Genomic DNA, 124,822 nt, shown 5'->3' with positions numbered 1-124,822 from the left:
ACGGGACACACTTTGAGACTCCCTCTGCGTTCAAGAGCATATGGCTCTGTGAAAAGCCGCCCCTGAAAGGATGACAGTGAAAAGCTTGTGCTATCTCTCTGTCTGTGACCCAGTAGTATAAGAGCAAGAGAGCTCCATCTGAGCCATGCAGCATAGAGATCCGTCTTAACACTGGCAGGCAAAAGTGAATTAGGGGAGGAGAAACTCAAGAGCCAAATGACTAGGACTGTCATCAGAGGAACAGGTGTGGCCTCATACTGATGTTTTCACATGAGATGCTGGTGAGGCAGATCCGCTAGGGTACAATGTAAAAATGTTTGGATCTCACCAGGGATTCCTGAACATGAAACATCAGCCCAACTGCGCATGTTGAAGTGTCAAAATGACTAGAACAGATGCATAATGATGTAGGAAAAAAGGAATCTAGCGTTCTCTAGTCATTCGGAGAAAGAACGTATGAGAAAAACATACAATGAAAGATCACCATCTGGTGGTCATTTGGCTATATTGTGTAGGCCTATACTTAATAGAACAAGTAAGCGTGTTTTTTTTCTATTACTTTCACTTATTCCATAGTTTATTATGCAGAAGCAACTAGGCCTATAGGTAGGCAAATCCCTGATATGTATTGACAGTGAATGTTTGCTTTCGCATGAGTCATAAATCCAGAAGTGATTTAGATCGGATTATTCTGAAGTCACACAGTTAATGCTTATCAATGTTGCTAGTTTCTGTCTTAGCACTATCCTTTTGGGGATAGTTCACCCAAAAATGAAAATTCTGTCAATAATTACTCACCCTCAAGTCGTTCCAAACCCGTAAGACTTTCGCTCATCTTCGGAACACAAATGAAGATATTTTTTATGAAATCTGAAAGCTTTCTGTCCCTCCATTGACAGTCTACGCAACTACCACTTTCAAGCCTCAAGATAGTAAAGACAACATTTAAGTAATCCATGTGTTCATCGCCATAGTAACTTGTGCTCCACGGCTAACCTGCTCCGGGGCAGGTTATGTTCCAGGTAAGAGATCTCAAACCGAAATTGGACCAATCAGCTGTGAGCAAAGTGACACATGTCTGATGCGATAAAGTCACTCCCCCTGTTTCTACTCCAATTTAGATGTTACTACATAGCAAATGATTTTTAAAGATTTATTTATGTAATTATTTTATCCATACAATTTTAGTTTATCAATTATTATGCACTTAGTTTAAATGAATGTAAACATATAAAGTTAATATAAATAAGCTTTAGAATCATAGATAAAGCTATAAAATGACTACATGTGAACTTAAATGTTCACATCTCTCTATATACCCATATCAACTAGGCCTATATAAACTAACTTCACAACTTTTACTTGCACTTTACTTGCACGTTTTAGTTGTCCTCTTTCATAGACAGCTCTTCTTGCTGTGTAAATTTGTTTAAATTCTTAATATTTTTCAATCTCGTAATATTCTGCAGAAGAGAAAAGTGAATTGTAGTTTCACTGTTCCACAGCATGTGATTGGCTGTTGGCTACTGATGTCACACTTAAACCTCAAAGGATCAAAGCCTGAGTTGACAGAGAAAGTTGATGAACAGTGTCATGGTACCAACAAAGCCTGATTGGATTGGTTTTGTTTTGTCAATTCGAAACTAATCCTGTAACCCTGAGTTTGTTTAAATTCCATCATGGTACGGGCCCCTGCTCTCACGTCAGCACAACACGCATGCGTCATGGTGCTCTCGTGAACGCGTTTTGGAGATTCATCTTTTGTAAATAAATTGGTAAATTAAGGTTAAACCACTGGAGTCACATTGATTACTTTAATGTTGTCTTTACTACCTTTCTAGTCCTTGAAACTGGTAGCTGTCAATGGAGGGACAGAAATCTCTTAGATTTCTTTCAAAAGATTTCATTTGTTTTCCGAAGATGAACAAAAGTCTTACAGGATTGAAATGACATGAGGGTGAGAAATGACAAATCAGCATATTAGAATGATTTCTGAAGGATCATGTGACACTGAAGACTGGAGTAATGATGCTGAAAATTGACTTTATCTCATAAAAATTGACTTTATCTCATAAACAATCATGACTGCTGTTTGGTGCTTCTGCTACTTTCAATGTTTGGCGGGTGTTTGTGGCACATTTGAGTGAAAAATACTATTTCTAATATCTGTTTGAATCTGTACTTCAGTATGCTCTGAACACACAGTGTACAAATCAACTTGAATGTGGCAACAATGAATATTACTGCAATGTGGTGGTGAATGTGGCTTGAAACTCAGCAGCTGAGTTTGTGCTCGCATAACTTTAGCCTGCCCTGACCTCTATGGGAAGAATAAGGTATTGCATAACTCTAGAAATGCACAAACAGCTCAGCCCTCTGAACCAATGGGAGTTCCCTGCAGCTGTTTTTCACCAGTAAGGAAAATAATGTGATGATCACATTCACATATCAGCCTTAGCTGTTGTTTAACTTTTTATTTATCTTACTAAATTTACCATACCATTACCTCTGTCCATTACTAGCCTACCGTACATTCTGTGATTTTGATTATTGCATTTTATGTAATTTTTGTTTAATACCACAGTTTTTTGTGAAGTACCAATAACAGTAATAAGTTGTATTTTTCAATTTTGGTTGAATCTCCATATCCCTGCTAAATAATTTTATTTTTTTTTATTTAAAAAAGAGAGAAAAAAACAGCTTAAACCAAGTTGGTTTGCTCATCTTAGCTGGTCTGTTGGCTGGTTTAAGAGTGGTTTGAGGGCATTTTTCATCAACTCTTGTGTTAATAGGCAACACTGAAATACCATATGTAGCTTACTACAATCATTTAAACAAAAGTCTTTTGCCTTATGTCTCTTTTTTTACACATAGGCTACCAAATTATCAGTTTTAGTAATTACAGTATACTGTAAAAAAAAAATAAAAAAAATACTGTACATGTTTTTACATTGCTTTAACTCATCAAAATAAGTCAAGCAATTTTTTACTCTTTTTATGTTATACAAGATTCAACTCTTTTTTTTAAAACAGGTTTAATGTAATTTAAGTTGAAATAACTTAAACATCCAATTTGATAAAAAGTTTAAGGCAGCAACTACTTTTACAGTGATGAACAAAAACATATTTTAGATTGTCACAATCGTTTATAAAGTATTCATAACTTTTGTTTAAAAATATACCACATCCATTAAACTATTCTGTATTTTGAATGCCTTAGTTATTATTACAGACAGTTATAGTGGCATATAATTGTGATCATTATCCAACTCCCGTTTAAAATAGCACTCAAACTCCGCGTTACCAGCTAACAATTTTTGGTTCCCAGAACGTTCTGTGAATGTTTTTGCATTGCTTTAACTCATCAAAATAAGTGAAGCAATTTGTAACTTTGGAGCTGCTGATGGAGGCGATAGAGAGAAGGTTGTACAAGATTCAACTCATTTTTTTAAAGGAACACTCCACCGTTTTTTGAAATAGGGCTTATTCACCTTCTTTCCTACATTTAGATAGGTGGGCAAATGCATTTTTGTCTCAGTGCATGCATTGTTTTAGTTTGACAGGGTTGGCGCTAGCTTAGCTTAGCATAATGAATGGAATCCTTTGTTGCCAGCTAGCATGTCCTGAGTAAAAGTGATATAAAAAATAAAAAAACCCACCTAATTACTTCTTGTGGCCTGCGTATTCACAACAAGTACAAATAGCGATGCAGATTAACACTAGGCGATTTCCTATGCAGATTTTGACTTGGGACTATATTAGGGGGAAGCACAGGCGAAGCACTGCTATTTGGGCGCAGAGATATCACGCCCAAGTAGCAGTGCTTCGCCTGTGCTTCCCCCTAATATAGTCCTTAATATATAAGCCAATATCTGCCTAGGAAATCGCCTAGTGTTAATCTGCATCGCTATTTGTGCTTGTTGTGAATACGCAGGCCACAAGAAGTAATTAGGTAGGTTTTTTTTTTATATATCACTTTTATTCAGGACATGCTAGCTGGCAACAAATGATTCCATTCATTATGCTAAGCTAAGCTCACGCCGACCCTGTCAAACTAAAACAATGCATGCACTGAGACAAAAATGCATTTGCCCACCTATCTAAATGTGGGAAAGAAGGTGAATAAGCCCTATTTCAAAAAACGGTGGAGTGTTCCTTTAAGTCATTTTAATGTAGCCTAATTTAAGTTGATTATACTTAAAATAATAATAATAATTTACAGTGATAAACTAAAACTTTTTTTTTCTTTTTTTTTTGGGTGGAAACGATTGTCGCGATCGTTTTTAAAGTATTCACAACATTTGTTTCAAAAAAATATACCACATCCATTGTAACTATAGGCATACCTTAAAATATTCTGTATTTTTAATGTTTTGGTTATCACAGAACTTTCCCCTAACCTACCCGTAACGTTCTATCAATCTATTTTCATCATATATTAATAAAACTCACCACTCCTAATGATGGTATAGTGGGACGATGTCACACATGATACGGGACACATTCGTCCAGAGCAGACCTGAGTTGCATTTCAACTTGATTATCAGTCATGACGATGAGCGAGCGACGCCTTCTCGGGAAAGCCCTTCACCTCCACCTGATGGCAGCATCACGCAGCCCCTTCACCCGGGTGCGTGCGTGGGAGTTCCCCGCTTCGCCATGTCGGGGTGGTGCAACGCGCTGAAAGGATCTCCCGAGCGCTCTCTCTCTCTCCCCCTCTCTCTCTCTCTCTCTCTCTCTCTCTCTCTCTCTCTCTCTACCGCCCCCACCCCATCAGCAGCTCCATCCTCCCCCTCACGACAGTCTCAGTCTCAGCAACAGCAGCAGTATCGTCCTCCTCCACCCTCTCCAGCATTATCCGGCGGTGAGACACGGAGTAGACGCATCCAAGTGATGCCACTGCACCAACCGAAAACACGCCGAGAATAAAGCGCTTCTTCTGCGAGGAGGGAGAAACACATTCGCCTGGAGACATCCACTGCCCATGAAGATGTCTAACGCTGACATGGTCTTGAACTCCACCGATCGGATAGTGAAATGTAAGTGCATAATTTCCCCCCCTCTCTTCTACCTGCATCTTTCATTTGTGACCAGTGTTAAATATGGATGGCGTGCCATTATTTATGTGCCGTTTCTTAAAATGTTGTCACAGCTAATCAAGACGTTTCGATCGCATTTATTAATGTTTAGGACTGAATGGTTTTGAGATGCGAGATTGTTGCGATGGTTTGATGTTAATTGAGTCGCGGGCAGGAAGAGGGAGATGTGTTAAAAAGGCAGATCCAGTGGAGGCGGTGATGCAGCAGGATTTTAGGTGGCATCACGCAGCTCTTCCTGTATTCTTCAGAGATAATGAAGCAATAAGGGTTTTCAGTTCGTTTTTAGCTGTTTGCTTTCAGGGGGAAGCCTCCAGTCTGAAGGTAAATCATTCGAGCTGGAAACTGTCACGCCCCCGTTGCGTCTGATTGATTTTCTTACATTTACTGGTCACGTATCGCACATTCATATTCTCACAGGAACATAAAAGCAGAGACTCAATACACGCGTCCCGGTCTTATATAGAAACTACACTTCTGTTTAATTGAAGGTGCATGCAGTAATTTTTTTCTAAAAAGGCTTGAAAGGTTGAGAAATAATATTAACGTAACACACACACACGCGCGCGCACACTCAATTTATGTGTTTTTTCACTTGAAGCAAATGAAGTCTTTTCCTTTATTCTCTTGTCAGAGTGCACTAGAATGCTTCGTTTGCATGTTAAAATCACACAAATTTGATGTCCCCAGATGCCCCCCGCCCCCCGGTTTCACAGACATGGCTAGTCCCAGACTAAAATGCATGTTTGAGCTGTTTTTACTGAAAGCAACTTGCACTGACATATCTTAAAATATGCACAATCTCAAGATGCACACTTCTCTAAGGCATGTTTATAAAAAGCTACTTAAATTGAATTAAGGCTTTATCCTGGTTTAATCTAAACCCTGTCTGTGAAACCAGGCCACAGAGAAACATGAAAAAAATAAAAGCTACACAAACAGCTTCTGTAGGGTCAGCAGTTAAACTTAGTGCATCCAGGCCAATAGGTGTCAGCATACAGTCTTAAACCACTAGTAGTATTGGGATGAGTAAAAGCATAAATGTAAACAACAATTTACGGAATGTAGGCCTACCTTTAATCCATTTCTGTCTTCGAAGTTAAGAAACATAAATGCTTGAGTATTTAATTAGACATGTATTTTCTTTTAAAGGGATAGTTCACTCAAAAATGAAAATTGTGTCATCACTTACTCAACCTCGTGTTGTTCTAAACCTGTATGGGTTTCTCTGTTCTGTTGAACACAAAAGAAGATATTTTGAAGAATGTCGGTAACCAAGCAGTTGATGGACCCCATTGACTTCCATAGTATTTTTTTTCCCCCACTATGGAAGTCAATGGGGTCCATCAACTGTTTGGTTACCGACATTCTTCAAAATATCTATTTGCATTACTTGGGGTGTTTGCTTGCATTGATGCGATATCATCTGGCCCTGCCATGACAGATAATGGATAACTTTTTACATTTGTACTATCATGGATTCTCCCTTCTCCTCTGAGGTCTGATCCTTTTGTCGATTGGCTCCATTGATGGATATATTATACATTTTATAATACTAATAGGTTTGTGTAGAATTGCAGACTCTGGAGGTATTCAGCCTCCTCAAAACAGTCAAACCCCAATGCTGGTCTGTGTCTTGTGTGTTTTTGTGTGTGGTTTTTTTGCACAAATTAACACTTCAGCCTAGCTGGTTGATTTGAATTGCAAAAATCTGTGGGCCTGTGAACTTTTGAAACAATTTAATTTGCATGCTAATGTGGCCACATTTGAATGTGTTTTCTACTGTGTTGTTTTGATAAAGAGTATTAACACTTTAAACACCCCTTGTGTCAAAGACATACAGTAGTTCACCCAAAAATGAAAATTCATTCATCATTTACAGACATCCCACTTCTCCCGGAAGGTCCTGGAGTCTCCCGCATATTGATGGCGGCTCCCTGATTATATACAATATCCCATAAATCGAGTGTGTGTGAGAGAAGCCCTGTTTCCACCTGATATTAAGATGTGTTTTTGGTCTGATCTCAAATGGTCAGCCAAAACATATTACCGTTTTCACCTGGTATTATCATGCTTTTCAAATGTGTCTTCTGTTACCGCTTGCGTTTGGCTTTTATTTTACACTACATCACTTTCACATTTGCCGCACGAATACTAATGAAGGAACAAACTCGTGTTACGTGGCTTACGCGAATGAATATGATAACTATAATATCATATAATAGGCGTATAATATAACAGTAGGTAGGGATGCACCGATATGAACATTTTGGCCGATACCGATAACCGATAATTATTTACATTTGAAAGCCGATAACCAATATATTGGCCGATAAATTTAAATCCAACATTTTTATATAATTTTTGAGAGCCTGATTACAAAAACAAAAGTCTCACCATTAAAAGCCATGTCCCAAATACTTCAATAAATCAAACCTATACAGTACAGTAGCCTTGTTTGAATCAGTGTAAGTTTTAAAATTAATTTTACTCTCCTATAGCCCATATGACAGACTTGCACTGCACATGTTGCACTTAACTGGATTTTTTCAAAGTGATTCCAATCATATTTCAAGCAATTTAAAACTATCATAGCAAACAGTGCGCATCTAAAGTGTCTCAGCTGAAGGAAATAATACATTATTAATCGGCTTTAATATTTCGGCCAAATTTTCTTATCGGGTCGATAACATTAAAAAGGATCATATATCGTCCAATACCAATATGGCGGCCGCTATATTGTGCACCCTAATAATAGGCCTATAATATAATATTCTGTTGTAATTCAATGTTCATTTTTTGGTGCCATCTTCCGGGTGGGATGTCTGATTTACCATTCAAAACTCATATGACTTTAGTTTCTTCTGTGGAGCATAAAAGGAGATGTTAGGCTGATTTAGGGCCTGAGTATTGTTCATAATCGCACATATCACCCTGAAGATCATTTAACTTATTCAGTTCTGATTTGTTGACATGAATATTTTTGGCAGAACATTTGATTTTTATCTTCCTTTGAATGCAGAATCTTGTGACAAGGGCCATTAAAACTCCGGCTTTGATATAAGTCATCTGACCTCTCTAAAAGTTAAGGTTGAATTAGTCATTGCCACACGTAATGAGTCATAGCAGTGACCCCCCTCTCCCACGCAGCGGCTACCTCATAGAGGTAGTTTAGATCTGGCCGTTTTAGCCGTAATGCCATTCTCTGAACTACCCCTGTCTCCTCTCCCCCTTATGTATAAATGAGGGCTTTTATCATCAACAAAATGCATCAATAAATAACCACATCTTAAATCCCAGTGATGAGGTTAGCTAAGCATTCATATTTAGCAGTGTGCAGCTTGCAAATACAGTAGAGAAACAAATAATGTGTCTCTGCATAGAATCCCCACAGCGACGAAGCAGGATTTCATAAAACAGTGCATGGTGTGTCATTTGCAGAGTTTCATTTACTAAGTGCAACTAGAGTTAGGCCTTTCATTTCTGCACTGGCATAATGGATTTTATGGCGCTTTCCATTTAGCGTTTTGATATGCTGGTTTATCGTCTCGTCTTTTTATATGCCAAATCATTATATTGTACCCGCACTGCTAACATTCTCAAACTCGTTTCATGCTTGCTAATGAATAAGGCCTTTTGATATTTCACAAATGCAAACTCCAGTTCATTTACATTCTGAAAAACATTTACAGATTTGCAAAGGTGATAAGTTCAGACAAACTTGGGATATCATGACGCAGAAGCTGAACATCGTGGCTGTTCTGTGGTTGTATTAATTCTTTACAATTTACACAATTATTATTATTATAGTATAATTAATACTATAGTTTATTTAATATTTTTGTTTAGTGTTTATATATTCATATATTATAATAGAATATATTTATATTATAAGGACTGCATCTTTTACATGCAGTAATTGTTTTATAATAATAACATAGTTCTCTTGTTAATATTATCTTCCTTATTATTACAATGAAATCTATTTAATCTCTTGAGTCTTACATTTTCACTTAAAATTGAAAGAACACATTGTCCATAATTTGAAATAAAGTTATGTCTGCATTATTATATATCCTTTATTTTATATATATATATATATATATATATATATATATATATATATATATACACATAATATAATGAAATATTAATGTAATTAATAATAATTAATAATATATAAAAACGATAACAATATAAAGATTCAGTGAATATAAAGAGATGATTCTTGCAAAACAAACCCAGACCCCCCAAAAAGAGATCAGACTTATAACTTACATTGATCACATGAAGCATGTTTTTCCTGCACTTTTTTATTGTTAGTCTATATGTCTATATACAATGTGTCAGAAGGGCACACAACTGTACTTACAATATTACCTTATTTACCAAAATTCTGAGGTATAGCAATACTAATGTATCACAATTACACTGCTTAATACTATGACTGAAGATTAATTCTCTATTTGAATGTCTACTGAGAGTGAATGAGTCAAATTAGCATTTTGTTTTACTTGCAAAGTCATTTTAAACAAATTGATTGATACAGACTCTATCGAATCAATTAGGCACAATATTAAAAGTTGATGTAGATAGTGTTTCAGAGCAGTTTAATGTAGTTATCAGGCAGAGAAGAAAGACAGCATACTTCAAACTTACAGCATGTCAATCAGTGCCTTAAAAGTGTCTTAAAGCCCAGAAGAGGAAGGTCAAGTGTTGCTTCAGCTTCTGAATGCCCACTTGCCCACTCGTGGTTCTGGGTTGCCTACATGCCAGGCTTAGAACGGCCTACTTTAGTGAGTCCAATTCTAGGACATTAACTGTGTTAGTTCTGATGGGGCTTGGTGAGCCACATGGGGCTCAAGAGGTATTGTCAGGATATAAACGGGACACCCAGAAAGGTGAGTCACCTAGCGGAGGTGGTTCTCTGGGTCATGTTCTGATTAGGACATATGGAGATTACTACAATTAGTGTTGTTACAATGCTGTTGACCTGACATGGTCATGCTTACAGCTAAGAAATGTTGCCGAGTAAGCTGTGCTGTTGTTTCTACTGTGACAACCAACTTTGCTTTGAAAGTCATAGTGTAGCAAGTATATTTTCTAGCTAAAAGAACACATTACATTATTTCATTTTATGGGGAAAAAACAAATGTTAGTTATGCTTGAACCATATCAGTTACTGGCTGATATTACATATTTTTTAATGATCGGTATTGGTTGATATTGGATATTTAATTGTGCAAAAATGTGCATGGTAGTTTCCTCTATTTGTACATTTAGATTACCTTGAATGTCGTTAAATAATTGGTTTTTAGTGTTTTGTTTTTAATTCATTTGGATAAATGATTGCCATTTGTCGGTTATCGGCCATAACATTAAATTAATTATCATCATATGGGGATTGGCCAGAATTTTAATATTGATGCATCCCTAATCACTGCTATAATGCTCGGGTGTTGTGGGTGGTTGCCAAGGCTTTACAGTTGCTATGTTCTTAGATTCATTTTTAGGGCATTCACTAAACGGTTGCTATGATTTTCTGTGGCCAGTTGCAAAAACTGCTAAGACTAGTCTTAACAGTTTGTCATCTCATTTTTTTAAGACTGGCCATCATTTTTTAGTCAGTTACAAAAAACGGTCAACGGTGAAGTACAACATGTTCCTGGATCAACATCTTTGTTGATCATGGAACAACATTCCAATCAACCAATCAGATTTGAGGGCCATGTTAACAGTTTATGTCAAGTTTAGGCTTACAACCAGGGTTAGGTGCTTCTACATCAGTTTTATTCATCTATCATCTATTCATCTCAGGGATAAGTTATGGGTAGTGTTAGATTTAGAGGTAGGGAGAGGGTTAGGACAGGAATGTTGTTCCAGGATCAAAATTCGAGAATCTTATTGCTTAGAAAAGTTATATCACTCCTCATCAATAAAACATAATTTGAGGTACCATTCATGTCTTGCAGAACAAACAATGTCAATATTTAGAGTTAATATTTAACTAACCCCTAGTATGATCAATATAGCATTTTTGGTTGAGTTTATTAAACCCACCCAAACAAATGCTCTGTCATTTAAGCTTCGGTTTCTTTGTCGGTTGATTCAAATAGCTCAGCATTGAGCCTTCTCTGGCCACAATGTTGCGATTTCCCATATTCATCGTATACATTTTTAATGAGTTAATAAGCCTGTGTTTTTCCTTTGAATTAGTCTGATCCCTTGGGCTATTCATTGAGTGATCATCCAGAACTGTTGTTCAAGCAATAAGCTCAAAGCAAAATATGAGCATAATCTGATAGAGATGAAGGAGTCCATTCAGAGGCAATGGTGGCAGGTGCACAAGGGTGGATGGTGGTAAGGTGGAGTAATTACTGACAGAATTAAAAGAGACGAGATGGATGTCGGGGATCTGCTTGCCTGATATGTACATGCAGGCTTTATATAGTAGTGTGGGTGAATTATTTAAGCATTGGGTTGCAGCAATGTTTCAGTTCACATGGCTCTTACATAACAACACTTCCCTAAGGTCTACTGATGAGATGGAGAAGAGGAGGGAGATGAGGGAATAAAGAAGAAAAGATGAAAGAAAGGATGAACAATCTTAATGCCTATTCACACCAATGTGAATATTCAGTAAAAGGACAGTGTTGAATAAAAACAGTAGGTTCCTATAGGCTTGTTCTTAATCATATTCTTGCTGTATATGAATTAGAATTTTCCCCATAAACAGTTGTTAATGTAAAATGAATAATAAATACAATTAAGCTTCATGTTGAAATTATGATGTTGACTGTTGTGGCATTCAGCACCAATGTTGCACCAGAGAGTATTTGTTTATCACTTAGTCCAACAAATATTTGTTGAGGTCTTGGTGTACCTTTTGACTAAAATAGGTATTTCGAGAAGGGAAACTGAAAAAGGGAATGGGGGATGTGTGTGTGAGAAGACTGGAGAGGTGTAAGACAAAGACGTTTCCTTGGAGAAAGGTGGACAACAAAAGGGAATATGAAGAACGTGAAGAGAAAGGCTGAAGTAGATAGGCAGGGCATAGGAGAGAGGGGGAGAAAAATAAGACAAGAAGTAGAGACAGAAGGAGAGACACGCATGAGAACGCTTGTAAATTGCACGTATACATGACAGGTCTGTGGATGAAGGCTGGAGCTGTCTCAGCGTCTGCTTGTTACAGCAGTCCTGCTTCAACACACACACACACACACACACACACACACACACACACACACACACACACACACACACACACACACACACACACACACACACACACATATCAAACAAAAACACATACTTCCCTACTATATAGTAGGTGACAAACAGTATGTGACAAAAGAAGTATGTCCAAGTTCACAGTACTCATAAAAACCCAGATATCCTACTACTCCCAGCGAGATCCTGAAGTGTGCATTCGATGGACACTTTACTATCCCATGAGGCCACGGGAGAGGATTTGTGAATGGCAATGAAGCGGCGCAACTGATGATGGCAACATGGCGAATGTAGTATGTCCGGATTACATTCATACTACACATACATTCATAACATATAAAAGATGCTTTTTTAGTGGTCGCGAAGTAATTACTTATTCAAAATAACTACCTACTACTCAAGAGAGTATGTGATTTAAGATGCAGTCTATGTCTCTTTTGGTGCTCTAGCAATAAACAAAACTGCATGCGTCTTGCTTAAGAACATTGTAGCCGGAGCTACTTCTATTTGTTTATGACGAGTCATACTGTGCTTCTACGCAGCGGTTGTCGTCCCGCCCGGGATAAAATAGTCTGAATATAAACACTTATTTTAGGTGTAACGCAGTGATTCAGGATAAGACAAAAACCCATTTTGGAAGATGCATTCATGATGTACTCACTCATTGTACATTTAGTAAATTTTTCTGGTCAGGGCCGTGGCATTGGGCTAGTGAATATTTCTCGGGGTATGTTGGTTCACTTTTGAGTTAATTTCAAAAGTTATAGTCTGCTCTTTGTGGCTCTTTATATCATGTCGACATTGTTTGAATCTGTCTTACGTCACATCATTTCCCACCCTCTTCTTGTCATTTTTCAGCAAACAAACAACAACAAAAAAACAGCAAAAAAGCTCTAATGGTCTGAGCTGTAGTTTAGTGGGCAGTGCATATGGTCAACACATGTTACCATATGGGAGATGCAGGTTTTATTCTAGCCTGCATGATTTCTCCCCATGATTTCCTTTCAAAATAAAAGTGTACAAATCCAAAAAGTAATAAAAAAAAAACCTTTCAAATAAGGCTGCGCTATATTGTAAAAAAAAATGGACATTGCAAGATTTTGTTTTCTGAGATTGATATTTACGATACAAAAAAAACACAGAAACGTTGACCAGATGAATAGCTATATTTGGAAGGAATTAATTATTCTAGAATGATTGGTGTGAGGGGAGGGGCTTTAATTTTAAAAAGCTGAACAACTTTTTCTTCTTTTTTTTTTACTTTAAAGACATTTATGAGTGTGAAACATCGTTTTAGTGTTCACAATAGGGGTTATGCGGAACGCCCAACGTTCGAACCGGAAAACAGGTATAAGCATTTCCGGTTTGCACTACCGTACACATCTGCAGCAGTAAGGGATTCTCTGAGGTAACTTATTTTTCGCTTTTTTAGAAAACAAATCTTATTTCTGTTTTAATTAAAATGTCACGAATGCTTAAGTATCAGAAAAAAATAAATGTATAAAAAAAATAAAATGCAGTCTTCATTTGATTGTTTTAATCGTCTGCAAGCAAATATAAAAGGTTAAACTACTATGATAGCATACAAGTCTAAACTAACTTACTGATAGTTAGCTAACTCTACATCGGGTGCCATTAGCAAAAGCTACATACTAACTTACATACCTTCATAATCATGAATAAATGAGGAGGCGTAAAACTTAAATCCTTTATCTAACGGAGTACTCGGGGCTCTGGAAGTCCGTTTAGCAATACGATGTACATCTGAAATGGATAGAATGGGTAGCTCCTGTAAACACCGGCTATAAAAGGTCGCCATTCTTACGCTGTGTTTACCTCAGTAGCTGACGACCGGAAGTAGTTATATCTGTTTTGTAGAACCCGGAAGTATGTTGCGCATAACCCCTATTGGGTTTACTCTTTACAAGACCTAACTCAAAACTAGGGGTGTAACGATATTCAAACCGAACCGACAAACCGCGATACAACAGCCACGGTTCGAACCGCGATACTCTCATGTCGAACCGAACGCGCCCCGCCCCCTGCTGCCCCGGCCCAACTCTCACATCACTTTGTCACAAAACTATTTTTTTCTTCCTTGACATTTGATTAAATAGTTATTAATGAGTACACTTTTAACAACTAATAAGAGCTGTAGTTTTACTAAATATTATTATAATATTATTTACTAAATAAAGTGCATGTCACGTGATTTGGGTGATCGATCACGCTCGAGAGTTTACATACGCACTTCAGGATGGCAACTCATATTGAGATTGAAGACCCTCCGGTCACAACCACTGACTGATACAGCAGCAACAGCAGCAGTGCTGATCACGAATCACCGACACCTGTCATCATCCAATATGATGACATATCACAGCATTTTTTAATCATCGTTTTGAGACAAATCATTGTTTGTTTTGCGAACATAATCCTCTGCCGTCTGGTCGCTTCCGCTTCAAGCCGGACTCGTCTCGCGCTAACGGTAATTCCTTTTCACTGTCCACGTTTTGATTTCGGCAAATCAATTTTAGCGAATGCAAACAACGTGATTATTGTTCATGAGTCCAACATCCAGCCACGCAAGAAAACATGTAATCTACCTGAGGGAATAATATGCTCACAAAACATTTCTGATTATTATTAATGTTTAAGACTGGTTTGTTTTTTCCCCCCCCCAGGATTCTATGAAGAATGTAAAGATCATAAGATATTTATTTGAAATAGAAAGCTTGTGTAACACTATAAATGTAGGCTACTGTCACTTTTGATTAACGTAATGCATCCTTGCTGAATAAAAGTAGGCAATTACTTTCTTTAATTTCTTTCCCCCCAAAAATTATCTTACAAACCTCAAACTTTTGAACTGTAGGCCTATGTATAATGTTAAAAAAGCTTTCTATTTCAGATAAATGCTGTTATTTTGAATGGTGGTTTGTTTGTAATGTGACATTTTGTTTGTATGACTTAATAATTTTTAGAATTAAATTGTACATAAATAGGTTAAGCAATACAAATGTGTTTGTCTGATAACCTTTTAAACATATACTTAACTGTCTGCAGACAATGAAATGATGTACATTGTGCGATGCAGTACAAATATTTTGAGTGTCCCTTGTTTTCCTATAAAGAACCACGATTGTCCCGCATTTTACTTTTCTGAAGTTGGCAACCCTACTCAGGTGTGCAGTTTATTTCTGACTAGTCAGTGGAGGCATTTATTTCATTTTAGTTAACTCAGGTGTGCTAAGTGCTCTAAAGAAAGGCTGAAGCCACTGTATAAAGTTCAGTTAATAAAGTTAAAGTTAATCTAGCGTTATTATTGCTGGTGCCCTGCCATGAACCCTGCCCCCACAGCAAACAGAACCGAACCGAACCGTGGCTCCAAAACCGTGATATGAACCGAACCGTGGCATTGGTGTATCGTTACACCCCTACTCAAAACTCTTTCAGTAACTAAAGTGAACAGTCTTTTCACTTGAATTTTCATAGGCCTCATTCCCTGTTTTAGGCCCATTCAGTATGACTATAAAATATTATTTGTTTAATATTGTGATTAGTATTAATAAAAAATATTAAACAAAATAAGAAATAATTCAATTACACCAAGTCAAAATTGAAAAAAAAAATATACATTTTATTATTACTGTACATTAAAAAATAATTTAAAATACCGGTAAATAAAAAACAAAATGTTTACAACATTATAAACACTATAAACATGTATTTATTGTACATGTTTCCCTTACTAATGCCCGCCATGCTCGCTCTGGCCCAGCCCCTGCCCCCCCATTCTCATACCAGTCAGCCGGGCCAGGCAGCCACACTAACTCCATCTCTTTCATCTCTCCTTTCTCCAGCATATTGGCTTTTCATGCATGGGTTGTGTTCAGGCCTGCAAGCTGCCACAGCACATAAACACCACGTAAGGGCTCGGCACACTTCAGGTCTGCATCTTGCGAGGACCACTGACGCATTTCGACACAAGCGGTGCTCATGTTTTGGGTCGAGTCTCGTGAAGCAAGTGCTCCCAATTCTGGATGCCAGATCTATTTAGTTATGAGTATTCTTTTTTGTAATCCAAACAACAACCGAGGTCGGACACAACGGCATTGGGACCGCAGGGCGTTAGTCTGAATCACTAGTCCGGAGTGATTCCTAGCTGCGCTGCTTCACGCCGCGCGCTTGATCCCGCTAGAGTTAATGTGGTAGACACTGAGGAGGCTGTTATGTAATCCAGTTTCTTCAGTTATTAATAATGTCCTGTCAACATGTCCACTTCTCTCTGTTCTTTTTAACAGGCTTCACAGCTCTCCGTCACCTCTGAAATACCTGAAATGGTACATTGATAAAAGATCCGCTGTGCGACGTTAACAATGACAGATACAGATACATTGCGCCGATGACAGATACATTGTTAGTCTGCAGTACACACAGTATATTAGGTCACAAACATGGACAATGGGTAATGGTGAGAAGTGAATAATCTCACTGAATAGTGTCACAAGTTATTGTAAACGAGTCACGAGCAGAATGAGTAATGAAAGCTTTCTGCTCACTAGCAGAGATTGTGGGTTTGGATGATTTGGCCAAGCTTACAAAGGCTGAATGATGCCATCACGTTTATGCCATCAAGTTGACATGAAAATTAACCCTATTAATCTTTTAAATACATGTTATTGATCTTATTGGGAACAATTCACCAGTGTATATGTTTAATTTTTTCTGTGACACCCAATTAGCATTTAATTTCAAGGAACACATTTTTTCATTCTTTTTAAAGGATACGTGTAATGGGACACCCGAAAATGGAAATTCCGTCATTAATCACTCACCCTCATGTCGTTCCAAACCCGCAAAACTAATGAAGATATTTTAATGAAATCTGAGAGATTTCTGTCCCTCCATTGACAGCTACACAACTACCACTTTGACGCCTCAAAAAGTTTATAAAGAGAACGTTAAAAAACGAATCCATATGAATTTAGAGGTTTAGTTCAAATTTTCAGAAGAGGCTGGATCACTTTATATGATGAACAGATTGAATTTAGGCTTTTATACACATATAAACATTGATCAGCGAACAAAAGCTCAACGAACCTGTTTGACACAAGAGAACAAACCTCATTGATTTTTGCGGAAGCTCAAACTTGCTGCTTAACACGAGAATGAATATTTATATATGAATAAAAGCCTACATTAAATCTGTTCAGCGTATAAAGCGATCATGTCTCTTCAGAAAATTTGGACTAAACCGCTCAGTTCATATGGATTAGTTTTACGATCTCTTTATGAACTTTTTGAAGCGTCAAATTGTAATAAATGACAAATCTTTATTTCTTTCAGGTTTATAGGCAGATTTTTGCTCCTGAGTGAAAGTTGTAGAAACCAGACAGTTAATGGTTTTAAACTACCCTTTATTGTTAGAACATGAAAAATTATTGTCAAACAGGTATCTCACAAATCCGAGGTAGAATATTCAAAACATTTATACTTAAAAAAAAAATCTACATCAAAATATGCATGAGTTAACTGAAGTAAAATCCTTTTTCAGTCTTTTTTCCTTAACAAAAGAAATATCTTAATAGAAAAAAACATATCTAATGGGTTATAGTTTGTGTTGCCTGACTTTGATGTTGTGTATCTTTTGCACAGTTTGCAGTACAAGCTGCAATATTAGTAATATTATACCTATGTGTTTTGTCCCTAGAAATGCACTTTTGATAGTAGCTTGAGTTGACAGTAGCAGTAGCTTGAGTTGGGATGCAAATATAAATTTATGTTCATTAACAAAAACAATAACTCCTGATATTTCAAATTTAAATATTCTTATTATTTGAGTTAGGACTCAACCACTGGTCATCCATTTATTTCATAGTAACCAGTTACCACAGACAAAACCATGCATGCATATCGCACCTACTACCATGGCAAAATGTAACTATATGGTTTCTATGGTGCTTGTTATGAATAAATACAAATGCGCAAATGCTATAGCTTAATAACAAAACATACTGTAATGATATTCCATTACTCCTTTAATACATGTCTACAATGATGAATATGCCACATTTCTGCCATAATACCATAGTGCAGTTCTGGGATGGACTGGCCATCTGGAGCAACGGGAGTTTTCCCAGTGGGCAGCTGTACAATGTGGGCCGGCCAATTAAGCCCCGTTCACACCGCCAGTGACTTTGTCGCTGTATGTCACTAGTCTCTGTATTGTGAAGACGCTTGTGGGTGTTCCTAGTTCCTAGATATAATTCTAATTCTAATTTTAATAAAAGAATGAATGATAATTCTAATTAGACAGTAGCAATCTGTTGTTGGAGACATAGGCGTCGATTACGGGGGGGGGCGGGGGGGGACGGGGGGGGGACGCGTACCCACCAGATTTCGTCATGAGTCATTTTGTACCCACCACTTTTAACTTCCGTCCATATTAATTTGACTTTTGGTTAAATTTTTTTGACCGTTTTCAGTGGTTATGAGGAGCAATATGAGAGAGAAATTTGGTAATCATTGTCTGACCCAACAAAAAAACATTATAATATTAATTTTATTTTATTTTTCGTGTTCGCATTTATGAGGGAAAAAAAACAACGTGTCAGTTCTCGGACGTGAGCGCTCTGAAAGCGCCACTAAAAGACTGCTTTAAAACTTTCACAGAGACCTCAAACAGAACAGCTGCCTTTCTTTAAATTGAATTTCGTTTTGTATTAATTATATCTTAATTTTAATCAATGTTTCATGAACCAATTGCCTGGATTTAATAAGAAGTAAATATAGCAGAATCACGACATGGAGGCGCCGGCGAGTGAACTGGAGTTCGTCTCATAAATGAACCGAAACTCAGCGTATAATGCACATTCACATTCACAGCGTATTTAGACACATTTAGACGCATTCATAATCATTACTTTTACCGGTTCTTTGTGGCAATCTTTATGCGTGCGACCGTTTTGGAAGTAAAAAAAGTCTAAATATAAATGGAATCAGTACATAAAATGCTTGATATTAAAGATGAACGAGAAACAGCGAGTGCTTTTTGCCATCGTGGCTATTTATCTGCGGCGAAAGCACAAGCGCCGGTCTATCTTGGTTCACGAAACCATTCAAGCTCGGAGTCAGCATGAGGAGTACCACCGTATGTACTCAGAGACATATCATAAATTATAGGAAATTAGCTGTCCGCTAAAATAAACTTCTCCTCCATCTTGTCTCAACACTCCACTACAGGATATGGTGACGGATCATGTGCGCTCCACTGACTTCACTCTGATTGGTTGTCTCTCCCGAAAGTTGCTCTTCATTTGCATAAAGTTCAACATATCTCAGCTTTGTTGCGTCGCTGGACACGCCTACATCCTGTCGCAAACGGTCACTGTCGCTCGTGTTGTTGGGAAATCGCCAGCTCACTATTGAAATGAATGGGATTGTGTCGCTTTGTCGCTGGTAGTGTGAACGCTGCATTAGTGTTGCTAAAGTAAATCAACTTTTTGATTTATTGCCAACTTTTTGGCGATAAATGATGGTGAAGCCTTCTAACTGGACCGTTCATGGCACAATGTATTTGTCAGTGCTGTTGAGAACGTCAGCGCTGTTTCATCTGGTTTAAAATCACCGAGACATTAGTGTTCTTCGCTAAATTTAAGCGCTTCTCACTGGATCTCACAGCGCCGTTTAGTGGTCGCGTGATCAAGACTGATCAAAAAGTAAACGCGATCTGCTCTAGTAAGCTCGCGCTGCCTTTTGAGGCTAGCGGACAAATGGTATCTGTGGCGTGGCTCAAATGAGTAGCGCTGTTTACAGGATTTTTGTATGTCCATTTTATGAGGCTTGTTCTATCAGCATATGCAAAATCTTTTAAATGATTCTGGGTCAGTTACGCATATGACAATTCAGTGTGTATTTGATGTGTCATCTCCGTTAGCATAAGCACAATTGTGTGTGTGCAGTCTCGGCATAAGGCTGAAGCTCTTCTGTTAACATGATGAGGACATTGACAGCCATAGACAGTGTCATGCTGCCAGGTGTGCTTGTTGGTTAATCATGAATTGTCTAAGAGACACATGCTAAGGCTGTGCATTTTCTGCCACACACAAGTAGGGGTTATTCCCATATTATTGTCCAATATGCAGGAGGGATGTTATGTGTTTCAGCTAAAGGTTTACTGTCAGTCACAGGCATCCAGAGCTTTCCCACAGGAGCAAATGAGGAGAGAGAGAGAGGATGAGAGAACCTGGCTGTTTGACATAATAGAGCCATAGATTTCACAATGTAAGACAGTCAGGAAGACAGGCAACCGTAACGGAGCTTGTTAAGATGAACGTAAGATGAGGCGAGACCACAATAGACTCATCCAAAGAGGAATGTACGGTCACGGAGTCTGATATACAGACAAGATTTCACTTTTAATGAAAGTGAAGTTTGAATGACTTTGCGAAAATAAAGTGCTAGTCTAGGTTACTTCTACATGTGAGAAGAGAAATGTTCCAAAACTTACTAAGCTGGATACCTTGACAACAATTAAGACACCATTCTGCCTAATTTTGAACAAAAAACAGCATTGTATCAAATCAATCTTTCGCTTAGATGGAAATCCCACAATGCACTGTGACTCAATAAAAAAAATCATTTTAATATGGCAGATGACAGATATTGGATGTGTTCGATGGTTTTAGATGGGTTTTCGGGACTGAAGACCGGTTGTTTGAGCAGTTTCTTTTAGCAGTATTTTCAGCTATTATATTTCATTTAATACTGAACAGTTCTATAGAGTTCAAAAGTGCCCGCCCACTTTTGCAGCAACCATGGTTTTGGAAGTATTTTTCTCTTTCAGTTATACCATAGGGATAAAAAAAAGACATAAAAAAAAAGTATTTGTTAGAGAGTTATAACCCATGAACCAAACCAGCCAGCTACGAGGTGAATCATAACATTATAAACTTTGGTTTAAAGCATAAACTTATTTAAAAGTCAGACAAAAAGTCAGTGTTTAAAAAGACAAAGGTACAAGGCTGTGTACTTACAGAAACAGAGCTTATACCTGTGTGTGGGGTAAAAGGCCAAACTTGCCACCTCATACATTTATAAGATTTTTAAATAAAATAAACCACTTTTACTCACACAAAAAATCTGTTGCACCATCAATGTTCAATACAAACATATTTTTTCTGCAATCATACACCATGGGAGTTGTGCTGTTTTTATATATATTTATTTTTAGCATCTGAACATCATCTGAATATATATATATATATATATATATATATATATATATATATATATATATATCAATGATACTAAAACACTGAATTATGCATTTTAGCATAATTAGCTCAAGCTATATGTAATTCATTTTGTACATTGTCTTCTAGATGACTATGCTATGCTCTGGGTGCACCTTGTTTTTATTTATATGTAAATACAAATTTCTGTCATGAAACTCTAGATGGTGCAGGCTAAAGCCTGGTTCACACGGCAGGATAATTAGGCCGATTTTAGCCCCGATTCACCCCTTCCGACAATCTTAAGGATGCTCCGATTATCGTAAAATAATCTGATCAGATATTCCTGCCGTGTGTGGTGTGTTAAGGCTGCTCTCGTCTGCTCGGAAGGACGTCGGGACCGCTCCGATCTCAAATCGGGGATATCCAACATGTTGGATTTATTTGGCCCGATTTCTTCTCGTGTGTGGTGTCCCCCGAGCACGCAGCCTGTGGACTGTGGAGTGTAGCCAATCAGAAAGCGAGGTGACGAGGCGCGAGGAAACACCGGGAAATATAATCAAAACAGCCGGCGGCATGGCGCACCAGAAAGTCCGGTGGACGTCAGAGATCATCGCCTTTTCTTTTGATAACGTTTTTTTTTCGGTTAAAAACAAACTACAAACTATTGCCACTGCATCCTCTTCGTCCGCCATGATTGTTTACTCTGAAGTCACGTTTGATCTCGAGGTATTTTGCGCGATTTCCCGTCTGATCTGGGAATGCTCGGGAGTCAAATCGGTTCGTGTGTGATGTGTTGATTTTGCCGTGTGGCTGCGCACCACACACTGTACGACCAAAACTGTTAGACCCGTGATTTTTTTATCCCCGTGTGTGGGGTCTCTCAGGTTTGGAAAATCGGCCGACAATTTTAAAATCGTCCCGTGTGAACCAGGCTTTAGAGGTCCTTAACTCAAATCTGTTTGCAATCACATCATTCTCTATAGTGCGCAGATGATTGGTTCCTGCTGTATCAGTAGCCAATGAGCTCGCTGCTCAACCTTCAAAAACTTGGGTCAGCAGTAGCTTTGGCAGCTTGCTTTCAGAAACCCTTCACCTTCCCCAGCTCCACCTGTATATATCTGCTATGGGTAATTCATGAATGCTGTATTGTATAGCAGCAGCGTGTCTGTCTTTCTCACAGCAGTGTGTTGTAACTCATGTGTATTGGCAGTAGTAAGTCCCGTACTTGCTCTATAGCAGCAACAATAATAACAGCAGCAGCGTAGCAGATCAATTCCGCCAAGACCAAACACATCAACAAAATTATCATTTCCATTACCATGCCAAACACTCAGAGAGTTGTCATGACAGAAATGTGTAAATGATACACCCCTGAGGTGTATAAGAGTGTCACGCGCCAGCTTGACGTGATAATCCGAACAGTGAGGCATGACACTGAAGAACAATGAACTCGCATTTAATAAACATCAGGAACCATCAAATACAAACACCTGCTTGAAACATTAATATAAGAAAATGAACTGATGATAACTGAGGGTATAAATACACAAGATGACAAGGGGCTTAATGAAGGACAGGTGATTAGTTATAATGGTAACAAAGAAGGGTTGCTATGGAAACTAACAAGATGGTAATAGAAAGAAAAAGAAACTAACTAAACCACAGGAAGAGAACACAGGCACAGAAAGACAACAGAATATCAAAATAAGAGTCCATGAAACAGAGACACAGGGAACCGTGACAAAAAGCAGGACGCCTTTCTCCTTTTTTTTTTTCTTTTTTTTTTTGCCATAGCGCACCGTGATTTATTGTTTATTAGCTCCAGAATGAAATATTTTGGTGTGTTTATGGTAGAAGGAAAGAGCTGCTGAAGACCTGTACATTGGAGATTTAGTCCCAAATCACAGTGTATACTGTGTCTGAACCGGCCACACTTCAGTAGTCACTGGCTGTTGCTCGGCAACATACACCACAGTCCAACATCTTGTGAAATGAAGAGCTAAGCTGCTGTTTTCCATCTCACCCTTGAACCACTCTCTTTCTCTCTCTATTCATTTTGCTCTCCATTCCTCCCTACGGAGACCGTTGTTCATTAGGCATTTCACACATTCTCCTGTTTCTCTCTTGTCTATTCTTCCTATTAAGTTTCTTCTCACTCCGATAGGCCACACGTTGTGCTCTGGACCATCTCATTATTGTTCTTATTTACACAAACTGCCTGTCTATCTTGTAATCTTTCTGTCTTTCAGGATGCTGTTAGAGTGCGTCTCAGCCCTCTAGAGTCTTGGGAGAAGGCGAAGATGGGGACAAATAGGGACATTATGTTCTTGTGGAAGATGCATTATGTTCAGATGATGCTTCTGCGTTGTGTGTCTTTCTCTCTCGCTCTCTGTCTTTCTCTCACTCACTCCGTCTGACTGTGCCGTGACGTCTTTTGGTGGACTCTCACACTGAGTCAGAAGGAACAAACGATTTGTTAAAATGCTGTCACTTCGCACAAATTTGCTTCTTCAAATTGAGAAGAAAAACCCTTAAATCTTTCATTCTCCATTGTGTCTCCTAGACAAGTGCTTTCTAATTTGTGTTTTGTCTTATGAGACTCCCAGACTCATCAAAAAGGCTAAAGGGCCACTAAATCAATGACAAACCAAAAATGATATACTGGATAGCATTAACATTAATGAAGTAAAGAGTTTCAGAAACGAGTATCTGCCCATGCTATTCTGTATGCGGACGATTAATCATTAAAATATCGCAATCTCGATTCAAACCCCCACACAATCTCGTTCCTAAACAACAACGATTCTCCCTTGTCTAATAAACCTTTGACAAAATCTCACCTGAATATTCAGATCTGTATTGTTGGTGCTGCTGCTGAGCCAGAGAGAGCAGTTGTCATGTATAGGTATGAAACAGCTTCCCAAACAGCCTTTTCAACCACACACAGTATCATTATTTCTGTGTTATATATATTCATATTATCACAGAAGAACCTGGATAAAAGTTTATAGTTCGGATATAAACACTGATGTCTACAGAAGCAATCAAAATACAGTAAATCACCTTTAGAGAGTAACATGGCGCTTCAAAAAAACGATTGTACCGATTACATTATTACGCCACCTGGTAGCGACTAGTAACTGTTGAAATATTTATTTTTTATTGAATCATTCATTCAAGAGATTTGTTAAAAAAACACTGATTCATCAAGTAATGAAACAAGTGAAGTATTTATTCTTATTGTCATTGAAATCATTCATTCATTCAAGTTTTAAATAGACTGCATCAAGCACGATTTCACGAGATGGTGGTGGCTTAACTCATGAATATTAATTACCTTATGTAGAAATTAACATAATCATTCACTTTTCTGATAATGTTAATGTGAGTTATTGATCTGGAGATCAAGTGTTTGTTCATTTCCAAGTCAAAACTGAAATGTAAACCGAAACATTACTATTACAAATGTTTGAAAATAATTTAAACAATTTCAATCCTTTTGAGTTGCATTGAGAAACTTTGTACATTTGAGTTGAGTTGAGTTGTACGTCAGTGCATTTAAAATGAATATCCATATATTTGTTGTCAATGGATAGCAGCGAGGCGCAGAATATCTGTGTGAACATTGCCGCTGGTGCTTTCCATGAGTGATAACTACCTCAAAATGTGTTTATGCTTCACATGCTAAAGGCTATCTTACTAGCAGAACGTATTAATGGAGTTCCTGGATGTCTTGCACAGATATCTTGCGTTATAGCTGACATATGAAACATTAAGGTGTATTCACATTCATCATTGTTCTGCAAGTTTTCACAAGCAAAATCCAGTAACCACCAAAATCCACGCAACTGGGAATTTTGCGTGAGGGTAAAATATTTCCCCATGCAGATTTGGCAGCTGGTTCTAGTTGGTCACCACGTTGACCAATAGAAAGCTGATTGGTTTGACTTCTGTGTGTGAGCCGTGGCGTGCTTATTACATCGTTATAGGGGAATTATCACCCTACGTCACACGGCGTCACGCAGGTTCTTCTGCGCATGTCGGGACCAAAAGTGGAAAAAAAAATACGCAGAGAACATTCCGAAAACTAAATATAAACTCAAATATATATAAAAAAATGTTTTAAATCGAGCTATTAGTATTATTCTTATCCGTATCTGTGTAATGATCAGCTGTTAAACGGGTCTTTCTGCAACCACGATGCGCGCGCATCCCGGATGTTTACAAACCTATAATTGGTCTATACTATTGACAATAGACAATGAACCTTTCTTCTCCTTGAAAATTAATCTAAATGTGACAGAGTCTTTAGATTTGTTAACAAACAGAGGACCAAGGAAACCAAGCATGTGCGAATATGCAGAAGTAACACAGTGCACCCACACACACTTTATCGAATGGGCTGTTTCCTTACCGCTGTTTAAATCCTATGCAAGGCCTAGTCTCATTATCCCAGCAGCAGGAACATGAGATTTCTCATTTTTCCCCCTCAAGTCAAACATGAATTATTTAGCTTTGTGTTGATCACGTTGAGTCTCTGCCCTGAGCTTCCCTCCCCAGTTCCCCTACTGTATTTCTCTCTCTCTCTCTGAGCTGTGTGTGATGTTGCTAGCCTCTACTCAGCAATACAAGATGCATGTTTTGCTTACAGAATTGCCCATATCTCAGAAGTCTTGTTCTGAAATCCTGCTCTGAGAGACTATGTCATCTTGTATCTGAACAATGTTTTAGCATTTCTTCTCAATGGCACTGTAACTACACTCCATAATTATTTCTGTACAGTGCGGGCGAATCTTCGCTAGCACGCGCGTAAATAATTCACCATGCCAATGCTTTGTTGAAGCCAAGTCCCACATTATCAGTGTACACATTAGTGAGTCATAACGGAAAGAGACTGCATTTGCCCCAATTTTTGGTGCAGATATTGTTTTCTCTGTCTAATTTCTGAATTGAATTTTCACGCAGCTGAGGATCGGTACGTCGTCCGCTGCACCTTTATCAATTATTCAGATCCGGCTCTTTGGAAGCTTTAATAAGCAGCTTGTCAGTCAACTAACTCATAGCAGTTCCGGCTTTGTTTTTGTGATATGAGGCCAATTTTGCTTTGCTGTAAGTGAGCTGAGCTCAATGAACAAATGATGATGTTAGGCAGCCATTGGTTAAAGAAAAACAGTTTTGTGAGGAGTTAAGTTGACAGAGCAATTTAATATGGGTCACTGTGGTCAAATCATACTGGTCACTTATCTAAAAAATAAGTGAGGTCTAGTTATTTGAAATAACTATACATTTGAAATAACTAGTAATTTGATATGTTATAGTTTAGTATTTTTTAGTGGTGGTGCTTTATTTAGCATGTTAACTGTACTCTATCCAGCTGTTGCTGAACATCCTCTAAGAAACGCGTCTCATCGGGATCAAATAGCCTTTTAGACAAGCCACTAAGTAGTTGCCTTTGGAAAATATGTACATTATTGTTCAAAAGTAAGGTCAGTACGATTTATTTTGATGAAATTAATACTTTTATTCAGCAAGGATGCATTAAATTGATCAAAAATGATAGTAAAGGATTTTATAGTTACAAAAGATTTCTATTTCAGATAAATGCTGTTCTTTTGAACTTTCTGTTTGTCAAAGAATCCTGAAAATATGTTACAGTTTCCACAAAAATTTGAAGCAGCACAACTGTTTTCAACATTGATAATAATAATAAATGTTTCTATATAGTTATTATAGTTAACTAAAAGATTTCATGAGATGGTGCTTAACTCATGAATATTAATTACCTTATGTAGAAATAATTTTACATAATCATTCACTTTTCTGACAATGTTGATGTGAGTTATTGATCTGGAGATCAAGTGTTTGTTCATTTCCAAGTCAAAACTGAAATGTAAACCGAAACATTACTATTACAAATGTTTGAAAATAATTTAAACAGTTTCAATCCTTTTGAGTTGCATTGAGAAACTTTGTACATTTGAGTTGAGTTGAGTTGTACGTCAGTGCATTTAAAATGAATATCCATATATTTGTTGTCAATGGATAGCAGCGAGGCGCAGAATATCTGTGTGAACATTGCCGCTGGTGCTTTCCATGAGTGATAACTACCTCAAAATGTGTTTATGCTTCACATGCTAAAGGCTATCTTACTAGCAGAACGTATTAATGGAGTTCCTGGATGTCTTGTACAGATATCTTGCGTTATAGCTGACATATGAAACATTAAGGTGTGTTCACACTCATCATTGTTCTGCAAGTTTCAGTTGCATTGTTCTGCAAAATCAAGTAACCACCAAAATCCACGCAATTGGGAATTTTGCGTGAGGGTAAAATATTTCCACATGCAGATTTGGCAGCTGGTTCTAGTTGGTCACCCAAAACTAAAACCATAAACACTTTCGTTACTTGAAATAACACAATTTAATATAATTTGAAATGATATATTATTTTAAAATAAAATATTTTAGTTTCCCAAAAAAATCTCATTTTGATTTAGTTCAACTCGGTGTACTAAAATAACTAAATCTTTCAAAAATATATAGACATTTAAAACAAACTAATAAAAGTGACAAAAACACGGAACAAAATTACTAAAACTTTAACTAAAATTAAAAGAAATATGAAACATGTAAAAATAAAAATGAATTAAAAATATGAATTAAAAACTATATTTGCATCTCAATGATAATATTTTAACACTGCTGAAAGGCTGCTGAAAATTCAGTTTTGTCATCACAGGAATAAATTACATTAGAAAAATGTATTATAATATTTTTTATGTTTCACAATAGTTTGTTTTTATACTCTATATATAATAAATGCCTTGGTAAGCATAAGACACTTCTTTAAAAAAAAATATCAACCCCAAACTTTTTAAAGTCCACCTGTGGTGAAAATCAAGTTTTTAATGTTTAATGTTTTTAATATGTACAAATTCAAAAGTCAACACAATTGCTGAGTATTTTTTTCAGAGTATTTTCACAATTGCTGAGTATTTTAACTACTAAGGTAGTTAGTTTATGATGTCACAAACTACCTTGTAACCAATCACGTCAACTTGTGATCGTCAACGAGTGGATCTCTGAGCTGGTGTGAGTGAGTGGAGGCGGGGCTAATTTGCATATTAATAGAACCGTGTATAGCCTACTAAATGAGGCAAGGGTGTAGAGTTACATTCAAGCTATTTTAAGGCATGCAGATTTTTTTCTCAAGGAAAAACCTTTTAAATATGTCATTTTGGTGATCAAAGATGAGTTTTAAGGGATACAATTATTGACTACAGGGGGACTTTAAGAGTAGCTTAGTTTTGCACACCACTGATGTTTTTGGGTAGCCATTTTGATTTAACAAACAAATCCTTAAACCTGTATTCAATAAACAGCTGGTATGGTCTCAGAAAGTATTTAAATTATAACATGATGTAGTTAGTTAGTTACAAAATATATCCCCACTGAAAAGTGATGCTTTTGTGCAACATAACTGATTCATTAAAGGTGACTGTGACATTCAAGTTCTGATGTATTCTTTCTGTTTGTGCTCCCCTCAGCCGTTCCCTTCCCCCTGAGTCACCGCCTCACCACGAAGGAGGTGTTTGACTGTGAGGGGAAACCAAGGGTGGATCTCCTGAAAGCCCACCTCACTAAAGAAGGCAGGGTGGAAGAGAACGTGGCCCTCCGAATCATAAACGAAGGGGCCTCCATCTTACGCCAAGAAAAGACCATGCTGGACATAGAGGCACCTGTCACAGGTACTCCCTGCTTCTTTTGGTCTATTGTGGTAGATTCACTTCATGTACAATTTAAAGGGTAATGTTTGCTACAAAGTGCTATGGTTTCATTTGACGTGTCTTTAAGTGACTATGTGTGCAGTGTTTTGCAGCCGTGTGGATATATTTTCAGACATTAGTCGATAAAGAGCGTCTGTGCATTAGCATCTGTGTGTACATAATGCAGTTTGTTATCTGACGCCGTCTGCATGTGTTAACTGTATATCAGTGACAACCTGCTTTGATACCGTCAGCAAACAGGACTAAAGAGTTTGAGAGAGAATGCACAATCCTGACCTCAAATACAAAAATAAACTCCAAAGCACCCGACTGGAAGTTCAAAGAATGAACAAGAGCGGAGAAAACAAAAACATATGGCGGCAAAGCGAACAAGCGCTTAAGGTGTTTCCGTATGAAGTTTACCTGTGAAGGGAGCTGTCACTTTAAAGTTTGATCACTTTTATGCTTGTGAATGTGTGTATGTGTGCGTTTCCTCAGGTATTTTAATTCCCTCCTTACCTGTCATCGCATCAACTGTGAGGTGAGAATAGAGGGAAAATAGTTTTAAATTAAAACTAGGGTAATGTACGTACCACATAAAGCATGTCTGTATCTATTCAATGGCTCGTCTGAGCAGTGCGTCTCTTAATGCGAAGCGCTTTTACTCTTTGACCAGTGTCTGGATAATCAATAGAGTTGAGTACTTGATACCCGCGTCCATCTGCAGGAGTGTGTCAGCCGTGATTTTCGCTGTCTCATCCGCGTATGAGCCGCTTACTCCTGAAAGAAATAGGTCCTTGTGTAACTGCAGCAAAATAAATAAATAAATAAAAATAGGCAGAGATAATGGACATAGCTTGATTAATTTTTCTTTGTAATGTGATTCTGCTCACCCAAATCTCCTTCACACGGGTGAAATTGCAGTATTTTTAATGCTGTTTTAGTGCCTTTTTTGTTTATTTAATTTTTAATAACTGCTACGTTGCAATTTACACAGGAAAAAAAGACAAAGAAGCAACATTTTAAAGTTACTAGAATATATGGGGAATTCAATTTATTATTTTCTTATCCTGTCGGCATATCTTTTTTCTCTTGGTTTAAGCATAAATCTCACTTGATTTTGTCCGATTTATTCCTAATGTTTGCAATATGTGTAATAAAGACATTATTTTTTATATGTATTATTATTATTATTATTTATATATTTTAATTAAAACAATAAAAGTATCTTTTTAAGATTTTGGAAAACAAGACAAAAGAAATACTGATTAAAAAACGATTGTTTTGCTGTGTGGGAGGGCTGTAAAATTGAGACAACTTGTGTTAAAATCCCTGAAACAAAGGCTGTTTTTGGCAGCTGAAAAAGTCACACGGTCACAAGGTTCGGTGCATCAGGAGTCGCTCACTGCTGTGTTTAAAGGCACAAAGCATTTGAGTTCACTCCGGTTCAGTCGCAGTCTCACAGGAAGAGTTCAATTCCACGGTGCACTTAGATTTGTCTGGTACAGTGCAGCTGTTAAAATCCATCAGTTGATCAGAGCGACCTACAGAGCGAGAGAGAGAGATAAAGAGAGAGAGAGAGTGGTTCTCTGCTGCAGAACACACCTACACCTCTGAGTCATCTGCATCTAACAGCTCAATATTCTCTCTATTTCTCTAAATCTCTTCCCATCATCCAGTTCTGCTTGCACCCTGTGTGCCTGCAGTGGGTGATGTGAGAATAAGCATCTCCCCCCACACACACACACACACACTCACTCAGCACTGCACAGTCACTGCCACACATAAAGAGAGATACTTACAATTATCACCATTTAGAGTTCAGTGTGTGTGTGTGTGTGCGTGCTTGATTGATGTCTGTCCCTGAGCTCAGAATATTTGCCCAGATCAGCCAAAATTAGGCCAAGTGAAGTTTATGCCTGCCGATTGTCTATTATTAATATCAAAGGGATATGAAATATGCAGGAGGCACAGTGTACGAGAGGAACCGTCATTGTCAGTAGATCCGCTTCCTTTGTGATGCAACATAATGGCAAACAAAGACATATCTGCTGCCGTTTGTCACTACCTTCACCCAGCTGTATGGCCATCACCTCATGCTATTGTTAATCAAGACTGCTTACACAATCACACAGATGCACACACACACACACACACACACACGCAGGGCACTGGTTCAGGCCCATTCGCTTATGTTGAGAATGATTTGTGCTGCGTGCTGCTCGCTCATTAAGTCCAGCTTACATAATGGAGAGCAGAGGATGAGGAGAAGAGAGGATATGAATAGAAGAGAGAGGAGAGGAGTTATGCAGAGAGGAGGAAAGAGAACATATGGGAGAATAAGAGGAGCAGGTGAGAGGGTAGATGAGAGAAGAGACGAACAGACGAGAGGAGAGGTGGGGAGGAAAGGAACTGAAATGAGATGGTGTGAGGAGAGGAGATGAACAGATTGGAGAAAAAGGAGCAGATGAGAGGGAGAGATAGAACGGAGAGGAGATAAGCAGATGAGAGGCGATAAGGAGTGAAGAAGGGAATTAACATATGGGAGGACAAGGAGATGAAAGAAGAGATACAAATGAGAAAGGAGGAGAGGAAATGGACATATGAGAGTATAAGAGGTGAAGATGAGAGTGAATAGGAGAAGATGGGAGAATAAGATGAACAGAGGAAAGGAGAGAAGCAGATAATATAAGCGGGGAAAAGAGAGGAAGGGAGATGAAGAAATGACAGAAGGAGAAAAAAGAGTAGAGGAAATGGTCAGATGAGAGGATATGAGAGAAAAGAAAATAGGAGTGGATGAAAGGAGAAAGATGAGAGTAGTCGAACAAATGAAAAGAGGAAAGGAGATGAACATATATGAGACACAAGGAGCAGATGGAGAGGAGAAAAGTAGAGATGAACTGAGAGGAGAGAGAGAGGAACTAAGGAAAGGAGATGAATAGAGGTACATGGAGAAGAGGTGAAAGAAAGGGGGGTGAATAGATGTGATCCTGTTCATCTCCAGGAGAGGAGCGGTTACAAAATAAAAAGAAAGGAGAGAAAGGAGGAGATGAAGAACACATGAGATGATGATTTGAGATGGGAGATGGAAGGGAAGTGAGATAAGCAGTTTACAGTAGAGGAGGAGAAGAGGAGAAAAAATAGATTCTGAATGAGAGGAGAGATGGAGAGAAAAGAAGAAGGGGAATGAACAGATGGTGAGCAAGGAGAGAAGAAAGACGAGAGCAGTCGAACAAATTAAGGGAGGAAAGGAGATGAACAGATGAGAGGAGAAAAGAGGAGGAAGAAGAACAGAGGAGAGGAGGTGAATAGAGGACAAAAGAGGAGAACAGGGGAGATGAATCAATGAGATGATATGAGAGAGGAGAGAAGAGAAGAACAAGATAAGAGAGGAGAAAAGAGGAGATGAACAGATAACAGGAATGAGAGGTGTGATCTGTTGGATGGATCAGATATCAGGAGTAAAGGAGGAGCACAGAGAGAAAGATCACTGTGACACACATGGGATTCCATCAACATTCTCCTCGTGTGCTCGGGTGGCATGTGACCCACACGGGAATGTGAACAGGCATGTTAATTTCACATTTAATACCTCTTTCTCCCGAAGCACAGTTAAAATCAGCTCCGCGAACCAGCCGATTCGTTTAAACAGAAGCACTTAACACCGGGACCCGGGATCATTTCCATGCACAATTCATATACCTCTTCATGCATAATGTAATGTCTCAATATGCAGGATCCGCTCATTTATATACAGTAAACGCCACTTACTAACACAGCCAGGGCGCATCTGATTTGCCTATGCATTATGCAGCTCTGATGCTGCAACGTGACTGGGCATATCTGCATTTCCCACCACCCCACCCCCCCACCGTTTTGGATTATATAAACCTAGTATCCATATCTACAAAGACTTTAACAACAGGAATTTCATACGGCGGCAGAGCTCTGCCACATGAGCAGGTTTGAAGTCGTCGGGAGTAAACCAGGCGCCCAGGGGGAGAGAGAGCCCACCTGGGGATACACGGTGAACCCTAAACTCCTGCGAGACCCGTCTAACACGCGCATAACAAAAGCAGTGTGGATGAAATGAATGTGTTTTTAATGACTCGATTTGTAACATCTTTTTTAGATCTTGAGCCTCATATGAGGTGAAATCAGATGGTGTCCCACAATGCATCTGCGTTTTTATCGATGGCTCGGGTGCAGTAGAGGAGGCAGGGTGAGAGAAGGGAAATAAGCACAGCGTGAGAAGGCTGAATACAAGGGGGCGGAAGAATCTCTTTACTAGTCGGTGGAGGAGCGAGCGAGCACAGATAAGCGAGAGAGTTCAACTTGTCACCTCCCTGTCATTCAGTCCTGCTCCGGGAGGAAACAAAGTGAGAGAAACAGCGCTAACTGCAGCCCCTGTGACCCCGGCCTTCGAGAAAACGGTCCCTTTAGCCATTCTCCACATCATTTCCTCTAGAGGCTTTCGTTTTTTCCTCTCTACGCTGCGGTGCTTGATTACTTCTAGGGCTTTTGCTCTATAGTGTGTGTTAATGGTTCATGTTAATGGCCCATTTTGGATGTATGTCAGACTCGGTGGACTGCTTGCGGCTGCTGTGTGATTTAGGACAGATAAGTCCGCTAATTCATTTGACATGAGGAATCTTAATTTAAGCGGCTTCCCCTGAGACATTTAAGGCTAAATAAGTGGTTTGGCTTGAGAATGGATCTATTGATTTGTGCATTGATCTGGAAGTAAAGGAGCTGTTTGGGTAGAGCCTGACAGAATGCTTGTGATTTAGCATTTTAAGAAAAGGAGGACAACATGATAGTCTATTTTTGTTAAGCTTGAAACATGAATGCTTGTGTGTTCAGAAAGGAAACATTAGTGAGAGTAGATGAAGGCCTGTAGAGTTGATTAAAATACCCACAAGTTTATCTGTGAGCTTTGTGTATGCTAGTGTACTCCTAAATGATGATCATTTAAAGGGATAGTTCACCCAAAAATGAAAATTCTGTCATAATTGACTCACCCTCAAGTTGTTCCAAACCTGAATGAATGTTGAACACAAAAGAAGATATTTTAAAGAATGTTGGTAATCAAATAGTTCACTGAAAAAAATGATTCGTTGAATTTAATAAAAAAAAAATTATCGTAAGTGGTTGCACACAATTGATTTTAGCTACATTTAAACAAATGCATTAAGTTGAACTAAAATTGATTAAGTTCAACTAAATGCATTTGTTTAAATGTAGCTAAAATCAATTGTGTGCAACCACTTACGATAAAAAAAATGGATTAAATTCAACTAATCTTTTTTTCTCAGTGTTGATGGTAGCTTGACTTCCATAGGGAAAAAATAATTCTATGGAAGTAAATGGCTAACGTCAACTGTCTGGTTACCGGCATTCTTCAAAATATCTTCTTTGATGTTCAGCAGACGAAAGAAACACGTACATGTTTGGAACAACTTGAAGATGAGTAAAAGATTATACAATTTTTCTTTTTGGGTGAACTATCCCTTTAAAGTCACCTCAAAATCAAATTTGATCATTCTTTTTCTATTGGAATATTACAATGTTTATTATAAATGATTTATCCTTTGCATCGTTATTTGTTATTAAAAATTCAAGTGTTGTGCCGTTTAACTTAACTTTTCTGTTGCTTCCAGCAACATTTCACTCACACCATGAGATTGCAGCAATTAGCAGACGACAACAATCCAACCAATTCTCATTCCAGAAGTAATTTCACTTAAAAATCACAGAAAAAATGATTGTAATTTCTGTTTCATGCTGACAGCATCTCTCTTCTAGGAAAGCAAGTCAAAAATATTGAATATGAACGTGTCTAAACAGCCCATAAGAAGCAGCCTGTTTTACAGGGATCCCTGAAGACTGATTAGTCAACTAGTCGTTCAGGCAACCCAATGACTGGTCGAATTTGAAAATATGTAGTTTTGCACATCCCTGTTGCATGTATTGCCTTCCTGTTCCAATAAGACATGCTCTATTGTTCAAAAGTTTGGTGTCAGTCTTTATGAAATTATTACATTTATTCAGCTGTGATGCTTTAAATTGATTAAAATTGACAGTAAAGAAATGTTACAAAAGATTTTTTATTTCAAAAAAATGCTGATTTTTTGAACTTTCTATTCATCAAAGAATCCTGCAAAAAATATTAAAAAAATATTAGTTTTTTTCAGCGTTGATAATAATAAGAAATGTTTCTTGAGCAGCAAATCAGCATATTAGAATTTAGAATCAGGATCATGTGACATGACATTTAAATGTAAATGTCATTTGACACTAAAGAAAGGAGTAATGATGCTGAAAATTTTATTTTGCATCACAGAAATGTATTATATAGGCTTTATTAAAATTGAAAACAGTATCATATTTTAAATCTTACAGTTTTACCATTTTACTGTATTTTTGATCAGATAAATGCAGTCTGATGAGCATAAGAGACTTGATAGACATAAGAGACCCCAAGGTTTTGAACCGATTTGTACATTAAAGGTACAATATGCAAGAATTTTTGCCGCTAGAGGGCGCTACATTCCAAACAACAACAACGGCGTAGCTTGATGACGATGTGAAGGAGCGTGGAATGATGGGAACTGTCGTTTTAAACTCCACCGTGGATGTAAATCAGTCAGACGGGAATCGAAAAATCATGTTCATGGATGATGAGGCTAAGTTCTATTTTTATAAATGTTGCGTTTAATGACATGCTTTTTGTGGCGAGGGGGGCGCGGTCTGTGATGGGAGAGAAAATAGACGAGCAAGTAGGTCAAGTGCAAATGCACCTGTGTCTTATTGCAGTGATCGGCGTGGAGAGACCGCTTATAAGCCGCGCTGGAACGAGAGAGAGACTGGAGAGAAAATTGGACGCAGAGGAAGAAAACCGGTGGATCCGAGCTCTCATTTTTGAACTGTTTTGTGCCGTCGCGGTTGCCACGGTGAATGCGCGTTGTGCGCGGCTTTTGTTTGTTTTGCTTTATTTTAATAAAGTACGAGTCCCAGTCACGACGACGCGTCTTCTTCCTTCCTGACTCTTAAACCTCATCACACTATTATTTCATTAAAATGAATTAACCGCATGAAAAGTAAGGTTTAATACTTCATAGATGTTACTGTATTTGTTGAATTCATTGTTGTGATAACGCTGCGCAGTTTTACATGTTCTAAACAATTGTTGTAAAAGTACATTCGAACATGCCCACATCATTTGCCAAAATACTGATTCATCTTTATGTATAACACATGCTATATTTATTTACATGGCCATAAACACCAGACGTGATAAACAATGTCAATAAACTAAACACAAATCTAAAGCAATAATACTTTCCTTACATAAACATAACTATTACCGAATGCTACATTTGGAAAATATAAAATTAAGCATGCTTTGTCGACAGAACCAGCTGCAATCGGTAAAGAAGAATTGTGTCCCATAACGACTGCAAGAAACAAGCTAAAGTTTGTAGCTTGATAGACGCTACAACTACAACTTCCGCATTTGTCCAGGACTCCACGCAGTACGAGCGGAAACCGAGGGTGACGCGGATATGACGCAATTGACTGGCGACTCCCAGCTCCCCCCTGCTCTAACACCCCGTTTCCTTGGTTAAAATCGCAATTTTCTCACGATTTAAAAATAGTTGGAAACATTTGGGATATTGTAAGTAATCAACTTAACAAAATATATAACACTGGCCTTGAGATTTTGGGATATTTTAATGCAAAATTCTTACATATTGTACCTTTAACAAGGAAAGAAAACTGCTTGTCAAGCGATTTCATGATGTATATTAAGTGGGAGAAACAGGAAGTGACATGCTCCACAGTTTCTCACAGGTCTCAAGCATGGTGACGCACTTACACTAGGTCATATCACACAATCTGGACTTTTGCTGTAAACCCAGATTCCTCAAGCGCCGGAGTTTGACTGAAATTCTCACAAGAGTCAGAACAAACACACTTGCCTATAATTCCACGAACCTCTATCTTCGCATGACAGCAATGTGGGCTTCGTAGGTATTGATATGTGACGAAGAAGCTAAGAGGGTTTTAAACGTGTGTGTGTGTCCGTGGCCACACCTACACACACTACAGGCTGAGAGGCCTCTGGGGCAAACGCTTAGGCAGCATCTCCATGCCAACGCAAACTCCTCATTTATTTCATTCTTTATTCTCATCAAATTCATGTCTCCATGGAAACAGGAGTTTGCGTTGCTCTCTCTCTCTCTCTCCCTCTCTCACTCTCAGAGAGAGAGAGAATTATGTTGCAAAAGGAGCAACAAAGATCTTCAGGCCAGCTACAGTATGTTGGATATAGGCTCTTAGGTGTTTCACGGCCCTATATGTGCACAGCTGTGATTGTGCTTCCTGTCAATTCGATCAGTTCATTATGACTCGAGCAATCTACATGTTGACATTAAAGGGATAGTTCACTTTGAAATAAATTTTTGGTATGTTTTAGCTTACCTCAAGGGCATCCAAGATGTAGGTGTCTTTTTTTCCGCAGTAGTTTCAATTTTGATATTTTTAGGTCAAACCGTTCTTGTCTGTCAGTCATATAATGCAGGTCTATGGGCACCACCTCAAACAGCATGCACAGAGTCCAAATTAAAACAATTCCCCGTCGTCCAAATTAAACAATTCCCCATCGTAAGTACACATTGATGGCCTAAGACACGAAACGAGCGGTTTGTGTGAGAAAACGAACAGTATTTATATCGTTTTTACCTCTTATACACAGCCATGTCCAAGTGATCTGATCTGACGTGTACGCAGACTGGTGCATAGATATATATACACTAGATGTCGCCTTGTCTACGGCAGTTCATTGGAACGAATGTCTTTAAGGCGACATCTAGTGTATATATCTATGCACCAGTCTGCGTACACGTCAGATCAGATCACTAGGACATGGCTGCGTATAAGAGGTAAAAACGATATAAATACTGTTCGTTTTCTCACACAAACCGCTCGTTTCGTATCTTAGGCCATCAATGTGTACTTACGATGGGGAATTGTTTAATTTGGACTCTGTGCATGCTCTTTGAGATAATGACCATAGACCTGCATTATATGATTGACAGACAAGAACGGTTTGACCTAAAAATATCAAAATTGAAACTACTGCGGAAAAAAAGACACCTACATCTTGGATGCCCTTGAGGTAAGCTAAAACATACCAAAAATTAATTTCAAAGTGAACTATCCCTTTAAGGGATTACGCGGTTACAGAATGATTTTAGTAGCTATGGCTGTATGAATCCCCCATGGATTAACATTTGTATATCCTGTATATTGAGCAAACAAACAGTTGTGTCTGTTTGCATCCAGCTCAGCTAGTCAATATTTTCTCCTCTCTCTCTCTCTCTCTCTCTCGCTCTCTTTCTCCGCCACCTTCTTTTCCTTTATGCAGTGTGCGGTGACATTCATGGGCAGTTTTTCGACCTGATGAAGCTGTTTGAGGTGGGCGGCTCTCCAGCCACGACACGATACCTGTTCCTGGGCGACTATGTGGACCGGGGTTACTTCAGTATCGAGGTGAGAAGAGTGTGCATCCATCTATTTAGGGCTGGGTGATAAACGATGTCATATAGAGATCGCGATTCAATTTATGTCGACATTTTCACTCAATATGAGTATGAATTACCCCACCAGTACACAGCAGAAATAGACGCTACAACAGCCAGTCTGCAGGGAGCCGGTGAGGGAAACGAAAGTGAAATTGCGTTAACCCTCCAAAGCTAACCAAAGCTGAGGAAGTTGTTGAAAAAAGGGTAACGCAACATCAGTTATATGGAGGTGGTTTGGGTTTGCCAGCCACCGCCAGCAGTTTTGAACATTTTCTCAAAAAATGTCATGGCCCCCAGAATATTCTGATCAAAAAGCCGTGAAAATAGCAATTTTGTCAAAGACTACATCCAGATGGGATTCAGAACGATGATCAAAACATAGATGGAGTAGATCGAGTCCATCAACACCCCTAATGCTTGCACAGTCCTATAACTCGTCCTGGATTGACATTTCATTCATTTCAGCAGTTTTGATTGAAAAACTTTTGAGTTAAAAGCAACAAAGCTCAGGGCTAAATGATAGACTAAGACTAAGGGCTAAATGATAGACGTAAGACTAAGGGCTAAGTGATAGACTAAGACTAAGGGCTAAGGGGCGGTTTCCCGGACAGGGTTTAAATTAAGCCAGGAGTAGGCCTTAATCAAGAATAGTTAATCGTGTCTTAAAAAATGGCTTTCTGTAACACAGATTAAGTACGGATTAGTTACACCTGGACTATGGAGTCCTGAACTAAAATAAACCAGATTAATTTAAAACCAACTGTGCTAATCTGAATTAGCATGATAGAGGTTGCCTGTAAAACATGGAATGAACCAAGAAAAGCTTAAAATTGCATGGAACTGAGAAGCAAATCCAAGGAAACAATGGAATCAGAAATCGACTGCAATCAAAAAAAAATTACTAAACAAGAGAAAATTATTTTAAGCAAGCTAAATAAACTGCGCACACCAGCTATGGAATAAAAGAAAATAAATGCTGGAAGTCTGTTTGTAATATATACAAACTACCGTTCCAAAGTTTGGGGTCAGTAAGATTGTTAATGTTTTTAAAAGAAGTATCTTCTGCTCACCAAGGCTGCATTTATTTGATAAAAAACAATTAAAAAAAACAGTAATATTGTGAAATATTGTGACAATTTAAAATGACTGTTTTCTATTTTAATATATATTTAAACTGTAATTTATTCCTGTGATCAAAGCTGAATTTTCAGCATCATTACTCCAGTCTTCAGTGTCACATGATCCTTCAGAAATCATTCTAATATGATGATTTGATGCTCAAGAAACATTCATTATTATTATCAATGTTGAAAACAGTTGTGTACAAATTTTCAAAATTATATAAAAAAAAATGAATAGAAAGTTCAAAAGAACAGCATTTATTTAAAATAGAATATTTTCTAACATTATAAATGTCTTTACTGTAACTTTTGATCAGTTTAACTCATCCTTGATGAATAAAAGTATTGATTTATTTGTATTTCTTTCCCCCAAAAATAAAATTAAAATTCTTACTGACCCCAAACTTTTGAACGGTAGTGTTTAATGTTACAAAAGCTTTAGATTTTAGATAAATACTGTTCTTTTGAACTTTCTATTCATCAAAGAATTTAGAATTTTTTTTATACACAACTGTTTTCAACATTGATAATAATAATGAATGTTTCTTGAGCATCAAATCATCATATTAGAATGATTTCTGAAGGATCATGTGACACTGAATACTGGAGTAATGATGCTGAAAATTCAGCTTTGATCACAGGAATAAATTACATTTTACTGTATATTCACATAGAAAACAGCTGTTTTAAATTGGAATAATATTTCACAATATTACTTTATTACTTTTTCTTTTTTTTTTATCAAATAAATGCAGCCTTGGTGAGCAGAAGAGACTTCTTTTAAAAACATTAAAATTCTTACTGACCCCAAACTTTTGAACGGTAGTATATATATATATATATATATATATATGAAGAGTTCAGATGCAAAAGCCTCTAAGTGCCATCTGAAATTTTCTTCTAGAATGATCATTTTATCAAGCTTGTATATTTAATTTCAGTAATTTCACTTAAATTACATTTAATAGGTCATTTTCACTGCCATTTAAGTGAAATTACTGAACTTAAATATACGAGCTTGATAAAAATGATCATTCTAAAAATTTCAGATGGCACTTAGAGGCTTTTGCATCTGAACTCTTCATATATATATATATATATATATATATATATATATGTATATATATATATATATATATGTATATATATATATATATACACACACACATACATTAAAGTGTGTGTGTGTGTGTGTGTGTGTGTGTGTGTGTGTGTGTGTGTGTGTGTGTGTGTGTGTGTGTGTGTGTGTGTGTGTGTGTGTGTGTGTGTGTGTGTGTGTGTGTGTGTGTGTGTGTGTATGTATGTGTGTATCCAAGTAATACACGTGTCCACTTTGAAACACAATGTTAATCTGAAGTTAAACCTGCCTCCTGGTAGGTTTAATTTAAGCCTCGATTTAGTCCTGGAGTAACTCTAGTCTTCCTCCAGGAAATCAGCTTATTAAACTCTGGACTAAACTAAATCTAGGACTATTTAAAGCCTTGACTGAGAAAGCAGATTTCTGTTAATCTGGTTTAAAGGGCAATTTTAGTCTAGGATTAGGCTTAATCTCGGTCCGGGAAACCGCCCCTAAATGATAGACTAAGACTAAGGGCTAAGTGATAGTCTAAGACTAAGGGCTAAATGATAGTCTAAGACTAAGGGCTAAGTGATAGACCAAGACTAAGGGCTAAGTGATAGACTAAGACTAAGGGCTAAGTGATAGACTAAGACTAAGGGCTAAATTATAGACTAAGACTAAGGGCTAAGTGATAGACCAAGACTAAGGGCTAAATTATAGACTAAGACTTAGGGCTAAGTGATAGACTAAGACTAAGGGCTAAATTATAGACTAAGACTAAGGGCTAAGTGATAGACTAAGACTAAGGGCTAAGTGATAGACTAAGACTAAGGGCTAAGTGATAGACTAAGACTAAGGGCTAAGTGATAGACCAAGACTAAGGGCTAAGTGATAGACTAAGACTAAGGGCTAAGTGATAGATTAAGACTAAGGGCTAAATTATAGACTAAGAATAAGGGCTAAGTGATTGACTAAGACTAAGGGCTAAGTGATAGACTAAGACTAAGGGCTAAATGATAGACTAAGACTAAGGGCTAAGTGATAGACTAAGGTCTAAGTGATAGACTAAGGTCAGTGGAACAAAAAGTTGAACATCTTTTAACTTGAGCGGTGCCTTTTTAGAATGTTGTGTCATGCATGAGACGCCACAAAAGACGTGAGTGCAACGGTCACACACATTTGTCTTGTGCAGGTTTACATAGAAAAAACAATAGAAAAGTGAAATGGAAAAACGCGTTCACGGCCTACGGTGTGCAAAATAAGTCGTTGGTTGGTTCCAACCAAGGCAGGAAACCTAAAAAAACCTTTTCCATCATCATCCCAACCACAACACAGAGTGTACAAGAATGTGGTCCCATGTCAGTCTGTGTATCATAATGACTGGTTTACAATGTTTATATTTTTCACTTTTTACTTAAATTTCTACCTCTAAATAATTTCATAGATGTAAAATCAGTGCATAGTTAATATTTTTTAACTTTATTTTATCCAACTTTATTTGTATAGGTTGTACTTCTTCAAATTATTGGGATGTTTTCTGCTACTTTAATACCTTACAAGGCAACCTAACTTCTGTCGTTTTAAGGCAGAAAAAGCAAGTTGCACAGCTAAAAGTTTACGTTATGTTATTCTATTTTTGCTAATAAAATATAAAAATTTTGTTAATGAACCTTCTGGTTTCTCCAGGCTTCAGTCATTGTCGGGATACTCTTCAAGCTGGCAGCATTATCAAATTATATTGTGATAAATATCGAAAAAAATATTGTGATCATATTTTTGCTATATCGTCCAGCCCTACATCTGTTCATGGTTTCATGGTAATCACGTTAATTGAAAGAATTGAAAGAATTTGGATTCATTTGAATGAAAAGGTTAATTTGTGTCATTACCATGTCTAGATTGAATTTGCATTTCAATACTGATCTTTAAGAAAAATCGGCAGCATTTTATTAAACATGGTGAAATTGTGTTAAAAAGAGTAACTGCACTAGCTGAAAGCATTATTAAAATAGTCAAAACATTTAATAAACTAATTCTACGAAATCTGACAGAGTTTAAATGTTGTAATATGTATGTATGCATGTATGATGACACATGTCTAAAAAATAAGAAATATTCCATGTAGTCTTTCAATTAATAAACATTATAACTAATTTAATCAATGAATAAATGCTCATTAAAACAGCATTATAATTATAAAAGCATTAAAAAGCTTTTGTTTTCGATGGATTATAGCATGCCAAATTGCAAGACACCACTGTAACTGCTTGCACCATGTGACAAAAAGTGTTTTTTATTGAAAAAAAGTATTAATAATAAGAAAAAAAAAAAATATGACAATTTTAAAAATCCCCCCTAAAATGTCCATTTTCCATTTTCAAGGCAGTCGGTAGGTTTTGAAACTCACGTGAAAGCATAACCTACAGTTTCTTTTGACCAAGCAGACATGGTTATTGGCTGATAGTTATCCCAGTTATCTTGTAGTGTTCCTTTGATAACAAGAACGGCCAATTCTGTCACACACGTCAGGGAATCTTCCTCCAGCTTCAAACAGAGAAGAGGAATCAGTCATCCGTGAGCGCAGTGCTCTGACATTCACGTTCTTTGACATGTCCAGTTTCTGCCATCTTTGACTGTAGGCCATGATTAGCTCTGCGAACACATTTCAACACAGACTGCTCAATTCAATCACTCATCTCCCAATGTTTTTGGTGGAGAAATCTTCTTCTATTTGTTAAAGCATAAATACATGAGATCAGCATGAGTTAGTCAGCCTGGTTGTGTGTGTGTGTGTGTGTATTAGCAGTAAAGGGAGAGGAGGAAACCCATGTATGGTTTGGTCCGCGGGCAGCCAGTGAAGGTGATGAGGGCTGACAGTAGATGTGATAACATATGTAATGTAATTGGAAGTGTATCATTAACACTACACAGACATTGCGCTGGCCTGAATTAGCATGATGTTTGTAGGTATCTCATGGATGTGGCCATATGTTTCAGCTCTTTTTCTCTCTCCTTCTTCTGTAGTGTGTTCTGTACCTCTGGTCACTGAAAATCCTCTACCCAAAGACGCTATTTTTACTGAGAGGAAATCATGAATGTAGACATTTGACAGAATATTTCACCTTCAAACAAGAATGTGAGTATTCCCCTTTTGCACTTGCAATGTGCTGGTTATGTCATTTGTAATGGCGAAAGAATTACTAGTGAAAAGTATCAGTAGTAAATGAATACTTTTATTTAGCAAGGATGCATTGAATTGATCAAAAGTGACAGTAAAGTTATTATTATGTTAATAATGTTACAAAAGATTTATATTTGAGTTGTTTTGAACATCAAAGAATCCTGAAAAACAATATTAAGCAAGCAGCATAAATGTTTTCAACATGTTTTCATAATCTGACACTTAAAGACTGGCGAAATGGCTTCTGAAAATTCAGCTTTGCCATCACAGGGATACATTACATTTTAAAAAATATTAAAATAGAAAACAGTTATTTTAAATTGTTCTAATATTTTAGTATTACTGTATTTCTGATCAAATAAATTTAGCCCTGGTGAGCATAAAATACTTCTATCTAAAACATTCAAAAATACTTAAATTTTGAATGGTAGCATATATATTTAACATCATTTATTTTTATATTATATTTCAAATCTGACTTGTAATTCATAGCTCAGAATAATGGTTTAAAAAGATTGGAAAGGTGTAGATTCCACAGCGATTTATTTTTCTGTTTTCCAGTATATTTAATATAATTATATAATTTCCTTATTTAGAAAAAATAATTGCATTGTTTATATGTTTTATAGGTAAGTTTACAAGAAGTTTCATTTGTTAACATTAGTTAACAGTAACAAAGGTTAATATGTGCTGTAAAAATAAAACATATTGCTGATTGTTATCTCATGTTAGTTAATGCATTAAAGGACAAGTTCGGTATTTTACACTTAAAGCCCTGTTTACAGATCGTATCTGATGAAATAGAACGGTTAAGATTAAAATTTGGACACATGCTGCTGTCCCGAGAATTTTAGGTTTATTTCGCTTCCCCCCCCACCCCCACAATGGTTGTCTATATGCACTGGAAGATTCCGTCCTAAAAACACATTAAACTTTCGTTTACAAAGACGTGAAACTCACCGAGTGGTCAGGGGGTGTTCACTGATATGTTCACTCAAAAATCGCCGAAAAAGATGCATTCCAACAGGTTTTATCGTAGTTTTTGTCCAACTCCATTGACTCAATAGGACGTGCTGTGAGACCGCAGCACCTTTACGGTATTACTCCGCCGCTTCTTCTTCTGCTTCTTCTGTGTATTCAATGAAATGCCCGTGGTTTGCTTGCAATTGGCAAAGGTGCATTATCGCCACCAACTGGGCTGGAGTGTCTATTATTCAAGCTCTCAACGCAAAATAGGTCCACAAAAGCGAAATAAACCTAAAATTCTCGGGACAGGAGCATGTGTCCAAATTTTTATCTTAACCGTTCTATTTCATCAGATACGATCTGTAAACAGGGCTTTAAGTGTAAAATACCGAACTTGTCCTTTAACTAATGTTAACAAATGAGACCTTATTGTAAAGTTTTAGCTTTATCTGTATATTTGATTTGTAATTCATGTTTCAGAAAAATGACAAGTTTAAAAGGGGTATATGAATTTCCATATCCCTATATTTCACAGTAAATAATCAAATTAGAATAACAGAGCACAGCCCTCAATTTCCTACCATGTCTATTGTTCCTGAAAGGACAAATCTTTCCATTTAAGGTGAATGAGGTTTATAACGCAGAGCAGTTGGGAGGGGTGGAGGAGGGTGGGATGTGGAGTATGAGGTAATGCTTCAGAATGGAGCCTTCCCATGAGGCATAGCGGCGGAGCACAGAGACAGGTGAGGTGGGAGGGAGAGGTGACGGCAAACTCTTTCTGTGTCTACTCCACTGACGTGTCGGCATGGTTACATATGCTTTTGAGAGGTGGCGTATTGAGACATAATGAGAATAGGACACGCGTCGACACACTGAGAGAGAAAAAAAAACCTTCTCTGTCTGGAGACACTGTTTATCTTGTGTGTGAGTGTTTGTGACGCACTGAGACACATGGGGCTGACCATTAAAATTCGGTCCCGGTAGGAATCTAATGAGGCCAGAGAAAAACATGATAAGTGCTGTCATAACAAAATAGCTGTTGTTTGCAACAAATATTAGGTTGTTTTTGGCAAAAGAACTGTAAAAAAAAACAAAAACATGATGTCACCTCTGGTATCTTTCTTAAAATGACTTTCCTTCATTTAGCCTTAGGGGGCATATCGTGGGAAAACAAGATTTTTTTGTTCTGTTGAAATGAAAGAGCTTGACGTACTATGTCAACATACTTTAATGTTAACGCATGCTTGTGATGTCAGAATCTGTACCCTATTAGAATGACCGCCCGGGCGCCCACGCTTACATATTAATTTATGTAGCATATTTACATATGCTCATTTAGTTCAGCAACTTCTCCCTGATAACAACAGTGCCATTATGCTGAGAATAACCAATCATAACAGAGATCATTTACATAAATACCAAGTTTATATAGGTCCTTAACGCAACCTGCTGACAGTCACATCGTTAACTACATGACACCAGCTGAATTGTGAATGCTGATGGTACCATTTACTTTTTACTCTTAAGAAAGAATTCTACTCATTCAGCAAGTTAATGAGGTGACAGATGTGTGCAATCAAACTACATTTCCCATCATGCTCTGTGGCAGCACAAGAATAAAAAATTTAAAATATACACAGATAAAGCATCAATTACACATCTAATGCATATTCTTTGGTCTTCGTTTTGTTATGCTAGCACTAAAAATGTCTTTGGAAAGTGAAAAACAGAGTAACAGATATCGGCTCATGGCTGTCTGTGTACATTCATTTTCTATGTATTTGATAGTACCTTTATACTCACTTGTTCTCTTTCTCCCTCTCTGTGTATCAGGTAAAATCAAGTATTCAGAGCAGGTTTACGATTCCTGTATGGATGCGTTTGACTGTCTGCCTTTGGCAGCTCTCATGAACCAACAGTTCCTGTGCGTCCACGGTGGCCTGTCCCCAGAAATACAGAGCTTAGACGACATAAAGAAGGTACTGCCAAGCCATGCATGAACAGCAGCGCTGTGTGTGGGAGGAGAAATATTTCATGCATGGCCACAAGAAAGCAGTGAATGTGTGTGTATTACTGTATTCTGTATTATATTTGTGTCTCTGTGGCCTAGTTGGACCGGTTCAAGGAGCCCCCAGCATTCGGGCCTATGTGTGATTTGCTTTGGTCTGATCCGCTGGAGGACTTCGGCAATGAAAAGAGCCAAGAGTACTTTAGCCACAACACAGTCAGAGGCTGCTCATACTTCTACAGGTGGGTGATTTTTGTGTTTTTAAAGGTGTGTGTTTTGATGTGCCTGAGTGTGGACATGTTGTCACACTATATGAGAAAAGCTGTCACAAAGAATTCTGCCATAAAATGGCCTATCATGGATTTTTCAATTTAGGAAATTGCAAAAATGTAAAAGGTAACATACAACCATTGTTTTATGCTAAATATATTGTAATCAACAAATAAATTTGTTAAAACGTGAATGGCAACTTGCCCAAATAAAAATATGCCAACAAAATGTATTATCATCAATGTTGAAAACAGTTTTGCTGCTTGATATCTTTGTGGAAACCATGATACTTGTTTGTTTTTTTTGATCACAGGATACTTTGATGAATAGAAAGTTTGTTAGAAGAGAATTTATTTGAAATAGATTTTTTTTTTTACATTATAAATGTATTTACTGTTACTTATTAATTTAATGCATCCATAATGAATAAAAAGGTATTAATTTATTTCAAAAGAAATCCTACAGAACCCAAATGTTTGAAAGGTAATATTTTTTTTTTTACATGAATTTTCAAAATATGAAAAAAAAATCAGTTTATATAGGTTTTATTGTGTTCACCTTTTTACACAACACCTATAGAAAAATATATTAGGATTTTAGTTTGGAAGACAAAATTATTATATTTTAAGATGATTTTTAATGAGGTGTTTGAAACCAACACACAAAACCACTGCTTGAGAAAACGAGCAATTGAACTTTTCACTCAAAGTCTTATAGTTACTTAGAAACAGCTTATTTGACAACTAGCCCCAGTTTCCCTTGGATGTATAGGTTAATAGGCATACGTTATATATGTGTCAGCTTGTATGTAGATGCTTGTGTAACAGATTGTCTGCACATATTTGAGTGTATTCATGTGAGTGTGTGTGTATGAGGACAGCCGAGTCGGTGGGGGGTTGTCGGGTCTCTCCAGGTGTTCAGGGTTGCCCTTGTTTTCTACCCTCTGCTCTGAATGCATAAAGCAGCAGCCTCTTAATATTTCACACACTGCTGAAAATTTGATGGAACAGCAGTGAGCATGTGTATGTGAGAATGAATGTTTGTTTCTCATAGCGAGAGTAAAGATTGGTCTTTGTTTTTCAGCATTTTGATGTTGTGCTTTAGCATTAGCATTAGCATTTCATCTTCTGTAGCTATACAATAGTGTTGTATGTGTGAGAAACAGACAGAAAGTCCAATGAAAATATCCATCCATTCATCCAAATTTGGGCCAGTGATTTGTAGCCTTACATTTATTAGTATGTCTATGCATAATTCCAGTGGCAGCCATGTTACAGGACACACAAGACTGAATTTATTACACATACACACAATGCTTCATACTCTACTTAGACAGATACATACCCACACACATTTCTGTTATGCAAGGCTCACAGAAGCCATTTGTTTTAATCTGTGTTGTCAGTGTTCCTCGAGCTGCCCACCTCCCTGAATCACCATGTTGGTGTTTAATCACTACTCTTTCACTCCATTCACTCCGTTTGTTTATGTGATTGCCTTCATGCTAATGCAGGCTTTATGTATATGGTTATATGGTTCCTATACAAATGAAGACATTTAGAGTATAGGATAAGCAATTAGTAGCAAATTTTACATTTTATCCATAAGAAAAACTGTAAATTATTATTATTATTATTTTTACACAGAATATTTTCTGGTTCAGTTAACATGCATATTGTTTACTTCCTGTAGCTATTGAAATAGTGAGTAGTTTTACTTTTACGGATTGGCTTCCATTGTAATGGTGCAGTCACATTAGGTCAAATTAGCAGTCAAATTAAGACTAAATGTAGCTGGTCTGTTGTCAATAGTTTGAAGTATGAAGCACTGCTCACACAGAATAATTGTCAGAATAATCTGAAAGTGGACCAGACTTTATGCTGATATCCAAATGTCAGACTATGCGAGACTAGGGTGAAGATATCAGACGAGGAGAAGGGGGGATGCCTTTTCAGCCTCTTGATCGTACTGTAGTCAGCAGAAAGAGTGAGATGGAAGGAGGGAGTGAGTGAAGGGCTTACACTGCGGCCAGCAACGGCAACACAGCTTTGCGATCTATCCCACAATCCCCAAGGGCTCTGCAGTGTGGTGTTGCCATGACGACCTGTTTCCTCTTCCCAAACTGGAGCGAGTGATAGCGAGAGAGAAAGAGAGATGCAGAGGAAGAAGTGATTGGTAGAAAGCAGTGGTAAAGCAGCAGTGCCCCCTCATTAGCCGATGACACGAGAGAGAAAGACAGAAAGCAGCTCACACACCCTTTTACACACTCTCTGTGTTATAAGCAAACGTATGTTAGCACAGCAGTGCTTTCTCACAAAGAAGCTTGGCAGCGTCCTTCCACGTTCATTTTCATTGTATGGAAAAAGCAGTGTGAACATTCTGCCTGACAGCTCCTTTTCTTTTCCACAGAAGAAAATGTTACAGGTTTAGAATATAGGTGGGAATCAATCAGCAGAGCTCTGAGGTTATAGGATACTATTAATTTCTTGGTTGCGTTAGGATTTTTTACCTTTTTTCTGTGTATAGCTGGTTTTCACCAGTTCACGTTTTTGTAGTTTACACAGAGATGATAACGGTATTGTTTTCTGGTCCCCAAAATGCTGTTGTCATGTAAATTAATGGCCAAAATGCATAAAAAGTTAGTTTTTAGTTGAAAACAGTGTTGTGTAAACGCCTTTTTAAATGCTTTATGCACATATTTGTCGGATTTATGCATTTCTATCTATCGACACTTATCAACGCCTAAATTAAACTGCAGCAGTCAGGTGGTTCAAGTACTGTAAGAACTCTGTAAGTTGTTTACATTCATTATTATTGTAATGTTATTTGAGACATGAGGTAATTTAATGCCATCTTGTGACACTTTGCAGACTGTTCATTGTTAGTTTATGCTCATTAAACAATATTAACAGATACAGATACTTTTAAGTATCAGATTATTAACAGATACAGATTAACAGATACTTTGATTTGAATAATGTATTAGTAAATGTTGAAATGAATAGGCCTATTTATAAAGTTTAATAGAAATGCAGCATATTTTTCATTGTTAGTTCACGTTAACTAATGTAGTTAACTTATGCTAATAAATTGCTAAGTGTTACCGAAATGTTATTATGCTTGTCTTATCATAAACTTGCCCTGAATCTTCTTCTTTTTACCACAAATATTCTTTTTTTTAAATGTACTAAACCATATATCTAAAATTCTTGGCATGAGAATACTGATACAACTTCATGAGAAAATATAAATGCCATTGAAACACAAATCATGTCAGGGTCTGCTGAGACTGTGAGTGCAAAAGTGTGTGAATGTTAATGTATATCCAAACATATATGAACTCTGAATTGCTTATAAGAACAAGGCATTTCTTTCTCAGGATATCTGTAAACATGGATATGGAGTGATAAACAGTTGAGCGCCACACTGCCCCTGCTGGACACACATGGAACTGCACTCGTGCTCCATTCACACATGAATGTTTTGCTTGGCTGACAGTGGAAAGCATTGAAAAAACAATACAACATTAATGAGACTCGTCCACCCACAGTTTCTGAATGTTGGCTCTTATTTTCTCTCTCATTCTCTTTTCCTTTTCTCAATCACTGTGTTGCAGTTATCCGGCTGTCTGTGACTTCCTACAGAATAATAACTTGTTATCAATCATTCGAGCACACGAAGCACAAGATGCAGGGTATGTATTTCCTGTCTTTAGCTTTTTATTTTATTTGTATTATTTGTGTACTAATATGCGCCTTTTAGTGGTATATAAGGTACAAAGGTTGTCCTTTTAATGGTACATCTTTCTATACAAGTACAGTTTTTGCACATTTTGTCTATGAAAGTAAATGAAAACATTTGTATCTTCCCTTTCCCTCTTCTCACAGCTACCGGATGTACAGGAAGAGTCAGACTACTGGATTCCCATCCCTAATTACCATCTTCTCTGCACCAAACTACCTTGATGTTTACAATAACAAAGGTGAGTCCTGCTTTCCCTTACAGTGAGATATGTGTGAAAAAAATGGAGCTTTGTGATGAGAACAGAGAGCGTGGGCAGAACCATCAGCTCGAGTGACTCCATCCATGTGGTCTCATCATCCGCTGATGGAACAGGGTCAACCTCTCCGCAGTACCATCTAGTGGAGGCTTTTTGTGAAAATGAATGTTCAGCCACTTACAAATTGATGTACTGTATATCAGGATGTATTTACGCCCTTTTTGATTGGTGTTTTTCCTCAGAAAGCTCGTTTAGCTTGGGTTTTGTCATATCATTGTGTGTACACACTATTTCAGCGAATCATTCCAGAAATTAGTTCACTTGAATTAGTTGATTAGGAAACAAACCCAGAGGCTCAGGAAGCCACGGTCTCTTGAGATTATTTCTCATATTATTGATTAGGGAAAACTCAAATGCTAGCTCACTTTTTCTTATTACTCACTTCCTCAGCTGCCGTTCTGAAGTATGAGAACAATGTAATGAACATCCGGCAGTTTAACTGCTCCCCTCATCCTTACTGGCTGCCAAATTTCATGGATGTCTTCACCTGGTCACTGCCATTTGTGGGGGAGAAAGGTACCTCTGTCACATAAATCTATATACAACTGGATATTGACAGGCTTGACGATTCTTTTTGCTTAATAAAACATTTACCGATTACTTTCAAGTAAATGTCATTTTGATATGTTGTGATTGACTGTTGCTTGGCCTGCAGTCACGGAGATGCTGGTAAATGTGTTGAGCATCTGTTCTGATGATGAGCTGATGAATGATGGAGAAGAGATCTTTGACGGTGAGACAGCTTCACTTGTACGCTTCACTGTCCTATGCTGAACATAAACATGATTTATTCCACATGAAACATGATTATGATTTCTCAACAGAGAGGGCCTTTTCTTTGGCGTCAGGTACATCCTGAATTATGACTCATGGTCATTTCAATATCTTTCCTGTTAAGTAGCACCGTTGTGATATTGTGTTTGTAATAGGCCTTAAGTTTTGTGCTTGACTTAGCTAGCCGCTACAGGAACTAACTCCAACAAGTATTGGGAAAGCTACTTTAAAATGTAAGCATTTCAAGTTACAAGCTACTTATAATTTAAAGCAAATTAAACCACAGTCAAACTGGTTGGAAACAAGCTTGTAAAAATGGCTATTTTGTAGCTAATAATATTTTGGCATTATTATTTACTTTAATCAGAACAGTATATCTCTAATTCAAAAACATTTACACATATAACAATTTACACCATATACAATGTGACAATATGAGTGTTTTGTCACTCTACGCATTGGAAAAAGTAGCTTGTTACTTTAAAAGCTTCATGATTTTAAGAAAAAACTGAGCTACACTACTGAAACATGTAGGTTAGTAAGTAGTGTCGCTTCTTTAAGTTAGTTACTCTTGAAACTGCCGCCAACAAAATACATACTTTCTTGTGTGTCTACATCTGTGTATATAAAAGAAGAAAAGTTTCTGTGGGTTTTTAGCCTCTGGTCATACAAACTGAGACCGCTTCATGTTTTTCTTTCCGCCCACAGCCAATGCAGCAGCTGCTCGCAAAGAGGTGATTAGGAACAAAATCCGTGCCATTGGGAAGATGGCCAAGATGTTCTCGGTGCTCAGGTACAAATGGGGCTTCCTCCAGCTGAGTCATTCAGTCTGCGGTCAGCTGGGTCACATGCTTATGAAACTGTTCTTGCTTGTCATATGTGATATATAGAGGAAAGGCTTCTTAAAAGCAAGATATTGCTGATATTCAGTACAACATAAAATTGGGATGTAAGAAACTATTTTAAAGGTAGTATTTTAAAGGTTCAGGATTGAATTCTTTGGACATCTGTAGTTGAAGAGTTCAGATGTAAAAGCCTGTAAGTGCCATCTGAAATTTTCTTCTAGAATGATCATTTTTATGAAGCTTGTATATTTAAGTTCAGTAATTTCACTTAAATGGCAATGAAAATTACCTATGAATTGTCATTTAAGTGAAATTACTGAACTTAAATATACAAGCTTCATAAAAATGATCATTCTAGAAAAAAATTTCAGATGGCACTTACAGGCTTTTGCATCTGAACTCTTCAGTTGTAACATAAAAATGCAAGTTTGGGGAGGATAATTTTGTCAGTAAGTATTTTTGAGAGACCCCTTTCCTAAAATACAAAGGCAGCTGTATATTTTGATTCATAAATACCCATTTATACTGTCTAAGAATAACAGTAAAAGTGATTTTATAAAGATAACAATTATATTGTGAATATATTTAAACCAAAATATGGGCACAGTACTTTTTTTTATTTCTTATTTATTTACTGTAAAAAAAAAAAAAATCACAATTTATATTGCGATTTCTGTCCAGCCTGAATGCAGAATGAAGTAAGGAATAATTGACGACAGGCCGTTGAATTATTAGAAAAATAATGCACACCCGAGGTGGTAATGCGGTCACGACGCGAAGCGGAGTTGCCGTTACACCTCGGGTGTGCATTATTTTTCTAATAATTCAACGGCCTGAAGTCAATTATTCCGCTTATACTACAGTTACCACACCTTGAAACATTGTTCAGATTATGTATTTCAAGACGTTTGTAAAGTTTTTGTCATTAAAATGCTCTTGTATGTAGGACTAATTTCTTACGCATCTAATCCCATGCCTCCGTTGCTAATTCCAAAACGTCATTTCAGAGTTAGTAACGGAGGTTAGAGCCGCTGATAGCAGACTAATGCTGGGGACACACGACTAGCTGACACATTCTCTGACTGTTTTCATCGACTGCAGCAGATTTTAAACACCGACTTTGAACACAGACTGAACGCGCTGAACACGCGTTTGGGCATGATCAGTCATAAGTATCAAATTACGTTCATAACCGGCCTTAAAGTGTGTTCCCGGCTTTATGCAGTTATTAATGCAGTTATTAGAGAGAGATGTTGCAATAATGAGACAGAAAAGCATATGTGCGTCAATATTATTATTTATTTATTAATTCAATTCGTTTTAATTAATTCGTTAATTCTTTTTTTTTTTCTATTATTGACAGATGACAGTAGACTAGCCAAATAAATGAAACCCAAAGCCCTTTTAACAAGTAGGCCTATCAATAATTATTTATTTGTTAAATTATCTGCAATAAAAATCCGTGCTGCAGGACTATCCATTTATTTAGCCTATATTCAGTTTAATTTTCTATTGATTATAGATAGGACTTTATAGTTTATTTATTCAAATTAAACTGCATGTTTCTATTGATTGTGAAGCTAGACATTGAAAATTGCAGATCAAGCGCATGGGGCGAAATGCTTTTTCTTGTTATGAATTGTATCCTATTTTCCGTTATTACAGTTGACTACGCGAAGTGATATGGAACTGTAATGCGGTCAAGACCTGCCTGGAACTACTTTAGCCGTGCGTTTCCCTGAAAATAATGCACACCTTAGAACGTTCATCAACCAATCAGATTCAAGCATTCAACGGCCCTGTAGTATAAAGCATAATAATTTAAGTTTCAGTAAATGTTAACTTTTTCTCGTCAGAAATTTTTTGCCAGACCCCAGTTTAATAACTCCTGGTTTAATCTGCTTGTTTTTTTAAATGTACTGAATATAAAGTTCACTGATAACTTATTTTAAATGTACACTACTTTTCAAAAGTTTGGGCTCAGTGTGGATTTTTCACCTGCTTGCACAGACATCACACGTCATCAGTGTGTTTTGAAAAGGCTATGCAGAGTTGTTGTCAGAAAGTCACCGAGCGCCGCAAACAAACAGCAGCCGTATTTACAGGTCCTCCTGAACCAAAATAAGCTTATGCTGCCTTCACGCCATGTAGGAAACATAATTACAAGATGGCCACCAATGACGTTCTACCCGGAGTTGTTCACGTCCTCAGACTCAAATTTGAGTTTCTGTGTCAACACTATCAACTCCTAAATGAATCTGCAGCAGTCAGGTGGTACAAGTTAGTTGTTTACGCTCATTAGGTAAGACATGAGGTCATTTAACGCTGTCTCTCATGATGCTTTGCAGAATCTGCTGTGTGCGTTCATGTGTTTTGAAGGAGGCATGGTTTTAGAGAGCGCTCTGAAGGGAGGGTGAGATGTCATGCTTTCAAAGCTAGCTTGCTATTGCTAGCCTCTCTGAAATTGCCCACCCTACCTTTAATACTTAAATAGAAAACAGTTATTTTAAATTGTACAATTTACAGTATCATGCTGCGTTCACACCGGACGCGAATAGCGCGTCAAATTCGCGTCTACCGCGTCTAGTTTGACGCTTGACCACATGTGTACATTCGCGTGTCAAGAGCGAGATTGACGCGCGTAAAAACAAAAGGTTGAAGCGAAATTTACGCGCGTCAGAGGCGAAAGTTTCGAAACCCGTTGGCGGCCATCTTTTTTAGATGTTTATCGAGCATTAGCATTAATCGAGAGAGTCACCGCTCGTATATGCTCTGGAGAGCAGAAACAGCTGCGTAGGGGACATCGTCGCTGTACTCTGGTCCACCAGACTCTCCGGAGGGTTTCAGGAGTTTCACAATTTGGTCCAGGACCTAGGTTTGGTGGACCTAACGGTGAGGACGCTGACGAGGACAGCGTAGGCCGTATAAGGCCTCGGCCTCGAGTGGTCGCTGCCTGACGAGCCCGCGCTGTACAGCCCGGCGCGAGGTTCACCCTCGCCCGCACCCACCTAATCTGTCATTTATTTTTGTTTTGATAATAAATGGAGCCAGCCTCCAAAAGTGAAACCTGTCCTGTGAATTTTTTTTTAGTTTGTATACACTAAATTGTATTTGTTGTCTTCACATTAGATTAATAATGTTTCATATAGATATGGAATAAATAGCATTCAATACAAAATGAGTATCTCTCATATATTGAAATCGAGTTTTTATGTGAAAGATTTGCTTTGTTGTGCATTTTAGTCATATTACAAAATAATTTATTGAGGCCAAACATAAAATAACATTATAAACTATCACTTCACCACGTGACAGCAGCAAGCAGGCTCCTTATTGGTTAACGCGGCGCGAATTGACGCAGAAGTTCAGATTTTTCAACTCGGGCGGCAGACGCGAATTCGCGTCAAACACGAGAATGCACAAAAAGCACTACATAAAACATTCGAGCGTAACGCGCTTAACGCGCCAGACGCTCAATTCGCGCCATTCGCGCGAACGAGGCGTATTCGCGTCTACCGCGCCGCGCTCTACGCCTCATTCGCGCCGCAGGAATTTTTTACGCGCGTAACGCGTCTTTGCATTGACTTAACATTGAAATCACTCGCGCCTGATGCGCAATTCGCGTCCGGTGTGAACGCACCATTACTGTTTTTACTGCGTTTTTGATCAGATAAATGCAGCCTTGGTGAGAATAAAAGACTTCTTTCAAAAACATTAAACAATCTTGTTGACCACAAACTTTTGGACAGTAGTGTAAAATCAGTGTGTGATATTATTTCTGATGGTTATATCCTGTCTTTGCAGAGAAGAGAGTGAGAATGTGTTGACCCTGAAGGGCCTGACCCCTACCGGCATGCTGCCCAGCGGGGTGCTTTCTGGAGGCAAGCAGACTCTACAGAGTGGTGAGAACACGATCCAGTACTGGCCATGTTCCTCTCTTGGTTCTTGTCTCCCTCTGTCTCCTACTCTCTCTCTCTCTCTCTCTCTCTCTTCTTTTTATTTCCTCCTTTACTGTCTCTATAGTGTCTGTCCCTGTCTCTTCCACCTGTCTCTCCATCTGTCTCTCTCTGTATCCTCTGACAAACTCCGGGCTTTGGGGTGCTGCTCTTTTAGTTCCCCCAAAGCATGGACACATTAGTGGGTCGGTTTACCCGTCATTGGTAAACTGGGGTGAGAATGAGTTTCTGAGAGGCCTCTAGGGTGTCCAGAGCACAGCAAGCGTGAAAAGCAGGAGAAGCCTCCTGCAGAATGTGCGAATGGTTGAGGGTATTGTCTGAGTCTGTGGTCCATAGTCTGGTTGGCGTGCATGCGTCTCTCAGGGCTGTCCCGACGCCCGCCGTTGCTTGTGCACAACTGCTGCCTGTGCGTTTCTGCTGTTGCATGGCTTGTTCAGGTGTAACACACTCCCCATCTCTTCTTCCAGCAACCATCGAAGCCATTGAAGCCAACGAACCGGAAGAAGACGGAGAAGGTAATTCCTGGACATGTATCTGGGTGTAATCCAGCATAGACTGGTAGAACATGGTAGATGGTTTCTAGCTGGTGAGACCAGGTGGTATCGGGTTTACCAGTTGAAACCACATTTCTAAACACATCTACCAGTAGATGCTGGATTATCCAGCACACTCTGAAGTTCTAACTAGCTATCTAACACACCATATTAGATTTAGATTAAACCAGAAAGCCACCACATCACTACGAAAAGGCACCGCACATGTCTGGGAACAGTTTGGAGTCAGACTGTTTTCAAATAATCTGACATAGCCTAAATTGCTTACTGGTTAACAATGTGGCTGTGTCCGAAACACAAGGCAGCTGCCTTATTGCCCACTCAGTCGATGACTAAACAGACAGCACATAAGGAAGTGATTTCACGCAGACTTCCAAAGCACTATAACATCACATTGAATGACCCCAAAAAATTCATGTGATCTTTAGAGATAAGTAAGCAAATTTTCACTGCCGGGCTCAACGCTATGGATAAAAAAAAAAAAATTATGTTCTGCTTGTTTTGCAAACATTTTCACACGCAAAAAAATATAGATTTATACATTACCATTAAAAAGTTTGGGGTCAGTAAGATTAAAATAAACACTTTTATTTAACAAGGATGCATTCAATTGTTCAACAGTTAATAACTCACCTTTGTATACAGTTAATAATATTTTATAGTATTACTGTTTTAACTGTATTTTTGATCAAATAAATGCCTTGGTTACTCCAAACTTTTGAATGATAGTGTATATTTACATGTATAATGTTATATTTGTAACTTTACCTGTATAATGTTTACATTTTTAATTAAATTTTTATTTAAAAATATTATTTATTGTACATTTTTCAGGAATACAATTTTTTCTTTAAGAAAAAAAAAAAGGCAAGAAAAGCTCTTCACTCTTATCTTCAATAAGAGTTCTTCAAGACAGCAATTAACTTAAAATGGCATCCATGGCATAACATTACTGATTGGTTTGAAATTTTCAACACATTCTTACTATCTGACCAAGCCTACCACAAGCCACTGACCCCAGGTCAGCCATCATTATTGTTGAGCCCTGCACTGACTACAGTATGTGTTTCTCAGTTAATATGCATCTAGACATTTACAACAAGAAAAAAACACTTCTTTGTGTTAATTTACTTCTTTGAACTGCTCCGTCAGCCAGCCTTTTCCACCAACCATCAAATTGCTTGCATAAAGGCATGGAAGGACGCATCTACTGAATGCTGCCCTTAAAAACCAACCAGATGAAGGCATCTTGATATATTAGGATTCAAATTTGCCTTGATGCCTTCCTGCCCCCTTATATTGCATTAGTTTTTTCCTTTTTTCTTAGTTTTAGACACAGCCATTATGCAAGTCAGGCATCACAAGATCCTATTTGTATAACATTTTTATTAACAGCAACAGCAATTTAACCAGATATTTGCCGTGCCCTTTTTGAGTGGTGACATTATGGGAACATTTCTTTTATATCTTGCATGATGGTTTGAAGTAGCATCTAAACTGGAGGCATGATTTTTTGATGTGGTATGTCGGGCGCTGCATTTTCTCTGGCCCTCATGGTTCAAGTGTGGGCATAGCATGTGATTAAGCGCAATCAGGAACTCTCAGCCAACCAGAGTGTGTTCCTCTTCTGCAACCTCTCACTTTCTGAGACCAGCTCACCTCAGTGATACACAAATGGATGGACACAAGGGGTTTGGATACTGATTTCTATTTCTACAGTTAATCGGTTGACAAATAAAGACAGAGCTACTGTGAGCTACGAGGTTGTTAGTCTATGGTAAATGCTTCTCTTGAAACTGGCAGCCTGCATTATTTCAAATTATAATTTTTTTAAATAATCATGTTTAACAGCTGAATTTGTGGTGAAAAACTACATCACCCATGATGCTGTACAGAAAATTCCACCAATCAGAGTCATGACAAGCAAATAGCCTCAAAAGAGCTTGCAGGAAACGCCCTCTCACCTGAAGCACGGCAAATTACATAATCAAGTCGGTTTCTCTACGCTCTCAAAATAGTAAAAAATTTGTACCGTGTAAATAAAAGCCGTGTACGATGTTGTGATTCACCTCGTAGCTGGTTGGTTTGGTTCGTGGCTTATAACACTTTAACGAAGACTTTTTAAAAATCCCTATGGGAAAAATAAATAGAAAAAATATTTCCGGAACCAATGCCTCTTAAAAACTATTTGATGGGCACTGTTGCATTCTAGGAAACGCAACTGATGCGTTACAAATTAGTTATTAAATGATTTTTTGTAAATATAAGTGAATATAGATATTTTAAATATGATATATTTAAACATTTAAAATATTTTTTAGTATGTGTGTAAAAATATAAATATATAAAAAATGCTAAATATGAGTGCATTTAACTTATTCTTTGTCAATTTTAAGTCATTTGTTAAAGTGCCCCTATTATGGTTTTTCGAATATTCCGAAAGTGCACAATAAATAAAGCTATTTTCTCCCAAAAGAAAGAATCGACTCTGAACCGCCTAAACGAGTCATCTGTTATTCAAATCCCACTGCGTTACGGTTCTTTGTCACTAGAAGATACATTTGCATAATGCCTGCCTATATTGTACGTTGTCTGCCGGCGAACTTGTCCCGCCCTCAAACACATAATTTTACTGACGACTACTTCTTTTTAGAGTTCAATGTGGGATTCGCAAAATGCTTGCTCTTGAAAGATGGGTCAGTACCCAGTTTATTTGGATCAGCTTGCTCCATTTTGTTGATTGGTCTACCACAAGTTTGTTGAGGAACATACACTTGTTAATGCTGATGATGAGGAATTACAGTTGCAACATCTCATAATGTACATGAAACTGAGTAGCGTATCACTGAGAAACGTCCTGCTCGAGTCGTCCTTGCGATGGAGGTTCGGGTTGAATAACTAGTTCTTCCAATATTTCACCATCGGACTCGTGCTCGAATTGATATGGTAAAATCGACTTCATCGTTACTGTCTTTACAGTTTGTCTTTACAGTATGTATAATCGGCAAGGACTGAGAAAGCCTCCGGAGCTGAAGTTCAGTTATGGTAATGGGCGTTTCGCTTCTGACAAGGAATGATTGCTTAGCAATAGCAGACATCACAGGAGCACAAGCTTCTTAGCGCGCTTTTGAAAAGAGGAGAAATCGGTGCAGCCTGCGTTTTCCTCGCAATTTTAGACGTGACATGTAAACAGCCACTGAAGTGGTAGACCAATCGTAACAGACTGGGCCATCTGGCCAATCAGAGCAGAGTAGCTTGCAGAAAGGCGGGATTTAGAGAGACTGATTCATCTGACGAGTCGTTTGAGAATCATTGAAAAATGTGGTGATGTGCAATATATATTATGAGAAAATTAAATAGTTTTTTGACTTTTGATGCATGTAAACCTGTTGTAGGAGACTCCAAAACAAAATTAGGAACCTTTAAAATAGCATAATAGGGGCACTTTAATGCTTTATTTTGTTCCACTTATTTTTTTTATTTTTTTTTTATGAATTAAACCGCTTTAAATATGTCTATTTATTTCTCAATTTAATAAGTCATTTACCAATTTTCTTTTTTTTATTAATTAATAAATTGACAATCGATTCCTTTATTTGAGTTTTTTCTTCTTCTATTATTCCTCCATAGAATATATTTTGAATATTCAAGATATACACTACTGTTCAAAAGTTTGGGATTGGTAAGATTTCTTAAATATTTTTTAAATGAGTCTCTTATGCTCAAGGCTGAATTTATTTTATAAAAAATACAGTAAAAACAGTAATATTGTGAAATATTATTGGAATTTAAAATATATAATAACTGAATTATTATAATCATAAAAATAACTGTTTTCTATTTTAATATATTTTAAAATGTAATGTATTCGTCTGATGGCAAAGCCAAATTTACAGCATCATTAAATCTTCAGAAATCCCTCTTCAGAAATCATTCTAATATGCTGATTTCCTGCTCAAGAAACATGTCAAAAACAGTTCTGCTGCTTAATATTTAAAACTGCGATACAATCTGAATAAAATGATTAATTTCTTTTTTTTTTTATCATACTGACCCCAAACTTTTGAACGATAGTGTATATATAAACTAGTTTATCAGACTCTAATAAAGAGAAATGATGTAGTGCCTGATGAGAACCAAGAGTCTTGCTGTTCATTATGGGCTTTTCCCGTCTCTCTACAGCCATCCGCGGCTTCTCTCCACAGCACAAAATCAGCAGTTTCGCGGAGGCTAAAGGTCTGGACCGCATCAATGAGCGCATGCCACCCCGCAAGGATGGGGTCAACCACGTGGGCCAATCCATGGGCAAGATGAACGTGTCGGAGACCAACGGCACCGACGACAACAGTAACATCCAGTGATGAACTGGCTGCCCACTCACCTGCACCTGAGTCCATGCCACCGCCACGACGCATGGCAGGACAATGCCAAACTTGTGATTTAAGGCCTCCTGCTTCCAACAAACACCCAATGACATCACCTACACATCCCTCCCTGCTCCAATGTCCAATTAGAGAACCAAACTATCTTAAATGTGTCACTGAAAAGGGGGAGACTGTTTTCTTGCTGTCAGCTTGCTGCTTGCAATTTTCGAAGCGGATACCTTGCCGACGGCAAGTTTCTGCCTTTTTTTGGGAGTGTTGAATGGGAAGGAGGGGTGGGAGGGGGGGGTGATATGCCTGTCAAGGGCTGAAAGTGTCTTTATCAGAGAGGGGGCGGTCTCAGTTCCTTTCCGACTCCACCCACAGACCAAGTGGGCGGGGTTTAGGAACTCTCTTAAGCCTGATCCATCCGGTTCGTCGGTGCGGGTGATGAGCCTGTACTGGTTCCATGCACACTTTTTTTTCCCTCTTTTCTTCATGTTCCCATCTCATAATGAAATGATCTCACTGTTGATGATGTTTTGCTACTAGTATTAATAAATATACAAATTTGAAATGACAAAAAAACGAAAAAATCTTTGTAAGAAAGGACATTTAACGACAAAACCTGTGCATTTTATTACTTACGATGCAATCTTACCTGGGGGGTTTTATTTCTTGATTTGGTTTTTGGTAAGATGCCATGAAGCAGTAGAAGAGATGAGCGGTTCTGCTTGTCCACTGTAGACACTCGTTCAACCGTTTGGATTGAAGAAAATCCGCAGCGGGAAATCCAGCTCGACCTTTGGCGCCACCTTCCTGATTGTTTCTCACTTGCCTGTATCTCAAGAGAGAGAATGCACATAGTACATTTCGCAAGTCAAATAAATATTATATATAAATATATATATAAATATATTTAAATATACGATTATTAACAATGGTCGAGGACAATGATTTTTAACAGCATCTATGGTACTGAACGCATCAGTGCATGCAACTAAGTTCCTTATTGATATGTGAAATTATAATTGTGATGTGTTTCAATATAGTAGACTTGAATTATTTCCCTTCAAATTATATTTGTAAAGGTCTAGTTTGTTTTTATATCTCTATAAATAGATATGATTTTGTAATCTTTCATTTAATTTCTTTTTTCTTTTTCTTTTTTTTCTTCTTTTTTTTCCATCAATATAATTTTATTATTGTTGATTTTATTTTTGTATAGTTTCTCTGTACAGGCACTGACGCTCTTTCCGAGGTGTTTTTTCGTCATCTTTCGTTCTTTCTTTTGGTTCTCTCTGTTCAGTTGGTGTACAGAAGTTGTTCAGTTGTGTGAATGAACATATTACTCAGTGAAAAGCAACATTCAGGCTGCCAAAGCATGATCGCATGGTTTATTCAAATGTAAACTAATTGGACACGAGGAAAATTCAGTGTCTCACGTTGAAGAGGAAAACTATATTATCATTATGACTCTTGATGATCTTCTTATTATTCTTACAATTAAGCTTACAGTTCTTTCATTTCCACTGTTTTCTGATCCTTGTTTGGTCCAGACGTGGTTTATTTCAAAGAAGGAATTTTATGGATTTGTGACTATTTTTCTTGTAATTTTCTCTGGAACTAAGTTTTCGCATTTGACTTCCTAAATGAAAACACATATTGTAAGCATGCCCTATGGGACAAATCACTTTTTTTACTCTTGAATAAAATATGCATGAACTAATCATGTCTTTCCCCTTTTAATGCTGGTTTGAGAAAAAAAAATGTTAATGTATTCATTTATTATTCTCATTTAAGAAAAGCAAACTGATTTTTCGACAGACAATCAAGAATGAAGATGTCATTTTAGATGTAATATTAATGTTTAGAAATGCAAAGACCATAGTATGCATAAGGTTCTTCGTAGGAACTGCTAAGTTTCAAACGCTCAACTTATGAGAGCTTTTTTCCATGGGCATTCCACCTGTTTCCTGCTATTCTTCCACAGGAAACTTCCACAGGGGCCACAGTAACTTCTCCCTGAAACCAGAGCTCAGCGCCCACTGACACACACCCATACACACGCTTCTCAGCAGGGCTTTGTAATACTTTGCGCTTTCCCTCATGTGTTAATATTATACAAAACAGGAAACAGATTTGGACATACTGGTTCATACTTCAGCCAAAATCACTTGCTCAAGAACATTTCCATACAGTTTTTCTGCTTTGTCGTTTTCATACACATTTAATTATTGTAATTATATCCTGATATCGGAGATACATATACGGCTGGTTCTGTGTAGACGGATGAGAGTAAAACCCATCTGGATTGAGCCATGGAGCTGCTTCTCTTTCTTCTCATTCTAATGACTGCATCTTCATCCATCATTTCAGCAGGTAAGTGTCAGTTTATTTATGTGTGTATACTGTATATATATACTTTTATGATCACCGTGACTTTGCCATCATATCAACATTTTTGTTGATCCTGCAACATATTTTTATGTCTGAAAATGTAGTCCTAACCCTACCCTATCCCCACCCCTAAACCTAATGTGACCCGTAAGTTATCCCTAAAATCAGAGGGAAATGATAGGTGAATAAAATTGATGGTTTTAAGTCTAAACTTGACAAACTGTATACTTGCCCCTCAAATCTGATTGGTTGATTGGAATGTTGATTAAGGAACATTGCACTTGGTGAAATTACCACTATATATATATATATATATATTTTTTTTTTTTTTTTTTTTTTTTATGTATATGTTTTCCATGTGACCTGCACAGGAAATGACACAAACCTTACAAGTACGGCACCTCCAAACACAACTGCTTCAACTCCATGGTCTGTAGCTTCAAGTACAGGTGAGTTATATTGTCTATGAATCTCAGTAACAACATTTTCAATTCAAACAAGAATTTACCATATTAAAGATGTTTGAGCATATATTGAACAATTACGAACCATCATATTACCATTGTTTAGATAATAGCAATAGATAAATGTCCAATAACATGCTTTCTAAATGTACCTGTGATGGTGTACTTTATATGAACCAATTACACATTAAGCACAAGATGTCATTATTTTAGTTAGTTTAGTTTATCCTTTCTTGTCTCTATTAGGATAATTTTTTCTTGGGCAATCGAATATTGCTTTAGCATGTATATCATTTATATAATATACAAATAAAATAACTAATTTAACTATAAAATACTACTACTACTAATAATAATAATATATATATACACACACACACACACAGTAGTCAACATTTGAAGTGGATCAAAACCTTTCATCAAAGTTATACATGAATTTTGAACAATACCCGTTCTTTAACTTTGATGAACTTTTTTGATCCACTTCAAATGTTGACTACTGTATATAGGTAGGAGTCCGTACAGTTAAGCCCGTAATGAAAATATTAGTATATTATTATTTGGTATGTTTCTCTGTTCTGTTTCCAGGTTTAAATAAAATGTTGAATCCCAAATCTTCATTACGGTCTCAGACCCTTCTGCATATTCTCAGTTCACGTGTAAATTATATTGATCCCTATCTTGATTTAAATGTATCTGTCTTAATTTTATTTCAGCAGTCCAAATTCAAAAAACAGTGTCTTCTTCTTTTTCATCTCATCATGAGGATGACATAACCAGGCACACCTCAAAAACTGTGAGCACAACCACAGCTCCTTTATCTTCCGGGCACACCGGTAAGGCACAAATATAACTTCAGTTAATGTAAATATACTGTATAGTTTGCACATCAGCTCATTCAGCTCACACACTGAACCCTGTACCTCTGTTTCTGCAGGCAGTACTGATAGATCCAGCCTCGCTTCATATAGGCCATCAGGTAGTAATTATTAACCGCTTTTAATTCGAATATTCAGAACATGGGAGAAAATTTTGACTTTTCGTGGTGTCTGTAATCTTGCTTATCTACTAGTGAAGTTCTTTCTTTGAACTGTGAGGATATCACAATAAATGTTATGAAAAGTATAAGTGTGTATTCATTACAGGACAGTCCATGATTACCAGCTTTACATTTACACCAGCAAAATCCTACATAGACACAACTCTAAATGCCATCTCATTCCCAGCGGCCAAAACAACAGGTTTTACCTCCTTCTTCTGGCTTTTCCACCCAACAATTCTTATTTACTGAAATATGAACAATAAGTATTAAAGGAGAAGTTCACTTTTGAAAAAACTTTTGCTGATAATTTACTCACCCCCATGTCATCCAAGATGTCCATGTCTTTCTTTCTTCAGTCGAAAAGAAATTAAGGTTTTTGATGAAAACATTCCAGGATTTTTCCACATATTATGGATTCCATTGGGACCCAAACGGTTCAAGGTCCAAATGACAGTTTCATTGCCGCTTCAAAGGGCTTTAAACGATACCAGACGATGAATAAGGGTCTTATCTAGCGAAACGATCGGTCATTTCAAAAATAAAATAAAAAGTTGACGTTTTATAAGCACAAATGTTCGCCTTGCTCTGTTCTGTGATGCGCGTTCGTGACGTCACGTAATACGCAATTACGTTGAAAAGGTCAAGTTTGATGTGTTTACAAATGTGCGGAAGGAGGACCATATAAACATTTTCAAATGTATTTGTGTCAGTTTATCGTTTAAAATGCCCATTTCGTGTGCGCATCCTGAGTGTTTTAATATTAAAAAGCCAAAAAGAACATTTTCTTCAATTTTTCAAGCGTGACCTTTTCAACGTAATTGCGTATTACGTGACGTCACGAACGCGCATCACAGAACAGAGCAAGCCGAACATTTGTGCTTATAAAACGTCAACTTTTTATTTTATTTTTGAAATGACCGATCGTTTCGCTAGATAAGACCCTTATTCATCGTCTGGTATCGTTTAAAGCCCTTTGAAGCGGCAATGAAACTGTCATTTGGACCTTGAACCGTTTGGGTCCCAATGGAATCCATAATATGTGAAAAAATCCTGGAATGTTTTCATCAAAAACCTTAATTTCTTTTCGACTGAAGAAAGAAAGACATGGACATCTTGGATGACATCGGGGTGAGTAAATTATCAGCAAAAGTTTTTTTAAAAGTGAACTTCTCCTTTAAAGGTGCAGTAAGTGATTTCTGAGAAACGCTGTTGATATTTGAATTCACCAAAACAAACACACCCCTACCCAAGAGGACCACACCCCGATCTTGATAGCTCCTCCCTCAAATTCACAAACATGCAATGCAAAACAGGCACCTCCCCCTTATGAGGGGACACGCCCCTTACTGCTGATTGGCTACAAGTGTGTTTTGGCACTCTGATCCACTTTCAACAGCTTTTCTCAGAAATCACTCACTGCACCTTTAAATGTAAAATGAAATGGACATGATATAATTTGTTCAAGAATTTCCAAAAAAAAAAATCTAAAAACATATTGCTAATGTTCCCATTAAGTTATAAAAACATTATTTATCATTGTTTTTTGAACGTTCAAAACATCCAGCTGTTTTTAAAATGCTTTAAAAAAAAATCTTGATTATACAAATGTTAAGGGAACATTTGATCATTTTGCACACATTATGGGAATGTTACTTTTGAATTTTCTCATAAATTTAAATGAACATCCAACTTATGTTTTGAGAAAATTAGGTAACATTTTAACAAACATTCTATTACCATTACTGGAATGATGTTTGTTCATATATCTGAGAGAACCTTGCCAGAACGTTAGCCAAAGTTCTGAGAATGTTCCCTTTTAGCTGGATGGTTGAATCCCTGGGTTTAAAATCAGTGAAAGTTGATGATACCCAATTTGAAATGTATGGGGCAAAAAATATATTTTGAAGAACATTTTATCCCTTATTTGAGCTGTACTTTAAAGAATTGTTCATGTTGTACAGTAAAGTCTAGCATTTTCCATTTTAGACTACATTAAACTATTATTTCACATGTTTGCTCTATGTGCAGTGGGTGTTGCACTTACTTCAACAACAGTTCATTCAAACATCAGCATGTCAGAGGTGACGCCAACACCTTCACAGGCACCAGACAGCAGTCTCACTTTGCTCGCCTTTGGTAGGTTTTATACTGATACTCTCATGATGCACATTATTTCTGCTACTAAATATGTCCTGTCTGCAGGTGTGATGAGTTTTATACTCATTTTAATTGTTGTCATGGTGATCTTGGTGACCACTATCAACCTCAGGGGACGGTGTAGAGATACCAGGCAGAACAAGGGTGGGTTTCTCTCTCATTCTGTCAGTTTTAAAATTACTTTTCAAAGCATACATGGCTACAAGCTTAAAATCAGTTTTGATTTGGTTTTTGTTTATAGATGTTAAAAGCTATGATCGGACAGGTGAGGTATCGGACAGGTGAGGACTCAAAAACCCACACACATAAATACAAAGTGCCGTCATGAGACTCTAGATGGCGCAGGCTAATAGGTCCTTAACTCAATCTGCTTCCAATCACATCATTCTCTATAGACATTATGCGCCAGAGAAACGAGGGCGCCGCCATCCTTAGAATATTGTCTTTGAACTTCCGTTTTAGCGGTCGCTCTGTATATTCCTATGGCATTGCTGTCCAGGAGTAATTCGCTTTTGAAGTGGATTTACTTAATGTAAAGTTAACGAAAGTTATCATGAGGATTGTAATGGTTTAAGCAGATTTCTTAACAAATGTCAGTAGACCAGGAAGATTTTAAAACGAGCCGTTCATTCATAAATACGCAAGACCACTGTGAAAATACAGACCGGAAGACAAAAGATAACGAGCGCAGCGCTGAAAAGGGGCGGGGCTACATTAGGTCTATAGGGCACAGCTGATTGGTTCCTGCTGTGTCAGTAGCCAATGAGCTCGCTGCTCAACCTTTAAATACTTGGTCAGCATTTGCTGTTGCAGTTGCAGCTTGCTTTCAGAAACCCTCCACCTTCCCCAGCTCCACCTGTATAGATCTGCTATGGGTAATTCATGTATGCTATATTGTACAGCAGCAGCATGTTTTACTTGCTCACAACAGCATGTTGTGTATGTATTAGCAGTAGCAAGTCCCGTACTTGCTCTACAGCAGAAACAGCAATAACAGCAGCAGCAATAACCAGCAGCAGCGTAATAGATCTATTCCGCCAAGACCAAACATACCAACATTGTCATATCCATAACCATGCCAAAAAAAACCATGAGTTGTCATGACAGAACCAACGCTATCTCACGACCAATTCGTACGAATTCGTATGAGTGATAAAAAGGTGGCTAATTCGTACGAATTCGTACGACCTCACTCGTACGAATTTGTACGATTTGTCTAAACCCACGTGATGGGTCGGTTTAGGGGCGGGGTCAGGGGTAGGTCATTCGTATGAATTCATACGAATTGGGCAATTCGTAAAATATGTACGATTTAGCATAAATCATACTAATTCGTACGAGTGAGGTCGTATGAATTCGTACGAATTGCCGTGAGATCAGGCTGGACAGAACTGTGAATGTGCAGTTATCATCATAGCTTGTTTTATGTATATATAATATAATATAATAAGAATAAATAAATAAATAATATTATATACTGTCTTTAGATAACAGATCTGTTGATAATGTATTTAAGCTACTGTCTCAATTTTTATCAAGCAACATGATCAGCAACTGTGAGAAAGAGAGCATCACTCTTGTCTCTGTGAGGACAATAAACACAGAAAACGGTAAGAACGTGCATTCCCTAAAATATTGTTGTGTATGTGACTAAAACAGGGAAAATAGCACCCCGTTTGACATTATTGTAATATATGAAAGCGTAAATGTCCTACTGTGAGATTTCACCTCTATTCTCTGCAGATACAGATTCTCCTCAGATCTCTTCAGTTCACAGCACTATAGTGGACAATGAGGACCAAGAACTTACCAGAGACCTGCTGGGCATCAGAGATGGAGTTTGAGTTCACTCATTCATTGTGCATGGAGATTGGAGGCTGCACACTTATTTTTGATATTTATAATGTTGATTGAATGTGAATTAATGTGCCTCTAATGATGGTCAGTGTACAGATCACACATTATGTTTATTACATGTATTGCACTCCATATAAAAATATCATGTCTGCCATACACTTAAATATTAAACATTTCTGTCAATTTTTGTTTCTCTTCTTTTTTCAGATTAAAAAATTGCATTTACCTTATGTCTATAATGTCAAGTATAAGTCAAAAAGGGAGATACTGGATATCTTGGTTATTATAAGGTTCCAAGATAAAAGTCCAATAAAAAAAAAAGACTAAAATAAATTACTTATTTTTTTTCCCTGGGCAATAGCAGAGGTTTTTTATATAGCTAAGGCTTTATGCATGCATGCATAGTGAATTTGATATATATTTATTTGTTTATTAGGTAAATATATTAGTCATCTTGTCATGTCACTGTCCTGATCACCCTTTCAGATGTTTATTTTGCAATAACGAACGGATGACTCTACATCAGAGGTTTTCAATAGTGGTCCCGGAGGCTTACAGGGACCAATGTTGAAAATACGCACATTCATGTCTCCCTTACCTAACCCACCTGATTCAGATCAGCTCATTAGGAGAGGGCTCCATGAACTAAGGCTGTGTCTACACTAATCCAGATAGGCTACCTTTGTTTTTCTCTGTGTTTGGGCCTTCCGTCCACACTGAGACAGCATTTTTGTCTTGCGAAAAAGCTTTTTGAAGATGGTCTACCAAGTGGATAAAGTTGACAATGCGATTTTCGCATTATATTGTGGACTCGGATTTATTTGAAAACGATGCCGCATGTTTAGTCATGTCATGCGATGCATATTGTGGGCTACCGATAGATATCGGAGACCGGGGGTGGTTGTAACATGGGAAGAGTTGTAACACCATCAATTCCACCAATTAGGGATAAGATAGAAGTCATATGATCACTTTAGTATTGTCCTACTTTAGTCATATGATCACTTTAGTATTGTCCTACTTTACTTGATCCCGAATGGTGATTGTCAATGCTGGAAACAGGCAAATGCAGAATATATAGAGAAAAAGTTATTTTGAGGTCAGAAAGTAAAGATTTTAACCAAGACTATATTTTGTTTAGTATGTACTATTGTAGATAAAATTGTATGATTTATATTAGATTAAATCGTCTCTTAGGTAGTGATGGCAAAATCGAGGCCTCGTGAACCAATGAAACAGTTGAACCAAATGTGCCATATTGTTTCGAGGCTTCGAATCAATCCGACACCCGTCTCAACGGTGACACCTAGTGGTCACTTGCAGGTGTTGATCTGAAACAACCTTGACGAGCCATTAAAAAAATGTGTTGTTTTTTTATTATTATAATGTTCTAATATGTGAAGCTTGTAACCTATAGGCTCCTCACTGTGCATAATGTTATTTTGGTCATGAAAAATGAATATTAATAAAAGAAATCAAGCCACAATGTCTCACTTTTTTAGAGATTTTTATTCAAAAATATTAATTTATCTGCTGTGGAAGGACTTAGCCTACTTCTTTTTTTACAGATAATTTCTCCAGCCTTTGAAAAAATCCTCTCACAAGGGACACTTGTTGCTTGTCAAATGGCGCATCATGGATGATGTATTGTTGCAGTAGGCTAGCTGATCACAATACACACATCTCACTTTATTTGGGGTTTCTAAATGGAAATGCTCCCACACCACTGATGTACGGCATCTCTTCTGGGGAGCCTCCATTTTATCTATCTATCCAAATCTATCTATATATGAATCGATCTATGTATCTAGATATGTATCTATAATCTATGTATCTATATATGTATCGATCTATAATATATGTATATATGTATCTGTAATCTATCTATATATGTATCTATCTATTAATCTAGCTGTCTATATATATTTATATCTATGTATCTATTAATGTGTCACTATATGTATACTCTGTCTGTCTCTAGCCTATCAGTCAATGTGTTGTGTAAATTTAAATGTAAGTCTAAATTGCCTATAACTAATCAAATCGCACTATGTCACTATATCACCAAAAATCCGCTATCTCAAAATCAAACTCCTCTCACAAAAACCCACGAGGTCAAAATGCGTTTATTTCACTTTTATACAGATGTGCGATTGTGTGGTCTGTTCCCGACCGTGTCAATCAAACGCTGATCCGGCGGACCACACCTGATGAAACACTAGTGAAACACTTCGAGGCTTCGTTTGGTCATAGTCACGTGACATGGGTGTTTCGAATCACGCTTCGGATCAGTGTTTCGACACATCTGCGCTTCGGGATCTCGCAAAGCTTCGGAACGACTGTTTCGCTTCAGCCATCCTTACTCTTAGGCAATATGTGATGCGGTTTCCTCCTGCTAATTTTAAAGCACTATGCTAATACAGCTAGCTAAACATTAGCTTCCAGGGGTGGGGTGGGTTGTAACACTTATTTAAAAAGTGTTACAACCATCCCTTACTTACTAAGAATATAACTAAGAATTTTCTTGATTTTAATGTTTTACAGAACGACTAGGGCATGGAAAAGAAAGGCTGACAAAGGTGTCTCTGCCAGTGTTTTAAATAAAGTGGTTTGCATGGAGCAATTTAACAGCACAAAGCCAAAGAAGGTTTGGGTGAAATGCACCCTATGCAGTTTCTGGGCCCATCAAGGAACAAAGGAACACCATGTATTTGACATCAACTCACGAGGTCTGTGATATTCTTGGAGGGGGTTGAATTGGTTCGCTATATGCAAATTCAACATCACGTCAACGTTCACGTCAATGAAAGCAACAGATGTAAACTGCATGTATTATCATCATCAGCAAATTTCAAGATAAAAATTTCACAGCTACCTGTAGGCAATCCTTGCAACCGGTCCCTTCAACATATCATTCTTATATCGTATATCGTCCCTCTTATCGTCCCTTCTTATATTGCAAGAAAAAAATAATTCTAGTTAATTTAATTTCTAACTATTCAATAAAGCAGTGTCCTGCAGTATAACTTGCACTTATTCCAAAACTATTTTAACATTGTTTGTAATTCTCATATCATTATTATACCTGTTCTATTAATGACCTCATATTACTTGAGAAAAATGTGGAATGTAGGCTATTTGTTACACTGCAGACTAAGTTAACTGCAATCCTTTATTTTCCTTTAGATGTATGTGTGTGTGTGTGTTTGTTTTATTTTGGCAATAAACTCACCCTTGATCCTCATGATGTCATCACAGTCCAGCTGTCTCAGCAGATGTGGTGAACTCTCTCACTCTCTGACGGACTGGCTGGATTGTCCTGATCTTGAGGCTGGAGCTGGACGTCCTCCACTTGCTGGTCCAGTAGAGGAGACGTCAGGATTAGTGGAAGGAGGTTCCTGATGATGTCCTGTAGAGAAGTCTTATCTAAAGAGAGGAATATCAACCAAAAGCTTGTTTTAATCAAATAATCTCAATCCAATTTTGCATACTCATAATAATTCTTCATTTAGTGGAAACTTAGGTTACTTGAAATCTTAAAAGATTAAAGATTAAGATTAAAAGATAAAAGAGTCTTCATGTTTTATCGATTTATCACGTGTCTTGGAAAATATGTAATTGATCTGCATTTTTAATGTATGATTGTGCCATTTATATTGTGTGTAAATGATTAAGAGACTTTTTGATGTTTTGCTGGTCATTTACCAATAGTACACCTCTTGGATGGGGGTTCATCAGTGTCCTAGTGCTGCCTGAGCTTTGGTGGATTTAGGGCGATACAAATAAAAGATAAAAACAGGCAAACATTCGAAACCTCCTCTTTTTCTGCCTCTTCTTCTTTGTCTTCTCCTCCCCTCTCTCCTTTCTCTCATGCCGGCCTCTCTCACCGATTCCTAGTTCCCACAGGCATCTCGTAAGGATGAGGATGAGCTCCAGCTTGTGGTCGGTGGGTGTCAGTGGTGTTCTGGGATTTACACCGTGACCTCACACACACACACACACACACACACACACACACACACACACACACACACACACACACACACACACACACACACACACACACACACACACACACACACACCTCCTCCCTTCACTTTCTCTTTACGAGATAGTCACTGTCCCATAACCAACACGATAAAACACTATTAAAAACTGTAAACACACCGTAGACTATTGATAAAACAAACAATGTTAAATGTTAATGTCACTCATTTGATGAAAAGAGAGACCAAATACAATTCTATTTTGTATTTTTACACTAACTAATGTTCTATTTATTAAAACAAAGTATAGGCTACATTTCATTTCAAGTGTTTTATGCATATTTACATTTATTCCAAAATAATAACTAAAGGCAGTAAGATTTAAAAAAAATATATTTTCATGATTTGTTATAAGAACTTTTTATATTTTGTCAAATCAACTTAGATAATTTATGTGGTTCAGATAACATAATATTTTGAGTGTATGTTAATTAAACCAATCCCCTTTATTGTATTAACTCAAATTTTTTATTTCAACAAACTTGAAACCAGGTAACTTACTTTTTTACGTTAAACCAACAATAACTTTTTATAGTGCATGATTAGATGATTATTTTTCACCTGAAGTTGTGTTTTTTCTCACAGCCACACGAGGGTGGCAGACAGCGCTTTCATCATGAAAATTACTGTGTGCATTACCCTACCAGCCTATGTTTAAAAAAAAAAAATAATAATATATTATTATTTTTACGGAATGTAATATGAATTCGAGTGCCTTACAAACCCTAGTGACTGCCCTGCGTATACCTTTTGGGGTGTTCATTTAAAATAATTCTAATTTAAACGTGAAAGGTCATTTTTCTCAGTGTATGCGAGCCATCAAAGCTTATGCTTATCCATCAAATGACTCCAAACTACACCTACAATAACGGGATGATCCATAAACACACATGCCAGCATCACCCATTAACGCCGGGTACCATTTAGGATTATCTAGCGTGTTGCCTTCATGCCCTTTACGGCAAGATTTGTCGCTTTCTGATTGGCTGTTTGGATTGTAGTCCCGCACCATGCGCGTCCGCTTCCGGTTAGCGATGGAGGTTGCAAGCAGTATTGCATTTCTGTCTTTCTCGCACATTTTACAATGACGAAGCCAAAGGGTCAAACATGAATAGTTTTGATAATAAATTCATGCACGATTAAGTCGCGTCGTAGAGGTGTCATCTAAGTGCGGAAGATGTCTAGAATCGGAAGTTAAATTGTTGTGGTTGCATTAGCATAACGCAAAAGATTTAGCTTGATGTCAACAACATCGCGAGTCATTTTTTTACACCCAGACAAGACTTATTTTGATTATTTTGCTTCACTTAGTTAATTGGCAAGTCATTTAATGCGGGTTTGAGTTGTCATTGCTTGAAATGACCATGTTTGAGATGGACAAAGAGGAGTCTGACAGGCTGATAGAGAAAGCCAAGCTGTGCTTGCGGTCCGGACGCAAAGAGAAAGCCTTGCAGCTGCTGTACGAGGCGCAGAAGATCTACCCCAGCACCCGGGCCAGAGGTTTGTATCATGCTGCTGTTGTTTGATTGACAAATCAGGTGTGTTTGGTCAGTGTGCTGAATAGAAATAGAAAGTGCAGCGTCTGGATGTTGGGTGTTATACAATCTGTCATTAGGTCAGCGGTGGGTTTGGGTCTGGGTCTCTCACTCTCTGGTTGATATCAAGTCAAGTAACCTTTATTTATTTTACAATACGGTTTCAAAGCAGCTTCACGGTGATAACAGGAAATTAATTCAACAAATATTGTTTTGGGTGTACAGCAGCATTGTCCAGTTGAAGTAAGTTCAGTGTTCATTCGTTTCCACTGTAAAAAAAAGCATTAGTTATTCATTTAGTTCATTTATCTATACAGTTTCTCTGGAGAAAACAGTGACGTCATCGTCCAGCTCAGTTCAGTTCTCATACAATGGTGTCAATGCAGGCATATCAATAATATTGTTGAATATTAAGTGTCCCCAAATAAGCAAGCCAGAGGCAAGGAACCCAAGCTCCCGTAAGGTGACAGAATGGAGAAAAAAAAAAAACTTGGGAGAAACCAGGCTCAGTCTGGGGACCAGTCCTTTTCAGGCCAACGAACTGTAATAGCATTACAGGTCAGAAGTCAGATTGGGATCAGAACATTCAAAATATTGAATCCAGTTCCATCTGGTTGAAGATTGGATTCATCTCGCTGTTAGGGAGACGTGTTTGGATGAGGATCTGTGCCACTGGCTGTCGTGCCAAAGCTTTCATTGGGGAGAGACTAGTTGCATTGTGCTGCATTGTTGTTGTGTTTAGGCACGGGTCCTCCATCTGATCTGGATACGGCCCAGATTTGGCAGACTACGGTAACCTCGGGATAAACAGAGAGACTAATATTAGCGTAGATGCCATTCTTCTTATGATGTAACGAGTACATCAGGTGTTATGGGAAGTGTTCCCTGTTCTGACTGACCTAATTTATGCAGCCTAAAAAGATCTGACATAGGACGTTTTGAAAGCTTTGATGCCTCTCAGTGGAGGCTGATCCTGTTAAACACGCACCCCTTGTGATCCAATCTTTAAAAAAAAAATTTTTTAAAGTATGTATTTTTTACCCTGATGTGATTCCAATCTATAATGTAATGAATAAATCAATTTGAATGATTACCCAAAGTTTATTGGTATTGTTCTCTTTTTCAAATTATAAATGATTTAACTAAACAAATTCATAATTAATTAGGTTGCATCATACATCCTATGCTGTGCGGTGATTTATTATTGCCCATTATTGTCTATTTAGGGTATTTTAGTCATTTAAATAACATGGGTTATCTTTGTGATAAATTACATTTTATTATAATATTACACCATCCAAATATGTATTTATTTCCTTCTATTTCTTGTTGTCATTGCAGGCTGGTTTAGCCTATATTCAGAGTTATGGAAAGTGATTAGTGTTGCCTGCTTAAAATAGCCTTGAACATAAAACAACAGGACAAAAAAAATAAGGTGCGTCCCAAATCGCGTACTTGTGCACTATTCTACGGCATTTTGTAGTATAAATGGTGCGAGTAGTGCATTCACACTGAAAACTTAAAGTGCACTTTAAGTACCCGGATGATGCACTTGTTTAACCGAAAAAACGAAGTGTGGAACGTTGGACACTTCATGCACTCAACTGTCACAGCTTTAATTACATAGCGGCGGGGGAGGGGCTATCAGACTTCGACGTTGAAAGACGAAATAAACGTATAAAGTTCATACACTACACGGTTGAGTGCATAGTGTATAGTGCGTCATTTGGGACACAGCTATAGTTGATGACTAAAAAAATTATAATTTCATTACTCTAGACATGTGAAGACAGTGGCTTAATACAGTGACATAGGCTATGTTTTTTTAGCCATATCAAAACAGTCATGTCATGTGCATGGGTAAATTTGACCTGCTGGCGGTTTTAGGTATACAACCACCCCTGGTGATTCTAGTGTTAAATTTGCCCTTGTATTCTTTAATCTAAGTAACTTCCCCTCCCTCTTGCAGCTACACCTCTTTCTGATGACGTGTTAACTGGTGTGAGGGCGGGACAACCTGTCACTCACATGACATCACAGCAATAGCAAACCACAACCATCCAATCAATTCCTGATAAACAAATTCAAGTCCCTCCATAGATTTTAATTTAATTTAATTTTTTTCTAGAAGTTTCACAGGGATATGTGTCACAATAGGAAAGGAACGACTATCGCAGTTTCTGTTCCTTGCTGACTTTAATGGAAATGTTAAAAGATCAACAAGCCCAAGTGGACCAGCAGAAAAAGTCGTAGTTGTGGAGTCCTAATACTAATATATCGTTTTTTTTTAATACATAGTAAGCAAGTAAAAGCTGGTTCTAAAAATCACTACATTCAATGCAACAATATGTGAAATGATTCCCAATTTCCCTCGTTAGTACTGATTGATGCCATCGTGAAGAATGGTGGGACTCCCCCTGAAGATGAGCGCACCTTCACGCCTCCACCTGGCTGGAGGAGCTCTGATGAAGACGGCCCGGCTCCACATCAGCGGATCAGAGGCCAAGAGAGAGCCGAGGGGTCCAGTGACGACAAGAAGAGCTACACCGAGGAGCAGCGGCAAGGAGTTCTCAGGTACTGACAGTGGAACCCAAAAACATTAAAATTAAGTCATTATTAATTTATTTACTTCCTAAACCTGTGCAGGATAAAGAGATGCAGAGACTTCTATGAAATTCTGGGGGTGCCAAAGAATGCCAGTGATGAGGACTTAAAGAAAGCCTATAGGAAGCTGGCACTACGCTTCCACCCGGATAAGAACTGCGCTCCTGGAGCGACCGATGCTTTCAAAGGTATCTCATATATGTTATATGATTTATTTATTTTTTTCAGTAAGGATGCATTAAATTGATCAAAAGTCACAGTAAAGACTTTTACCATGTTACAAAAAAATCTTAAATCCTTTTTAACTTTATATTTATAAAAAATAAAACATGGTTTCCACAAAACTGAAGCAGCACAACTGTTTTCAACATTGATGATAATTATAAGAAATGTTTCTTAAAGGGGTCCTTTAACTTTTTTAACTTTGGTTAGTCTGTAATGTTGCTGTTTGAGCATAAAAAAGATCTGCAAGGTTACAAAGCTCAAAGTCCAGTCCAGAGGGAGATATTTTATTTAAAGGACAATTCCGGTATTTAACACTTTGAGTCTATTTTGTAGTTTGTTTTGGATGAACAAGAGTGGTGGACAAAGACATTTTGACAATGGTTCCTGTCTCGACTTCTTGACTATTTTAGATTTGCCCATGACCGCTTTAGAATGGGAGTCTATGGCCATGCACAAACATGTCCTTAAAACAACCCTTAACGTTCGTTTTCAAAACTGTTCAACTCACCGAGTGGTTAGTGGTGTTCGTTGATGTTCCAAAACAAGTAGCGTAGCGAAATACAGTTTCTGTCGTGTTTTATTGGGCATTTTGTAAAATCCCATTGATTTCCGTTGGAGGACTCGTTGCTCGTTGATATTACTGCGTTACCGGAGACGGAAAGGGGGCTGTTTACATTTGGTTGTAGTCTTTTAGGTCTTTTCGCTCGGTTCGTCTCTCAGAAGGCTAGCGTGAGCAGAGCAACGGAAGTTGCCGAAGAGCGGAAGTTTATACGCGGTTGTGAGGTATCTGAAAAAATAGTTCCACTATAGAAAAATAAACGAATTGAAATCATACATTGCGCCGATATATTTGTTTTTAATCATCAACGAACACCACTAACCACTCGGTGAGTTGAACAGTTCTGAAAACGAACGTTAATGGTTGTTTTAAGGACATGTTTGTGCATGGCCATAGACTCCCATTCTAAAGCGGTCATGGGCAATTCTAAAATAGTCAAAAAGTCGAGACAGGAACCATTGTCAAAATTTCTTTGTCCACCACTCTTGTTCATCCAAAACAAGCTACAAAATAGACTCAAAGTGTTAAATACCGGAATTGTCCTTTAACAGAATCCACTTTACAAGAACTACAACAAACGACTCATTTGGACTACAACGCGTTTTTTTCCAGGCTTTATGAAGTCACAATCTTACAAATTTAAATAATCCCCTCCCACAGAATACGTAAGAAAAGGGGATGAGGCCTGGTTGAGCTGCGTTAGAGGAGACGGTGTTGTCGCTGTCCAGGAGACGCTGTTTCCAAACATTTCCAAAACTCATTTGTTTGACCTTCCTAAAGCTGACGAACTTAGAGTGGTAAAAAAAAATGTAAACACTGTTTCTGAACATTACAATCCCAACATTTATCTGTGTGCTGCACATTTTACGGAGAACAGCTTCCAGAACCTCAATGCCGGCTACACACAAAAGCTTCTCCTGAAATGGAGCAGTTCCCACTTTGTCGGGACAATTGCGTTTTCTATGAACAGTTCTAATTTTTTTTGTTATGTTATTGCTATGATGTAAACAAAGGGCAAAGCTTTGCCTCTGCTAGCCTGCCAGCCAACATTAGTGTTGATGTAGTGTTTACTGTAGCATTTGTAAGATCTCGCTTTTGTAAGATCACCATCCCTTAGGAAAATTAACCATGGTTTTATTATCGATTACTGTTTGTAGTACCATAGTTTTCCGACAAATATCATGATTAAATGGTGTTTAACATCATATCTAAAATGTTTAAGAAAAAAAAAAAACGGAAAAAAAACCCACACAACTCTAAAACGTCCTGTGAAATCCGAGCTTGCAAAATCCATGCATGAAATCCTTTCTGGACGATTCTCTTGTTTGTTAACTTTCTTAAAATCTGAATCAGGCTTGAATTCGTTTGAAATTTACGCCATCCTTAATATTTACATCTGAGTAGAGCTCGCAGTTATGGAGGTGCGAGACATTTCCCGAACACGTGCTTAGCGCTGCCAATCACAACACACTGAGCCATCTAACCAATCACAGCACATTTCGTATTTCAGAAGGAGGGGCATCATCAAAACCGGAAATAACCGGCGCGTTTGAGCCTGACTGGGGAAAGAGGTGCTGAATAATGTGAAATATGTGAAAAATAATATTGAAGCATGAATGCATATTCTAGTACACCCAAAAAACAAGATCAAGACTTTGTAAAAGGGCATAATAGGACCCATTTAAAATCAGCATATTTAAATGATTTCTGAAGGATCATGTGACACTGAAAACTTGAGGAATGATGCTGAAAATTCAGCTTTGCCATCACAGGAATAAATGACATTTTAAAATAAATTAAAATAGAAAATATATTTTAAGTTGTAATAATATTTCACAATATTATTGTTTCTACTGTATTTTTCATCAAATAATTGCAACCTTGGTAAATATAAAATTCATATATAGCTTTGATATTTGGATTTCTCTAATCCTGTTCTCTATTCAGCAATAGGCAATGCATATGCAGTGCTCAGTAACCCAGAGAAAAGGCAGCAATATGATGAATGTGGGGACCAGGGCCCTGCAGAGACATCCAGTCAAACTTCAGCCCAAGCCCGTCATGCGTATGGACACCACCGCTCCTTCGGCAGAGACTTCGAGGCTGACATCTCCCCTGAGGAGCTCTTCAACATCTTCTTCGGGGGCAGATTTCCTACAGGTCTGAACCTCTATGAAGCTTTATAGCTAACTAAATAGTTTCATTTATAAAACTGGATTTGAAGTATTAAACCTTGGCTCGAATTTCACCCTGTAAAAATGTACATTTGTGCATTTCTGAAATGTAGTTTTGTTTCTAATTGGTTAAATAGAACGATTTACTTAATTTTTTTCCCCCTGCATATTTGAATTTTGCCAATTGCTATTCTTTTGCAATGTGTCCATCACAATTATCTGCTCCAGTAATTAATATAAACTAAAGATTTCTCACACATTTAAAGAACAAACAATCCTTTTCCTCATGTAGGCAACATCCATGTGTACACCAACCGTGGAGCTTCTTACGCTCATTATTACCAGCCCCGCAGACGCCGTGCGTACGAGAGACGGGAGGAAGAGGTGGAGGAGAGCCACAGTCAGGTGAGAGGATCCTACAGTCATCTAATCATGTGTGGACACAGGTCAAGGGATAAAACAAGACCGATCCACTAATAACTGTTCATGAAAAAAACATGTACCCCAAGGTATTACAAACAAATGTATTCTTATTTCTTTGTATTGATTGTGGGTTTCATATGACTTTGAATAATGACTTGAATGCTTGAAACTTGAATAATTTAATGACTCAAAGAAAAAAAAAAAAATATATATATATATATATATATATCTCGTGTGTAATCATCAAATAAAAAAGTAACAATTTCATTACATCTCAAACAAATTTCAGTGTACACATCTTAATCATTATTTTCCAAAATGTTATATAAAAGTATATCTTTCAAGGTAAAAAGTTTTTTTTTTAATCAAATTAATTATAAATTAGAAAATCTCATTAAGTTTTAGTAGTTTAACCATAGGACATTGACATGTCATGTGATGTTCTCTGCGATATCATTTCTTGTTGGTTCTACCACATGACTTTGGTTTAGTAGACGCATTTTGTTAAAAAAAAAAATGTAATAAGGCAGCTTTATTAAAATATTTTCATAAGAAATGATAATAGATTAGATTTAAATAAAATATGTAAGGTTTTCAATTCAATTTCATCCTTTCAGTGAGGCTTTATATATATTTATGTATTTATTTATTTGGATAGGTGTATCACCTTAAAAACAATTTTAAATAAAATATGTAGGTTTTCAATTCAATTTCATCCTTTCAGTGAGGCTTTATATTTATTTATTTGTTTGTTTGTTTGTTTATTTATTTATTTATTTATTTGGATAGGTGTATCACCTTAAAAACTATTTTAAATTATTCAAATTAATTTTAGTTCAGAAATTAAAAACATGTTCATCATACAAGAGGCATATTCAAGTCACTGTATGTATGAATTGCATTTCTGAATAATTTAAAAGATCCAGATATGAGAGTCGTGTCATAACCCATAAAACACCGTCTTAAGGTGGGTCACATTTACCGTTCAGTGAATTTTCACGAGTGAAATCCAGTCATTTCAATAGGAATACATGCAGTCTGGAATTTTGTCTGAGGGTCAAAGTTTTCATCACGCAGATCTTGCAACAGAAATCCGCCTTGTTGACTAACAGAAAGCTGCTGGGTTTGAAAGTGTCTATACTGTGCTTCACACATCACAACACTATTGACAACAGACCATGAACCCTTTTTTGCCTGCAAAATTTTACAGAAACTTTGTTAAAGGGATAGTTCACTTTGAAATTAAATTTTGGTATGTTTTAGCTTACCTCAAGGGCATCCAAGATGTAGGTGTCTTTTTTTCCGCAGTAGTTTCAATTTTGATATTTTTAGGTCAAACCGTTCTTGTCTGTCAGTCATATAATGCAGGTCTATGGTCACGGTCTCAAAGAGCATGCACAGAGTCCAAATTAAAACAATTCCCCGTCGTCCAAATTAAACAATTCCCCATCGTAAGTACACATTGATGGCCTAAGACACGAAACGAGCGGTTTGTGTGAGAAAACGAACAGTATTTATATCATTTTTACCTCTTATACACAGCCATGTCCGAGTGATCTGATCTGACGTGTACGCAGACTTGTGGATAGATATATACACACTAGATGTCGCCTTAAAGACATTCGTTCCAATGAACTGCCGTAGACAAGGCGACATCTAGTGTATATATATCTATGCACCAGTCTGCGTACACGTCAGATCAGATCACTAGGACATGGCTGTGTATAAGAGGTAAAAACGATATAAATACTGTTCGTTTTCTCACACAAACCGCTCGTTTCGTGTCTTAGGCCATCAATGTGTACTTACGATGGGGAATTGTTTAATTTGGACGACGGGGAATTGTTTTAATTTGGACTCTGTGCATGCTCTTTGAGACCGTGACCATAGACCTGCATTATATGACTGACAGACAAGAACGGTTTGACCTAAAAATATCAAAATTGAAACTACTGCGGAAAAAAAGACACCTACATCTTGGATGCCCTTGAGGTAAGCTAAAACATACCAAAAATTTATTTCAAAGTGAACTATCCCTTTAATGTGACCGCACCTTTATTCGGTTTCTGATTGTTATATTGTAAACATGGCCCGTCTCAATACTTTTCCTGTTTCTCTTCATGTAGAACAACTTCACAGCTCTCCTGCAGCTGCTGCCGGTGCTGGTGCTCATTCTGATCTCTGTGTTCACTCAGCTGATGGCCACCAACCCTCCTTACAGCCTCTTCTACAAACCGTGAGTCAAGCCTACTGCTACTTTCTCAGCTATTTTGAAATTTAGTCTTGGTGTCAAATATACTTTGTATTTTTTAATCGTATTAAGTCAACCGTGTCCTGATTTTGTTCAGTCAAGTTTTAGTTGATTCAATGTCTGGCCATTTTAGTCTAGTTTTAGTCCCATATTCATCATGCTGTATAATGGTTAAATTGATACTGTCATTTAAGAAATGTAATTTTACATTTCATCAGAATTATTGCACTTTTACCTACAAGCAGAAATCAAGAGAATGTCAACTCATACTCATGGTTTATTTGACCTAACTTAGTTTCCTTATGTGTTATAGGCTATTTATCATATAAATTAACACATTGTCTACATTATAAAACAAGACAATTTAAATGGAAGTAATTTCAATAATTAAAAAATACATTAATGTTTTTAGAAAAAGAAAAAAAACAGCAGAAAAAGACTGTATTTTCACATGGAGCTGCGCAAGTGCAATTATTACGCAATCACAAACGCAAATATAATCGAGATCCATGTTTGGATTACAGTTCATCATTGAGAAGGTAGAGAGAGCGCATGCACATGGTTGCCAGATTGAAAATGTTAAGTAAAACACCAGGCAGAAAATCTATCCCTTTAACAGAGAAGTCAAAACTCTTGACGTCTGGCAATTGCAAACATGAAAGCTCATAGAGGCTTGTTAAAAACAGTCTGTAAATATTGTCTCCTCTTTTTTTGTTGTTGACGAAAACAGTTTTTTTTTTAAAGAAATGTTTTTTGTCAACGATATTGCATGTTGTTATAGTCACAGTTATCGTTTAATGTCGTTGGTGTCGTCTCGTCATCGTCTCTTCTATTCATGTAAAAAAAAAGTGGTCAACGAACATTTTTCGCCATAGACTAGTCAAACGCAATGCATGATGTAAGACATATGCTTTAAGGTAAGAACTGACATACTCTCCGTCTAATAGGTCCATGGGGTTAGTGGTGTCCAGGGAAACCCAGCAAATGGGTGTGCCATACTATGTGGATAAGAGTTTTGAGAAGGAGTACAACGGTGCTTCCCTGGACGAGCTGGAGAAGACCATTGAGAGCGATTATATTGACCACCTACAGACCAGCTGCTGGAAAGAGAAGCAACAGAGTAAGATGTCTTCTCATCCATTCGTTTTAGTAATAGCTGTAAATTGCACAGCTGTAATACAGGGCTGCAAACTTTTGAGTTCGGCTTGGAGTGAGAAATGGGATGGGATGGGGTGGGTGGATACTGAGATAAAATTCCCGATTTGATTCATAAGCTTGCGATTCGATTTCAATCTCGATTCATTTGTGTGTGTATATATGTATATCCTGAATGCAGAATGCGTGAGAGTTGGCAGCCCTGCTGTAATATAAAGCTCTATTATTAAAGCTGAGCCATTTTGTTTTAGAATCAGATCTAACTAACCTGGGCCAGCTGTACCGAGACGAGCGGCTGAAGCAGAAGGCTGAAACCATGAAACTGGATCACTGTGAAAAGCTGCACCGCTTCATGGGCCGACAGAAAGGAGAGTGAGGCATCGTCGCCCTCCCAGACAGCATGGTCAGCCTAATCAAAGAGCTTTTAGTATCAGTTACATATTTCAATTTAATCGTGTGGGTCACCTTTTTTGGGAAGGAGAAAGGCAGGGAAAGACGTGTTGCCCAAGCTGAGCGTTTGTGCCTTTCATCCGTTAATAGGGTGAAATCTGAAGGCCTTTGAGATGCTCAAGCATCTGATTCAGCTGCGATGCACAACCACGTGTGGAAGAGGGTGATTCGTGCGAGAGCCTGGCATTTTTTTCCTTACATTAAGGAGCACCGGCTCCAGGCTGGCCGACAGGATTAAAGCTAGTGATTGTTGTTAATTAGACACATTTAAGCTTCATTCTCGATAGGAGTTTAACTTATTTAAATTAACATATTTCATTTCTTTTTCCTGAATTTGTGCTGTGAATTACATTTGACAATAGTTATAACTTTTAATAGGACATAAAGCTAATTATTTCGTTTTTGAAACAACAAACACTTCTCAGAAACAGGGATATAAACCACTACAGCTTTTCAAAGCTCTCTGGACGTAGCAAAAAAAAAAAAGTGTGTACATTAAAATAATGTTACGGTCATTTGTTACGGTGCTGTATGTTTTGGAGATGAAAAGGTATTAGGCAACTGTTGTTGTTGTTGTTTTTTTGTTGAAGAAAGTAAAAATGGCCAGCACACTGACAGAAATGCTAAACGCCATTACCTCGGATTTATAAATCTGCAGTATTTGATTGATTGATTTATTTAGTATTTGGCACTTTATTTGTCTTAACTTCTTGTGTATTGCATGCATCCATCCATGCATTCTCCCTTCCTTGTTAGTGTTCGAAGCTGTTAACCGCACAGTTTAATATCAGTAATTATTAATAGGCAAATAACCGTTACTGAGCAGCATCTGTTTTGAACTATAATTAATGTTTTACTTCATGTCACTGAACACTATGTTCTATATATTATAGCATACTGATCTTTAGCACAAATTTGAGCACGAGATGTTCAGAAGCGCCACAGGAGGCATCCTTATTCGAGATGAAGAGTTTGGGATGTGTTGTGGAGAGTTTGTGCCATTAATGGTATTGTGATCTTGTTTCCATGCAGTACGCAAACTGTTGGAAGTTTTGTTTGGATTGAGTGCGTTTTGTGCCGCTTAAATAAAACATTAATCAAACGGAGTTTCTCTGTGGTCTGTGATTCTTCAAAGCTGTATGCTTCTATGTTGAATTCACTAAATATTGACCAAAATTGTCAGGAAGAGCCAGTATCATAATTGATCATTTTAGTTTTACAGCACTTTATATTGCATAAAAGGAATAATTAACTCTACAATTAAATGAAAATCATTTGCCTTTTGAAAACTGTATGACTTTCTGCGTGGAACACAAAACAAGATTTTACAATGAAAGTGAATGGTTACCAAAGATTTTTAATAAATAAGGACTTAAATTTGGCAAATTCAACCGATCTATTTTCTAAACTCATGTTCATAATTGTGAACGATTCATTCATTCCTGTTCCAGTTTTGACCTCAATCTTCCGATAAAGATCCATTGACGCATGTAAGACTCCTCCAATCATTTTGTTCGCTTTAACTCCACCCCTTTCTTACAACATTCTGCCTTCATCCAATCAACAACCAATGCACAGAACCAAGTCCCCACCTTACATTGCTTATTTTTTTCAAAAACCCGTTTCACACAGAAAGAAAAAGAAGAAAAAGATCTGTCGCTATTTAATTACATTGTGACTTGAAATTTCTGTTTTAAAGTGGTGTTTCTCACACCAATCTTCCGTATTGCTTCAGAAGACAAATTTTTTTATAGATACCATCATTTCTGATGCATTTTTTTTTTTTTTTGAGCTTGAAAGTCCTTGGTCAGTGTAAACATTTAAAAAGTAAAAAAAAAAAATATATTAATTGGTTTGAAACAAGAATACAGCATTGTAGGGGAAAGTGAAAGAGGATAAAATATCAGTAACCTTGTACGCACATAAAAAGGCCTTTCAATTTCAGTTTTTGTCCCATCGTCAGGTTTATTCCCGGTCATTTATCAATACCTATAAAGGCACTATTCGTACACAAAACAATTTTAGTACAGCACAACACATCTCACAACAATTACATACAGACAGACACATATATGCACAGATTTTGAGGCTGTCCCATCATTGTCCAATCCCAAACTCCACACACCAGTGAAACCCTCATGAATATTCAAGTCATCTGTTTAAGCGTGTGGGAGGGGGGCGTTAGCAAAATGGTTCCGACAGATTGTCCTATGCTGTCTTTATCAATCAGTCACTTAGGCTCAGTGCTTAGGGTGCCATTTGGGACGGGGCCTTATTAGTGCTTCGAAGGAGCCCGTCCTCCGGCCAGTCCAGTCGCTCATTTCTTCATCTTCAGGTCTGCTTCTATAGCGCAGCGTCGCCCCCTGGTGCCCCCGTCCTGCAGAGACACATGAAGACTTGTTTTCACTCAGTCACTGTCCACAGGACCACTTCATTTTTAATGTAAAAGTGGGCACTTGAATGTGTCTGGCTTCCAGTGTAATCCAATACTGAAAACTGTTATTCATAATCATTAACTGGTTTGTAGCGCAAATAGTTTTACCGTTGATTTTGTTATTCTTCTAGTTATTTGAGCGACTAATAAATCTGAAGTTTTGCACATTCACAGAAAATAGTTTTTTCAAGATTACTTTAACATGTCAAACTGGAAAGTCTGACAATGACGGCATATAAAAGTTGAGCTTCTTTAGCCAGTAGACTCCAGTAAACAAAAAGGGGATTGTTCTTTCTCCTTCCCGTTACATTGTCTCTGTGGTTGTTCTGTAGAAAGAATTGTAGTGTTCAAAAGGGATAGAAGGAGCAGACAGGATACTTACAAAGAGAGAGAGAAGGAATGCAGGAGAGGCCATGGGAACACAGTCCTGTGAGAGGACAAAGGTTAGCATCAGAGAGAGAGAGATAAAGGTGCTTTGAATATACGCAACGCTCAAATGCAAAAGCAGTTAAAAGGAGAATGTTGCATTGAAAAAGAAAATAACAGAAAGATAGGGTGGTCACACTTTATATTAGGGTCTAATTCTCACTATGAACTACGACTTTTGCCTCATTACTGCTTATTAATAGTTAAGCCCCGTTCGCGACACGCAGCGACAAAGCGAAAATTACTAAGTAGAATTACTAAAATTATGCATGGAACAGAAACTGTCGACAGTCTCAGTGAGTTTTGTAATTTTATGATGCAAGTTTAGCACTGCTGCAGTTCATTTTGCAGTTTCCCCTGCATTATGTTGACTATCAGGGACAAGAAAATTGATTATTTGTCAAATTCGAATGACATTTTAGTAATTTATTAGCCTGGGAAAACCCAGACAACTTCCGGCAAATTTAAATTTGCTCTGCAAGTAGTCTGGCAAAGAGCTCATTCAAGGCCATTTCCATGCCGTGGAAATCGCGGCACCAATCAGAAACGTTGAGGCGGGCTTTACACGATGACTATCGCTCTGATTGGTTTTGGGTCTAGCCTATCCAATTGTGCCCAGAGGCATTTGAGCGACGTCCACTCCGTTGGTGAAGCGCACCAACTTTTAAATGCAGCTTTATTATATTCAAATTGCAAACACATGAGGACAGTCTCCATGAAAGACCCACTGGCAGATGAACATGCTACTACATTTCTCTCCGAAACGGTAGGAAATTAAATTAGATTTAATAGAGGATTTTAACTGTGACAAGATGATTGACAGGGCAGTTTACATGACGGGATGCACGCGACAGATCCGTCCGATAAAGATGATGAAGTAGTATGTCCAAAAGTTGCCTACTTTTTTGCTACACATTCAAAAGTAAATACATTTTCTTCACAAAAAGAGTACTTTTATGGCGTAGTGTAACATAGGCGAATTGGGACGCAGCATATGGCTTTACACATGACGATCGCTCTGATTGGTTTTTGGAGTTTTAGGTCTATCCAATTGTTGCCGAGAGGCATTTGAGCGACGTCCTTTGGTGACGCCCCTTTGGAAATGATTTGTCTATGGAGCTTTGCCAGACCATAACTCAGTTACTACTGAGAATGGTCTGGTTTTAACCAGGCTAGTAATTTATGACACTATGAGTGAGTTTAATTTGTTGATTGATCGATCGTTAATCTAGTAAATGATTTAATCCACTTGAACACTGCTGTGGTAATATACAAACACTCTCCCAACAGCATACCGTTTCTTTTGAGTCTAATTCCTAGTCAAATTAAAATGATACAGTTGTATATCACGTGTGATGGTATTTTGTATAGATATGGCCAGACGTGCAGTCTACCAATAACATTAGAGCGACAGCACTACGAACGCCCACAAGCGACTTCACAGTACAGAGACTAGAGACATACAGCGGCAAAGTTGCTGGCGGTGTGAACGGGGCTTTAGTAAGGTAGTTGTTAAGTTTAGGTATTGGGTAGAAGGGATGTAGAATAAGGAATTAAAATGTGCTTTATAAGTACTAATATCCTAGTAATATGCATGCTAATAAGCAACTAGTTAACAGTGAGAATTGCACCCTAAGCTGGTGTTACCGGTAGGGTTGATCTGGTTTCATTAATGTGTTTTAACACTTGACTGTATTATCAGCCCAATGTTCTGCAGAAGGTGCGACTCAACAACCAATGAACACATTTAGACATCTAATGTGTCTCTTTCTTCTCACACAACGATCATTGCAACTCAAACCAATATTAGGCCTACATATCCATTATTTCAATATTAGACATTTGTTATGTTACAAAAGATTTATATTTCAAGACATGCTGTTCTTTTGAACTTTCTATTTCTCAAAGATTCCTGAAAACATGTATCAGAGTTTCCACAGAAATATTAAAAGCAAAACTGAAATGTTTTTAAGCGTCAAATCAGCATATTGTAATGATTTCTGAAGGATCATGTGACACTGAAGACTGGAGTAATGATGCTGAAAATTGAGCTTTTCCATCACAGGAATAAATGATGTTTTAAAAATATATTAAAATAGAAAACGGTTATTTTCTTATTGAACTTTAAATTGTTACAGTACTAATTGTTGCTTCTATCAAAAATCTTTTGATGGTGGCGTGTTTATATTTATGTGGACTAACATTAGTGATCCAGAATGCTTTTATGTTCTGAAGCGTGCAGAAGGTCTGCTGTATGTAGAGCGCCGCACCTTGTCATTGGGGTCCTGTTTGCGGTTGGCCTCTCTCCCGCGCAGGCTCTTGGCACTGATGCCCGATTCCGAGGTCTGCATGATCAACTGTGTGGCCAGAAATTGCTGGATCTGCTCCAGAACGTCCCTCTGCATCTCCACGGCCATGTGGAACACATCGTGGTCTGAGCTGTTGTACATCACCGCATTCTGGAACATCAGCATGATGTCCCGCTGGAACTCGGCCGTGGTGCGGATCAGCCCGTTCTCAATGTTCTTCTTGATGGTGGACAGATCCATTGGCCTAAGCACCCGAAATTATGGCAAAGCTAATTATATTACCATTTAGAATTACTTTTCTCTCAAAACATCAAAGACAATTGGATTCCTCCTGATAAGTAGAGGTTTCTCTAATTGCAAAACCTTTAAAGGTTGCACTTTATTTTACAGTACGTGTACTAATAGTGTATTTACCTAAGAAAGTACTGGGTAATATAAAGTTAAGGTATACATGGGTTAAGATTAGGTTCAGGGTTAGTACCTAGTTATTGTAATTACTATAAATAGTAGGCTATATAGTATGTACACTGGGAACAGGACTGTAAAATAAAGTGCTACCTCTTTAAATGTACCTTAACCGGTTCGCTCTCACCTGTGCACAATACTGTGGTAACCAGGGGCGATGTCATCCGTCACCGGTTGCAGGAATACATTTGCATACCTGTTCAAAATGACCAATTATCACTCTGGCTGCACAGAGCTGATGGGTTCTGATGAGCCAGAAAAAAGGGGGCGGGGATTTGGAACAACATAATTAAGACTCTCGCCTGTGATTGGCCGCTGCTCGCCACACCAGCATAATGGCTTTCTTCCAGATCTTCTGAGCCTGAATCGCTTCTTGGTCTTCACTGCAGATTGAGCTGAGGAGGAAGAGTTGATTGAATGTCGATTAATTGAACATCAGAGCAAAAACGCATAAACACAGGCTTGTAGTATAATCATAATCATAATCATCAGAACTATTTACACAGAGTTTGATTTTATTTATATATTAAATTAAACATTTAGGCCCTGGTTTCACAGACAGGGTTTAGATTAAGCCAAGATTAGGCCTTAGTTCAATTAGGACATTTAAGTAGCTTTTATAAACATGCCTTAGAAAAAAAACATTACTGGTGTGCATCTTGAGACAAAACAATGGCACTGATATATTTTAAGATATGTTTGTGCAAGTTGCTTTCAGTTAAAACAGCTCAAACATGCATTTTAGTCTGGGGGTTAATTTAATTTTTAAAAATGGAAACTATTTATTAATAAATTAATAAAACATCGCAATACTTTGGACTTGATCTAAAGTTGCTTACTAAGGATTACTGTTTCACTTTAAAGTTTTATTGCATATGTTTTTCTATGTCAGACAATCAGACTTGGTGTGAAAGCTTAGTTGTGTGTAGTTTGGGCACATACAACTGTGAGGAGGCGGGGCTGCTGGGAATGGAGTCGGCAGTTGTGTGGAGCTGTACGGAAGAGGATGCCGTGTGCATGCTGTAGCCGTCCTCGCTCTCGCTGACCGGAGGGTCCAACTCTGGCTCAGAGAGATAAACGCCGTCTCCATCCTCCTCAGCTCCATCCCCTTCTAATCCAGCTTTCATCTCCTCTGCATCACTCACGGCTTCCTCCTCCTCTTTCACTTCCTGTTAACGAGGCGTGTTAAGAAAATACTAAAAAGGGCAGAGTTAATGGTTTCCGGGTCTATGTGTACTCGTGGCTGGTACATTATGTGTTAGCGTATGCGGACAGTCACACCTTTGAGTGTTGTTTTATCACGGGGTCATCTGACCGTGTATCTGGAAGAAAATGGAACATTTGTGAGTTCTTACCGATCATGTTTACAGGGTGTCTGAGTGTGTAAACTAGGGTTAAAGTTAATGTGTTATTACATGCAACCGGGGTCAATGACAAATAAGAATGTCCAAAATAAAAAAATTATGTTTTTACTTTAAAACACTTAGTTCTTAGAATGTACTCATGATGGTTTGATCAAATAGATGGGTTAATTTATTTATTTTTAATGACAAATATAACCATCTTGTCGTTATTTATTTATTTTTAGAGATATTATGAATTATTATTATTTATAAATATCATGACGTTTTTGGGAGGTCACACCACTTGACATTTTACAACCTGAACTAACCTTGCCGTGTCATAAAAGTATCAAATTACTGACCTTGACACACAGTCATAATGGATAATTTGCATACTGGTTGCACCACATGACCTTGATTTAGCAAATCTTAACAATTTTGACAAAGCTGCTAAACTGCTTTTTCCTAAGAAATACTCATAAATGATTCTGCATTATGATATTTAGACAGGATGCCTTACTTTGACTTTATGCCCCAAAATGTATAAATTTTAACAAATTCATCACAGAAAATGTGTATTCAAGGATACACTACTGTTCAAACGTTTGGAGTTGGTATATCTATGTATATATCTTTTAAAAAGAAGTCTCTTTTATTCTAAAAGTCTACATTTATTTGATCAATAATACAGTAAAATACTAATATTGTGAAATGTTATTACAATTATTTTCTATTTGAATATATTTTATTCCTGTGTTGCAAAGCTGAATTTTCAGCATCATTACTCCAGTCTTCAGTGTCACATGATCTTTCAGAAATCACTCGAATATGCTGATGTGCTGCTCGAGAAACATATAGAAATCTTCATAATCATCATAAATGTATATATTGTCACTTTTGATCAATTTTATGCATCCCTGCTTGCTGAATATACAGTAGTGTATGAATGGCATTTTTAAAAATAGAGAAAATAGCATAATTATATAATTTGCCCAATGCAAAACATGGAGTACCTGTTTGAGAGCGTGTCCATTCGTTAGTCTCACTTTTGATCACAGCATGTAGTGATTCTGGCTGCCCGTCCTGGGCCTCATCTGTGTGCTCTGGTCTGTGGGCATCTGGCTCTGAATGGGCTCCTGCTGTCGGAGTAAGGTCTTGAGGAACAGAGGGGACAGTGGTGGAGGGTGTCGGATACCCCTGTGCGCAGCCACTGCTGGATCCACACGTGTCAGGACCGTCTCTCTTCCCCTCTAAGAGATGCAGGGAATGTGGGTCTAAGTCTTCTGGAGTGCTGGAGGGCTCAGGGCCGATGGGCCTGAAGGGGTTTGGCTCCCAGGTACCTGACAGGCTGTGACCCGTGTCCTCACACAGAGACAGAGCTGCTTCCACTGCTGCAGCATCCAGCGCCTCAGCGTTCTCCTCACCCTACGGGAACACAGGTCGACAATGATTTTCTGTTGGACTGTGCGGGACAGACAAAAAGATTTGAGTGGTAAAACACAAGCTTCCATGATTTACAGATGGTTTATTTTCTTTCTGCTCAATATACTGTTTTACTTGTTCAAATGGTTAACTGAACCTCAATGGAGCTGGTTTAAGAAAACAGATTTTTTTTTTTAATATAAATTATTCATTTCTTGTTTATTTGTACAAATTCATCATTTTCAAACTTGGAAATTCTACGTTATCAAATTGTGTGTTTAATCATTTGTCCTTTAATGTTGTTCTTGAAAGCATTCCTTGTCCGCACTATTGAGCTACTATTTATGTTGCCTTTTCCTTGGAACATTAATCAAAATGAGTTATAGATAAATATGATTATATAACTATTAACACTTAAATAACTGCATAAATATGCTACTGTTTAAAAGTTTGGGGTCATAAAGAACTTTTATTCAGCAAGGATGCATTAAATTGATCAAAAGTGACAGAAACAAATATTTATAATCTTACAAAAGCTTTCTACTTTCTACTAAATAAATGCTGTTCTTTATTTGAAATGTGAATTTTCTATTAATCAAATAATCCTGAAAGAATGTATGGAAAAAGTTTCCACAATTAAGCAGCACAACTGTTTTCAACATTAATAATAATAATAATAAATCAGCATATTAGAATGATTTCTGAAGGATCATGTGACACTGAAGACTGGAGTAATTGTGCTGAAAATTCATATTTGCCATCACAGGAATAAATTACATTTTAAAATATATCAAAATATAAAAGTTATTTTTAAATTGTACTTTAAATTGTGTCAAAAATATTAAAACATCTTACTGACCCCAAACTTTTGAATGGTTGTATGAATAACAAAGAAATCATTAATGGCAACAAAGTTATTTTGTGTATGTATTTGAAATATATTATATTGTATTGTGTATAAAAAAAAATAAAAAAAATCTTGACTTCAAGAAAATAAATAAATGTATTTATATACATATATACAAATATACGTAATATTCGTCCAATTTACCTTCTCCTCAATAATGGCTATGATGTCCCCAACCGTCTCTAAGTCCAGCTCTTCTGCCATATAGGACACAGTCACCAGGTCCTCTTCCCCTAAAACTGCCACCTTATTATCCACTGAAGCACTGGGGGCTCCATCACCTCCTGTTTAAAGTATTACACACATATCAAACCCACTAATTGGCTTTAGACATTCAATTCATTTGATTTGTGTTCCAACTAGAGACCTGCACTCCCGCGGGACCTGGGACGGAGGAGCCGACGCAGCAGAGTGCAGCATGGGACAAGATTTGATGGGCGAGCAAGGGTGCGGGCGGTAAGACACTCGTGTGTGCGGGTTGCGGGAGAATAAAGTGATTTGCGGGACTCCCACAAAATAGCAATATCTAAAATGAGCAATGTAGCCAATCACAAACATATCTGTTGATTTCTTGAACGCAATGGCCAATCAGATGTGTTTAATTTAGAATCCACTCATTGGTCAAAAAGTGAGGGGTTTTTGCACATTCGCAAATCCTCTCATTATAACAAACGAAGAGTAGACACAATGTAAATAAATGATTCATTGTGCAGTGTAGACTGAACTTTGTAGAACTTTGTGAGATTGCGATTAACTAAATAAGAGTGACAGCTTTTTTTGCGATTATAAAGGGTGCGCTCTTTCCATGCTCTCTTATGGCATTATCATAATAACAAATAATTTATCGGGAGCGTTTATGCTGGGATGTGTAAGTTGTGGCTAGGCGACATGTAACTTGAAACTATTTCATGGAAATTTTATGGACGTACTGAAAAAATATGTATACTTTTACCTGCGGGCATTTGCTGGTGGGAGCGGGACAAAACATGAATGTTGCGGGTGGGAGCGGGAGAAGGTAACATATTTTTGTGGGAGTGGGCGGAAGCGGGACAGAATCCCACGAGAGCGGGAATGAAAAATCCGTCCCACACGGGTCTCTAGTTCCAACACACCAAACAAACAAGAGACAGTTGATCAAAGGTCCAAAATAAAGAGTTAATACATCAGATATGAACTAAAAGATAGGAGAAGTATAAGACAGCATCTAGGAGAGACCTGTGCTGAGCGGGGCAGCTGTGTCCACTGCAGATGTGGCAGTGCTGGGGGCGGAGTCTGCAGTGGCCAATGAGCTCAGCTGAGAGGGAAATTGGGCGGGGCCAGCTTCCAGTAGACGAGACAGTGTGGGAGCACCTGAGAAACACACACACACGATGCACAGAGAGAGCGGGCTAGGCGTTAAGCTGGTAGAGATACCCATATCATGACAAATACTGAAACACAAAGATGCTGATGATACAGAATTTGTCACTTTGCTAGACTTAGGCAAAATAAAACGTTGTCGGGATAATTCCGGTTCCCGTGGCTACGCGGAAGCGATAAATAATTATTTACTATACATTTTTAAGGCCAGACAAGTAGTTTGTTGAGGGTTGGTTTGTAAAGAAGGACTACACGCCTGCGCACATATATATTCAAACGCGCATACCTATATGTGATGCGCATGTGCACGCCGTCTGTGTTTTCGCGGGTTTGCGTTTTTGAGGTTTGCGCAGAGATAACCTTTTTTTTTTTTTTTTTTTAAGGCTTGCACCTTGGAATCTATTTCAGGGTTTGCGTTCTCGGGCCAACAGGCACTGTTTTGTGCGGGTGAGCGGGCCGGAGCGCATTGAGTGTTTTCTGTTAGAACGGTGTCGTGTTAGCGCCCCCTAAGTTAATAACTAATGATCTTTGCAGCGGAAGTGAATCAATCAATCAAAACTAACTTTAGCAGGACAATAACTTCATTATAGAGGTGCTGTAAAGCCAAAACAATCTCTTTTACTGTAATTTCCTATTATCACTGTAAAGCTGCTTTGAAAGCGCTATATAAATGAGGGGTGACATGACATGACATGACAGATTAGTGTTCATGAATCCATACCTGTAGCTGCCTGAGAGGCAGGTAGTGAAGAAGTCATCATCTGATTATCGTGACTTCCCGTAAGTTGACTAGACGGTGATTCTCCCTCAACAGCCTGCAAAAAAGGTTTTCTGTAGATTACCATCTTTTAAAAGCATTTGGGCCAGATTTACTAACAGCTTGTGCCAGCGCAAACCCTCTTTTGGCATTGAAAAACTACTGTCAGGATTTACTAAAGACACGCAGTAAAATATTAGCCGTGGACTGGATTATTTTTGCGGCTGACCTTACCGCATTTGTTGGAGTTTCCCTTTTAGCCGTAATAATTTATGGGAGGAGAGTTTTTAAATGAATCACGCAAGATGATTTATTAAGGTTTGTGCTCGTCAATTTACTGGTATTTGCGCCATTGTTTACCGCCCAAATAAAAGCATGTCTTAAACCAGATGCTAATTTGTGCTGCTCTTGATAGATTATGTTGGTTTTATTTTTCTGTCACTTTATATGGTTTGGACACAAAGAAAAATTTGGGGTCAGAAATATATATTTTAAAGACTTTTAAAAAACTTTTATTCAGCAAGGGTGCATTAAATTGATCAAAAGTGACAGTAAAGACATTTATAATGTTACAAAAAAATAATCATATTTAAAGCTGCAGTCCGCAGTTTTTCCTCTTTGTCGCCATCTTTGTTCGAAATCTGCAATTGCAGTTATTCGCGGAATTATCAACTTTACGTGTGTTGTTCCTCGGCATTAGCCTGGAAATCCAGAACTAAATCTAAAAGATTAATGGTCTGGTGTCGGTCAATGAAAATCGGCCAGCTCGAGGGGCGGCACCAAGCATGCATGTGAAAATCTCACAGCACGCAATTGGATAACACTACGACCAATCACAACAATAAACCCCATACGCTTAGCTCCTGGCGGAGCTAACTGGTAGATTAGACTCTTCCGGTCGGCAAAACAGCAAAAACACCCTTCTTGCAAAGGAACGATTTGAGCGCCGTCTTCTGTTCCTCTTTTGGGAAAAAGCCAAGTCTAACTCGTTCATTGTAGCGGCCAAAGCCGTTTCAAACAACTGCTATTCATCCATAGGCATCTTGCAATGTTTACTGATGAGTTCGACGTCACAGCGCTGTCGTCATCTGTTTAGCTCGCCTCTGGCCCGCCTATATCAGAAAACCCGATGTGATTGGTGCAGCTCAGATCGAGGGACATATTTAATGAGCTCCATTGCTCGACACCAGAGTAACTCGCTGAGCAAATTCAACTTGTGCTTTAGCGAGAACTCTGGTTTACCAGGGTACCTCGGCATGGCACAGCGCGGATGAATCCAATGTTTTGAGGAGAATGTGCAGCTGTCAATCACCACGCTGGTGGTGTGGATACTGTCATTCAGAATCACAGAATATACTTTTTGGAAGTATGACCAACATAAGAATTTTCACCGGAAAATGTCGTCTGAACAAGTAAGTAACATCCACTTTTGTTCTGACCAACTAGGGGGGAAAAGCATTGCAGTAAATCGTGCTGATTAAATCTAACGATCGCTTATCATATCACATCAAACCGTGCAAATTATACTTTATTCTCAAATTGTTAATGTTAACAACATCAGCATTGCGTGACTACATTTAATGCCTTTCCGATATTTGTCCTTGTTTTCGCATGGGCCGGTTGCAGTCTCTTTTTTTCTCCAAAGTCCGAAGTCTTTCGCGTTTTACAATGGGTGAATCTCCAGTTGTCACTGAGGATTGTCGTTTGAACCTTTCTGGATCCGCCATCAAATTGCTAAGTTTAATTATATCAAGTGCTGCGAGAAAAGGCTATAAATCTCCACCTCTAACATCCTCACGCAATATAGCCTACTAGCCGAGACATCTTCTTTATGTGTACAGATGTGACGTAATGATGCAAAGACATGCTCAAATTTCCCGAGGAAAAGGCTATAAATCTCCACCTCTAACATCCTCACACACAATATAGCCTACTAGCCGAGACTCCTTCTTTATGTGTACAGATGTGACGTAATGATGCAAAGACATGCTCAAATTTCCCGAGGAAATCCACCAGTACCACTGGAATTAAAAACATTATTACAAGCTTACCGGTTTGAATCGAGCTAAGGCAAGCAGAGAGTTTTGAACACTGGCTGGTTATGTACATGCTCAAAAAATTATTTTGGATAATTTTTAACCCAAAAAAGCTACGGACTGCAGCTTTAAATAAATGCTGTTCTCTGAAATGTTCTATTATTCAAAGAATCTTGAAAAAACTGTATCAGGGTGTCCAAAAAAAATTCATATTAAATATTAACGGTTTTCAACATTGATAATAATAAGAAATGTTTCTTGAGCACCAAATCAGCATATTAGAATGATTTCTGAAGGATCACGTGACTCTGAAGAATGGAGTAATGATGCTGAAAATTCAGCTTTGCATCACAGGAATAAATGACATTTGAAAATATATTAGAAAAAAAAGGTTCTTTGAAATTGTAAAATCTTACTGACCCCAAACCTTTAAACGGTAGTGTATATGCCACATTAAATCTGCACATTTTTCTTTATCTTCTTCACTTGTTGTGGAGGAAAATCAGCAGAATAGATTTAAATATCATAAAACTTATGATTATATTATCCAAAATATATTTTACAGTTTTTATAAAACTCAAGATACAATGGACAGGTTATGTGTAGAACTTTGTAAATGAATCGGTTTCTTTTTAGCTTTCTGCAGGTGCAGATTTATATACATACACACACACACACACACACACACACACACATATATATATGTGTGTGTGTGTGTATATGTATATAAATCTGCATATATATATATAAATATAAAATTAAATATATATATATATATATATATCTGCAGAAAGCTCTAAAGAAATTTATATGTGTGTGTGTGTGTGTGTGTGTGTGTGTGTGTGTGTGTGTGTGTGTGTGTGTGTGTGTGTGTGTGTGTGTGTGTGTGTGTGTGTGTGTGTGTGTGTGTGTGTGTGTGTGTGTGTGTGTGTGAAGAATTCTGACCAGTCTGGGGCTGGTGGGCAGGAGACTGCCTTTCTTCAGCAGTTCTGACAGGAGAGGGGACGGGGGCGGAGTGATTTTCTGACCCAAAAGCTTCTTCTGTGTTGATTCATCTAGCAGAGACCCCAAACTCGCCTCTACCACAGCAGGACCTGGCAGCTCCGTCAGCGGCACAAACACTGATGATCCTGCCCCCTGCACCGGGGACGAATGATTGTTCAAATAAACGACAGTATTTAAAAAAGATTAATAAAAAAACTCAAACTCACAGTTGTGCTATGATCTTCAGATGAATCTCCCATAGGAAAATCCAGGCTTGGAGAGCAGGCACCAGAGGGGGAGCGCACAGTCACACTGGGCACACGTTTAGGAGTGTTCTTCACTGCCAGCCTGGCTGAAAAGAAAAGATAAACAGCTCTTACTATGAAGCATTTATGAATGACTGTTCAGAATATAGAATCAAACAGAATCTCGGATATGAATTACTTTGTAAACCACGTCTTTAAGACAGTCTGACCACACAAAACAGACAAACAAATGTGAAAAAGACAATTCTGATGAAAGCGTGTGGGCTTTCTTTAGTACCCTTGTACGCTGCATCTGTGGCCGTTCTTTTCACCTCAGCTTCTTCTTCCTCGTGTTTTCTGCTCCTAATGAAGATCCAGAAGTTAAATCACTAAACCAACAAACATTCACATTCGTTTGAACCTAGAGAGGCGTCTACTCTCACCCAAGCTTATGCTACTCCTACATCCAACGTCATGCGTCAGGTCAGAGGTCACTCTTACGCCCGTTACCGGAAGACAGTGATTATAGTTTATAAAGGTATAATTATGGATATTTTTCTTACAAAAACGCATTGCTTTGTTTCAGAAGGCCTTTATTAACCCCCCAGAGCAGTATGGATTACTTTTATGATGGATGGATGTGCTTTTTTGGGCTTCAAAATCTAAGGTACCATTCACTCCCATTATGAAGCTTGGAAGAGCCAGGATATTTTTTAATATACAATCATACTTACAACCCCATTTCCAGAAAAGTTGGGATATTTTGTTTAATGCAATAAAATAAAGAATCTGTGATTTGTTAATTATCTTGAACCTTTATTTAACTGACAAAAGCACAAAGAAAAGATTTCCAATGTTTTCGCTGATCAACTTCATTGTATTTTGTAAAGATAAACAAATTTGGATTTTGATGGCTGCAACACACTCAAAATAAGTTGGGACAGAGGCATGTTTACCATTTTTAATCTGGGAACTGAGGATACTAACTTCTTCAAGTGGAATTTTGACCAAAGTGGAATTTTGACCCTGATTTGATAGAAGACAGATGTTTAACAGTCTGTGGTCATCATTGTCTGATTCCCCTTTTCATGATGGGCCATACATTTTTCAATAGGAGACAGATCTGGACTGCAGGCAGGCATCCGTCTATGTGTGTGTAGAGTGTCTATAAACCCCTCTGATGTAGCACATGCTGAATGAGGCCTGGCATTGTCTTGCTTCCCAGGAAAATGTGATCTTGATACTATTACCTGTCTCTGTTCAATCTGAATATACACCTCCATGTCAATGATACCTTCACACACATGCAAGTCCCCCCCGCCGTTTGTACTGATGCACAATGACAGATGTTTGCTTTTGCACCTGTTGCTCATGAAAGTCTGGGTGGTCCCTTTTGTCCTTGGGACTGAGAACCCAATGTCTGTTTTTCCCAAAAGCAAGCTGAAACATGGACTCATCTGACCACAGGATACATTTCCACTGTCTTTAAGACCATCTGAGATGAGCTCGGGATTTCTTGATGCAGCAGCAGACTGTGTTAAGTGACAACGGTTTTCCAAAATAATCCTGAGTCCATGTGGGTGTATTTAACAGAGTAGCGTCATGGTTTCTCATGCAGTGCCATCTGAGGACTTGTATGTGACAGCTTCTTGTCTTGCCCTACACAGCCTGAGATTTCTCTGGATTCCCCGAATCTTTTCACAGTATTATGAACGGTAGATGGTGAAAGACATAAATTGTTTGCAATCTTGCATTGAGAAATGTGATTTTTTTTAATTGTTTGACAATTCTCTCATGAAACATGGCACAGAGTGGAGAGCCATGACCCATCTTTGCAAGCAAAGACTGAAATGCTCCTTTTATACCCAATCAAGATACCCTCACCTATTGCCAATTCACCTGCTTATTGTGGGTTTCTAAACATTTTAACTTGGATATTCTATAATCTTTTAACTTTTATTTTGCTCATCTCCACTTTTTTGGAGTGTGTTGCAGCCATCCAAATCAAAATGTGTCTATCTTTACAGAGTACAATTCATTTGGTCAGTGAAAACATATTTTCTTTGTACTTTTTTTTTGTCAGTTAAATAAAGTTTTAAGAAAATTAACAAATAACAGATTCTTCATTTTATTGCACTTTACAAAATGTCCCAACTTTTCTGGAAATGGGGTTGTAAGTATGATTGTGTTTGGCTGAAAGAATAAAGTCATATACGCCTAGGATGGCTTGAGGGTGAGTAAATTATGGGATATTTTCATTTTTAGGTGAACTAACCCTTTAAAAATCTATTATGAAACTATTAAAAAAATTGTTTTATATATATATATATTTTTTTTTTTTAAACTCATACTTAAAAGCCTAAATGGAAATTAGAAATGTTGCATTGGCAACTAAATGAAATAAACGTTTAAGTTAAAGTACAACAATTACTAAAACTAAAATTAAAATAAATTAAAGCTAAATAGAATGTTTTAATAGCACAAAATAAATTATATATACAAAAACTCATTGAAATGACAAAAGCACATAAACTTATTAAAACTTAAACTAAAATGAAACTGAAAATTGAAAACATGAAAATAAAAGCCAATTCAAAAGATTAATAAATACTATAAAAGTATATAAATACAACTAAAATAACTCCCCTATATCAGTCACATGCCTTGTTATGATGACATGTTATGATAGCTTTGTGTGAAGAACATAATGATGGTAACTCTGAACTGTTGTTGTATAAAAAAGATCCATGTTGGGATTCTTTAAAAAATAAAATAACAGCTAATACATAACATAAATGACAATTCTGCGGGGAACTATTCCTTTAAATGTGGTATATTTATAGCAGCTGGTATAATGATTCTTACCGTGTAATTTCCTCCCATAGCTCCACAAGTTTGGAGTCCAGATGACCTGCCTGGATGAGTTCAGTTTCTCTCTTCAGTTTCCTAAAGGGACAGTAATAGAGTTACAGTCAGTCGACAGTAGGAAATGGTCCAGGTAAGCATGTGGACATTTGGTACCTGTGCTTCTCTTGTGTGTCCTTGATCAATCGCTTCAACTCCTCTATCCTCTCCGCCGTCAACCTGCGAACGATCACATCCTCCACCGTCTCAACCACCTCCCCTTTCTCACCTCGCTTTCGTCTGTGAACATACACACATACACTCACCATTAACTGCTGTCGGGAATGGAGCGAGTGTTGGAACGCAAATGAACAGGAAGCTGACTCACTTTGGCGCCTCAGTTGTCTCCAGGAGCTCAGAGTATTGTGATGCACAATGCTGTGAAACAGTGAGGAAAAGAAGAGAGAGAGTGGGTGTGTTATAAGTGTCTTATTAATTGAACTTTAAAGAAATAGTTTACCCAAAAAATACAAAGCATTGGAAGACTTGGGAAACAATGCATGAATCATATGGGATATTTTTGTGATGCTTTTATGCTGCTTTTTTGTCCATTTGGGGGCTTGAAAGCCCCAGTTTCCATCCACTTGCATTGTATGCGAGAGCAGCATTCTTCAAAACTTACTTCAAAACTAATTTTCTGTTCCAACCAAGAAAAAAGTCATACAGGTTTAGAACGAAACAACATAATATTTTGAAACAGCAGAATTAAAATTTTTGGGTGAGTTTTCCATAGTTTTCATGTCATTGGATTGTTTTACTGCATGCTTCCCCAATACCTTCTGAGAGAACCAATCAGGAGGCCGTCCAGGTTCTGCAAATGGCTTAATGGCTCGGCTCACAGACACCCTAGAACAACCATTGTACAAAAACACGACTGTGATGTTAAATTGTTTTTTGTATTAATTTATAAGGTAAAGTTTAAGTAACTGAACATGTTTCTATAAAGAACAATCCATTTGACAATTATTTATTTTATTAGGAAAATGCCATATGCTCTTTGCAAACTAAATTTCTTAAATTTTTAAATGACTTTAAACTATACAAAAACTTTTTTGAACAAAACAGCCATTAAACTAAAACCAAAACAACTAACAAATTAAGAGATTTCCCAGTCTTAAAAAAACATGGATTTATGACGTAGCATCATTTATATATATTATATATTATATTGATTTATAATGCATTCACATTCTTCTGGTAATATAAAGCTCTAAACAATTTTATCGAGTAGAAATTGTGAGTCATTTTTTTATTCTTATCCTTAATCCTTATCAAGTAAATCACAAACAACTAGAAAAGTCATGGGGCCTTTGGATATTTGTATGGTCAATGGGGGACCTTGGAGTCAAAAAAGTTTGGGACATCTGAATTAAAGCTATGATATAAATATAAAAATAAAATCACCAGTTTTGGTCTCCACTCTTCATGACAGAGGAGGCAAGGCACAGCTTTTCCCTAATTGACCATGGCTCTGTCGGGCCCAACATCAATTTATGTTCTGTCCAAAGAAAAAAATGGCAGATAATAAAGAGAAAAATACATTTCAGGTGTAAACAGCATTCAAGGATATGAGTATGTGCTACGCTGTCAGATAATGAATGGGTCGGCAGTTTGACAACTAATAACGGTGCCATTTTAGATGCTCGAAGCATCATCGCCGTCTCACGTTCCTCTAACAGATGGTAAATGTGATGTACTCACGAAAGCTAGTATGATGTAGTAATAAATGTGTCATTTTGGTTAAGTGTCCAGTGATTCGACCAATGAGCGTCATTGTAATCAATGACTTCTGTGAGCAAATCCACGCGCACCGCTGCATCCATTATGCACGCGCTTGACATGCATCAATTATAATCTGCCCTCCGCCCCATGCAGGACATACGCCGTACATGCATGTGTATGATGAAAATATAGAGAGCAATACTCACTTCCAACTCCGCTCGCCATTTTGTCATGACTGGACTGTTTTCTATTGCTCCTTTGGCATGACAAGTGTCTGGCTATCAAATGTAAATGTGCATATCCGGTGTGAATTTTCCAACAATCATTTTTCAATAAGGTCTGCATAACCTCAATGTGGTTAAGTCACGCATTGCTGAATTTATAAAAGTCTGTCATTTTGACCAGCATTTTGCGCTGGCAAGTCCATATTTTCTTAATACTTGAAGATATTTAAATGTCATTGAATGACGTGCAGTTTACAATAACTAAATATATAATAATAATAATAATAATTAGCAATTTTGAATTATTTTCTTTTCCTGCTTAGTAAATTCAGTTGTGAATGAAAGTTTCTTTCTTAAAAAAAAGAAGAAAAAAAAGTGCTTATCTGGTGCTTATCTCATGTAATGACATTTTGATTTTGGAATGTAAAGAACAATTCATTATGCAATTATTTATTTTATTTAGAAAATACCATATACATAAAAACAAGTGGGCACTTTCCAAACCACTGTTCTTACATTTTTATAAATTATACATAAACTTTTTGGAACAAACTAAAACAAAACAAAAAAGCACGGAAAACATGTAATATTTTAAAAGCACTTACATTTATGTGACCTTTTTTCTGGCAGTTAATGTTATTGTGACTAGTAATACCTCTTGTTCGTGTGGTACTGAATAATATAATTAGTCCAATGTGCTGTGAATTAAAAAAGAAAGAATTATATTGGAATCAACACCAGTGCAAGCAAATACGTTACTTTGGATCATTTAATTGCATTACGGTATGCCGAGGCATTATATACTATAAAGAGCGCGAAGAAAAACAAATGTATTGTCAACCAAAAAATATGAATATGAGGACTTAACGAGTGGATTCACATTAGAGGCTCCTTCGAAAAAAAAAAAAAAAAGCTTTTATTTTGACTGGCTGATCCTTACAGGAAGTGAAATGAATAAAATGTATTTATTCAGATCGTACTATCTGTTGTTTTGTTTGCTTAGTAATTTATTTACTAATCACGAATTGTATTTTTTCTAAAATGTATTAAAAAAAACTGATCATATATTTTTAAAGCGATGTGTGTGAAATTTGTTATGCCGTGTGTGTTTGTGTGTTTTTTTTGGCAGCGCCGAAACTATGGGTGTCGGAGGGGGATTAGCTCAGATGGTAGAGCGCTCGCTTAGCATGCGAGAGGTAGCGGGATCGATGCCCGCATCCTCCAAAGTTTTCATTTTCTTGCGTATCTGTTTTCGCTATGACTATTATAGTCAGGGACTATTATAATTTTGGGCCCCATGACAAAAAAATCAAATTGGGCCCCCTCTACGAAGCTGTTGTCACCACATCTCTAGGACCTAACTGTCCCATCAAAAGCTTTACATAACTCTAATCAAAGGATTGCAACTGTTTTGCTTCTTGTAGTTCAATACTAGCACAATATGTACTGCTGGTGATTAGTAAATGCAAGTCTGCAGTTCACTATTTGATGCAAGATTAAAAGCCACCATAAAAAAAAAAAAAAAATATATATATATATATATATATATATATATATATATATATATATATATATATATATATATATAAACTTTTTAATTAAAATAAATTAACATCATCATCTCAAAACAATGAAACAGCAGATTTTTTAACTTAACTGCACATATATGCCAACAACAAAACAAAGTTGACGTGTAAAACGGAATTTCCACATCAGGGTTATTATGCTACAAAACAGATCAAGTGATCACTAAATCAATAGGTTTTGAGGTTTGGAATGATGGGTATAATAAAGTCTGTATATACAGATCTACAGATGTCATTTAACAGCCAAAATTCAGTCTAAATGAACGCATCAAACTGGATTATTTAAATATTGTCTGTAACTTACATTCAGGTTGAGGTAAGCTACTCATTGTTTCTAACTGCATCCAGTACAGACAGGAGGTTGTTGTTGTTGTTTTATGTCATAATGGTCATTATGTGAGAAAATAATTTGTGTTTGATTTCTGTCATTAATAAATATTTCATTTTCTTTTTTGTTATGGTAAAAAGAGCAAGAGAGACAGTCAGAGAACCCCACACACACTCCCTGGAATGATGCTGCTAAGTCATTAACACAGTGTTGCTCACCTTCTTCACTGGGACAGGGAGGGGTAGTTATGGGGAGACTGGGGTGCAGTTATGGGGAGACTGGGGTGCTGCTGACTCATCTGTTGTTAAGTCTGCTAAAAGGGGCAGGGACAATGATTTAATATGAATATCTTTCTAAACGTTTCCCTGCACTGATTAAATGTTGATGAAATGTAGGCTAACACTAGCCTGCTGCTAGCTAGCTTATTTCACTATGGACAACAGGTTAATACCACTCACAGACTAAAGGCTACCCACCTTTCTTGGTGAAAAACTGGGTTACAGATTGACACCCTTTCTTTTGTCTTTCCTCTCTCTCATTTCTCCCTTTCTTTTTTTGAAAACCAGATTTTCTTTTACTATGCAACATGTGGTCTCTGTGTTTCTGGCGCATCGACTGATTGTCTGCAACTGTATGGAGCTTATAATATGACAAAATGATTTGAATTTGAATTGTGTAAATTTGAATTATTTGCAAGTGTAATCTAACTAAATTGAATTTTAGGTGGTAGTTTAAATAGTTCTGAATTTGATTTGTTTTAAACGAATATTGAACGTTTGAAATTTAACAAATTGAAATGTTTTTATGGCTGAATTTTATAGACATGTATTTTCAAACAGCTAGTTTTTTTGTTCTGAATTCGTATAGTGCAAATATTCAGTTTAAAAAAATACAGATTCAAGTTTTCAAGATGAAGAAATTCGGAACTTCAAATTCAGTTTTCTAAAATTCAAGTTCAAAAATTCAAGTTCAAAAATTCAGATCTTACAGAAAGTAGGTCACAGGTCATCCACAGGGAAGAGTAAAGGATCTCAGATAAGTCGAACAGAGCATTTTGGCTGCACTGCAGTAGTTTTCTGCCGCAAACGCGGTGGTGGTTCAAGAGAATCCGTGTATCTTTCGTTCAGTCGTTTTTTTATTTAATATTAAGAGTAGAAAAATGAGAAAACAGCTTGAGTATTAGATTTCTTCTAATATTCTAGTAATAATAGTCCGCTGCAGCAGTTGCACGGAGCTTACAAAACGCGTGTATTGCAACTATAGGCTACATTTAATTTTCTCATCAAACAACTAGACTAGCGAATGGCTCGGCACAACAGAAGACCCTAGAAAGGGCTTTCTCTCTGTGTAGACCAGCAGTTGGTCTGAATTTGCCTATTTTCTCGACTGTATAGGCTAAGTCACGTTTTATCATGAAATACGCTCTGATTTATTCCAAAGTGACTCAGGCATATATAATGCATTTAATGTTAAATAATCTAAATGTTGACTTTCAAAAGTAGGCGCGCCAAGAAGGCTAGTCTCTGTATTTTGGTTCATTTTTGGTGAGCGCCAGAAAGATCTAAAGAGACCGAGACGCGCTAAAGCAGCGCATCATGTTGTTTTATTTATTTTTCAATGGCATGATATTTTGTAGTCATTTTGAATGTACACAAATAAAAATATACATTTTACTGTTTCGGATGATGTCATATTATCTGTATGACTAAATAACAAAGTATTAAGTTATTTCCCAGCAGTGGAACAAATCCAAGTGATGGCGCTCGCGCATCGCGCTCTCACACAACATAGTATCAGTTCTGGCGTTGCTTCATATCGCAGACTGTTCATTATCAAAATGAAACACAGTCAACCAAACATATAAAAAGTTATTCTGCATAATTTAATTGGTCTGTTGTACAATATAAAGGGCAAGCTGTGCCACACACAGTCCCACTCCAAACATTTCCCTTGCTGTGAAGACGCTGATTTAGCCTATAGGCCTACGTGTATTTTGGGACTCGACTGAAGTATGAAGCCTTCTTTATATTAATAGTTAGCATCCACATGTTACATTGCAATGAAAACTTTTGACTGAATGAGAGATGCGCGACCGTTTCGATTTAAATAAATTTGTTTAGGCTTGGCGTTTATAAAGGGCACAATATAGGCTATTTTTATAGTCTGTAGCCTATATATTATTTTATTATAGCCTAGCCTACATACTTATTTTTCATTCTTGTTGTTTTTTGCATTCATTTGTCATAAGGGAAAGTAAAATAGGCAACACATAGCCTACATGTTAATAGTGTTTATCATGTAAATGCTGTATTTTATTTACAGGTCTTTTACACTATTGCTGAATAGGCTAATATAAAAAAAAATACAAATAATTATGACGCCTTTCTCTCTCAACATGATCCAGTGTGACTTGCACTCATGTGCATGCGACTTATTTTCTGGCAAATACGGTCAGTTAAAAAATGTTGCTGTATTGTTACAAAATGCATAGAGTGGAGACCATTTGGGCAAAAAAACTAATAAACAAAAAAAAAACATATTGTGTTCATTACCCCCACCCACATTTGGGCTTAATCACTGTTATTATTAGGAAATGTATTTAGGTGTAGACAAAATCAGTTATGTTTATTTATAAATATGAACGTACCTCGCATTTCCCGGACACTAGCCGTAAGTCTACTTCTTTGGCCTATTTTTTTTAGCTGGCCAGTTCTCAAAATCTGTGTGGAAAAGCTGCGGAGCGAGGAGAGAACGCACAATGGCTTTGCTTTGGAAGTTTTTTTTTGGAAGTTTTTTTTTTGAAAGTTTAGTTGCCAGAGAAAATAACACACCGTTTTGTTTAACATCAATTGATACTCAATATTAATTAAATAAATAAATATAATGTCAGAGAATGCACAAAGCGCATCCTTTTGAGATGTAAATTATAATACATTTTAATAAAACACACAAGGCCTACATCATAAAACTCAGAAGATTATGTATTTTAATATATTATATTATAATACAAATAAAAAGGCGTCATACTTCAGTCGAGTCCCAAAATACACGTATAGGCTAAATCAGCGTCTTCACAGCAAGGGAAATGTTTGGAATAACAAGTAGGACTGTGTGCGGCACATCTTGCCCTTCATATTGTACAACAGACCAATTAAATTATGCAGAATAACTTTTTATATGTTTGGTTGACTGTGTTTCATTTTGATAATGAACAGTCTGCGATATGAAGCAACGCCAGAACTGATACTATGCTGTGTGAGAGCGCGATGCGCGAGCGCCATCACTTGGATTTGTTCCACTGCTGGGAAATAACTTAATACTCTGTTATTTATAGTCATACAGATAATATGACATCATCCGAAACAGTAAAATGTATATTTTTATTTGTGTACATTCAAAATGACTACAAAATATCATGCCATTGAAAAATAAATAAAACAACATGATGCGCTGCTTTAGCGCGTCTCGGTCTCTTTAGATCTTTCTGGCGCTCACCAAAAATGAACCAAAATACAGACTAGCCTTCTTGGCGCGCCTACTTTTGAAAGTCAACATTTAGATTATTTAACATTAAATGCATTATATATGCCTGAGTCACTTTGGAATAAATCAGAGCGTATTTCATGATAAAACGTGACTTAGCCTATACAGTCGAGAAAATAGGCAAATTCAGACCAACTGCTGGTCTACACAGAGAGAAAGCCCTTTCTAGGGTCTTCTGTTGTGCCGAGCCATTCGCTAGTCTAGTTGTTTGATGAGAAAATTAAATGTAGCCTATAGTTGCAATACACGCGTTTTGTAAGCTCCGTGCAACTGCTGCAGCGGACTATTATTACTAGAATATTAGAAGAAATCTAATACTCAAGCTGTTTTCTCATTTTTCTACTCTTAATATTAAATAAAAAAACGACTGAACGAAAGATACACGGATTCTCTTGAACCACCACCGCGTTTGCGGCAGAAAACTACTGCAGTGCAGCCAAAATGCTCTGTTCGACTTATCTGAGATCCTTTACTCTTCCCTGTGGATGACCTGTGACCTACTTTCTGTAAGATCTGAATTTTTGAACTTGAATTTTAGAAAACTGAATTTGAAGTTCCGAATTTCTTCATCTTGAAAACTTGAATCTGTATTTTTTTAAACTGAATATTTGCACTATACGAATTCAGAACAAAAAAACTAGCTGTTTGAAAATACATGTCTATAAAATTCAGCCATAAAAACATTTCAATTTGTTAAATTTCAAACGTTCAATATTCGTTTAAAACAAATCAAATTCAGAACTATTTAAACTACCACCTAAAATTCAATTTAGTTAGATTACACTTGCAAATAATTCAAATTTACACAATTCAAATTCAAATCATTTTGTCATATTATAAGCTCCATACAACTGCAAACACCGCGCACATTCGCTAACGCAGGACAAAACCATTTCATGCAGATACAGGGGGGTGGTCGGTCAATATGAATGTTTACTTTTTGGTCAATGGGGATATTTAACTTTTATTGCCAAAATAAGTCAAATCAAAGACATCATTCATTGTTTCATTATTTGAAATATACTCAATGATGATGGTTTATATAGTTTATAATATAATAAAAGTTTTAAATTAGTTTTTACTTATTTGTTGGGGCCCCTGTCAGTCAGGGGCCCTTGGAATTGTCCTAACTTTTCCCCCCTATATGTATGGTGCCCATGCTTATATAAGCACCCTGTGCTAAGTGTACAGCTCATTTAATTTACATTGCAGTTCAGCATACTAAATATTTCAGAAAATTTGGTTGTAACTTAGACAAACTTAAAAGAGCAGAAGAAAATAAGGTGGTGTCTAAAATTGCAATACTTTCTTCTAAACCCCCAGAGCTGCTTTCTGAATCTGATAAGCTTGAGCTCCCACTGGCAACAATATGAATCTAACGCTAATGCTCTTTTCCAATATGGCTCAATCAATAATGTAATATTCTTTTTAACATCTTTATACAGGAGAAGAGATTTGTTCCGTTTCCAATAAGAAGGAGTTGATCTGAAATCAAGGGATGCTGAGAGACTAACCTTAAGAGAGACAGCACTGTGGTCTGTAAGAGGCGTGGAGTGAATGCTGACTGATTTACAACTGTTTGCTATGTTTTGGGAAATAAGCCAAAAATATATTCAAGACTGCTTAGAGTGGTCCTTGCTGCTCCAGGTATAGAGTCTCAGCTGTGGATATGTTTCTCTCCATATTAAATCGCATCATCTTATAGAAACAGCTCTGGAAGGAAACCTATCCAAATCACCATTTAATACCATATTAAAATCCCCACCCAAAATAATACCAGCATTGGGGTATTTATTTATCCAGTACTGTATATTATCGCTAATCATATCAATTAAGGTGGTATTTTCCTTAGAAGAATTATACCCATACACATTTCAAAGAACTGTGGTGGTTTGGCCAAGTAAAACCACTAACAAAAGAAATGACCCTTGGGGTCACTGACAAGGTGTAGTATTTCACCAGCAAACTTATTTTTCAAAATGGCAACACCTGCTGATTGCTCTGTACCGTGAGACATCCAGATATCATTGCCCCACTGGGACCTCCAAAATTTAGCATCATCCTAATGGGTTTCTTGAAAAACACAAAAATCAAATCCTTGTTTTTAACAAACAAAAAAAGGGCTTTGCATTTCACATTGTTTCTTACGCCCCTGGCATTAAGTGAAATGCACGATATCGACATTAATAAATGAACAACAGTAGCGTGCACAGACCTCAGGGGCAGGGGCGGATGGACCAAAAAGGGGACACACAAAAAAAAGAGAGTTCCTTGTTTTTTTAGGTTTTTTTTTAGGTTTTTATCCTTTATTTCCTTGGCATTCTAAAGACGTTGATACAATTAGAATGTATAATGCATAGAATGCAAACCCCTGCCACTTTTGTCTCAAAATGTATTGTGCCCCTCTCTGATAATTGTAAATAATAATAATTAACTCATTAGACAATTCTAGAAAATAACTTTTTGCACTATATTACACATTATTACTGAATTATTATTATTAACTGTGATCTTAAAGTATTTGCTATCATGTGGCTCCCTCTGGTGAACAACATTAGTATTCATCTCTGAATCGAATTGACATAAATGTCTGATACTTTTTTTTTGAACGATTCAATTTTTGAATTAGGCTACTGATAATATAGCCTCATCAAACTCAAATTCACTGATTCATGGTACATTACATATACATTATAATATCACTTGTTAAATGGTTACATTCAGAGCATGAACAGATTCGGTTTGTTTGCAGATTCGATGTGCGCTCACGCGCTCTGCTCGCGCAGGCGACTTCAGGTGCGCGTGCCTGAGTGATTCGAATTTTAGTTGCTATGGTGACGCGTGCTATGAATTCTGACTGCAAATAACGTTACTTTGATTGCTATCATTGTTGAGACAAGGCGAATTCAGAGACTTTTGCTGAATATTTCCTGTGCTGATCGATTTTGAGAGATTTTGAAGCTGTTCGGAGGATTTCAGAGAGGAGATATATCATCTAACGTTAACGTTACATCGTTTTCTTTTTTCAAAGTTCATATTATTTCTGAGGACTGTTTAATTGTATTGTTCTTTTCTTATTTCAGAGGGAGTTTGGAGTTTTATTTTATTTACTTATTTATTGTTTGGGGGGAGGGGTATTTCTGAGGAGTATTGTATTTTATTTTATTGCATTTTGTATTGTATTTGTATTGTTTTGTATTGCAGTTTGAACTTGAAGGAGGATGCAAGGCCCGACCCGGACACACCCCGAGCTTATTCCTGGACATTTAACACCTTTGTCTTTTGAGTTTGTTTCTGTGTCCAGAATATCCAGCACCCATGACGCTGAAGAGGAAAACGAGATGCCAATGAGAAAGAGGAGGAGGATGGAGGTCATCGGCTCAGACCAGAATACTGCACCGAGAAATGAGAGGAGAGCTGAGGGTAAGTCAAATGACCATTGGAGAATATCACTGGAGTGTCCTTAATTACCAGATATGACCACACCATATTATATCAAAATACAACTGAAGTTTGATCAAGCCAATAATCAGATACATTTTTTTATGAATATTTAAACAAGGATTGTTTAAAAAATAAAACATTTTAACAGAAGAATAGCCATAATATGAGTATCCAATGTTTAATAATTATAATTATTTGTTTGAAACGTGCTTTTGTTTGATATTCCCTGCTTTAGATCAAAACTGTCTACCGTCCAGTGCCTGTGCTGCAGAGGATCATGGTCTTCAGGAACCTCTATCCGGTGGTGGTGAAGACCAGCAGGTTCAACCCCCTCCAGCTCCAGTCCACCACAGTCCAGCATCTTTCCGGAAATGGTCTGAGGTATTGGCCCTAATAAGCTACAAATGAATTTGAATATATATGAATATTTGGAAGATTTTGACACCTTTTTGTGCAGTTGTTTTAAATGTTCTTTGTTTATTGTGATATGGGAAGAAAATCAAGGTCAAATCTCTTCTATGTGATCTATGTGTATCATCAGCCTGTTAGTGAGGAAAGTGATAGTCAGGAGAGAAAGAGGAAGAAGAGTAGTTCTGTAGATCTGCTCTCTCTTCACTGGAGTTCTGGAGAGCATCTCTCTCTTCACTGGAGTGGCTCAGGTCAGGGTCAGAAAGTGGAGGATCAGACCACTGCAACCGATAGTGAGAGACACGCTGAGGGTAAATCCAATGATCAGTTGAGAATGTGTAAATGCTCTGTTTATTAGTGCTCTGTACATCATAAAGTCTACATCATTTTCAGCTAGATATGAGTATCCATTAATGGAAACGTGTCATTCCATGTCAATTCAAAAGGGAATTTTTCTGTTCCCTTGGATGAAGTGCCATTAATTACCATATGTTACAAACTCACACCTATATCAAAATCCAAAAGTTTGATCAAAGTTATGATTTTTTTCCAGGACATGTCTTAAATATTTAAACAGAACTTTTATTTTTTTAAGAACATCATATCTGAAGAATCACCATAATATGACTATGCAGTGTTTAATTTATTAATTTGATTTAATACCATTTAATGTCATTAATAATTAATTGATTCATTTAATTTAATAATTTATTTATTTAATTGATTAACTTTATTAATTTATTCTGTATCATCAATTTTAAGGCCAGACAAGTAGTTTGCTGAGGGTTGGTTTGTAAAGAAGGACTGACTACACGCCTGTGCACATAGGCTATATATTCAAACGCACATACCTATAGACTAAACTCGTAATACGCCATCAGCGTTCTCACAGGTTCGCGTTTTTAAAGTTTGCGCAGAGAGAACTTAAGAGTTTTCTGTTAAAACGGTGTCGTGTTTGCGGCCCCGTTGCGACGAAAGTGAATCAATCAAAACTAACTTTAGCTGGACAATAACTTTATTCTAGAGCTGCTATAAAGCCAAAACAATCTCTGCTACTTTAATTTCCTATTATCAATGTAAAGCTACATTGTTAAAAGCGCTATATAAAAGAAGGTGACTTGACTAATTATTTTTTGATTGCTTTTAAACATGATTTTGTTTGATATTCCTTGCTTTTAGATCAAAATTGTCTACCGTCCAGTGCCTGTGCTGCAGAGGATCATGGTCTTCAGGAAGCTCTATCCGGTGGTGTTGAAGATCAGCAGGTTCAAACCCCTCCAGCTCCAGTCCACCACAGTCCAGTCAGCCCAGCACCAGGTGACAACAACAGAGTGGACGTGACAACTGAGGGTGAGTTTACGGCCATGACCTCAAGCATTAAACTCACTGCTTTCCATGCAACTAAAATGAATCAACTTTTTTGCAGACAACATTTTGAGCCGGTATGAAATCGGCAGAATGCTCGGTGAGGGATCATACGGCTCTGTCTATGAAGGGAAACGCTTGGAGGATGGCTTTGAGGTATCGTCATTTTCTTACAATATTTAGCCAACAAATTATTTTGTCTCACTATTTTTCCACTATTTACTGCATTTGACATGTTAGAAATGTAACAACGTTTTTTTTTTTTTGTTTGGTTGATCAGGTGGCAGTAAAAATTGTCAGAAAGCCGCAGAACATGAAATACATCAACATTGTAAGTAGAATACACTCACTATGTTGTTTTCAAATTAAAATATGTAAACATAATGACAACACCTTCATATAACAATGATCTTTCTTCCAGCCTGGTCATCCCGCACAATTCCCATTAGAGGTTGGCCTATTAATCCTTGCTAATAGGGGCCCCAAAGTTTCAGAGATCATTGAGCTGCTGGACTGGCAGGACCAGCCGGACCAATATATCATGGTCTTGGAGCGTCCCTCACCCTGTGAGGATCTGTTGGATTTTTGGAATCATCACGATGGCATCCTAAAGGAGGACACAATTCGGTTTATTATGGCGCAGGCAACAACGGCTGCTCATATGTGCTGTCGCCGTGGAGTGTTTCACCGTGATATTAAGCTGGAGAACCTGCTGATCAACACAGAAACTCTTGAGGTCAAACTGATCGACTTCGGGTGCGGAGATCTCCTGCAGGATTCTGGCTATGAAAGTTTCTGTGGTATGCATTATGAATCAAACCTGTAGTTTGGGACTTAAGTTCTAGTGACTAGTTCAATAGGTATCATATAAACCATAACTCACATTTGAGGCAGCATTTTTTTTAAATTAAAAACACCAGATGTTTTTACCACATGTTATGGTATTTCATGCTATGGTACTTACCCATCAGACAAATCTTTTTTCTGCAGGCACTCTATCCTACTGCCCACCTGAGTACTATACAGAGGGCAAGTACCACGGGACACCAGCTACTGTGTGGTCTCTGGGAGTGCTCTTACTCCTGTTGGTGTGTGGACGCAATCCAGAACCAAGAGACAGGCAAATGATTGAGGAAGACACCTGGTCTGAGCCTGGCTTGTCTAACGGTAAGATGGTTTTCATCACAACAAAGAAGACCAACTGTAATTTAAATCATACAAAACAAAGAAATTACGAAAAAGTAACACCTGAGCCAAGTGGCTGTATAAAAGATAGATACTGTATTGGATAATACAAGCATTTTTTTCAGATTTTGTGACCGTACTTTATAGGATAGTCGAATCTTACAGCTTAATACAAAGACAGCAGATTTGTAAAGTTTAAGGTAATAATCTGACTCACTTCTATCGTTCTGCACAGAATGCTGCCTCCTGATTCGATCCCTCCTGAAGGAAAGCCCAAGACAACGGATTTATTTGAGGAAAATCCTTCGACATGAATGGTTTAAGCAGGTAATGAGCCTAAGATCAGCTACAAATGATTTTGAAGATTATATTCACTTTTCATTTGAAAGATTTTAAAAATGTTTTCTTCTAATTGTAATCTATGACTGTAACCTTTTTTGTTTGTTTGTTTCAGGTCACAGAATAAGACATGAAGAGGAATGTCAGAGCTGCATGTCATGTCAGAATTCCTCTCCCAGAAGTTCCTGTGAAAGCTGCTTCTCCAAAGGATCCTGCACTGGATGTCACAGAATTTCCAGTCTTTGGCTGCTTCCTCCTTCCGCTTTCTATCTATACACATTATCCCTCTCTCCAGCATCTCCACTTCTGTGCTTCTCAGAAAAAATGGAAGAACTGGTGTATGCTGGAACCAAACTATCCCACTCTTTTGCTGCGAGTCCTCAGATATCAACCAAAAAACCTCAGGCCCCGCAAACACCAAAGCCTGCAGGCCCAGTTCACCCTCACCCTCACCCTCCTCCTGTGAGAGCTATTCGGCCTCTGCCACAACGCCAGGGCCCACACCCTCCCCCATCTGCTCGAGGTGAACCAAAAGCAACTGATCCCAGCTCTCAGTGATAACGGTCGGGTCCCCGCTATGATAACAGTAACTTTCTCAAATGTTTACAAAACAAGCGGGAACCCAGTGTGCCTGTATCTTTCTCTATTGCTGTTCTATTACGTGATAGAAAGTCTAAGGCCTTCAATAGCCGTACAGCAAACCCAACTAATCTGGTGCCTATTACACGTCAAACTAAGATTGCTGTGGGGACAAAAAGTAAGACTGTTAAGTTAGCACTTTTAAGCATCCGCTCACTTAAAAATAAATCACTTCTAGTCAACGACTTAACCACAAACAACCTGGATTTGTAGCTGCTCTTTTTAAAGCTGTCTATCAATGTAAGCAAATATCATTTGGGAATTATCCATCTTTCGATTATTTACAGGCCTCCAAAATACTCTCCAGCCTTTGCTGAGGACTTTACTGAACTGTTATCAACAATTACCTCAGAGTTTGACTGTTTTGCTATTGCTGGAGTTTTTAAAGGTCCCATGACATTAAAATGTCACTTTATGAGGTTTTTTAACATTAATATGAGTTCCCCTAGCCTGCCTATGGTCCCCCAGTGGCTAGACATTTTGATAGGTGTAAACCAGGCCCTGGGTATTTTTGAGAAAATGAAAGCTCAGACGGGCGAATCTAGAATCTTCCCTTTATGTCGTCATAAGGGGAAAGGTCACCTCCCCTTTCTCTTCTTTGCCCGCAAAGAGAATTTGGCCCTGCCCATGAGAAAATGAGCTGCGCGAGCGTGATATTGTTTTTTCCTCGAGAGACATCATGGCTTGCAAACGAGCGAAGCATGGCAGTTGCTCAGCGTTTGGATGTACAAATGAACACAAAAGTATTTTTTTAGTTCCTTCATCTGAGCCTCTGAAGAACCAGAGGGTTATGTGAATTTCTGATGTGTAATTGTTCAAGTTCAGACAGATAATCTTTCTCTCAAAATCGTTCAATACTGTTTATGCATCAGTAAATCAAGCCAGTGACTAAAATATCAACTTCACATCATTTCTCTTGGTAGGATGAAAATAATCTTATTTAAACTGTGATTAAAATATATACAGAAAGCGATCAAAGAACAATCCCTTTCCAATCGCCCAAGCTGTCAATCACACAGTGCGAGTTTATCTGGACACTTGCCAAAACTCGTTATGAAATCAATGACGCTGTTACGCTGCACAACAAAGCTCTTACTGTACTTACCTCATGTTTGCATTGGTGAAATCATTAGTGAGAGTGCAGAAACTGCATTGCAATGATAAGATCTTCATTCACGCGATCAACAGGCTGTCATCTGCTCAATGCTCATCACTGCAACCTTTTATGTGATGGGAATAGATCTAAATACTTAAAAAAACTTCTCACGAGTCGTTAATCTCAATAGCTGTAATAGTAAAAACGTATATAATAGCTGTAAAAGTATTCGAGAGAGTTCCACATGTAATGCTAGCTATTTCATATGCAAGCATGTCAGCCAATCACAGCAGTGGGCGTTTACACTGAAGTCTCACAGCAGACACGCCCCTTCAAACAGAGTGTTCAAATCAGAGGCTAAAATGATATTAGCAATGAAATGGTACCAAAATAACGAAAACATAAAACTATTATTCATTTTAGATAGAGGTCATAACCTACATGTTAACTGACTAAATAACTAAATGCACTTTGTAATAGTTTTCTAAAGTAACCTCATCACTTGAAGGAACACTCATGTGCTGCGTTCCAGTCCACTTTAAGACACGCACTTGCGAACTTCCCTAAGCACTTCCCCTCGGGGGAATCCCTGCCGCCATTTTGAAGTGCGTTCCACTTCGTGAAGTGGACGAGGGAAGTTTAGACAGACCCTCGTTTCCTCGATTTTGACCGAGGGAGCGAGTCTACTTCAAATGTACACTTCAGGCACCTATATGTCCCACAATGCAGTACGATTGTGACGTCACCACAGATCTCGTCTAATCACCACCACAACAGTCAACTCTATGATATATTAATGATTTTTATTTTATTTTTTCATTTAAAACATCCCAAACACACATATAAACATTTGGATGCTGCATTAAAAGACGAAGTCGAACTGGAAGCCATGTTAATCTTGGAATAATACGGCCACCGTAGGAGTTAAAACGCCCTCGGAATTGAAAGAAACAGAAACTAATATTCACTGGGTAGTCATATACAAAGCTAGATCTGTGTCTGTCAAGAAGAGATGCTTAAATGAGAACACTAGTGTACTATTTATGAAGGCTATATCTTTAACACCAAGCATATCTGCTGATTGGTACAGATTACTAATCTGGTGGGCTCAGATAATCCACGGTATATGAAAAATCCACAGAAGAATACTGACCGTCATGGGGAAATCTCAGAGTCAAACTAAGATACACCGGTGTTTATTTACTATTTTAATTCATTTTACTTGAATTCATTTTTATCTCTTTTAATTCCTTTTATAACTGTTTTAATTTCCACTGCTTTTATTTTGTGTCTATTTTCTATGCAAAGCGCTATAAATTGCTATAGTGTGATTATTATAATTGCTTTCTATGTAAAGCTTTTGAATAACTGTTTGCTTTTATTTTCCTTGCTTTTATTTTGTGATTATTTTTATTCCTCTCAATGTGAAGCACTTTGAATTGCCATAGTGTATGAAATGTGTTATATAAATAAACTTGCCTTGCCATTCTACAAACTTTGTATTCTTGTATAATTAACTATTATTGTTCAATAAATAATATTTGATATAAACCATATTGGCGTACCTGATTTTGAGAAATGGTATGTGTGTTAGACCGCTTAACATTGTGATTGCTATCAGGATATGAGGAGACTTTCAACCAGCATAATAAAAAAAAAAATGTTTGTAGACAATCACCTATTGCACCTCAGCATTTTCCAAACACTCGTCTCTTTATATGTTAAACATTCTGTATTGTTCAGGAGGGGCAGGTCCTCTATCCACCTTATTTTTATTTACTTTTTAATGCCAAGGTATCAAAAATACAAGTAGCCTACATAGCAAAAATGTTACATACAATTAAATGATAATAAAATCCATAATTTATACATGGGCCTATATATACATAGAAAAACAGAACAGAAAACTTTAATGAAATAAATTAAAAAGTTGAAACAAGGTTATTGTCTTAAGAGCTTTATGATTCTTGGATGATGAGATATTTTGGATGTACTGTTGGACCTCTCCTAAAAACAATGAGTAAAGGATTTTGAAGTGAGAATTTACAAGGAGCAATAACAGATTAATAATAAAGTATTCATTAATTGTAGCTTTTTGTATATTAAAGAAGCAAAACATTACATCCTTAAAAAACAAAGGAGAAACCAGGAAGCACATTGCAGTTGATAAAATGAGAAAATTCGTCCCAAAATAGTTGTGTGTGAGGACAATCCCAGAAGATATGAGGAGCAGTTTCATCAGCGGCACCACAGAAAGAACAACATCTGACTTAAACCTTTTCGAAAGAGCTTTAGCAGGGTAAGATTTGTGTAATAATTTTAATGAAATTTCTCTAACCTTGTTAGTTATTATGTATTTCAAAGGCAGAGTCCATACTTTTTTCCAATCAATATGGTCAACCAAATTCATCCAATATGACGCCACATTTGGAATTGTTACAAGGTCCTTTTGAAAGAGAGATTTAATTCTATAATAATACGTGATGAAGGATGTGACAAAAAGCACAGTTTTCCTACTGGGAGTTCAAATGGGTCTAAAGAAATAGGTAAAGTGTTAGATGATCTAACAGACTTTCTTAGAAGCATAAACAACTCCTTTAGGAACAGCGTCCATTACAATGGAAAACTCCTTGGGAGTTACTGGGAAATTTAATTTACATAAAAATTCTTCATAATTTAAAGTAACACCTTCTGAATTTAACAACTGAGAAACAGTCAAAATTTGTTTCTCAAACCAATTACTAAACAAAGACTTATTCTTATATGCAATTTCCCGGTTGTTCCAAATAAAGTACCGGTGAGGGGAAAAGTTGTGCTTAAAAATGAAAGACCATGCAAGTAATGCTTGCTTATGGAACTTGGATAAATTGTAAGGGATTCTAGCAATATTATAATTACAGATCAATAGGACAGGGAGACCACCTAATTTGGAAAATAAGTAATTAGGGATAAAATCCCAAATTGAATTTGGATTAATAAATGCAAATGAATATTTCAAAAGTATATTTTATATTACACTATAGTATAGGGAAATTACAATACTTTTGTCCTAATTTCTTCACTTGCAAGAAATAAACCCTTGAGTGGTTTTTAACGCCAGATCACCAGCTGATCGGTGAGCAAAGTGCGCACTTTTCTTTATATCACGCAGCACAAACAGACTGGCTAATTAGTTAAAGTCTTGTTCTGTTTTAGAAAGGAACAAACAACAAAGCCATATCACGGTTTCAATTTTAGTTTGTTGGCAAAATATAACGCTAGAGACCTTTATGTTAGATAAATTTGACATCTCATGTTGGGAAAATGGAGAAGAGCGAGTTCGGCAAAAGGCGGATTCGAACTCGGGTCGAACGCGTCAAAAGCTGCTTTCAAGCACCTCACGATCTCATTGTCATCATCAGACAGGCAAAAAACTGATCATGATGCTTTTTTTGTGTGCAAATAAATTATTGTTAACATAATGTGTTTGTGTGTTTGTAAAAAGGATGTAATCGTCCTCTGCTTTTTTTCTGGGGTGCATTTTACTCCAGACGGCCAAACAGCAAAGAGACTAAACGAACGAAAATTCGCAAGAGCAACAAGAGATTTGAAGCTCATGCAGACACACCCACCAAGAGATGATTCGCGCTGTGATTGGCTGAATGTTAGTTCACTCAAGTCTAAGTAACAAATCAGAGAACACGGGCGGAAATATTGACGCTGGGTCAAAATAATTGCGGGGGACAGAATCCCGTGTTTCTAAAAGTGCGGGGGACGTGTCCCCCCCGTCCCCCCCGGTTGCTACGCCCCTGTCTGAATAAATAGAACAATCTAAAAGTTTTTATATCAACCATTTAAAACAAAGTTAGCATTATTACTGAATTATTATTATTAACTGTGATCTTAAAGTATTTGCTATCATGTGGCTCCCTCTGGTGAACAACATTAGTATTCATCTCTGAATCGAATTGACATAAATGTCTGATACTTTTTTTTGAACGATTAAATTTTTGAATTAGGCTACTGATAATTACGGTGACGCATTGCTGCCACATACATATTATTTTCCCCCTCAATTATGTCGTAATAACGAGATCTTATGTCGTTTTAACGACATCTTTTCTCGTAATAACGAGATCTTATGTCGTTTTAACGACATCTTTTCTCGTAATAACGAGATCTTATGTCGTTTTAACGACATCTTTTCTCGTAATAACGAGATCTTATGTCGTTAAAACGACATCTTTTTCTCGTAATAACGAGATGTTATGTCGTTAAAACGACATCTCTTTTTTGCCCTTATAAGGACATGTGTAGTCATGTACAAAATATGCCTTTATCCACATAAAATGTAGCCTACAGCCTATCGCGCCTTTATCACACGTTCAAAAAGCTTAAGCAAATAGTAGCAGCCCCCAATCATTCAAAATTAATCAATGAGGCCCTTTTTTTAAAGTTTTTTTATATATATAATTTATTATATATAAGATTTATTTTTGTTAATAGGCTTCATTACCTAGAGATATAAGTAGTCAAAACACAACAGAACATTTTACAACATTGTGTTCTTATTTTGTTTAATTAACGAAATGTCAATCTTCGTCTTTATAACAGAAGATACAATACAATACAAAAATCTTCAAGATGTATAACGGATTGTCACCTTATAAACAGTCCTTTTTTAATGGAATAATACACCCTTATAATAAAGAAAAAGCTTCAGTGATAAAGAATATGAACGCAATGCATTTAATTACCTTAAGAGTTTTCCTTCCATAGAAACCCTTTATTATAAAGAAAATAGGTGGCTCTTAACGTGTCTTTCTATGGGAGGATGGTATTGCGGTGCACAGCAAATATTCAATGCATGCAATGCAAATATTCAATGGTATTCAATGCAAAACAGAAATGAAAAATACAAGTAGCCAATAAAATAAACAAATTATTGTGGCATTAATTAGCCCATAAACAATATTTATTTTAAAGCCTAAACGAATTTGTTTAAAGAAAAACACCAGCGTTGGCCGTTTATCTGCAGGCTAAGTGTTTCAGCCGTCCTTTTCAAACTGGCGCAATAAAATGCAACAGAATTTGATTAGTTAATTTAATTTTTTTTTTAAATTATTTTATTAGTTCATTAATTATGCTAACTCAACTAATTAAATGTGAAGAGCTGGATACTAATTACTAATGAAATAATGTCAAATATTAAATGTAGGCTATTGATTAGAGTTGCCATAGACTAAAGGATTTTTCAGTCATTCATTTAAGCAATTAGGACTAATCGCACGTTTATATTCAATCCTGGGTGCATGTAGAGTGCATGTAGGCTATAGCCTATATTCCGCGCTCAAGCGCATGCATAAAACTTGCCGCAAAGCGCCGGCAAAAGTAGGCTAATGATATAATAAATGTATCTGAAAAAAATAACGAAGCATTTTAATTGTTTATTAATGAACTAGTCTTTTCTAAATCAGTGTAGGCTGCCTGCATACATATCTACATACATCTCCGCTGTAATGTAGCCTAGATGCGCCTTTCATACGGACAGGATTACATAATCAGATGGTAGGCTACTGTATTTGCTTTCGATTGGATTTTTTTTCGTTGGTGGACATTTTTTTTATAAACTTTATAGTTATATTTCTCATGTCTGTGAGGCTTGTCTATACACTGTTTTTCAGTTCATTTTTGAGGCGCGCTCCAAAGAGATAATGAAAGCGCGCCCTGTTCGTTTTATTTTATTTTACAAAAGCACACCGTTTTCTTGTTGTTGTGAGTTTAAACAAATAAAAGTAGTTGCGACTGATGTATTATTATTTTCTGTATGACCAGAAATGATGGAGTATTTTAAGTTGTTTCCACTGTTGATAGGAAAATGCGAGTGATGGCACCGGCGCCTTCATCCATGTCACAGTGCGCGCTCCACACTCCGCACAAACACTTGGATATGCGCTT

General features: G+C 37.4%; 5 protein-coding genes across 10 annotated transcripts; 4 read left to right on the top strand and 1 right to left on the bottom strand.

The window, feature by feature from the left end:
- The first annotated feature begins 4,752 nt into the window (after positions 1-4,752).
- Positions 4,753-63,802, top strand: ppp3ca (protein phosphatase 3, catalytic subunit, alpha isozyme). Of its 2 annotated transcripts, XM_082141043.1 has the most exons (14): positions 4,754-5,039; positions 29,112-29,312; positions 38,761-38,885; positions 44,123-44,234; positions 47,079-47,224; positions 47,356-47,495; positions 51,140-51,217; positions 51,411-51,505; positions 51,974-52,099; positions 52,239-52,316; positions 53,066-53,150; positions 57,007-57,104; positions 57,626-57,673; positions 61,895-63,802. In XM_082141043.1, the coding sequence occupies exons 1-14, from the start codon at positions 4,985-4,987 to the stop codon at positions 62,071-62,073; spliced, it is 1,566 nt and encodes a 521-aa protein (XP_081997169.1). In that variant the 5' UTR covers positions 4,754-4,984; the 3' UTR covers positions 62,074-63,802. The 2 variants fall into 2 exon arrangements, with proteins under 2 accessions (XP_081997170.1, XP_081997169.1); XM_082141044.1 differs by lacking the exon at positions 57,626-57,673 and having other exon boundaries at positions 4,753-5,039.
- Positions 63,803-64,093: 291 nt separating this feature from the next.
- On the top strand, positions 64,094-71,479 carry ecscr (endothelial cell surface expressed chemotaxis and apoptosis regulator). 2 transcript variants are annotated; one of them, XM_082141052.1, is made up of 10 exons: positions 64,094-64,455; positions 64,845-64,922; positions 65,657-65,773; positions 65,875-65,916; positions 66,083-66,178; positions 68,008-68,115; positions 68,182-68,280; positions 68,378-68,417; positions 69,676-69,746; positions 69,880-71,479. In XM_082141052.1, exons 1-10 carry the CDS (start codon positions 64,395-64,397, stop codon positions 69,978-69,980), a joined length of 813 nt encoding a protein of 270 aa, XP_081997178.1. In that variant the 5' UTR covers positions 64,094-64,394; the 3' UTR covers positions 69,981-71,479. The 2 variants fall into 2 exon arrangements, with proteins under 2 accessions (XP_081997178.1, XP_081997177.1); XM_082141051.1 differs by having other exon boundaries at positions 64,098-64,455; positions 65,654-65,773.
- A 3,568-nt stretch (positions 71,480-75,047) lies between these two features.
- Positions 75,048-86,521, top strand: dnajc18 (DnaJ (Hsp40) homolog, subfamily C, member 18). Its single transcript, XM_082140937.1, has 8 exons — positions 75,048-75,539; positions 77,953-78,148; positions 78,221-78,366; positions 80,910-81,122; positions 81,429-81,541; positions 83,686-83,795; positions 84,758-84,930; positions 85,217-86,521. Exons 1-8 carry the CDS (start codon positions 75,398-75,400, stop codon positions 85,339-85,341), a joined length of 1,218 nt encoding a protein of 405 aa, XP_081997063.1. The 5' UTR covers positions 75,048-75,397; the 3' UTR covers positions 85,342-86,521.
- On the bottom strand, positions 86,007-107,484 carry brd8a (bromodomain containing 8a). 4 transcript variants are annotated; one of them, XM_082140934.1, is made up of 20 exons: positions 104,935-105,402; positions 104,411-104,504; positions 103,783-103,852; positions 103,335-103,384; positions 103,124-103,246; positions 102,968-103,048; positions 100,401-100,465; positions 100,085-100,209; positions 99,819-100,010; positions 96,802-96,895; positions 95,937-96,071; positions 94,866-95,005; positions 93,406-93,817; positions 92,331-92,371; positions 91,992-92,218; positions 91,352-91,444; positions 91,177-91,245; positions 90,546-90,828; positions 88,232-88,276; positions 86,007-87,792 (listed from the first exon to the last, which is right to left on the bottom strand). In XM_082140934.1, the coding sequence occupies exons 1-20, from the start codon at positions 105,071-105,073 to the stop codon at positions 87,733-87,735; spliced, it is 2,538 nt and encodes an 845-aa protein (XP_081997060.1). In that variant the 5' UTR covers positions 105,074-105,402; the 3' UTR covers positions 86,007-87,732. The 4 variants fall into 4 exon arrangements, with proteins under 4 accessions (XP_081997060.1, XP_081997061.1, XP_081997062.1 ...); XM_082140935.1 differs by lacking the exon at positions 88,232-88,276 and having other exon boundaries at positions 104,935-105,399; XM_082140936.1 differs by lacking the exons at positions 86,007-87,792; positions 104,935-105,402 and adding an exon at positions 107,085-107,484 and having other exon boundaries at positions 87,799-88,276.
- Positions 107,485-115,695: 8,211 nt separating this feature from the next.
- On the top strand, positions 115,696-118,028 carry LOC309478484 (serine/threonine-protein kinase pim-2-like). Its single transcript, XM_082142061.1, has 6 exons — positions 115,696-115,782; positions 115,907-115,957; positions 116,048-116,426; positions 116,617-116,793; positions 117,047-117,138; positions 117,266-118,028. The coding sequence occupies exons 1-6, from the start codon at positions 115,720-115,722 to the stop codon at positions 117,275-117,277; spliced, it is 774 nt and encodes a 257-aa protein (XP_081998187.1). The 5' UTR covers positions 115,696-115,719; the 3' UTR covers positions 117,278-118,028.
- Positions 118,029-124,822: the final 6,794 nt, after the last annotated feature.

This window comes from Leuciscus leuciscus (assembly GCF_965113295.1).
Source record: "Leuciscus leuciscus genome assembly, chromosome: 16".
NCBI classification, from domain to species: domain Eukaryota; kingdom Metazoa; phylum Chordata; class Actinopteri; order Cypriniformes; family Leuciscidae; genus Leuciscus; species Leuciscus leuciscus.
This window is presented reverse-complemented; position numbering and strand designations above follow the sequence as displayed.

What these genes read in the sequence shown, in the direction of transcription:
- ppp3ca (XM_082141043.1), top strand. Translation starts at nt 4,985, where the DNA reads ATGAAGATGTCTAACGCTGACATGGTCTTGAACTCCACCGATCGGATA. An exon ending in CACCGATCGGATAGTGAAAT is followed by an intron (nt 5,040 to 29,111) that starts GTAAGTGCATAA and finishes TGCTCCCCTCAG; the next exon opens with CCGTTCCCTTCCCCCTGAGT. An exon ending in CACGAAGCACAAGATGCAGG is followed by an intron (nt 51,218 to 51,410) that starts GTATGTATTTCC and finishes CTCTTCTCACAG; the next exon opens with CTACCGGATGTACAGGAAGA.
- ecscr (XM_082141051.1), top strand. Translation starts at nt 64,395, where the DNA reads ATGGAGCTGCTTCTCTTTCTTCTCATTCTAATGACTGCATCTTCATCC. An exon ending in CCCAGCGGCCAAAACAACAG is followed by an intron (nt 66,179 to 68,007) that starts GTTTTACCTCCT and finishes CTCTATGTGCAG; the next exon opens with TGGGTGTTGCACTTACTTCA. An exon ending in AGATACCAGGCAGAACAAGG is followed by an intron (nt 68,281 to 68,377) that starts GTGGGTTTCTCT and finishes TTTTGTTTATAG; the next exon opens with ATGTTAAAAGCTATGATCGG.
- dnajc18 (XM_082140937.1), top strand. Translation starts at nt 75,398, where the DNA reads ATGACCATGTTTGAGATGGACAAAGAGGAGTCTGACAGGCTGATAGAG. An exon ending in CAGCGGCAAGGAGTTCTCAG is followed by an intron (nt 78,149 to 78,220) that starts GTACTGACAGTG and finishes AAACCTGTGCAG; the next exon opens with GATAAAGAGATGCAGAGACT. An exon ending in TGGAGGAGAGCCACAGTCAG is followed by an intron (nt 81,542 to 83,685) that starts GTGAGAGGATCC and finishes CTCTTCATGTAG; the next exon opens with AACAACTTCACAGCTCTCCT.
- brd8a (XM_082140933.1), bottom strand. Translation starts at nt 105,073, where the DNA reads ATGCAGACCTTATTGAAAAATGATTGTTGGAAAATTCACACCGGATAT. An exon ending in CTGAAGATCATAGCACAACT is followed by an intron (nt 100,011 to 100,084) that starts GTGAGTTTGAGT and finishes TCCCCGGTGCAG; the next exon opens with GGGGCAGGATCATCAGTGTT. An exon ending in AGCCCCGCCTCCTCACAGTT is followed by an intron (nt 91,445 to 91,991) that starts GTATGTGCCCAA and finishes CTTCCTCCTCAG; the next exon opens with CTCAATCTGCAGTGAAGACC.
- LOC309478484 (XM_082142061.1), top strand. Translation starts at nt 115,720, where the DNA reads ATGCTCGGTGAGGGATCATACGGCTCTGTCTATGAAGGGAAACGCTTG. An exon ending in ACATGAAATACATCAACATT is followed by an intron (nt 115,958 to 116,047) that starts GTAAGTAGAATA and finishes TCTTTCTTCCAG; the next exon opens with CCTGGTCATCCCGCACAATT. An exon ending in TGAGCCTGGCTTGTCTAACG is followed by an intron (nt 116,794 to 117,046) that starts GTAAGATGGTTT and finishes CGTTCTGCACAG; the next exon opens with AATGCTGCCTCCTGATTCGA.